At 41.2% G+C, this 144,179-nt stretch overlaps 7 protein-coding genes across 8 annotated transcripts; 3 read left to right on the top strand and 4 right to left on the bottom strand.

The window, feature by feature from the left end:
- Nucleotides 1-34,676: 34,676 nt before the first annotated feature.
- On the bottom strand, nt 34,677-83,142 carry vwa5b1 (von Willebrand factor A domain containing 5B1). Its single transcript, XM_035380871.1, has 22 exons — nt 82,908-83,142; nt 79,785-79,948; nt 78,130-78,291; nt 76,270-76,489; nt 75,303-75,457; nt 73,834-73,965; nt 71,907-72,031; nt 70,079-70,255; nt 62,257-62,367; nt 60,988-61,190; nt 58,643-58,757; nt 57,735-57,920; nt 55,610-55,811; nt 54,686-54,885; nt 51,526-51,745; nt 49,467-49,760; nt 49,178-49,315; nt 48,088-48,222; nt 44,738-44,809; nt 44,046-44,115; nt 40,792-40,915; nt 34,677-38,945 (listed from the first exon to the last, which is right to left on the bottom strand). Exons 2-22 carry the CDS (start codon nt 79,921-79,923, stop codon nt 38,310-38,312), a joined length of 3,816 nt encoding a protein of 1,271 aa, XP_035236762.1. The 5' UTR covers nt 79,924-79,948; nt 82,908-83,142; the 3' UTR covers nt 34,677-38,309.
- Nucleotides 83,143-86,246: 3,104 nt separating this feature from the next.
- Nucleotides 86,247-105,772, top strand: zgc:193690 (ATP-dependent RNA helicase DDX19A). Of its 2 annotated transcripts, none has more exons than XM_035381422.1 (12): nt 86,247-86,453; nt 87,777-87,831; nt 88,122-88,178; nt 90,414-90,549; nt 92,521-92,613; nt 93,305-93,431; nt 94,113-94,227; nt 94,523-94,700; nt 96,977-97,214; nt 99,808-99,970; nt 101,649-101,840; nt 103,603-105,772. In XM_035381422.1, exons 1-12 carry the CDS (start codon nt 86,397-86,399, stop codon nt 103,662-103,664), a joined length of 1,473 nt encoding a protein of 490 aa, XP_035237313.1. In that variant the 5' UTR covers nt 86,247-86,396; the 3' UTR covers nt 103,665-105,772. The 2 variants fall into 2 exon arrangements, with proteins under 2 accessions (XP_035237313.1, XP_035237314.1); XM_035381423.1 differs by having other exon boundaries at nt 86,250-86,453; nt 93,329-93,431.
- Nucleotides 105,773-106,065: 293 nt separating this feature from the next.
- On the bottom strand, nt 106,066-109,787 carry ubxn10 (UBX domain protein 10). The gene is made up of 2 exons (XM_035381424.1): nt 109,399-109,787; nt 106,066-107,477 (listed from the first exon to the last, which is right to left on the bottom strand). Exon 2 carries the CDS (start codon nt 107,390-107,392, stop codon nt 106,598-106,600), a length of 795 nt encoding a protein of 264 aa, XP_035237315.1. The 5' UTR covers nt 107,393-107,477; nt 109,399-109,787; the 3' UTR covers nt 106,066-106,597.
- Nucleotides 109,788-109,907: 120 nt separating this feature from the next.
- Nucleotides 109,908-114,183, bottom strand: cptp (ceramide-1-phosphate transfer protein). Its single transcript, XM_035381425.1, has 2 exons — nt 113,784-114,183; nt 109,908-112,598 (listed from the first exon to the last, which is right to left on the bottom strand). Exons 1-2 carry the CDS (start codon nt 113,915-113,917, stop codon nt 112,076-112,078), a joined length of 657 nt encoding a protein of 218 aa, XP_035237316.1. The 5' UTR covers nt 113,918-114,183; the 3' UTR covers nt 109,908-112,075.
- Nucleotides 114,184-114,288: 105 nt separating this feature from the next.
- Nucleotides 114,289-129,696, top strand: ints11 (integrator complex subunit 11). The gene is made up of 17 exons (XM_035382819.1): nt 114,289-114,747; nt 114,875-114,972; nt 115,157-115,230; nt 115,366-115,594; nt 116,138-116,236; nt 116,940-116,974; nt 117,103-117,241; nt 117,676-117,740; nt 118,611-118,800; nt 119,327-119,410; nt 121,118-121,207; nt 122,058-122,220; nt 122,954-123,064; nt 124,467-124,528; nt 126,817-126,959; nt 128,100-128,229; nt 129,521-129,696. The coding sequence occupies exons 1-17, from the start codon at nt 114,720-114,722 to the stop codon at nt 129,584-129,586; spliced, it is 1,806 nt and encodes a 601-aa protein (XP_035238710.1). The 5' UTR covers nt 114,289-114,719; the 3' UTR covers nt 129,587-129,696.
- A 1,160-nt stretch (nt 129,697-130,856) lies between these two features.
- Nucleotides 130,857-133,801, bottom strand: LOC118208292 (lysophosphatidic acid receptor 6). Its single transcript, XM_035382818.1, has 2 exons — nt 133,592-133,801; nt 130,857-132,800 (listed from the first exon to the last, which is right to left on the bottom strand). The coding sequence occupies exon 2, from the start codon at nt 132,768-132,770 to the stop codon at nt 131,808-131,810; it is 963 nt and encodes a 320-aa protein (XP_035238709.1). The 5' UTR covers nt 132,771-132,800; nt 133,592-133,801; the 3' UTR covers nt 130,857-131,807.
- Nucleotides 133,802-135,755: 1,954 nt separating this feature from the next.
- LOC118208537 (coiled-coil domain-containing protein 42 like-2-like) lies at nt 135,756-142,995 on the top strand. Its single transcript, XM_035383304.1, has 7 exons — nt 135,756-135,835; nt 138,089-138,190; nt 138,811-138,915; nt 139,040-139,240; nt 139,773-139,988; nt 140,929-141,093; nt 142,727-142,995. Exons 1-7 carry the CDS (start codon nt 135,818-135,820, stop codon nt 142,787-142,789), a joined length of 870 nt encoding a protein of 289 aa, XP_035239195.1. The 5' UTR covers nt 135,756-135,817; the 3' UTR covers nt 142,790-142,995.
- The last annotated feature ends 1,184 nt before the right edge of the window (nt 142,996-144,179 follow it).

Below are 144,179 nucleotides of genomic sequence, written 5' to 3'. Positions count from 1 at the left end.
GAAAAGATTTCACTGGGCTTAGGTTTTTTTGTTACATAACAAATATGCAATTAACCCCACCCTCTGAAAACCTGGTGTTGGGCCAAGGGGAAAAGTTATCCAGTTTTGGCACAGATTTTTATACTTGTTTTTTTTTTTGCAAGAGTCATTTAAAAATATTTTTCGGCTGGTTGTGAATGCAAAAAATGTATTAAAACAACACATCAGCAAAAAATTCACAGATTTCAGTTTCCTGGACCTTTAAATAGTTCATCAATAAAACAAAATTTTGAAAAACCTCCCTGTAAATTACCATCTCTTGAGTTATTCATCTTATCAAAACAGAAAAATCAACTCTGACTTAATCCACTGAGAAAAAAAGTGTTATGCAAATTTGCGCTGTTTAATTATTCATGGTAATTTGCATATGTCTCTGAAAAAAATTAATAAAAGGCGTAATGCAAATTTTTTTTGCATTTGTGTCCACATTCAAAATACAGTATAAGATGTATTTTTGATTTGAGGAAAGGAATTCCCCTATTCACTTGTGGCACCTCCCCTTAAGTCTCTTTGCATCCAATTTAACTGAGGTATAAATATGAGGTGACATGCAGTATTCCTTAGTCATCCATCAGCATGTGGGAGGTTAGAGAACACAAATGAAATGACAAAATGTTGTTGACCTTCATAAATCATAGTGCCTTCATAAATTTGCCAATGACTATACAATAATAAAAATAAAAAATGGCTACAGTCAATGCCTGAAAATGTGCTTATGCATTATTTGGGCAATAATAAAGAAGTTCACGACAACAACTGGAGCTGTGATGAACCTGCCTGGATGAGGATGCCAAGTTTATTTTGCCCCCACACACACAAGGAGGAGGATGGATTGAGAGCCAAAAAAATCCAGAAAACAGTTGGAGAATCGCTGAAGTTTTTTTGCATCTTGCGGTCACCAAAACTAAAATTAGATGCCACGTCCATGACAACAAGCTACTTGGATGGCTTTCCAAGAGAAAGCCTCTGCTCTCACAAAACCACAAATGCAAGCACCTGTCTTTGTCATTTATGATTGTAACTGGGTTCTTTGGTCAGATGAGACAAAAATAAATCTTTTTGGCCACAAACACTAGATATTAAAAAGAGGGATAGTCGTGCAGAAAAAACCAAATCCCCACACATGTTTGTTGCATGATGATTTGGGGCTGTTTTGCTTCCAACGACTCTGGGAACCTATTTAGGATACATGGCTCGATTTGTGGGAGAGATTCAGGGAAATGGAAGAACCACGCCCACTGGTTAAGTGGACACACACACCTGGAGTGCATCACCAATTAGTCCAAGTATTTAAAGTGTGCTCTCTTCCCAGTAGGCAGCTGTGACTGGGGAACTCTCAAATTAAGAGAGCTGCACTGACTGCAAGGAGCTGGAAAGCTCTGTGGCAGTTTGGCTGTTTTGTTTATTTTGTCTTTGTTATTTTAGTTTGTTGTGTTAATTTATTATTTTTTTTACCTGGATCACGAGAGGGTGAAAGGCAAAGACGTTTTGTTTAATTTCTGTAGAATCACGCTCTCTCTTTCTACCCATTTAACTATAGACAGGTAAATTCCGGAATTGCCGTATCTCCTTGTGTCCAACTCTTCTGTCCACCAAAGGCATGTGCAATGGCATCGTGGAATCCAGCAGTTACATATAAGGAGATTTTAGACCAAAATCTGGCTGCATTTTCCAGGAAGCTAAAACTCATGGCTCATGGTTGGATCTTCCAGCAGGAAAATGGTCCAAAGCGCTCCTCCAAATCTACAAAAATAGGTTAACTGACTCCAGAATCAAGTTTTTGAGCGGGTCATCCCAATCCCCCGACCCTTATCAGATTGAAAGCATGTGGGATAAACCAAAGATGGATCTGAAGAGATTCTACACAAAGGAATGGTTTCAGATACCTTGCTGAGGTGTTCTCCCACCTCACCAGTTGTTATATTACAAAGCTCAGTGCTGTTATCATAACAAAGGGAGAGAACACAAAGTACTACATGCAGCCAGGAACTGTCACAGATGTGTGAGATTGTGTTAAAGAATGTTTTTTCCCCTCTGAGTAACGGTGTCACAATGAGATTATATCAGTTTCTCATTAATTTTACTGGACATTTGATGGACAATGAAGTGAATTTTAAACTGCATTTTTTGTTCATTAAAGTGTCAATAATTCTGGAGGGCACTGTACTAGGATCACATTGATTATGATTTAATCAATTCAATAAAACATTAATTGTTTAATTAGCATTTATTACTTTCACAGCTAAGAGTAGACACTACTTACACCGTAAAAAAAAAAAAAAACTATTTTATTTCTTCCACACACGTGTGTGAGTGCGTAATGAAAAATTCATGACAGACACTTCAAAGCAATGAATTAATTATAATAATATGCAAGTTAATAATGCTTTCTGAATGGTTAATTAATGTATGAGTTTTACCCTGAGAGCTATATTGCTTCTGCTGTGGGAATCATTGGCTAAGGTCCTTCAGAAAGGACAGAATGAAGTTTTCTGACAGGCGTATTAGTGTTAATATGATAAATAAAAATACCTTAAATTTATGTGTGTTAATATGCTAAATTCCATAAACCAGGTATGATGACATTCCCAATTCACTGAATAGTTTTTAAACTTATTTCTCTTCATTTTTTTTAACAGTGAGGATTTTGAAGTTGTACATAGGCAAGCAGACACTTTGCTGTGGGCAAGTCCACTCACCCCAGGAAAGGCATCGCAATTTTCAGGCCACATCTTTTCCTGTTTCTTGATTTTTTTACATTTTAATCACCCAGATTGAATCTGAAAAAGTCTGTTTTTTTTTTAACTGGCTAAGTGCACATTATGGAATCGTGCGGTTCATTTTTGGACATTAACATACACAGACACTTAAAAAGGATTGTTGAATCCCACTCCACTCTAGACTTGGTTCAGCTCGACCAAGTCTCCCTCCACTCCAACATCAGGTTACACTTATTTTGAAATTACATCCTCTGGTTGAATGGATGTGTAGGCTTACCATTGATTCCAGCACATACCTTTTATGTGTCTACATTGGATGTCCTGTGAGGCAATTTATATATATATATATATATATATATATATATACACACCTGTGGATCATATTTGGAGATATGTCTCCATTTTGAAAGCCATTAGTGTACAAATGTCTTGGACATACAGTTATATGAATAAGCTCCATAATGTGCATAACATATGGGTGAAATCGGATGCACTAAAGTACCATGGCACGGAAATGCATATCTGCGTGCGTTTGTGAAACTTACTTTGATCCTCTGTGCAGCTGTGGTACATATTCGTGAAAGTGCCAAAAACAGATAAGTGCACTGCCCATGGAAAATTAAAAACTGATCAAGCATTTAATCTCAGACAACAAATCTAAATGAGGTGTTTAAACAATAGCCTGTGAAAGTTTTCAGTGCTTCATCAGCTCATGCTGAAAATGGAAGGTGGAGCTTTAATGGAGTTTTATTGGAATATACCACCATCTGGCTAATTCTTCCCCAGAAATCTGCTCAGCGGGGGATTTCTAACAGAGATGAATACAGTTCACACCTCTGGGCTATATCTCAGAGTAACTAATGACTCAGAGAATAGGAGAAAGCCTAATTAAAATATGTAATTTTCATTCATTTTCATTAAAAAACAAAAAAAGGAAGATTCTTGTCCTTTGTGTCTGAACTGTCTTACACAAGAAAGCAGAGTGTTTGATCTCCCTGAAGACGATGGTGAGCCCCACAGCCATACTACCTTCCAAATTATCTTTGTCTGAAACACTCTGCTTTCTGTTCATCTTTCAAAATGAAAGTACAGTAGTTCACTTTATTGTGAAGCTTTGCATATTCTGAATCATTATGGTCTACAAATAGTATACTGTTATATCTGTACTGAAAAAATGATTCAATTGATAAACTTTATTCTCAAGTTTGTTACAGCTATATTGTTAGGTTTTCTCTACTGAAAATTTTTGGTTTGTTAGAGGGAACCTAAACATTTTCAAACCTAAAAAATAAATTGATGTAAAATTTTGTTTATTCAATGAAGCATTTTTTATATTTTAAATAATAATTTGTACCATATCATATAAATACCCTTCCTATCATATCATATGACCCTGTCATAGCGGCCCAATCTGGTTCACACAGACACAGAAAGCAAAGGATCATTGAGTAACAAATGAAACTACTGGCAGTAATATTAATCGCAAATGCAATATGTCCGTCAAATAAAAGGAGTGCACATGCACAAAGGGTGCTTTAAAAATAGTTCCCAGGGTGAGTCGTGTGGCGCGGACCGTAGGCGGGCCAACTCTCCGGCCATATTCAAGTCCCCCCAGGCGAGCGGGGCGTTAGATCCCCCTGTGGGCTGAGCTGTCATCCTTTCTCTGCCTCTCCCCCCGACTGCTTTCTACCTGTCTGAATAGAGGGAAAAAAAACAAAATAAGCACAGAAATAAAAACACTTTTCAGGTGAGACATGCGGCGCAGACTGACCGTCAAGCCATAAGTGAATAACCCCCCACCACCCAACCCCCACAACACAGTTGGGGGTTCAGTCAATGGCTTTTTCTACATTGTGGTCCCACCTCTGCATGTGCACTCTCTGCTTTCACTTGTCTAAAGAAAGAAAGAGAGAAAGAAAAAATAAAGAAAGAAAGAACAGGGACAAAGGAAAAACTCCTTTACATTCCATAATCTATTTTTAAAAAATACGATAACAAATTTACACATCTACTTGGAGTTGCAAAGAAGAAATATTATGCAGACAAATTCAAAGAATGAACCAACAGCATAAAATCATGTATGGAAATTCCATCTCAATTTGTTGATGGAGAGCAAACATTTGCTAATCCACTTGAAATAGCAAATGGTTTAAAAGATTTCTTTGTTATTATATTGGCATCTTGCTGTCTAGAAACATAGACTAGTCACATGCTTGCCCTGTTGATAATATTGTGGGTCTGTATTCCCCTGTGAATATATTTAAACCCTGTACCACAAGTGAAGTACATGTCATTAGTTTAAAGCAGAAAGACTAAATCGCTGGGTATGATGATATCAGAATAAGTTTAGCAAAAAAAGTCATATTATTGATTAGCAAACCACCTACGCATTTTTTCACTACCTCCTTGAAAATTTGGGTTGTGTCAAGTGATCTGAAAGTAGCTAAAGTTGTACCTTTATACAAATTAGGTGACCCTTCCTCATTTTATAATTATCAACCCATTTCTATTTTACCATTTTTCTCTAAAATTCTGGAGAAACTGGTCTATACCAAGATTGTAAAACACTTCAATGTCAGCAGCATCATGTATTACCATCCATATAGTTTTTGCCAAAAACCATTTTGGTAAGCTCTGGAACAATGAAAAAGATTCCATTTTACTGGAGCTGACATATTTTAGTGTAGCTAATGTTATGCCAGTAATCTATAATCTTCCTTGCCAAGGAGTCATAACTATAAATTCTGATGCGTGTTCATGACGGCATGTGTGAAGAAGCAGGGTGAAGAGGGTGGGGGTGTGTCTCTTTCTCTGTGGGCAGAGCCAATGGGTATTATGATTTTAAAGATGTCTCTCTGCGTACCTTTACATTTACAATCGGAACAGCAGTGGATCAAGAATTTCAGCCCTACAAAAATTGTCATCCATAATCTGATCTGTGACAAAAAGCAAGAGCTTTTTGTCCAAGAGCAACAAAAATCTTTTCATCTGCAAGATGAGCCACACCATCGCACTACAGTTCCTGAGAGACCTCGCCAGTGTTCAAGAAGTTCATGGTTAACAGAACTGAAACCCGAAGTCATAAAACTGACAGGGTGTTTACACAAAACCAGACTTGAACTTCTCACACATTTTATCTCTGCAGAGAGGTTTTTTTTTTTAATGATTGCATATAATTTCAAAGAACAGTCTACGGTAATTTTCTTCAATAGAGGTTTTACAGTGGCACTTTCCAGTAGGGACAGGAAATTGCCTGCTGATGCTGGTGACAGCACGTCCGCCTGTTGAGCTGCACATGAAGTGTTTTCCTTCGACGTCGGCGTGAGTGTGACTCGTAACAGTGGCGTGATGAGAACTGGCGGCTGACATGACATGCTTCGGAGGAGAGCGCACGTGTGTCTGCACTCTCCCAAATTGATAGCAGAGGTTGTAGCAATGAGCGCCAGTTAATTTGCCTGGGCATTACAAATTGGCAGAGAAAGGGGGGGAGCGCATTTAAAACAATGTGCACGTATCTCCTCCTCCCCAGTGCACATTAGCTGAGTCACAGAGCGAAACCAGTCATCAATATTCAACCAGGCTTTTCAGCATAAAACTTTCAATTACACCACCTGACACTCAGACCTCTAGGGGCCCGTGATGTGTGTTTTCTTAATGCCGAAACTTCTTTTGAGGGGGAGACGGGCTCGTGTGCTCCAGCTAGACGACGAGAGAAATGATGAGATAATAATCGAGCGTGAAAGCGGTCGTTTCCAAGTTAAAAAGATCTGGCAGGCAATCAGCACAGCCATCAAATCCGCTCTTTCATTGGCATATAAAGCTCATGCCTGCCCGCTGATGGACCGGTGAAGCTCTTCACAGCGTCTCAGACTGTGACTCTCCACAGACTGCCAGTAAATGTGATGCACTCAGCTTTTCTGTAAAGCCATCAGCGTTTAATATCAAAAACCTGATGTGAACACAGATATGTGAAATCTGTAAGAAAAAAATAGCTGTATCTCACATAGTGTAGTCAGATAAGACAAACGTCACTGTTGATATGATGTGGGTTTTTTTTTTCAATATGCCACGGTCCAGTTACAGACATAAGGCTAATTATATAATTTCCTGTCTGAACTCAAATTGGAGACATGCTTCTCTGTTTGCTCAATAATTTTTGCAAGGAACACTTCTCATGATCTAATATAACTGTGGTAAACAGCCTGGCTCCTGGAGATCTACCATCCTGTGGGTTTTCGTTTCGCGCACCTGACTCTACTAGCAGCTCAACAGGGTCTCTAGCAGTTGAATGAGGTGTGCTTTCCTTGAGTGAAAACTTACAGGATGGTATATCTTGAGGAACCAGGCTGGTTACCATTGTTCTATAGTGTATTAAATTTAAAAGTACTATGTCTTTTGACTATTCATATATCATGGATACTTTGGACTTCGCCAAATTTAGTGACATTGAGATCTCAAAATAATTTTTTTTGGAACATCCTTCCTGTTAGTTATGGAAGTAATCATGATTCTTTCTCCTTGTAATCCCATGTCTCCCTGTTGAGTGTACTGAGTGCCATTTGTGGTCTTTTTACCTGTAAGGAATGCATTTTGAATCTCTGATTGGCAGAGCAGTTTTGCAAATTGGAAGCTCGCGTCTGGACTCTTCAACACATTAGAAGTAGTGAAGATTTCTTAGATCCATTTGTCGGCCCATCAAGATGTTAGTGTCAGCTCTCTGTTCCTTAGTTCAGTCCCAATGGTGTCCTCAGAGCAGGATAAGTCAGGAAAGGGTAGAGCCTGGGTTTTCAACTGGGGGTCCCAAAATCTTGAAAGATGGCCCATGCTGTAGAGCAAGTCTTTGTGATTACAATGAGGCTAAGATATTGTTTTTATATATCGTTTATGGTAGTCATACTGTAGGTCAAGGTTAAAAATGGTTTGTTTTCCCTCAGAGTGACCATCATGGTCTACAGTTTCACAGCTACTGGTAAGCTGTCTCTCGAATGCCTGGTTGAAATTAGCCTATTCTGGACTCTTGAGAATTTGAAATGAAAGGGTGCTGTCAGAACTGTTGTAAAAATCTGCACTGAAGCCTGAGGAAAAATGACATAATATGTTAACATCATAATTTTAAAAGTTTGTAAATCATTTTTCAACTTATGACCAATTGAGTATAATTTGCATTCCAGCAAATTATACTCAAAAAAATGTCAAAACTAACCCATAGTTATGCAATAAGGATGTATTTGAGAGAGACAGAATACAGCCTAAAGCAGCCTTGCTTGGTAAACTTTGTATTGATTATGCGCATGTTTCTATCAGTTTGCTGGTGGAGTGCTCTATTCACCATGAGGTCCTGTCGTTATGTTATGGCCTCTCATTGAGAACATTTATGACCTGGTTCCTGTGGTTGTCACAGCAACAAACTCCTTCAGTCTCTCAGCTGTAAAGCAGGGGATTGTTATGCAAAATATTGTTATTTTTTTCTTCATTTTTTTTTTCAAGAACGAGAAACATGAAATCATCCTTCATTACTCCTGAGAGTAATTGACCCTACCAGAGAGATGCAGCTCATCACTGAGCCTCTTGAATACCCGATGGTCCCTCAAATGAAGCAAAGCTGATGCTAGCTTAATTAGAGCCCTATATCGTAAGTCTGCCAGGGTTGTGTCACTGATGCTTACCCAATCCTCCACAAATTCAGCAGCATTATAGAACCAGTCATGTACAGCTCAGGCCAAAGGTATTTGGCTACCTGTAGTTTTTTTTATTTACTTTAGGTAGAGATGAACTTGGTTAATATATGCACATTTATTGAATAACAAGTGCAAACTTTTTTTAATTTCTACCTACAATAACACAAAAAGATGAGTTTTTTCCCCGTAAAAGTAATCATAGACATGGTTTTCCTTGAAATAATCTCCTATGGCTTTAATTACAATTAAATTAATTATTGGAAGTCTATCAAATCATTTTGCAAAGTTGGAGATGGAGGGGTGGGAGGGAGGTGGAGAGGTAATTAAATTGAGTGAAACTTTACCTACCTAAAGTTTTTTTTAAACCCCAGGTAGCCAAACACCTTTAGCCTGTAGTGCAAGTAAAATAGGCACTAAAGTTGCAAAAGAATATGGCGAAGAAGTTTGGAGTTCAGTTTAGATGTGCAGGGCCAAGTAAACATTGTGGCAAGAAGGTCATCCGCAGTGAGAAACTGCAAAGAAGCTTAAGATGTCCAGGTGCAGTGTTCAGCACATCTTTCAAAGGGTCCAGCTGATGGACAGTAATGGTATAGTGATGTGTATAGTGTGTATATACAGTCTATAGTCATATTTTAATTAAAACTAATCTTTTCATGTTATTGTTGGTAGAAATTGAAAAATAAATGTTTCTACTTTCATGTGCTATTCAATAAATGTGCATATATTTTCTGAATTCTTTTCTACCTAAGGGTTTTGTTTTTTTTTTGTTTTTTTTTTGTTTTTTTTTAAACCACAGGAGGCCTAATACTTTTGGCTTGTACTGTATCTATTGTCATTAATTTAAAGCTACACCCACCTGCTGCCACCCAATTAGACGGCTCCTTTGTTTCCTGGGAGCATTCCCAAGGTAAGTCATAATGGACAGCAGCTGAGGTCCTGGCTAACACCACTTGCTTTGTGAGTGAGAGAACGCTGTTTGCTCCTCAGACAAAATCCATCAGCTTTATTTGGAGAGCTCAAAGTTAATCATTTCTCTTGACAAATATGGATGTTTCCTTTGATTTTCATTTTGGCACCAACTGCATCATCAAAAATATACGCATCACTATATAATAAGGTTTGCAACGAGTACCTACATAGCCCAAAGCTGTCATTCCAGACAAAATATATAGTTTGCGACAAAGTCTTATTCACAACGAGAACTATGCATTATATTGCAAGCTTGTTAAATTGGTGTTTGTTTCACCACTGGCACAAAAATTATATCATTTGTCTAGCAATTATGTTACTTCTGAAAATAAAGATGACAGAATGTTGATAGTAGGATAACAGGTCCCGGATCAAATAAATCTCTAAAACCTAAACCTCTAATCCAGCTGGAATATAGCGATTTAATTTAGTGTTCCACTTCAGACCACTGGTCAGTCCAGCAAAAGAAATGTGCAATAGCATATATCCATGGCAGGCAAGGTCGACTTTATGTGGTCAAGGATGAGTTGCAGCTGATTGGATATGATAGAAATCATAGGCTACAGGACAGTGTGACGAATACATTGTACACATAAGTGAGTCGACCCACACTTGTGGCAGGTGTTAATGTCAAACCCTGGTGACAGACCTTGACATTAACACCTGCCACAAATGCGGGTAGAATTTGGTAGTGACGTGCAACTGCATCACTCTTACTAGCCACTTTGGCAGGTGACCTTTTGGTTGCATTTTCTATGAAAAAACATTGCAGTTTACAAAAGGCATCTGAAATAATTAACTCCATTCCAGCTGATTCTGCATCATACTACAACTCCCATGAACTCTGAGTGCACACTATGTGTGTATCCCATTGGCCCGTCCAATTTGCCCTCTCGGATGTTGCCCCCTAACTGTGGACACACACAGAAAGCGGTACAGCCAGGCGGCAACACCGTCTCCATTCATTTTCATTGAGAGGCAGCAGGTCACCTCCACAAGGCAGGCTGGGATTGCTGGCAACGCAGGGCCAATTGGTGAAGCGGCAGAGGGTGATGGCCAGATTCATCTTTAGCCTCAGACAGCACAACATCATGTTGCAATAACCAATCATATTTCATAAATTGTTCTCATTTTCAAATTATATTTCACAATTCATTAATTCTGTAATTGAACTTGTTAATAATGTGATAATGTTGACACATATAGTAATATTTACAGAATATGCGGTATTTGTGAATAAGTTTGTGCTCCTGTAGCCTACTGTTTGTTGCAGAGGTACAAGCGACGAACTAGTTATTAATGTCACTTTTGACAGAAGAAAAAACAAGATGACAGGCTAGCCTGTTCTGATCAATATGAACTACTACAATCGCCATGAGTTTCCTGAAATGATCCACAGCAGAGAATAATAAAAACCAATACTGCTACTTTTATTCATAAAGCTATGTCCCTTCAAAATTTGAAAAAGCAGAATGCAACCTATTTGATATCAAATTAATTAATTCAGACCCCTTTCCCCAGTCTCACAAATCACAGCATATCACAAAAATAGAGCTAGTATAGCTAGGCTACATTCAAGAGCCCAACCAAAACACAAAATCCAATCTTATACTTTCATAATTTTTAGATTTTATTCAAACTGCAGAATAATAACATTAAACCTGGCAAACATTTAACAAACACTGTCTGTGTCAAAAAGAAAATAGACGATGCCCACCAGCAACTGCTTGTGGGATGCGAAGCAGTGATTTGTCAGTGACAGTCAAGCTGAAAGTGGCCTAGGCTTGATTAGTAGGTGAACTCGGCCGAAGTTGAACCACAGCTGAACACAGCGGCGCATACAAACCTGCGTATACTTATTGCTGCTTCAGATTGTTTGTTTAGTGACCTGTCACGCCAGTGGAGTGCGCAGATTCAGATTCTGTGGTTCTGTGGTGATCAGAAAAAAAAGTTACAATGATCACCACACCAAACACAGAAAACAACAATGGCTCGGTAAAGGAGCATAAACTCAGACTGAAAGATGTCCATGATTTCAAAGTCGCTTTAGTCTATTCAGCGCTGCCAAAAAAAAAAAAAAGACAGAAGAAAGTAGGTTGCCACGGTTTTGGGTTTAACCGGAGGCATACCTGTTGTATTTCAAGGGGCTGCTCCCCCGGATGAGGTGGCAGTTAGGAGACAATGGCTATCCAATAAAATCGTGGCTACTTACTCCATACATTGAGACCAGGATACACCGCCAACTTGCTTTTATGTGTACATTTGGCAGGGCTAGGTCAATGATTGAGCAAACATGTACACAACATAATGGTGGCAGTGTTGTATAATGGTTAGGGAAGTGGGCTTGTATCCTAGGTTCAATTCCCAGCTATGACACTGCCATTGTACTCTTGAGCAAGGAACCTAACCTGAATGGCTTCAGTACATATCCAGCAGTACAAATGGATGCAAAAAATGCACAAGAGAGCAGGGACTGGTTGGCTGTGGACTTCCTTCTCTAGTGTGTTTACGTTCATCTTATCAGCATAAGTTATGTGCATGTCTGAAATTTATGAAACTTAGTTGATGTGGTGATTTTATTTTTATTTTTTTGCTTTTTTTAAAATAGTAAACAAATGAAATAAAATTTGACAGCAAGGAAACCTAAAAAATAAAAATAAACTATAGTGAATTAAAATTAAACGTGGTGTCTTCTTTCCTGTCCTCTGGTTCACAGGTGTGATGCCTGCCAAGCTGGAACCGCAGCGGCAGCAGCACAACAGAGATGCCAAATGGAGGGAGTCTCTGCCCGCTGCCTCCTCCTGCTGCCCAGCCGAGTGATATTCACCCTGCGGAGCTGCTCAGTTACTCTGTCTCTGTTTTGATATCACAGTAATGATTTGCAGAGAGGCTTATAATGGAGCCTCTCATAACGCACTTGCTCTTCAGCCATGACGCAATCATCAGGCGGCTGTGGCATTAACCGCACTGTTTTTAGAGGGAAAGAAAGAGGGCGATCTGATTGGCATTAATGACACCAAACCCCCACAGCACCCACAGTTAATTTATTCTTATGTTACCAGCATCTTTTACAACCGCAGCTGCACTAAAGCCTGGAGTCACAAAATTACCAAAATTGGTTTGGACACACCCTAATTCGCCAGCGCCTCCTGTTAGGGCTGCCGTATTGCCTTGTCTGTGAAAACAGGACTCTAAATCTTACATGCACAAAAAGCTAAAATGCTCATCTGAAAAAAAAGACAGCAGCAAAATCAACCACTGACTTTGGTTGCCTAGAAACACAATATTTCTCCCAGCATATCTGAAAAAAGAATAGGAGCAATTAGTTATGCTGGATTTTATGTTTCTTCTAATGTTGTTATGAAATATCTCATTCCTCAGTAGGCTATAATATATTCCCCTGACGGCCTAGTCATGGCTTTATTTCATATTAAACTGCATCACTGCATGATTTGTGCCCTATCTCCCTACACCCACTGTTTAGATTAAAGTCCAGTTCTCATGGAAGGAGATACTTCATGTTTGTGGCAATTTGCTCAGGGTTAACAAGAAGAATTTTTAAACAAGAGCAGGAGCTACTTCATGTTTGTGCATTTTCTCAGAAGCAGCAGATCGCATTTTCAAAATATGCTATGCCACAAATAATATTGCAATGGTTGCCTGTTAGGCTTAGTTCAACCCACCCACCGCATGTTGCAATTACAATATTTGTTTTGAGAGACTAGTGACAGCAAATTTCTCGCTGCCAGACCAAGACCACTAAGTGAACAGGACCAACAAAGATGGTCAAATCACAGACAACCAGGTTGTTGCACCTTGCTCTGGGTCGGCTTTAATCGAAGAACTCAACTGTGTCGCCTCCACATACCCCCCGGTTCCACTGTTCAATCTGCTGCTATTACCATGGCAACCATAGCCTGGGAATTGGGGCCCAGAATCAAATGCGGTGGAACAGCAGTCACCCCCCTCCCCAACCACGGCGACATCCCCCTGTCCGTTCGTTGTAGCACCCAGGTAACCAAGGGGGAGGGGGAGATAATTCAGTCATGCACAGAGTGTAGGGACAGCCCTGATGGAGGTCATCCTGCCAGCAACCCTTTTTTAATTAAGCTGAGCAGTGACACTTCACCTCACCGTTTCATTACACGTCCACTGAGGCAGCGAAAGCCCTGATGCTACACACAGCTTTAGATACGAAGCCGCTTCATTTCAGGATCCTGCCCCACTTCCTGAAGAGGATGGTGCACAGCAGACACGCATGACCATCTGTAAAACCCCTAACCCTTTCCCCCTGCCCTCGAGTGGTATGGACGCCTGTGCCCGCAGAATGGGGATAAAGCAAAGATCCGCAATTTATTTAAAAAAACACCCAACAAATTTCAGCTCAGCCCCTGCAGCAGACTCCTTTCTGGCCAACAACGCAACTCAATCCCCCATCATGCACTCAGGGCAATAAATGGCAGTAAAATGAAAGGAGGCTCCCCATCCCGCAGTCATTCATTACACACAAACCCACACCATGAAACTTATTTCTTGTACTTTCTGTGGTTACTTGGTCTTGTTTATTTTTGCATGAAAAACTCAGACACACTTTCAGCTTTCAGAACAGCACCTCAGATCACGGAATAAATCATTCAAAAAAAAACTTTTAAATGTCCTTATGTAATGTACTTACATTCCATTCACTTTTGGTATATCCAGTACTTGTGTCTTTATGGCTCTTTTATCGATGTATATGTTTCTGTAATCCAAAATGCTTCCACTTACATTCAAGCTAAAGATGTTTTCTAGGGCTTTTATTTCATCCCTGGTGCAACTGGAACACGTCTTTTCCTCTATTGGGAGTATAGTGAATAAAGTGTATTATGAATTAAGTGAATAAAAAGAGATTGGCACTGGTCTCTTCACAAGTGGACTGTCTGGTGTTTTTGGCAAATAACTTGCAGGCCTGTCATTGGCTTAAAATGCTTAAACAGTTAAGTGAGTTTTACCTCTTTTTTTCCATGCTAGCATTTTGGGGGATCAAGCATTTTGGGAGAATAACGTTAAAACTATGCTGCTCTTAGGACCCTCTCCAAAAGGTACAAGAAAGTATACTTTTCACTTTTAATTGCACTTTATTGTAAATTATCCATCAGGATACAAAAATATTTTTAGTCACATTTAGTCACACTAATCGTGTGCCTTAATTCTATTTAAACAAAAGCATTATAAACTAGGCGTTGACATAAATAGTACAAGTAGCCATGCATGGCAATTAGAATGGGCACCAATTTTATTGTAGCCGTTTTTAGGAATGTAACTATTTTCAGGCATGCTTCTAATTTGTTTTGCCTTGTATGTGTTCTTGTGTACCACTTGTCAACCCCTGATTACAAAAATGTGCTGTATATAGATATTAAAAGCCATCTCAATTGTTAATGTTAATGTTCTTTTTTTTCAACTTGAGTGTGTAATGACATTCAAAAAAAATGTACCCATGGTAGTTATGTCTTTCACTGTTTTGATTTGCTGTCTTGTGGATATAACATGTAATTAACAAAAACTTTACTGCTTTGTTCAATCGACTCCAAACATTTTTCCCAGGTGTTGTATACATCCTGGGGTATGACTGAAGTACATGTAATGACTACAGAATAATGAAAACACAAAAAAAGGATTATTGGATTACTTTTCTTTTCAGAATAAATATTTTCTGTGTGGTTACTGAGTGAGACTTTCATAGGATCAGGAGATTTGGTCACTTTATCATTCAGAATCATTCAAAACCTCTTGGTCTAGTACACTTCATTGATTAGATTGAAGAGCTTGATATCACAAAGACATCTGAACCCTATTTTATATAACAAATGTTGGTAAAAGTAGGACTGGTCTGTTGTTCCAGTCCCTTGACTTACTTGGTGTAAATAAAAGGCCTGAACATAAACTACATGAGAGAACACGCACATACATTTTTAAAATAGTAGTGAATGCAACGTAATTCAAACAAATTTGTTAAATTAAAAAATGTGTTAAAGAAAAAATTACCAATTCCTTTCCTACGTTCAATGGCATGAATACTGTGTATTTATCCATTTAACCACAGCTAGAGCGCATGATACAAATTCAAGTTCTCGCCAGGCTATTTTAAATTCTCTAATAATTTATTATTAATAACAATGAAATCTAATGTAAATAATTAATAGAATCTTTCATTATGCTGATATCCAATACATCTCTCTTGTGTTGAAGTGCTGAGACTCTTGTCTCTGTATAATAACTCTGTAAATTCCCTTAAAAAAGGCCATGGCGCAGGTCTCTTTTAGTTTTATGGAAAGCATAACCACAAACATAAAGATTTAGATGTCTAATGACAGGAAAACTCCTAACAGGAGTTAATCTACATAACATTTTATAAAAGAAAAATACAATCTAGATGTATTTGCTTAGAATTCGACCAACACTTTTTTTTCTATTGAAAATGTAGCTTTCAAATAAAATGTAAAAAATGTTTTGAAAGAGCTGATTGAATCTCTCAATGGCTTTTGAATAGCCAATCCAATGCATCAGGAACATTTGACATAAGCATGTGTCGACATACATGCTTGACTGTTTAGAATGAACAATGTAACCAAGTAACCACGGACAACACCTGTCAAGCAAGGCTTGGCAGCTCGCATAAGATATTTTAATATTTATGTACACTTACATAAAGGTGTCCATAAATATTAAATGGAATTTTATAGACTGTAGGAATGGTGTACGGTAGATCTCATGATGCTAGCGGTGCCAAAAATTCAATCACCATAGGAATGTAAAATGAGAATGTGCAAACTCCACCACAGTAAGGTTAATCGATATACAGCATTGTTTTTTTATGTCCAGGTACCTGTAATATTCTTCAGGTATACTACAAGAAAAGAGAAAAGCATGACTGAATGAAATTAATCTTAAAGGATCAAATACATCGATGCTGGACACAACCCCTATTCATGAATACTCAAAGTATGAAATAATGTCATTTCATTTTAATGCACTGAGAAGATTAAGCAGAACACCCCAATATGTCAGCTGATGTTGGTGCTATCGGGCTAAAGCTATGCTAGCCCGGCTGTCATTCACAAGCTGCTGTCAGCACTTAGATAAATCCAGGGCTGTGTCGCTAGCAGAGCTAATGAAATGTAGAGATTCCTTCCTTCTGCTCCGGGGATTTGCAGCAAATGATGGCGAGAGCTGCCAGGGAAAGAAGGTGAGAGCTCTCAGGAGGGCTAGAAACAAATTCAAGGACAGTTGGAGTAGAAGAGTTTAAAGTGGCACGTAAGTGATCAATCTTCAGTGGGTCGAAATGCTCATTGAGCATGTGTCAATCTCAAGGGGTGGAAGGGCAGAGAGAGATGCTCCTCCTATTTAAACTTTAGATTAGGTTTGTTGGAATTCTAAGTCAGTGTTCTAATTCTCCAGTAGTGATTATTACACCAGCATTAGAATGTTCAGTTAAGAACATTCTATTCACATATTTGTGATCTTATGCCTGAAAGGGTTAACATCAATGATAGTAACTTTATTCTATGCTTTTTGAACACATTTTAGACACATTTTTAAAAAGTGAGGCAATATGATAAAAGTATGGGAAAAAGGCACAAGAGAAGAGTAGAGAAGAGTGATCCCTTATGGAAATTAAATACAGTGCAATACTTTGTAAATGTGGCAAGTATGTGCACTCCACAACTGGAGGTTTGACATAGCAGTTCAGGGTTCTAAAACAGATTTTCTTATCACCATTGCGCCCCAAAAGAGAGCTAGCAGGAATCGGGGATCCAATGACACCAACAAGGCCAGTCAAGGCTTGGTCGAGCCCCAGAATTCCTGATCCCTTAGATCCTCAACCAAAGCTCTACACCCTGGGGAGAGCATGTGGTACAGTCAGTAGGGCAGCCCTCTCTCGACCTCTGTGTGAATCCCCCCTGTGCAGCCAGTGGTTTGATCCCATGCCATGGCACATTTTGTGCCGTGATCACACTTCTTCCATTTAGCTTCCCCTCTTCCCCCGCTGGAAATTTTTTAAAATATACATAACACAAAATACATAATATAAAATGCATACAAGTGCAGACTGTCTGCTGTCCTCTAAAAAAAGAGCTCTCCCTGTTCCAGCCACAAATTAGACAAGATCTGGACAAGGCAGTTGTGGCTTGGGATCCAATTTTTTGGATTAATTTGTCAGATTAAATTACCAGAGGACTGTGTGTTCTATTAAATATTTCTGAAAAAAACCCTTTTTATGTTTTTCTCCCTAATTTGGAATGCCCAGCCATGCTCGTGCTGCAACAGCCACTGAAATCTCCATTGTCAATATGAGAGCACAGACAAGTGCATACTCTCCTCTGAAGCATGCAGTGTTCACCATTGGTTCTTTTCACACCACAGTTTGCAAGTTGGGCTCATATAGATATGAGTTGGAGGAGGACACCTCACATACAACTCAATAGACTACCTTGTGGGTACCCAATCAACTAGTGGAGGCTGCTGGCATGCGATGAGGCGCCCTCATTCTGGCTGAATGGGAACCTTCCATCCCTGGGCATTCCAATAGCCAACTGCATGCTACCCTGTGGGACTACTGGCCAATGGCCACAGTCTGAACTTCAAAACCCACATTTTAACCTTGCTTTCAAACTTACGTAGCTATTTTACCTGCACCATTCTTAATATCAGTGAATAAATGTTATTGAATGAAGCACTTCATATTGTGATTGTTAATGCGTAAACCACTTTGTGCTCCATGTAAAAAAAGTGTACACAAAACATTGCTACTATTGCCAAAGTATGAGGCTTGTAGTTGCAATCACAGGGCACAACTTGTGCTAGCAGTGAGCCATGTCTCAGCTCAGGCACTCTACTGACTGGGCCAAACTGGCCTCCCCTTTTAGCCTATACAGGTACGGTAATAAAGAACCATCTGCTGGTTCCCACTGTTCCTCACTGCTCTGTAGAGGTCGCTATTGGTCATGGTGGCAACCGATGTAGCCCCAGCAGCCATTTTTGGCCCCTCCCCCTGTGAGTGTCACAAGTATATGGTCTCAAACTAAACACAATGTGCAGGAGGTGCTAATTCTGATTTTTCCACCCTTCACTCTGCCAAGTCCCTAATAGAGACCTCCTCAAAGTTGAAATGGCTTGTATGCATCGGTGAATAATCAAATGCTTTTCCACTATTACAGATCCATGAGATGTTTAGAAAAATAGAAAAAACCTCATTGTGTATGTTTGCTTCATACCTAGGGAATTGGACATAGCTTTTCATGTCTGTGTCAAGAACCACTGGAGGTCAGGATTGAGTCCAGGGAGGCAATGCTTTACAATTGCTGATTACACTCTCATTAAAACCACATGACTCCCCTCAGTGCACACTCCCCTCAGTGAATACTCCTCTCAGTACATACTTCTTTCAGTGCACACTCCTCTCAGTGAATACTCCTCTCAGTACATACTTCTTTCAGTGCACACTCCTCTCAGTGGATACTCCTCTCAGTACATACTTCTCTCAGTGCACACTCCTTTTAGTTCGCACTCCTTCTATTGTGCAGTCCAATCAGTGCTTCCTATTCCTAGTCAGAATCACAGCTTAAAACAGTTCAAGACTCTCCTGCACACATTTAATAATGCTGACAAATCAAGTGTATTTCCATTGTTCTGTGGTAGCATATCTGTACCACTGTAGAATGCTGCCATTTATCTGTAACCACTCATCCATACAAAATGACAATTATGTGTAATTATGACAACATTATGTTAATCTTATATTATTATTCAGTGTCCATTTGCACTTTGTCATCATGTTACAATGGCATATATGCAATTGTGATTAAAAAAAATACTCATTATATGATAACTGCTGAAAAGTGGATCTACATATACTTATATAATAATAATAATAATAATAATAATAATAATAATAATAATAATAATAATAATCATCATCATCATCATAATAACAACTTTTATTTTAATAGCACCTTTCTCAAAAGCAAATTAACTTATTTTCTCAAACCCAAAATAAGCCACACTGCACGCCCCACACACAATCACCAAACATCTCATTCGCATGATTAATGACTCCTTTGTTTACTTTTCAAACAACTGGTGAGTAACAAATTGAGTGCCTCTCCTCTAAAATAAAAATTCAGTGCTCCCATACTGTTCCCCATTTTCTGCCCTCCGCACCTACCAACCAATTCCACATGCATAAATATCCTCCCTTCAGAAACAATTTATACCCCTCAATATCGCCCCCTGCTGCCAAAGTACGCTCTCAGACATGTTCAGATGTTTATGAGTGCATTATTTAACACAAAGATGACATTTCAGTACACTCATGTATTATTAACATACACTACTAAAACCCCAACCATATGAACCTCAGTTATGGGCTGACTGGTCACCTGATCAGAGTATCGGGCTGTAAGCAGCACAAGCCATTACATTACATACGAAGAAGACAACATCCAATGTCCTTTCATACAATACATATATTTTATACTCTATCATCACTGATGCAAAAAAGCAGTCAATCACACTTTCCTTTGGTAAAAATGGAAGTAGATCTCTCATCCTACAACTGAATGCAGTGTAAATGCGTTCAAAAATCAGTGAGTTTCCATGGGAACCAGACAATTAAACGAAAACAGTAGCCTACCTTCTCATACACAATAAACACAAATATTTTCAAGTTTTTTTCTCAATCTTCTGCCAGATTCACTCATGTATTGGTCTAATATTGCTCGGTTAAACAGTAAAAGTCGAGTGGGGTAGTCAGAAGTGATAATATCGTACCCATACAATATGAGCTCAGTATAGGGCCTACGTGCATAGTATGCAGAATGTGTACAGGTTAGCAGGGCTCCCATGCATTGCCCCTTGACCTTGGCTGAATAAGAAATTGCAGATTGAAGAGACTTTAAAAGAGAGTTCATATCTGAACTTTTCTCTTAGTGCTTATCAGAATAACTGATGTGTGCACGTCCCAGGATAGAGAAAAGATCTCATTTAAAATGCAGGACGAATGTCCACTGAGCTTCCGGTTGTCTGTGCTACATCCACCCTCTTTAAGCACAGGGATGACCACTCTTTCAGACAGACAGGGGCTCCCGGTGAAATGTGTTGCCAGGGGACAACCTCATGTAGACAGCTGTAAAATATCTAGTAACACAGTAATATCAGTCTTCAAACTGAAAATTGATATTAATTTCCGCGGAATATGGATGCGCCGGAGAGGTTCCAGAGGGCACGTTTGGCAGACGGTCTGACAGATTTGTTTACCGAGGAAATCCCTGGCGGTGTCGCTGTTGCCCCTGTGACAGATTGGCTTTCCAGGACAACCGTGACCGACTGTCACCCCTCCTCGGAAACTTCCAGAATCTGGAGGCGACGTAATGAAGGACCGAAACGATGCTGTGGAGCCAGAGAAGGGTCATTGTGCCGCTCAGAGCGGCAGTCTAAGATATTGATTTACAGCCAGGGTACTTTGTTCACTGTAAATTACTAACCGTAGCCCTGGATACATCTAAGATGGGCAGTGATACCAATCCTCTCTATTTTCCAAATGCCTCTTATAGCCTTTAATAAAAATAATGATAAGAAGATTATTATTATTATTATTATTATTATTATTATTATTATTATTATTATTATTATAGTAGTAGTAGGAGTAGCAGTAGTAATGTAATTTTATTTACCTTTGTGTGTGTGTTTAGCCCAGACAGCAAAATTCATAAATTATATTTGTGGTCTGGTAAATGTTAAACCCTGTGCAATAAGCTTTTTGTAAATGGGGCTCTATACAGAAATAAAAAACTGATTTCGCAGAAAAGATGTGGCTCTATGCAGCTGCATAATAAAGTATTACTTACCCTTGCTCGGGGTATAGGCTACAACATTAAAGGCCACGCGGGACATGAACTTACATTTTTAATCAACTCTTATTGCAACGCGTTCCTTCTCATGGCTGTTTATCCAAGCCGCCAGTAGCCTAATAAAGCCATCTTATTGTCAACACAGAAAAACATACGCATTATCATTCAGGTGGGGGTGAACATATATTTAATGCGTAGGCTATGGTATTTAATCATAATTCACACGACCAAATGCTAATCGCACATTCAGCCGACCAAAGACTCGTCTTTATCCCGCAATGCAAAACATAGCTATAAAATGAATATAACACCATAAATGTGTAAACAGATAAATACTTGTCTCGCACAGCACTTAATCTCATTCATTCGCTGATTTATTCATTCATGAATTCTCAGCATCACGTAGCCTAAATCTAGGGACTCTTTCAGATGGAGCCTCGTTTTCACAGTCGGGTTGCTGAGACGATAATTTCCCGAGGTGGGAAAACGAGCTGAGGCGAAGTCAGCCACACAAATCCATCTCCATGATGAGGGCTATTAAGCGACCCAAGACAGTTCGCCAAAACTCACGTGTTCATTAGCGACCGTGTAGATCGAGGTGCAGAGCGCGTACACCCTTTTTCGTGTGCGGGAGGCTCTCCAAACGAGACCGGGGAAAAAAACGTCATATCGAAATGGGCTCAGAAGGCGAGGCAGGCGTTTAGAGAATCTACTGCAGCGTTGCGTTAGAACCCTTAGTTCTGAGGTTGCATGTGCATGCATGAATTATACAATTGTCAAATGAATGTTCATCTGTTAGAAATGTATTAATATATAATACATTTAATGGTAGATGCATAGCCTACCTGAATAAACCTCATTCATTTAAAATCCCAATCCCTTTAAACTAGCTGAGGTCATTGTTAATGTATTATATCAAAACTGGACAAAGAAAATGTATCACCCTTTTTTGAACACCCTATATACTAATGAGGAACACAAGGACCACTTAAAAGTTTCTTTTAAAACTGTCAGTAATATGCAGGATTTTCTGCTGTCTAAAGGGTTACAATTACTATATGACTGAGATGCAATTTTGTAGTTGTTGCTGCTTGTGCTTAGGGGTCTGTGAATTCTTTGCTAATGTGTTGTTATAATATTTTTATGCATTCACAAATGGCAGATAAATATTTAAAAATAATTCTTGCAATGAAAAAAAAATGTACAAAAACTGAAATTGGCTTGCTTTCCCCCTTGGCTAAATACCAGGTTTTTAGTGGGTGGGGTTAACCAGTGTTACCTAACAAAAACTTCAAAAACCTCCAGTGAAATCCTTTCTATATGTAATATGTAAATTACGCTTTTGCCACTTTTGCAACAAGCTAATACCTCCCATACACTTAACAATTTCTAGACTACTAAAGTCTGAGAAACTCTCACATTTAACAACAATCTGAGATTCCAACAGAATTATTTTGGAGACTTTTTTTTTCTTAGCCCTCCTCTTCCTGTTGGAAACCCACTACTATGTCAATGATGTTTTCCAGACTGTGAAATTGCTTGAAATATTGTTTAATATAAGGCCAGCATTAGTTAATGCCTAAGCATTAACCCTTTACAAAACATTTCTGTCCATTGAACAGTGGAATTTGAAACCTAGGACCTTTATGCCTTCATGAGAATCTGACTGAACCTTATGCTTCCAGTTGCACCATGCACTCAACAACTGCTTACTTCTATGCGATAGCTCATTGTTGTTTACAAATGGCTGGGGTAAGAGCATTGCTAGTTAAAGAAACCTCTTTAACTACACCTACCTACTGCTGACTGTTGCTCGAAATTCCTGGATGACCTGTGACCCTAAGTTTGGCTCTTTGAAAGATGGAGTTGATGTGCCTGTGCAGCAAATAGAGGCCTAAATGATTGCCAATTGTATGTGGCCTGGAAATATGCAGTAAATGGCAAAATCCATTACGAGTGTCCTCAATCCTTCGATGTGCGGTGCACTTTTAGTGACATTTTCATACACTCATAACTGCATGGACTTAGAAATCAATTTCACAGGAGACTACTGAAAATGGTCGCTTGTCTGGCTATTGCATCCCAAATAGCACAATGTTTGACATTATTTTCTAAAGAATAGGTGATGGGAACTTGTTCCCAGGTACCAGCCACACAATAGGTACCTATTTTTCAGAGTCAATGGCTCATCGGGGACTAATCTTAATCTAGCTTTGTGCCGCTACTCGGCACAATGTAGATAAACGTTTGTTAAAATATTTAACACCATTGCCACAAGCAATGATGCTCTCCAGGGCTGGGATTTCTGGACTGGGAAATTTCATAGGAGTCTTGTACATTCAGTAACTTATGACAATTATTTAAGCTTGCCAGATTCAGCAAATAAAAAGTTATTGTGCTTTAAATTTGCAGGAATACGTAATGTTTAAGTTTGTTCCCTGCAAAAGTAACGGTGTATTCAATGGCAGTAGGGAGCAACCCTGCTAAATGAAGTCGTGTTTACGGTACAGTGTGAAGGGGAGATTTATTTTTGTATGTATTAATAAACAAAGTAAAAATGGCAGTGATTTAATTCACAATTCACATAATCTAGTTTATGATTCACACGGACTGGATAAATGCTCTGGGTGGCTGTAAGGATGCGCTTTTTATATGTCACTCTGGACAAGTGTGTCTGCAAAATGAAGCACCATGTAAAAATGGCACCCCACAAGCACTGCTGTGTAGTTAAAAGCCATCATCATGGGCGATCCCATCGCCAGGAATTCAGACATGCTGAGGAGAAAAGAGACTGCATCCCAGTATCCAGGTAGCCCTGCCAAGCTGGGAACAATTAAAGTCACCAGGGATAAAACACAGGCTCCCTATTATCTTTTTCTGATGAATCCCTGAGAACAATGCTGAAATGTTAAAACAGATGCTAGCTGGAATTTAAACTACGACCCGCAGTTCAAAATGAAAAAGAATGTATTTCTTAGCTACCTAGAGGTGGAACGCAAGCTATCCACTGCACCTGCAGGAAGGTGGACACTGCCCATTGAACCGGACCACAGGTGACATTTCCTTGGAGGACAGAATTTTTTATTTGGGTGTTGAAATATGACATGAGGTCCCCAGTCACCAATTAGTAATGCCCATTTTAGAAATGACAATTTATAGTTTAAGTGATTAACATCATTAGCCTAGTCAGCTGGAGCAGTTGCATTACTGTAAACAAGTGTAAAGTTTTCCTTTTGTCCCCCTCCCAAAAAACAAGAAGAAAAAAAAAACAAAAACAATCAGTATCCTATAATAACTAGCCATGTGAGAAGCCAGACAGGACACTCATCAAATTGTCCGAACAATTATAGCTAACTACTGCCAGTTCACTCAACACTTGAATCCTACAGATAAAGAACCATGTAATTCCATTATTTCAATTACTGGATAATCAAACCTTTTTTATTTTAAGCCTGTGTACATCACATTATTAATGTTTTGTATTGAAGATATAGAGCACACACTTCTTTCTTACTGTTAGATTTATTTTTATTTTGCTAAATGAAAAAAGGAAATTATTAGAACTTTTTGGAACGTGGAAGAACAGTATAAGTCCCATGCATAATAGCAGCTTGAACCATTTGAATTAAGACCCTATTATGTTTAACACATTCCTGTCGCCTTCATGTTTGTCAGGAAATTTAGGGATGAAAATGTCTGCCCCTGCTTTGTATTGTTGTTTGGTCCAAGATGATTGAAAAGTGACCTGATACAATAACATAGTTCTGCCTTTTTCTGCACTTCTGCTGAGGTATACCTCCTGCATAACACAATTAAATACTATTCTCTCAGACAAAAACAAAGGAAGTAAATGCAAGTATGCGGTTTGTCATTTAAAAAGGAACAAGCCAAGATATGTATTCATAGCTTTGTGAAATGCTTTCATTACCATATACAATTTGTACCTGCTTATAAATTAAATATCAACAAAGACAACTATTTAATTGTAAAAACTCTTATATAATATATTTACCATATTCGGATGGTCTTAGTGTTTCTTAGTTGCAATGTGTAGTTTGTACCTAGAAAATGAGACAGCGTTCTGTAATTTAAAGCATTAAAGTAAATTGGAAGTTGTATAAATAGATCAAATATATCATCTCCACAGAAGATGCCAAATAAAATGCCATTTATAATAATGAAATGGTTTGCAACAGGGCTATGTAAATAAAAAAGGCTAATTCAAGTTCAGAACACACAAACAGAAATTAAATGAAAATGTCAGTTATAAACTGTGGCTTAATTTAACCATGATCAAAACAGTGAGCTCTGTCATTGCTTGGTGATGCTCAGTATAAATACATTTTTCCGAATCAACAGAGCTGTCTGGAATCATTTTGTTGTCCTTCTTTGCAATTTTTAAAAACAATTTTAAAAAATTCTTCACAATTTTTAAAAAGATTTTCTTGCCTCTGCCCCAGAATTCCCTCATTGCCCTTAAGGAATTTGTACATGAGTTGAAAGACGCTTTTCGGAGTGAATTGGGATTGTAACGTGTTTTCTTTTGGTCTGTATTTTCTCTGAATGTTTCATTGTTCTGACTGCACTGTGCATTTGCCAAGCCACTGTTTGATATTCATTTTTGTAGTTCTTTAATCTTATTGTATGTTTCATGTACTCTGATTTCTCTACTCTCAGACCAGCTGGTCCTTTCTCCTCAGGTTTTGCCATGTTCTGTGATTAATGTGTGCTGTGCCCCTAAAACCTTGTGGCACAATGCCTCCCTGAGCTGTGCCAGCATGGCAGTACTTGGTGAGATGCTCATATCCAGGTCCATGAATCTGGAATACAACAGAATACAAAATACCAACTGCCCCATCTCAGGTGGGATTTTTATTGGTACGTATGAACTTCGTTCCATTTTTGTGTTCTGTAAAGTTGGCATGCATAGTACAGTTCGCTGCTTGGACAATGCTTTAAAGCCTTATTAATTACTCCCCTGGGTTTGTCAACTTTGGGTAAATGGCTTGTCCATGACATCCTTTGACCTGCCTGCCACAGACATACTGTATTTGTATTTTTCTTTTGTTCATCAGCTGCTTCCAGCACTTGCTTTTACATCAGCTGTTTAACAGGGGGAACTGCCTGCCACCGATTACACTGATTCAAAACGTGCCTTTTTGCTGTCATATGTTTTGAAAATGCGGTCTACAGAAAAAAAAAAACGAGAGGGCTGGTGCCCAGGGAGGTCATTGTGAGAGAGCTTCAGTTTTGGAGATTATTGACACTAGATGGTGTTGAAAACCATCTACATGTTTTGTCCTTTAGGGGAGACCATTTTAAAATGGACAATGTGTTCCTTACCACAACTCACTTCACGATAAGATACGATGTTTTGTGCATGGGCGTCAATGTTTGTGCAGTCTTTCTTCATAAATAAAGCCCCATGCTTCATTATCTGAGGATGTGGCTGGTTATTTTTCCATTGGAAATGTGTTCCCTTGATAAACATTTGTATGCGCAGAACAAAATCTCCATATGCACATTATAGGGTGTTTTCATTTACTGTTATTATTCCGCCCCTCTGTTAAATATACCGACTAGGTTGTATGAATGCAACATCAGGCTGCTTGTACTTTGGTTTAAATTGTATCTGACACAATAAGGTTATGAACATAATTGAAGTGGGCAATAACTACTGGCATGTCAAAGCTGTTTGAAGTAATATTTTATAGTGCAGGCTAAATATTTTCTGACTGAGAAAAATCCTAAAACTGTTACGTTTATAGGGACTCTCCCCTACATTTGGCAATTCCCTTTCTTATTTTTTCTCCATTCTGCAATTAATTTGAAGTTGACTTTTTCAGAAATGCAGCATGAGCAGTAATACCATCTCTGTCATTTTCATAATTCTGTCCTCCTTATGCTAGTATAATACCAGTAACTACAGATAGGATTGTATTCACTTACCCTGTAACATGTTTGAAAGGTTTAGCATTGCACCTAGATGGTAAGATTGTTTACTCTGATTTGTTATTATTTTTGGGCAATTCAAGGCCAAATAGTCCCCTCACTGTGGAATGTATAAGACCGAACTGGTATTAAGAAATATGACTGGGATGAAATAATGTAAATAGAAGCCATAGATTACTTTGCATTACAAAGATACAGCGATTTTTATGTGTGGGGGACAGACATGCTCTATTTATTCATTCATTTATTTATTTATTGGCTCTGTACTCCAAAATGTTTTAAATGTAATCAAACAATTCACATGTGGGTGGCAGTGTATTATAATGGGTAAGGAACTGGTCTTGTAGCCTACAGGTCACAGGTTTGATTCCTGGGTGAGACACTTGCACCCTTGAGCAAGGTACTTAACCTGCATTGCTTCAGTATATGTCCAGCTGTATAATGGATAATGTAAATGCTATGTAAAACGTTGTGTAAGTTGCTCTGGATAATGCTAAATGCCTGTAATGTGAACTACACATTCTCAGATTTTATTAAAGAGTATTTTAATAAATTTAGTTTTCACCATTTCAGGGCACCATAGACTTCAGACAAAAGGCTTCACAGGCAATTCAGATTAGTGAGGTGTGTTCAATTGCTTCCTTAGCACAGCTACGAGAGAGCTTTTACTATCTAGTTTTGATTCTAGGCTTTTTATTGCCTTTGGAGTCTGCTATTGGCATTTGTCAACATGAGGACCAGAGCCACTATGAGGCTGAGAAATCATAAAAACAGTTGTAGACACAGGCCAAATCTCAGACTTACCAAAAACACTGTTTGGAACATCATTAAGAAGAAAGTGACCACTGGTGAGCCCAGTAATTGCAAAGGGTCTGGTAGGCCAAGGAAGACCCTTATAGTTGATGACCAAAAAATTCTCATCATAATGAAGACAAGCCCCCACGGGTCAGAAACACTCTTCAGGAGGCAGGCCTGGATGTGTCAGTGACCACAGAAGACTTCACAAAATAGTTACAGTTGCTAAGAAATACCTAAAAGAGCCTGCTGAGTTCTGTAAAAAAAAAAAAAAAAAAAAGTTCTGTGGACAGATGAGACCAAGATTCATTTGTATCGGGGTGATGGCATGAGGAAGTGTGGAGGTCAAAAGGAACTGCCCAAGATCCAATACATACTACCTCATCTGTGAAACCTGGAGGTGGGGTTTGTTAAGTTTTGGACATGTATGTCTGCCACAGGTACTGGTTCACTTGTCTTCATTGTTGATGTTGATGGCAGCAGCAGAATAAATACTGTTGACTGGAACATCTTAACTGCTCATGTTCGAACAAATGCCTCCAAACTCACTGGAGGTCGCTTCAAAGCCAAAAATTGGAATATTATTTTTATTTTAATACTTTATTTAACCAGGGAAGGTCAGTTGAGAATATGCTTCTCTTCTTCAAGGATACACTGGCAGAAAGGCCAGGGAGAACAGTTGTAAGTGAGGAGTCAGAATCTGCACTTCAACAAGTGAATAGTGAATTGTTTGATTAAAAAAATAAAATAAAATTGGTGTATAGAGCCAAATGAAAAAATGTATTTGTCTCAAACATTAAATGCATATGCATTAGCAGCATTATTGCCGCCTGTAAAATAAGCTTTTTGACATTACAAGAATTTTTAGGATGAACTTGGCTGGCAGGGAAATGGGTGAGGGTGTGTGAACTGTGGAAAAACAGACAGAAGTTGCAATGTGTTTTAATGTAACCTGAAACATTTGTAATGGTTTATAATCATTTAAAACGTAATATGTACCCTGAATCATATCTAAGATGTAATCTGAAACCTGAAACATTTATAGCAGTGTAACATGCATCCTGAACAATTATAACCAATGTAATATGTAACCAGAAACAACTATAACTGATGTAATCACGTACTGCCACCAGTTTGTCTCCACCATGTGACCTGTGGAGATTTCAACTCGTATTTTAATGGTTATACTCAAGGGGTCCCCATAGGCACTCCAACGGCACAGTTACGACTATTCATACAATTAAGTTTCTAATTAAGACATGCATACACAGTTAGTTGATCTAATCTGGGGATAGTCAGGAAGGAAAGCGAACATTCGATAGAAGTTCAAATGCTATGAAAAACTAGTGGTCCTCCCTCCTGGTCTTGGAGAGCCATGGGGTCTTCTAGCTTTTGTTGTTACTCAGCACTTCGGTAGCACAGAAAGTGATCAGTTAAAACAGTTGAAGCAGTTAAAGCAGCCTGAATTGGTTGCTGATCTTAAGGGAAAAAAGAAAAATGAATCCATATAAAGCCAGGGTCTTATTTAATTGGTGGCCCTAGTACTATATAACAGATGTAATAAGTAACCTTACACATATTTATTATGGGGAAATGGGGCAGTTTATTATGTAATCAATGCAACATGTAACCTGAAACAATTATAAAGGGTCTAATATGTAACCTGAAACATGTATAGAAGTAAAATGTAATGTGACATATATCCAATGGGTGTAATATGTGACCTTTATTTAAAAATTTATAATCAATCAAATGTACCACTCGATACATTCATATTAGATGTATATTTCTCTTTAGCTCTAGTACTGCCTTTCCATCCACCAACTTGGGACCATTAACTATACCTTTCCTCAGGCAGTTTCCATAGCAACCTGGCCAATTAGCTATTTGGCTGCTCTAACAGTCTCAGATCTAATTATAAAACAGTGCACTGACTTTGGCTGTGTGAAGGAAACACTTTGCTGTGATGTGTTAACCATTAGCATATTTTTCATCGTGTCATAAGACTAAATTGTGGATACATTGTGTTTGTTTTAAAATGCTAATTACTACTTTATATGTGCATCAGAAATGTAAATGTCTGCTACATAAAATGTACACAGATATTTCATATGGCTAATTCTACACATGCTGATCCTTCACTTGGACCAATGAAAAAAATCAGATTCAGCAGATGGTGACTAGACTGGCAGTAACCCCACAATCTCTGAGGAAGTGATCTGCTTAAACAGGTTAATTAAGTCAAAATTGGACATGTTAGGTTCATCGTGGTATGAGGGCGTATACCACAGCTAGTGTTTTTTATTTGAACTTCTATCTGTTTTCTGTTTGGTTGTTAAATGATTCATGTGTTCTGTGCATTATGGGATTAGAGCTATACATAAAAGTACTTGGATTACAAAGCAAAGTAATTGTCACTTTAAGTATATGCTGCATATTAAAAATAGTTTAATGCTAATGGGGAAGTTAAATTATTATTCTGTGTTATTACTTTCTTTTTTCGTGGTCGTGAATTTGCAGAATGTGACTACAATGTCACAATAACTCATTTACTTGTATGGTAATGGGGCCATTTTGACATGTCTTACTGACTTTAATGTTCTGTCTCTGTCTAGAACATACAGTACAGTAGCCTAGCAACAAATTATAGATTCAGCCTCTCCAGGTAGCAAGTTGTTTGAAGGAAATATTATTGGGTGGAAATTCTGCAAGGGTGACTAAAGCTTCCCTATGGTGTCTTTCAAGATATTCAGATTTCTTTTGGTAATTGATGCATCCATGAAGCACAATGCAACATAGTTTACATGGCAAGGAGCTTAATGTTTCTTACTGAATTCGTATACACTTCATTATATGTGTTAATAACAGACATTATGTATTAGGATTGGTGCCTAGGTTGTAATTTTGTAAATTAATTTCTGTTAATTTCAGAAAGTGGTAGGCCCTCCTTATGGAACAGAAATATATTTTATAATATATTATGATCAATATGTAGCCATATTTGGTCATTTATTTTTGAAATATCTGACTTTTTTTATATACCATATTAATATATTATATTTTAAGTTACTTCAGTGTTAAATATTAAGTGTGTTCAGCTAATCTAACTGCTGCATTGATATAGCCTCATCTTTTGGATGCTCTACGTGAATTACTTATTTTTTGGTTCCTACGAGCAAACAGGCATACAAAAATTTGTATCCTGCATTGTTTGCATAAATGCATTTACAAATGATTTATGATTAAATTTGTTTGGCTCACATTTGATAAATGGGCCCATTGAACCATTTCGAGACTACTGATGTGTGTTTGCTGATGAATTAGTTCACTGGGGGAGGTGCATGGGGAAAAAACTAAATCTTAAAATTAACATTGATACAATGTTATTTCAATGCAGGGAGAGTATAATTTAATAAACATCAAATAAATGTTAAATTCATGTCAGGAATGTCATGTCATTCAATATTGAAATGTTGTAGAGTTGTTGAAACAACATCAGTTCATTGGGGGGAGAAAAACATCAAATGAACATCATATCAACTCTAAATACATAGAAGAATAGTTTGTTGATTCAGTGGTAAGCCAATGTCTGCTTCACCATCGCACAAGCCTAAAAAACTTGGCTGATCAAAGATGCAGTTCCTTCCCATTTAGTTTCACAACTAATGGTTTTAGCTGAACCGAAAGAGCATGCACACATTTTTAATCTTTGAGGAAACCTAATTTTAAATTCTAGACACCTGTTAAGATAGCTGGCTTGCTGAGTTAATTAACCTTAACGTGAGACGTGAGTCTCCTGCTCAGTGCCAGAAAGACGTGATGCGCGTATTATGTGAACACGCCAGACACGTTAGTTAGCCATGTCAAGCAAGCAATTTTTGCATGGGGTCATTGACAAATTGTATTCACTGATGTAATTTTACAAGATGATGCCTTGAATAAATTGAAATTGTATTCTACTTTGTGAACTTATTCTATGCTATTCTATTTTTGTATTCTTGTATTCATATATCATTCTGCATTTTCATTGGTTCAGATCCTACCCTATGACATCTTTAGGACCTTAAAGGACATTTGAGGAAAGTAACCATCTGCACATACCATGCCTACCCTGAAGCCATAAGGAACAAGCAATATCTTTAGGTTTATCAGGAATACATGCAATTAAACCTTTACTGATATGTCAACTGTATGTACAAAATGAAAATGGAAAAATGGCACATTTGTCTTTTTTCTATTTCTATTTGAAACTTAACTTAATACTGGCAAGCTGTATTATCCAGTTTGGATTGTAATTATATAAACTAATATATAATTAAATACATTTCAATATATTTCATACCAAGGTATTCAGATGCATTGCACAATATATGCTTTACTACTTCATATATTTTAAGATGTTATCTAATATACATAATTATGTTTTTTCAATATATCTCAGTATATTTTTGTTTTGTATCAACTACTGCCATTAAACATGGATAGGCATTGTTTAGCTACTAAGTACATGCACTTTGTTATATTCTCCTGCATACCCAGATACTATAATTAATGCAAATGCATTTTTATGATGGGGGTTGTGGCAGTATAACGATGTGCTTGCAATTAAATCATGTGGAAAACAGCACTTGAACTACAATAACAAACAGGTTTTACAGTTATAAGTACTGTCTAATGTGTACATAGGCAGCAGCTGAACTCTACCTACTTCTGTTATTCAATACTGCATTGTGGCCACTTTATGTGAAGAGATACAGAATAGCATTTGAGTACATGAGTTTTCAGGGGGCAAACACAATGTCAGCTGTAAGTAATCACAGGTTGGTGAAACGCAGGCCAAAGGGAGCTTCAGGTTTTGAATGCTGTGCTGAAAATTCTGTCTATGGAGGTAGTGACCACTGTCCAACCTACAGAATTTACCCCAGGCAGTCACTAGATTGATTTTGGACATAACTCCACTGATCAAGATGAAGCTCAAGCTGAATGTTGAACAAGTCTATGATCTATACTGTGACCTCCAAAATCAATCAGTCTGCCTGGGTTGCTCAAGGTCATGTTTTTATATTTATTTTTATTTTTAATTCTTTTTTATTGGCAGAGTAAATTTGTCCTTTTTTTATATAATTTTGTTTGATGTTCTTCAGTGACTCATATTGCTTATGTCACAGACAAAAAACCTTTCTTCTAGTCTGCTGAGGCGGAATGAGTCGTTTGTGTGGGGGTCACAGAGAATTAGAGGTTTGGGGAGAATTAGAGGTGCTCGTTACAGAGCAGAGCCTGGCCCATGTGTTAGATTACTGTTAGCTGCTCTTTATTTCCTTTGGTTGGGGTTCCTAGTACCTAGGTTCCTCGGTTATTTCCTAGGCTGGCTTCCTGCAGTAAGCCATCTGCCACTGTTAAAAAGACTGGATTCCTCTCTCGTTTTCCTTTTACATTCCTTTGCTTAACGAGAGAGACTGTACTCTGCCACACCCTAGGCCTTCCAATATGATTCTATCTTGTGATCCTCAATCAGCAATCTGAAATCTGATCTAAGGCCATTGCCCAGTAAGTTTTCCTCTCCCTGCGAAAGAGAAGGAAAGGCTTGGATACCTGACACTGCAGTCCTGCGTTCAGAGGAATTGTCAGATGGTACTTCTCCACATTTGTGCCACAGCCACTTACTATTTGGAGACACAGTGAACCCGATCACAACGTGGTCTGTCGACACAGGACGACATCCACCAGTCTGGTCACGGATAAAGACACATTCTGTCTCTTCTTCTTCTTGGTTTTCGAAGTGTGGTGCAGCATCTACTGGCTATAACAAGTATTACTGTACCGTAACATATTGATCCGATTTCTAGATGTCTAAAATGTCCATGAACTATTATCTCATAGGTGAAGATGTATTGTGGTTCAAAAAATTGTGTGCTTATCTTAATGAGATCCATAAGAATGTGTGTCTTTCACGCACTGACATTTCAAACTTTGTATTGATGATTTCAAACTGTTAATTTCATAGTGTGCTGGCTATAATATTTCAGAAAATTACAAAGTACAAAATAAGTCAGGACTTAAATACAAAAAAATACTGCTGTATTCTCAACTAGACTACTGTCAACATAATTAACTTATAAACTAATCTGGTTAGTCAAAAATGTGAAAAATTTGTATTTCTTTTAAGTAACAGTAGTAAATAAAAAATAAATAAAAAAATTCTATTTGTCTGACAATTTACCTTATAAAATAATAGGTGTCCTCACCACCAATCAGGGCTGGTGGAGTTCTTTGGGCTCATTAAATTAGTTATCAGGCACAATGTCTGTTGATACGTTGACAGGTTTAACCCTTGCCTTAGAGAATTACACACCTCATTCTCTATTAGGTAAGCAGAAAACAGAGTTAAAATGAGCTTACTTTGTCTCTTGAACTTCCTTGGACTCAAATACCAGATTCAAGATATGAGTTGGGGGGAGGGGGGGGGGTGTAGAGGAAGGGGGCAGGGGGTGAATCATCGAATCATTATTGTCACTGTATGATGGACATTTTCCATTTCAGTCCTGTCCCCTTGATTTCCCAGCATTGTGTATAATGTGTCACATGATTTGCATTAACAACATTTAAATGCTTTCAGGAAGGATTTCTGAGAAGCCGTTTGCTCTGATATTTTATTACATGCAGAGACACAGTCCATCATATTACCGAGACCTGTAGAAAAAACACAGCACTAGTGGCACCATACAGCATTGAACAGTAAACACCTTCTTAAAATACGCACGCCACTTGAGAAACACAACTCCAGCTCAGAATCACGTCCCGAGTTTACAGGTAAAGCCGCAAACCACAATCATGATGGGTAGGTGTTTTTTTTTTACTTTTTGATATTTCCAGAACTCATGCTGACAGACAGATTTCAGCACAGCAGGCCCAATAACATTTCAACGAAGCAGAATGAACATTGTCAGTTGTCCTGCCAATAATCTTCACTGAAGCGTGTGTCGTGCGTGTGTTGTTGTTAAAGTCGTTGCATCTCACTGGCCAATGAGACATCTGCTAAAGTCATTTTACAGATATGTTTTTTTTAAATCAATGGCTTTCTGGCAAGATTAACAATTGAATGAATGAACTCATAAAAAAGGTTATCATTAGGTATTCTTTCGCCAAGTACATATTTCATATCTCTTTGACAGGTTAGGGCCAAGGTATTTAACATGTTAATCTGAACACTTCTGATATCACCTGCTTTAAAAATCATTTCTGAAAAATAAAATTCAAAGAACTGATTTTGATTGAAATTGATTCAACAGTTGTATATGAATACTACACAACAAACAAATTATCTTGATCCAGGCAAACAAATACACGTGTTTTGCTACTGAGATATACAAAAAACTAAACAGAGTTACGTTCAACTATGCAAAGATTTTCTGTTGGCATTCTGTTTGCCGTGACGGTTTGCTAAAAAAATCAATAAGCTTAATACCATAGTGGGTGGCAAACAAAAAATGGCACATGGCTGACTAAAGCAGACAGGAGGAGAGCACAATGACTACGTGCTGCAGTTCATTGTGTTAAGCCTGTTTAAACGTACAGACTACCTTCCCCAACTCTTATGACTATTGTGGAGTTTTTATGTGGACTTGGACTCAAAGAAGCAAAGCATTATGCACATCACTGAGCAATGTTAGCTTACTAACAAGGTGTTGGTTTGTCAAGCAGGGTTGCTAGATATAGGATAGCTTTCTCCTCTCCAGGTAGCCATTTTGGTAACAAATGATGATAAACCTGACACTATTTTGCTAGAACACTACATTTGTTGGTGCGTGAAATGTTAATTTAAATGGTTTTGCTAAATTGGTTTAAATATTACAGTTTGCTGACAACAGTTAGCCAACAGTTAATGTAGTTCAGTGATTTTCAGTCCCAGTCCTGGAGAGCTGCAGGGTCTGCTGGTTTGTATTTTTTTTTTTTTTTTGTCCTTACTCGATACTTAATTGATTAATTAAAGCAGTCGATTACACAGTTAAGTCACCTCATCTGGTTTCTTGGGTCTGAATTGGTTGCTGATATCAAGGCGGAAACAAAAACCAGCAGACCCTGCGGCTCTCCAGGACCAGAAATGAAGATCAGTGGTGCAGTTGAATGTACCTCTGATATAACAGTCTCTCTGGACAGACCCAGAGGAAATGGCAAGACATTTCATTTCTGACATCAAGTCTCAATTAACGCTTAAGCAAGATAAATAGGCACTTAAGGCTAAAGAGCGCAAAGCAGGAAAGATGACGAATTTCAATCACAGATCACCAAAATGACAAAACATCTGATCAGATGGGGGAAGAGCAAATTATACAATTGCTAAACAGGTGCTATGATTCTCAAACATTGCATGTTGTATCAATGCAACTGTGAACCGGTCTGACATCATATGCTTGCATGTTTTCGTACTTTTAATACTGACAGATATGCGATTTGGATGAAATTATCATACTGTAAAGAAACTGCACTGTCAGTTTACGTAGCACAGCTATTGCATGGCTAGTTCAATAGTGAGTTGAGGGGTCTGGATAGCCACTGAAAAATACCACTGTAAACATCGAAAGTGTTAAGACACTACACATTAATTGTTAGTGTGGACAGACTTCCCCTGTGCATTACTTCATGTACACCTTCTGCTTGTCACACCAGAAAAGTCTATTTCTTTTCTGTATCGCAGGTCCCTTCTATCATGATTTAATTAAATGTATGATTAGAAATCAGTAATTCTAGCTCATTTCAGACATTTAAATACCTGCTCAGCCTATAACATGTCCTGAAACCCCCAGCCTTTTGGTTTCAAGAGAGCAAACAAACGATAACGAGGCCTTGTAATGTGAGCCGTGTAGTTTTGTATAATACTGAACATCGGGCAAGGAGACCGCAAGGGTCACTGAATCCTAATTGAAGGCAAAGGAGCGGCACTCTGGACAGAATGCGAAGCAGCTGAGAGAGAGCGGGCGTTGGCGGGGCGCGCGAGGAGACGAGGCGCTCGCCGTTACGGGCTTGTCGGCACGCCGCAGTTCAGCGGCTCAGCTGCTCGGGAATTCACGGAACACGCCGACGGGTAATGGGGCCGTCGAGGTGGGCTGCGAGGTCGGCGCGAAAAACGCGCGACCCGTTCCGCAGCCGCTCGCGCAAACGGGACCGAAAGCCAGGTTCAGATTGGACCCCCGCTAAGCTAAAGGCAGGTGACAAGGGCAATTATTTTGACATTTGTCTCAAAAGCCTTTTTAAATGCTACAGTTTTCCTAAGGGGTGGGTAGCAAAGACTGTGCTTGCTTTTTAAGTGGGTTGTGGAGTTTGGAAAGGTCTTGTAATATCCAGTTTAGATGATGAAACAAATTTGGATACACCTGGAGAATGGGAATAAAGAGCTAGTATGCAAACACGTATCTCAGTGTTCCACAATATCTGCAGATATGATAGATATTCCCTAAGGTTAAAGATTCCCATTGCCTCCGTGTCCCCATTCATCTTCCCAAAGCTTACAGTTAACTGTGTCCTCCTTTTATAGACATTTAGTGAGGCTAGAGATTCCCATTCTGTCCTGATTTAGATGGCTGTTTGTTGCCGATGCCACAACCACATCTCGTTCTCAACGTTGTCAGACGCAACCACAAAGACAGCGTTTGGCAAGCACGTTGTACGTTAACCCACCCCAATATTCATGAGCACATCACTTTAAACACACACGGACATAGTACTGTGACGGGATAAAGCAAGCCAGAAGAACAGTGCTCATACCCACACAAACTGCTTCCCACAAACATTTAAAAAACACAATAACTGAAGTCAAGCCATCTCTGTTCCGATGCCATTCATCAATAGGATGTGAACAGCAATCCTTCATTAAATTGAAGAAAACAATAATCAAAACATTGAAAGACCATGTGGTTAACTATTTGTTGATAAGTAATCCATTTAATTAAGGAATTGGTCAATCAACAGAAAAGTACATGGCATAAATTCTTATCAAACTCCCATGCAGCCACTTTGCTTCTAAGTGACTAGTGAGACCTACAGTTGTAAATAAATGTTGTACTTTTCATAGTGATAACCTAACTCTTTCACAAAAGGGTTTGCTCCAAATAATTGAAACTTAGTCTCTTCAATGTTTAAATATTTATTTTCCTCAGTTTCAAGAAGGAAGGTTTGCTTCTTGTGGGAAACGACTGACAGGTCGCCTGGGCCATTGAAAAGGGAGTGGCAGCATGACTTTTCCCATACGAGAGAGCCCTTGTGCGCGCTCAGACGGTGTTGGGGTTGTAGCACAGCATGTTGAGCTGCAGGTTCTCTTCCCAGTGCCGGAGGATGATGAAGAGCTGGTTGGCGGCGGCTTTGATGGCGGCCAGGTCACGGCCCTCCGGGATGGTCTGTGCGCTGAGCCACATGCTAGCCTTAGCCGCCACCAGCTCCCACTCGATGAAGTAGCAGGACGAGCTGTGCTCCAGCCAGGCCAGGGCCACCGCTGTGGCCCACACCATGCTCTCCGGCTCTGCCAGCGTCTGCTGGGGGCAGGGCGTGGCCGGCAGCAGGGTCTCCACGCCCTCCGAGGACTCCGAGCCCCGCCCGCTGTCCGAGTGGGCGGGCGAGTGGGGCTCGCCTTCGGTCCGGGGGCTCCGGGCCAGGGGGGAGGGGCTGAGGAGGGGCTCCTCTGCGTGGAGGGCCGGGCCGGCCGAGGTCTCTTTTGGGGGGGACCCGGAGTGGGCCCCGCCCTCGTCCTGGCTCTCGCTTTTGCGGCTGCTCGAGTGGGACGCATGCGCTAGGCTCCCCCTGTGGCTGGCGAAGGGAGACGTCCACTTCAGCTTGTCCATGGGGATGTTGATGGCTTCAGAGAAGGTGCTGGTCAGGGCAAAGGCCCCGCAGGCTAACTGCAAGGACACCTGCAACGGGTAAATGACAAATAGCACCAACTGTTGCAACATGGATGCTAACATCTGAATTTTTAAAACAAGCCAGCTGTCATAACACGGCCCTTGACCTTGACTGCACCCCTTACCCACAAACGGCCCAATGAGGACCTAGGGGTTTTGTAAGACCCAAAATGAGGTTTTGGGGCACTGCAGAGGTGCAACTGAAGCACTAGCAAGGCCTGGAAGTGACTCAAAAAAAGTGCTGGGAGTTATCAAATGTTTCCTGAAGTACTTTATGTTGGCTATGCTAAATATAAAAATGTGTATAACTATTTAATGTAATCCATTAAACCAGAGGTGTCCAATCTTACCTGAAAAGAGTCGGTGTGAGTTTTTCTTTTAGCCCAGCATTATGACACCCGATTATACTAATTAACTAATCATGATCTTGAATCAAGTCGAATTAGGTGTCTTAGAGCTGAGTTAAAACAAAAACCTGCAGCAACACCGGCCTTTTTCAGATAGGAATGGACAACATGGCATTAAGTTGATGCATACTCATTACTCTGAATTGCTGAAGGCTACATATGACTCATAATGACTTTTATGCTAACATAATTTTCTTGGCTTTGCTTGCTATTTATTTGCTAGGTTATAGCTTTAAGATCGAGCACAGATTGTCCATTACATTTGAGATTAACAACAGCAATAGACTACTCCAGAAATTGATAGACAACTCCACACAAACATCGCCAGATGTTCTAAACTTCAGTAATAACTAGTTATAAAATGTTTTTGAAAACAGACAAAGGTCCTTTCATCGGCTGATGATTATGACACGATTTTAAAATGTTTCCAGGAAAATTTTGTTAAGATTAAATTACTGAGGTTTTGAATATTTAGTGATGGCCAATGAGATTCAAGTCAAATTTTGAGCTGAGAATTAATGACAGATCCAACCCAACATGACACAACCAAGTCATAGTTTTTTGTTATGGAAACTAATTTAATTTGTTAACCATGCTTTGGATGCAGACAATATAGCCTTTACACAGTAACAGTGTGCTTTTTTAATGAAAAATTGCCATTCTCATTTGGTCAACTCTAATGTTTTTCACATTATGTGGTAGTTCTGCTTTAGCTATACCCTAGCTACACCATTTATAAATTTAGCTAGCTAAGCAGTATGATATGCCCTTGCTAGCTTGCTATCCACTAACTTTACCTGACTGCGGTGCATAAGTAGCTAGCCAAGCAAGCTTTTGGTGATTTTCAGCACCATGGTCACAAGATCATAGCTATCTGCATTTAGTCATGTTGACCATGTTGATGTTTTGGAATATTAGATTCTAATTTATTTATTTATTTATTTATTTATTTATTTAACAAGTTTGGCTTCTTTTTATCTCAGCCAACTGGGAGCCATCTATTTTGCCTCTGGAGTCACCATTAGCCTCTGAAACTCAATATCTGCCCAAGAACTATACCTTTTCTTGTCTTGACACACTTCAATCTGATCATACGAACTAATTCAGATGCATGACTATTAAGGTAATAGGTGCTGCATCAACAAAATCTGTTCACAGACTGTAAATCTCAGATAATTCTTCTATTTTATTTAAATATACATGTGGGTAAACCAACCCTTCTCTCGCTATTTAATGGGGAAATATGTCACTGATTGCGGTACCTGGTTAGAGGAATGGAAAGTCTACTTTCTGATTTTAAATGCTGCCTACTCTTCCATGATCTGTTAATCCAACTGTCAACTATTTTTTGGTTCAGCAATTTCCCTCCCAAATGTGGGTGGTTCTGTCCAGTTTTGAGGGTTTCTCCAGCCGGCTGATGGAGCAGAGCTCGCGGGGAGGCTACCCACCAGGGGGATGTAGTCCTTGTTCTCGTTCTCGCTCTCGCTCGTCGACTCGCTGGTTTTACTGGGCGGTCGGCACATGAACCCCCGTGCGGCTCGGGTCAGCAGCCTGGCCCTGGTCAGGCTGAGCCTGGGGGGGGGGGACAGAGAGACACACAGGGCCCCGCAAACATCACATCCGCACACACACACACCGTATGTCATCGACATCAACACATACTTTCCTCAGAGAAAGAACAGCGATCTGGCGTAAAAAAGGTGCCAACGTGATCAAATCTATCGGCTAGAGAAAATTCCGCCCCATTCATTCCCCAGAGGGGATCCGAGCCCACAAAGGAGAGTGTGGCGGTCCGTTTTGAGGCCTCGGGGACTGGCTGAATTGCAGCTGTGGTGTTCGTCTAGCTTCGTCGAAACCATCAAGGTGAAAGCTCACAACCTGAGGTGTTTTTCACAGCAGGGGAAAAATCCAGATTTTAAAAAGAGCCCTTAAAGCTAAGTGAGATGGGCTTGAATCACCTACGGAGTAACACTGATGTTTTGCACATCTGCAAGCTGCTCTAGATGAGAGCACTTGCTAAGTGACTGTACTGCAATGTAATGGCAGAAAAGAGTGGACATAAAGCATCTTTGAGAGGTACTGTGAAGGCCAAGTGACAAATGTAGAGAGAGAGAGAGAGAGAGAGAGAGAGAGAGAGAGAGAGGAGGTCATACAACTCAAACCTTAAATCCTTTCAATAGAGCCATTCGCAAACAGATTCTGCACAGAGGATGTTTTCCAGAGGGAATAAAGAGAAATACTGAAAAAAAAAAACATTTTGGAAAATGATTCTCTGACCCCTCAAAATTCTGACACTAAGCACAAGCATATTATGGAAAACGGGCCAGCATTTGAGTGACAGGACCACCCAGGTCAAGTGTAGGGTTTAATAATCTGGCCCCAGGAAATGCCAAATTTACCATAAGATCCTGAGGTGGCATTTAAAAGCATGTTTTAATGGTGAAATATATAAGGAAATTCAGCATTCTCTTTTGTATCTGCTGTATAAAATTTTTATTTTGTAAAAAATAAGAGGAGTTATTTTGTAAAAACAGCCCCAGTGCATCTAATGTTTTCAGTATTGTGCATTACTAATCTTATGTTGGTTGGGATAGCCTGTTAATTTTCTGTAACTTAAATTGTGAAACATAGAGAATGTTTTGTTGTCAACACAAAGTAAAACATTGCATTAGGCTATATGTAGTAGCATAGGTCTGCCATTTTGTTTATCTGCTGTTTGTTACATACAAAGAAATACTTTGTACATATTTTATTTTAGTTGCTTTAATAGCCTAGCTGTGTGCAGTCATAAATGTAATGTCACAATACATAACCAATTCCAGTGTTGAGCTTTGAGTCGGTGCATCTGTTTGGCCTATTAAATGTTTGCAAATAAATATTTTTTGTTGGATTGCATTCAGTAATAGCACACTTGCTCTCATTATACATTTTGTCATTAATATGTACATTTAAATATCGCTTCCAGATTTCTCTGCAGAGCTGAGATTTCTCAAGCCTGAAAATATTAAATCCTAGTTGAGTAATGGCCAGCTCAATGTGTCATTCATAAAATTATGAATGCTATTAAAGTGCAATCTACTCGGGGATCTGACTGAGATGGGCTTTGCAAACAAGTCCCACTAGGTGAAGCGCTCTCTCACGGTTGCCTGTGTTTTTTGATTGTTTAGTCTGAGAACATCGTGGTTACCCACGGCTAGCTCTGATAATGACTCCGGGAGGGGATATAAATAAACAAAGCGTGTGTGGTGGAGGAATTAGGCACCCCAGCAGCTCAAAGCCGAAAATGCATTTATCTGTCTCCCCCAGCCCAAACCGCTAAGAACGCTCCCAAGTGTTCTCATCGATGAGCAAAACAAAGCCTTAACTCATTTTCCCCGGTACAAAATGTGCTAATGGTTGATATTAATGTTTTCACATTGCCTGCAGCACAGGCCACTTAAATCTTGGTTGGAATCTTTGTGGAAGTGTCGCATCGTTCATGAGTTCAGCAGGTTCGAAAAGCAGAGTGCAGAGGACGCAAACAGACACACACAAGCACGCACAAACGCACACACACAGGCATAAAATCCAAACACAGACACACACATGCACGCATGCACACACGCACACGCACACTTATGACAGTTACAGCCACAGTCTAGCACAATATAGCCAGTGTAAATTATTTCGAAATGTGATGCAGCACATTTGAGTTATTAGGAATGTGCTGACTAACCTCAGAGACAAAACACAAAACACATATAAACACAGGTGACCACTGATGTAAACACTCATACTGTATACACACAACATGCATATACACACGGCATTTAGCTGAGAATAAAACGGTATTTGCGGGGCTTCTGCGAGAGAAAAGGCAGAGGAAGTGAAGGAGTCCCAGAGCAGCGCTATTTCGTAAGCCCCGGCTGACTGTCTGGATCATGAAATGAAATGTGAAAGCACATAACTGAGCCACTCCAGCCCTTCAAGGGCCTGGAGGAATGAGAACGTAATCCTCCTGAAAACCTATTTTCAGGAGTGGAAAATACTTTGATCTGTCTTTTTGCGTAATTTGACTGTATCTGCATAGTTTGTCGGTTTAACGGTCGTGTCGGAAAGGTTTACAAAGAAAGATGTTAGAGTTCAGCTCTTGTGAGCAGCAGTGTTAAACAGACAGCATCACGCAACGTGGTGGGTTAGAAGTGTCCGGGAGTCACAGATTCTACAGATCCTTAAGCGTCTTTAAAACTGAAAGTTTTATGTCCCACTCCCTAAAGCTGAAACACGACGGGCTGTCTGTGAAAGGACACCAAAGACTGCGCTGTGCCTATTGACATTCTGCAAAAGGCTTTGGCCGAAACATTGGGTGTTTTATTGTACTGTTCTGTTAAAATCGATTAAAGAATAAGAAAAAAGTAAATTAAGGAAAAGAGAAAAGCATTCTTTTTACCTTGGAGTGCTTACACTTTCTCACCCGGTACTGATTTTGTGGATGCGCACCCAGTTCTGTCTGGTAATCAATTCTTTAAAAGTAGCTCATTTATTTATCTGCAGAGCTCTTTTCTGTTATAGCAAAAGACATTCTGTCCTTGGACAGGCCTTTTCATTAATTAATGTTCTAGAGAACCAGATAACTCTGTTACCAATTGAAATGTTGTAGTTACAGTTCTCCAGTAGAGATGCCTTGGGGGGGGGGGGGGGCTGGGGGTGTGATGGCACTCACCTGGCAGAGAAGAGGCTTTCCAGAGATTTCTGGGAATGCTCCGAGGTCACCGATGGGCTCCTCTGATTGGCTGAAAGAGAGGGGCATCAGGCTCATTTGTCCGCTGCCCCTCGGAGTTCCCTGCGCGCAGTATGAGGGCAGAAGCAGCTCGACCCTGGAGCTGACCCTGCTGTCCTCACAGTCCAGGTCTCAGCCTTACACGTGTGTATGCGACAGCACAGCACGCACTGCTATCGTCATACTGCCTCATACTGGTTTAATGCTTTAAGGTGTAAGATCACAAATATGTGATTAGAATGTTCTTAACTGAACATTCCACTGCCAATGTAACAATCATTACTGGTAATTGAAACCAATGGACTTCTAGAGCATTACTTATAACTTTGAAAAAGAAATTCTGAAAACCTACTCTTCAAGACTTTTCAGACAAATAGCAGTTATCACTATTAATATTATTATTTTGAGCTCTATGTTCAGTGAAAACTACACCAAAAGCTGAGGTTGGGGGGGGGGGGGGGGGGGGGGGGGGGGGGGTGTTGCCAGCAGAGGCTAGATAAAATCTGACTGTGGAGAGGTTTTCTCATGTTGCTTCTTGTCTGACACGCATTAATTTACCCCGAAACAAAGTCACAGTTAGGGAGGAACAAAGAGGCACGGTGTGGAAATGCGTTAAGTGAAACGTAGCCACAGACCTTCAATGAAGCTGCATCTCTCCCAGCCTGAAGATGAGGGGCTGCTACAGGGAGATGCGCCATCGTCCACACCTGAAAACAACAGGAAACGGGTTCGCCTTTGGTCCGAGTTCACAGCGCATTCAGCAGGAAGTTCAATGCACCCGCTCCCCCCTTCCCAGAGAGAAACATCACAATGCTAAAATAATAACAACAAAGAATATGAAATGCAGTCCGCCAATTTTTCTATGGAACAGGACCTGAAATGATGATCCATAAGTGATGAAAGGTACGTTAACATCAGTGAAGCAAGGTACGGTGACATTATTTGGTTATCTTGTGCTACAAAAATAGTTTAACCAAAGGTGCCAGGCGAAAAGACTGCGAGGACGTGTCTGTGATAACCTCAGACTCTGCTAGCCGGCGTGCTGCTAGCAACTTCCCTCTCGTGCGTCAGGCTTTGAAATTACTGCAGCTGGCGAACTCTCAAGCCCTCAACAATAATTGGTGCCAAAATCAGAATCTCCACTCATGGGTATAATAATTCCAAATTGTAGCAACTTCTATGCTTTCTTTTGAGAGTGCAGTCTAGGATTTTTGGGGTCAGAAAAAGAAATTATCCAGGGTATTGTGAACGCCTGGAACAAGAAGATACACTCTGTCCATTCTCTTTAACATGTGTACCACTTAAGCTTTCAGCTCATTAACTGTCATTGCCCAGTCTCTGTGAAAACACTGGCCAGTATATTGGATGGGGACTTTCATTTTCATGTTTGGTTACTAAAAATTAGGCAGCCTCCAGGATGATTTTAATCAGTATTTATTCTGCTAAAAAAATCAATAGTTATCCAGGGGACTCCCAGAGTAATGAACCAATATTTGAAAAAGGTGTTTGACCATGTAATTCCTTAAAAACAACATCAAGGATTGTAAAATCAATTCTGAGAGCTACAGGCAACCAGGAAACACTGAAATGTGGGGGTGATAGGTGCTTTCTTCTTTGTTTTGATTAGTAGTCTTGCTTCAGGCTCATTACCGTACTGAGGAAGGCCTGCTAAAAGACCATTGCCATAGTACAGTTTAATTGAGACAAATGCATGGTTGAGTTTCGTATATGTAACTATAGAAATGAATAATTATGTTTACTATGTAGGGTGGTTTACAGATTACAGAAGCACATTTGTCCAACCCCATGCAGGAGGCAGCTCAAAGGGTTAAGTAAACCTCCAATTATAATTAGCATACTTTGCTATTACTATTTACATCATGTTTGGTGTTGAGAAAGAGCTAACCATCGAGAAACAAGATGTTGTCATTGATGCGGTGCAGTGGATGCCTCACAGAGATCTCTGAACACTGTGTCGTGTGATATGTGTCTGTTTATTGTTGTTGTTTAATTGCTGTCCTGTTGTGATTGATCCTTTCCATTTCCTTTCCATGCAGCTTGGAACGGCGGCGTAGTATAATGGGTAAGGAGTTGGTCTTGTAACCTAAAGGTCACAGGTTCGATTCCTGGGTAGGACACTACCAACAAATGTACATTTTCAACATCTTCCTTAAACCACAGATCATTAATAACTATGACCAGAGTAGGCTATCTATAGTACATTCTTTCTTACCTCAAAACTTTCACAATTGAAACCAATTTAGCTGTCCTTCTTTGTACCTTTCCAAGACCTTCTATATCTTTCTTACAGTGTTGTGACCAGAACGACAGACAATGCTCTAAGTGTCATAAAGGCATTGCAGAGCTCAATATAACCTAATTCGATCTATACTGAATTCTTCTGGTTATGTATCCTAGTACCCTGTTGGTTTTTTTAATGCTATGGCACAAGGGATAAATCTGATAAATCTTTTTATCAACTGCTATTCCCAAGTCTTTTTCAAACAGAGAAAATTCTAATTTTGCTTATCCTATAAAAGTGTAACTATTTTGCTGCTGGTGTTCTTATCTATAGATCACTTATGCAAATACTGAAGAGAATAAGAAATAAGGAAACATTACCCTTGGAACTTCTCATTATCAGTCTTCACCCCCCCCCCCCCCCCATTTATATTACATTCTCTCACATCTTATTAAAATGATTGGTCTGCAGTTAAAAACTCAGTTTATGCCCCATGACATTCTATTCATTCCCATCCACTGCACCAATCCACGTCTCAGTAACCGCAGCCGTCAAAGCCTCCGTTAATTATGGCAGCATGAAAAATATATTTTACGCTTCCAGCATTTAAACCGTGGAACTTTTAAAGAGTACTACCTGTACATTTCTTCTTCCTCTCTCCCACCGCAACAAATCACCGCTAACAAATTTCCGCTCTGAAAGCACTTAAAATGCGTTACATCGCCAACCGTAAGCATGTGGTGGCTTTGTTTCTAAAATGCATCAGTTAATGGGCACTGGGACAACAACATTTGATTAGGGACTGCGCAGTGGAAGATGAAGGGCTGTATTAAGGTTATTTCAATGGGGAAATTAGTCAAAATGAAGGTACTGAAGGTACTTGTTTCTTGGACCAGCAACTCTCCAGACTATGGGTGGTCTTACCCAGTGAGGAGATACAATGGGGACAAAAGTGTGAGGACACTACAAAGTCCTGGCCAGTTTCAATCTTTATCAATGAATAATGTGCTAACAGTTATATGATACTCCAGTTACACTTCTCATTCAAGAACATGTTGAAAACAAGGGGAGCTTATTAGGATGGCATTCCCACCACAGTCACCGTACCTACAGTAAACCCAATCGAACATCCGTAGGAACAGTTGAAGAGGGAACAGGCCAAACATCCAGTTACAGATCGGCTATGGGGAGTCTTGAGATAGATGAGGCGTTGCATAAGCTGGTGAAATCAATGCCAAGCAAAGTGAAAGCAGCAGTCAAAGCGAAAGGCAAGACATACCAAGTACTAACAATTTTTGACTTTCAATAAATACCCACACACCTTTTTTATATTATTAAAAATAATATATTCCTGAATACAAAGTATAAATGGAGCATCACAATTGCATGAGCCCTTGATAAATATTGAAAACAATCAGTTCTTGGTAGTGTCCTCAGACTTTTGGTCCCTGCTGTATATCTCCGGCTGATTGTGAAGCGCTAGAGAACCGAAAGTGGAGAGTAGCACAGTCCCAATGTATCCGTACCCGTCTGGTTCACGTGTACAGCACCTGTTTGCACTTGCACGGAATGTTCCAGAAGGTGTTCTGAAGCCCCTTAAACCTGTCCCTCTCATACTACAGTACAGATTGTATAGTGTTTTATGCCGGTTGCACATTGTTTTTATAAACAAATTTCTGGAGTTTCAGAAAATGTATTGTTCTGGCTGCATAGTGGTAGTTGTTCAGGGTGGGAGGGGCTTACTGATTGGCAGGAGGCCGTCCTCGCCCCCCTCAGACATGCAGCCGGACTGGGAGCGTCCCAGCCCGATGGAGTAGCCGCGGTTTTTCCGGCTTCCAGAACGCGAGCCCGCTTGGCTACCGGGCTTCACAGCTTCCGCTGGGGAAAGGACAGGGAAAGCACTGCGATGGCTTCACAGGCTGAGGCTTACAGCAGTAATCAGGTACAGCGATGCTACCACTCCTGCCCTGACCGACGACACGCCCATTACATTACGTGTTACAAGGTTGACTAAAGAGGGTCAGGGGATGTGTGGAGGTATGCCCGAGTGTGGATCTTCTGCCTGAGGGGGTTAGCAAGTACAAGTGTAAGTGAACAAGCACGAAACCGTGCACCTGTACAAAGTGTCATGAGAAAAACTTGGCTAACTATATAGTTAGCTAGTTATGGCATGTCCTCACCTCTGTAACGTTATTTGTTGTCCTCAGTGTGTCCATACATCTCTATCGGTGGTACGCGCTAAGTAGGTTAACTAAAGTAGGCGAAACGCTAACATGTTAGAGTTAGCTAAAGTAACGTTAGGCGATAAAGCTGTGCTTAAAAATCTCGTGCCGTTCGAAGTGATGATTTTGGAAGATGCACCTGCGCATGCGTCCTACTACTAAACGAAGCACCACCTGCGCATGCGTCCCACAGGTCATCCGTGAGGGAGTGAGTGAGTGAGTGATCACAATTTGCCATGCATAGCCCTGCCTTTGGGGGAATGTAACAGGGACTAAAAGTACTATGGAAACGAGGAAATGTTGCCTGGATACTGTTGACCACCAGAGCTGTCTACAAAAGCATTGTTTTCCAATTCACCAAGCAAAGCAGTTCTCATATTTAAAACGTCCAACACACTTAAACATACAATACTGAGTCCAGTTCATTGCTGAAATTCAAGCTATTTCCTTTGCATATTTCCCTGTTCGAATGCACTTGCTCAGATGAAATCAACCTTTCAGTCTTTAACGTTGTCACTTTGAACAAAAGACCGTTTCTTAAACCTGAAGCTTTTAAGGCTAGGTGGCCAGGCAGTGTGTATTAGCACAGGATTAGAAAAGTTGCCTCTCACCTGGTCTTGTGTACTCAACAAGTGTCTGCAAGTATTCGTTTGTGTCCAGATCAATAGGGACAAACGCCGTGTATTTACTGAGAATATTGCAGGCTTTGCTGGTATGAATGGCATAGGCTTGGTACCTTCTACCCGAACCTGTGGGGGAAAAAATACATAAGCACAGAAAGTTCCCTCACATCCTCCTCTAATTAAAACCTAAGAAATGTTTAAGGAGCGAAATGCCAGGTGTCTGAGATTACTTTAGGGGTGATCGATATTTGTTTGAACAGCGCGGACCGTCGCTCACCGTGCTCGATTTCACACTCCTTCTCCGCCATCTGCTCAAAGTCCTGAATGATGGAGCGCCCGGCCAGGTGGTGGAAGGTCTCGTTCCACAGGTCCTCGTGAACCTTCTCCTCTCTCTCCCGCCCCTTCAGGTAGGGCTCGATGTCGAAGGCCACCTCCCACTTCACCGGCTTGCCACACAGCAGGCCCGAGACCACCGCCTTGCAGTCCTGCCGGCCGTGATTGGCTGAGCCGGGGTCAGGGGTCGGCGGCTCCTGGGCCATTTCCACCTCGCAGTGCTGGTGGCCGTAGCCCTCTGTTTCCGCGAGAGTGAAGGTAATTGAGATGCAAAATACACCTACAGCTACAGGTGTGATTTAACTTCCTGTCTGAGGGGAAAATAAAGCTTGGGGATTGGAAGGCTATCTTTGGTCAAACCACAGATGTCATGGGAAAGCAGCTCACTGACCTTGGATATGGGCAGAAATACATTGAAATTAATTTAGTTTCAAAATTCCACACTAGAAATGCACCTATAAACTGTGGTCATGGTCTGTTGCCATAAATGTATTTGGCATTGCCATTGGTTTCTTAACAGATGGCACAGTAAGCAGCAAGCTATATTACATATGAATACAGATACCAGTTAATCTAAGGCAGCTTTCTGCAATTCAGTCATCCCTCAGCAAGAGGTCAATTGAGACTTCTTGTCAATCAGTTATCTCATTGCCCCTCCTTAATGACCTATAAGTGGCACTAATTGCTGATGCACAGATGATGGATGACAGTAATGACAGTAATGTCCACACATGGAACCACAGACACGCATCAGAAATTTTTATATTGCTGGGCAGAAAGATTTTTTTTTAACAAGCAATGGGAAGTAGACATAAAAATTATATTACCTGCAGAATATAGTAAAATATATAAATAATTAGAACAATGAAATAGTTTTCAGCAGAGTAAGCTTATAAAATGAACTGCTAAAGCATAAAATTCCAGGTTTAAACTTTGTGATTAAATTTGATCATGGTCAGTTCTTCTTTGTTCTTTAAGGTCATTCTTTGGTGATGCTTTATGTAAACCTGTCCATAGGAAGAGACATGTCTTTCTGCATCAATAGAGAGGTTGCAACAAACAATTATCGTTTTGGCAAACAAGTATCATTTAACGCAATATTTGTAATTTTTTTTGTCTCTCTCCTGATTGCAGTGCAGTGCAGTGCCCTGTTTCTGTGGCAATTATTTGTAATCAACTAGTTTGTCAGTACAGTGCTCACCAAGCCCAGCAGCCCCCTTGGTGTCTTTTTACGGTCAAGCCTGAACCTTGTGCTATCGCATTTGAGCACCATGCATCACAAACCCATGCTTGGATAATACTTGAAAATGTCAGACAGCAGTTGATATTTTTTTCCAGTAAATACCTGTCTGTTGTTATTTTTTCTGCCTGTATGGATTTGTTGTACACTCCAAAATAAACGGAGTCTGTCAAAGTACAATGTTTCAGGAGTGCAGACTTTTTTGTGTTTGATATTCAGTCCATATCTCATTCCTTCCTCCCACTGGTATAGCCTATTACACCAACTAATTGCATTTATGATGGTCAAAATTGATCAGTAATTGTATAATTAGTCAGTTAATTGCAACATTCCAATGCCGACAGTGACCCCACAGGGATTTAGATGGTGATGCAAGCTGAAATCTTTTTGGGTCACTTGGCCCAGATAAGCTCGGGCCTGTATCACAAAGCAGGATTACAGAGTTAGCTGCATTGAGTAAAACCTGGAATAGCACTTTTTACTTTACTTTTTACTACTCAGTGCAGTTATCCCGGTACACGGGATCTTCACAATTGCGAAGACAGATCTATAAATTATTTGTACAGGGAAAAATAATGTGCAAACACACGCACACACGCATACACACACATACGCACACATATATACCCATCCTCTAGACACTCCCTGGACTCACTAGTGCCCGGGAAAGCTTTCCCTGTTCTACCCCCTTAGCTCCGCCACTGTATGACACACACACAAGCAAAAGAGACACACACGTTAAGCCCCGCCCTTCCCCGCCCACCTGAGTCGCCGTAGCTGCTGACGGACAGGCTGTCGGTGGAGGACCTGGAGGCCTCCTCGGCGGGCCGCGCCCCACCGCCCGTCGCCTGGGGGCCGGCGCTCGGCTGCAGATGCTCCGCCTCCGGCTCCACCTCCTGGGGGAGGGGCCTCTGTGCCCCGCCCACGCTGCTGCTGGTGGCCCGACCCCGGGAGGACGCAGCGCACAGGCTCGCCAGCTGTGGCTGAGAGAAGGGGGGCAGTAGCCAAACGGCTCGTTTATTTAAACACCGCACCCCTGGATTTCAGTACTGCTTTTTCTGCTTTTGTTTACTGCATATTGCTTTTGATTTATTTTCTCATTTTTGTCTTACTAAATAATTTACATTTTCAAACAATGTAAATAATTAAATAGTGTGATTATGGTATTACTGGACTGTTTAACTGTATGTTTTTGTGTTGTACTATTAGCGCTATTAACATTGTATTAGCAAATGTTTTTTTTTTTCCATAGTACTTAATTTTAATATTTTGCTACTATTATCATTAGTAAGACCTCTTCAAGACCCATCTCAAAAGTTAATAAAAAATACTGGGCAAGATCACGCAACAGCAGCTGCCACTGATATACGCAACTTTATATAAAACTCACACTTCATTGTGTCACTCATGCGTGATGATTGCAGCATTGATTTGTACAAGGCTGTCTCGCCTTGATTGTGCCGCAGTCGATTTTTGCCTCCGTGCCGCCATTCGCCCAACCTTACCACAGACACTGCCCTGCTGCTGAGTAAGTGAATGTAAGCGCCGTCGCACATGCCGTTGTACACAGAGCGTGCTTGTACCGCGGCGCGGAGCTTAGCGGCGCAGTGGAGGCCGCTGCCCTTCACCACGCGGGTCTTAAGAGACACCGTGCAGCCATTTCACTCACAACGGGCGATCCAGCTCCTACATTATTAACGGGCTCACAGAAGTCTACTTCAGATCACATTCCCTTGTCGTACAAAGGACAAGTCAATATTTAAAAGTCAATATTTCACCTCCTCTGTTGAGCAGCTATCCGTTTTCGTAAGCATGCTAATGACGTTGCGTAACTACCACAGCAGCTCAACTTATGAAAACAGAAGCTCAGAGAAATAACAACAGCACATTTACTAATGAATTATAAATAAATGTCCTATATCGTGGCTATTCAAAGAGGAGAAACACTGTGGAGTTCACATTTGTCTCCGTCCCACAAGAATGCACTAATGAATGCAAAGTTGATATAGAAGGTTATTCTGTAGAGTAATTGCTAAGGACACAAGGCTAGATGGTACCAGGTTTGGTGCCTGTTCAGGACACTCCGTACACAGAGATTTATTATTATGATGATGATGATTATTATTATTAATATTGTGTGCCTGTGGTGTCATATTGGAATATATTTTGTATTTTCTCAGACTGAACGTCATCCATTGTCACACTAATCATCATTCAGGTCACAGCCTTCGCTCTGACGTCCTTACTGACAGTAGTACATGAATTGCGGTCTTAGCCATTAACACATTGTGCCAGGGCTTGGTCTGGGAGAGAGAACTGGGGAAATCTGGGGCCACGCCCACCGGTTAAGCACACACACCTGGACTGCATTATCTAAGGTTTATAAAAGTGCACTTCTTTGCACAGGAGACGTCTGATACTGGGAAGCTACTGTGCCAGGGAGCCAGAGGGCCAGAGAGCCAGACAGCCCACGAGAGAAATTAAAGATAACTGAAAATGGAAAAAAGCCCAGCTGAGAAGCTGCAGTTTGGGTTTGGCTTATATTATAGTTGTACCTCCTGGATGGAGAATTGTGCTAATAAGCAAATCCAAGTGATTGGAACAAAATTGGAACACCTCTGTCAATAAGGAATAAATACTGGATTTATTGCGTCTCCGTGTCCAGCTGCCACGCCCCCCCAGAAGTGTGTCGCGGTGTGTGATGGCTTTTATTCCAAACATTTACTGCACACCCGAAATCATAAAGCCCATATTAAAATGCAAGGAATGTGCTGTTTTTCTAAGGTCCATCTTTTATTTATCTAGCACTACCCATGACAGAAAACCAGAACCACACATTTATTTTGAGCAAGGAACTTTAACCTACAGGTAATGGCTTTCACTGGGATGTGTACGTGGCATTTACATGCGAGGCTATCAAAATGAAGAACCTGTAGTTAATCATTGGATGGAAATGTCAAGTCACCATCCTAAAGTAGTAATAAAGTTTCTAAATTCCAGATGATATCTTTATTTCCATATGTTAGTTGTTTTATTTCTGTGCCCAGTTTCCATCTTCCCCAATAGTTACAATATTCTTTTTATTATATGATTAAGATTATCATAATTTGTACAAGGCATGTCCACATTCCTGCTGGAGATATTAAAATCACAACTCAGCTTTGACAGTGCTCTTTAATTAATGAAACATCCTCTTCCAATGAGATTATTAATAACGAGTGAGTGAAACAGAATGGTGTGCATTAGTGAATATGAAAGAGGGGATGAGGAGATTACATTTAAATTTTTATTACTTGTGTTCCACATCAGAATCCAATTACCTCTATTTTATTTTTCTGCCACAGATGCAACATATTACTTCTAACACCAAAGCTCGAGTAATGTTCTGTTTGTGCCGAGCCAGAATCGAGACAGGTTAACCTGAACCAGGAGATGTTGGAAAAGGGAATTAGTATCTGTCACTCATGCAGAGGATGAGGATAGCTTACTACTGTCTGCCTAATTCATTTTTTATTAAAAATCTATAAATAAATATGATATTAAAAATATTACAAAAATGTATCTTAAAATATCTAAATTTGTTTTTATTTTCAAATATCAAATATTTCAATGTGTGGTTTGAGAAGCACTGTGATAATATACTATGAAACACAGTTTTTTTTTTAATTATATCTTGCCCCTGTCACAGTGGATTGATAGCCTCCTTTAGGCTACTCTAGTCAATGCAAAATATCTGGGAATTTTTTAAACGGCGCAATCATTGGATTTAACTGGTATGGCACAATTCTTTATACTGCAAAGTACCTGGTCCACATACCCACATTATAAGGGTAGTGCAAAACTTCGTGTGAATGTCCACTTTAGCCTGAGAATAATTGGTGCGACTTCACGTGATGTCATTGTGATATAACTCCATCTCTTACCTGATAGTCATTCATCCACTGGGCTCCATGGTCTGGACTGGCCTGACCAATCAGCTCCTGAACCTTGGCCCTTCTAAGAGGGTTCTTCCCCACCGCCGAGCTGGGGTCACTGGGGGTGTAGACTTTCTTCATGGGGTTATAGTCTACGATCTGATTGGTGCTGTACGCTCGCCTTCTCGGAGAAGTTTTGGGCTCCATTCCTAAAAAAATGTATACCACCATTTTGTTCCACAACACAAGCATCACACAACCATTCATGAAAAAACAGGTATCTTCAGTAAATTATAAATGAGTGATATTGCACCCCCTGTCCAGACAGTACAATGTGAACCTTTGTTTAATTAAGCAGGCTCATCGAAATACTAGATTAATAATACATTAAATTTTGTTCTGGAGACACATTACACTGCAGGCAAACTGACAAGCCTTACTGGCCTGTTTTCATCCTCAAGCTTTCAAGTTCTCATCATCTTTCAAAATGCAGCCAGTCAGTCATAACCCTGCTCATTTAAATATCCCTCCACTTTTGAGTAAACTGCAAGCTTAAAAAATAAAATTTCAGCCTCGGTCTTGATATCCCAGATACCTTAAATGGCTGAAAGGTGTTGTGGACAAGGGTGAGGGAACACACTCTTCCTGTCTTCATAGGGAAACCCTTTTTAGTCCTTTATGTGGCTGTGTCTGTATTCTTTATAGTTATCTAGAGTAGGTGCAGAAGGCTCCCAGACTGAACCATTTGGCTGACAAAGATCCCTTGAACTAGACAGGGTTCGTCTATGGAGACACAGAGGAGCCTTTTGGATCCCTTTCTTCCGAAAGTGCAGGTGCTCTTTGTACTGAAGGTGCTCAGGCTGCATATTCCCCCAGGCTGAATGAAGCATAATCAAGGAGCACTTTATCTTCCATTTAGAGTGGGAGACCTACCCGTCATGTCCTGCTCGGACGAGGCTGGAGGGCTTTCTGACACGGTCTCCTGGTAACCGTCGTACAGCGACCCGGCCACACCCTCCCTCAGCGCTCCTCGGACTTCGCTGCCCATTTTCCCAGGGTCCTCCTCTTGGGAGTGGTAAAACACCGAGCTGGCCGATTCGTTCGAGCGCATCATGCTGTACCGCCTCCTTTTGTCCTGTCCAATCAGAGAGCAACCCCAGAATTTCTGTTTACCTGTCTTTTTTTGGTTTACCAATTCTTAGCAGTCCAGCTACATTGCACAACTATATGAGGAAATAAGGGGATGAGGAAAAATGTACTAAAACTTTGTGTCTTGCTACAAAATACTTCCCAAATAAATTTGAAACTACAATCAGGAGCGGTGGAGGTGCAGATTGCTTCGCAGGTATCCCAGACATATAAACCATGAAACAAATGACCAGCAGCCATACCACACTGTACCCTCCTCCTACTGTACTGAAAGGTGTAGGTGGGGTTAGTACTTAGATGGTAGGCCAGTAGCTGCTGGAAGTGGTGTTGGTGGTCCAGTAAGGGGTAATCATCTCCTTGGTCAATTAAACTCCAAGACTTCAGCACTGTGCTGTCGAAGGTGTCACCTTTTCAATGAGATGTTAAACCAAGGTCCTGACTTGCTGTGGTCATTACAGATCCCACAACACATATTGGAAAGAGTAGCGTGTTCCCCAGGGCCCTGGCTGAATTCCTAACCAGGCTCTCTCAATCTGCCACCTAATCATCCCCCAGTTTAACCAGCTAAGAAATAGTTTTCTCCATCTCCACCGGTTGCTCACCCAGGTGGGTGCTATACATTGGTGATGGATGAGGAGCGTTTCCCCTCATCACTATAATGCACTTTGAGTGTGAGAAACTTTTTAATGCAATCATTATTGAAAGAAGGTGAGCATCCCATATTACAGTTGAAATATATATGCAAATAAATACAGTAGATCTTCCGAGAAATTAAACTGAGAGTTAAAAACTAACAAGTCATTTGTAAAAGGTATGAACCCGGAAGTAGCACAATAGATTTTGCCTTTGAAAGACCCTTAATATACGATACATATGTAGATTCTCTTTGTTATTTTCACTGAACGATTGAGTTGGGAGCAAGTTTGTGAGGAAGCAGCATAATCAAATGAGCTCAACGGTGACTTCTCTTACAAAATAAAACAGGAATGTGTCTCTTGACAGTTTGGCAGATTATTTTTATTCAGTGCTAGAAGCTATTTAAGTTGAGCTCAGAATTCAGAGGCTGCCAGTACATGCACAGAATTCTGCTCCCTTTCAATGTTTCCTCACTGAGGCCCTGTTTTTTCTTCAGATGAAAATAACCAAGAAGAACTACCCCTATCTCCAATAGATTTTACTGAAATTCTTCTTTCCTCGGTTTAAGATGGGGCCTTGCTGGAATGCTGGTGGCTTCACTTGTTGGGGCGGGTAGCTTAGGAGATGCCATTCTTCCTATTCGCTGTGTGACCATTGATATAATTGTTGCACTTCACATTTAGCATTTTCTTTACTGTGCATCGCCTATAAGCATCAGTGACTATGGTGGCAACTTGTGGATTTAATGGTCCAACTTTTTAAACTAATCTTAGTTATAATAGACTGTGCTGTTTTCGGACTTGTATTATTTTTACAGATCCATGTGTCTAGAATTATTGTACTTGAATTGCTCCTCATTTGTTTTTACAGTTGAAAGAACCTGATGTTATTTTGTAAGCCAAGGCAGCTGGCTAATGACAGACAAAGTGGCCAACGCCTTTACACGCAATACAGAACCAATGTACGTTTGGTGAATATTGGTTGAGTCAGTGGGCAAACACCCTTATCAAAAATGATTTGTACTGCTCACATTATTACATACTCTTTAAACAGCTGGATATTTACTGATGGAATTTAGACAGAGAACCTGATAAAAGGGTGAAACAATACCACGTCCATGGGAATTACAATTTTTAGCTGCAAGCTCAGTACCTTATGATTATACTACACTGCCGGCTTTGTGTAGGAGTACAGAATTAGGGCCATGCAGAACATAGGGTGTGCAAATCCTGCCTGTTTCAGTGTACCCGAGCATTGGCTAGGATCTACTTACAGACTTGGGATTTGAGTGGTACTGTGTTGTGTCACAGACCACGCAGTAGCCAATAAGGCGGTCTCCAGGGAACAAGTAGGTGGTGCCCATGGGGGAAAGCAGCACCTCCTTCGTTTCGGGAAACAGCCACTCAATGGAGATGTCGCTCAGCACCGGCGACATGGACTTCTTGAGGGACTTGATCATCTGTCGAAAGAAAACCAGAGGATTCACGAGTAGTTGGGTGAAGGTTAGGGTCAGAGCCAGAGGATTCACGCATGGTCAACTGAAATGTATAACATAAGCTCAGCTCATGTAATGGCTCAGTTCACATTTGGCTGACTGAAATGTATGACAAGCTCTGCTCATGTGATGGCTCAGTTTATGCGGGATCGACCAAAATGTATGACACAAGTTCTGCTTGTGTAATGGCTCAGTTAAGACATAGTTAACTGAAATGTATGACAAGCTCTGCTCATGTGATGACTCAGTTCACTCATGGCTGACTGAAATGTATGACACAAGCTCTGCTTGTGTAATGGCTCAGTTCACACAGGGTCAACTGAAATGTATGACACAAGCTCTGATCATGTGACCGCACACCCAGTGTCATTGTGTCTTCAAAAATTGCTTTTGAAACGAGCTCATCTGTCTTATTGTTGACAGTTTGATAAACCAATTTAATGCTCTTCCTCCTTTCAATTGAATGAGAAACAAGAATGACATTTCGATGCTATGGTGGTCTCATCCGTTAAAGAAAAAGAAATTGCAGTGTAGTCACACTAATGTGTGTTTTGTTTCATAAAATTAAGTTATTAGGCATAGGGAAGGCTCATTGATTTACATTGCCCTTATAATTGCCTCCCTGTGACATTTAAAATAGCCAGTTGCAGCAGCAATGAAAAAAATGTGTCACTGCAAATAAGTACCTTGGGCTGCAGTCGCTCACCCTCTGCCAAGAACTCGGCAGTGCCTTTGGAAACCATGGAGACACCAATCACCAACCTCCTGCAGGCGTTCTGACCAATCCCAAAAGTGTAACACCTGCCAAGGCAAAACAAACATATCACTTGGTTTTCTTTTTTTTTGTTGTTTTTTTTATATGTTTGATTTCTGAGGAGTCCAATAAACAATGCATTATCTCCACAAACATTGCGCTCCCTGCTTCAGACCTCTGGATGAGTTACACAATGTTTTCTTGCCGAAAATGTTCTGTGTTTTGAATGAACTGAGAAAATTGCTCATCTGTGAAAACCTAGAAGGAGCATCGGCTCTCCTTTTTTTTACAGGCCCGCTGTTTTATGTGGTATTTCCTCAAATAAAATACCTTTATCCTCTACCCCACTGAGGTTTGTCCGTTAAGTTTCTCGGTGTGGAGCTGGTCTCCTGTCTTCAGGGTGTCTTGAACAGCTGTCGCGGCACTTTGCATATTTAATGAAGACAAACACTGATGAAGCATGCGTGACCTTCAGCGCCGCAGCTCTCAGTCCCGAGATTCGTTCGCTCTGTATTCTGCACCTGCGGCAGATGTGTGCGCTTCGTGAACACGGTATAATATTTATGTGAGGTGCGTGGCCTCACATAACTGCTTGGGCTGACGCGAGATTTACATTCAGAACTTATCTGTCAGACTGCATTCTCTTTCTCTTGAAATAGGGGTGGGGGGCTTTAATTCCAGACTCGAGTTGAAATGCATAGCAGCACGCTTTTAAATAAAGAAAAATTCACAGAGCACTATTTATCTCAATGTATACGGATTGTCCCATCAGAATGAAAAAAAGATTTTGCAGAGTGCAAGTTTGCATAGATATGAGCATTAGGCATCCAATTTCAGCAACTGTCAAATAGTGATAGATGCAAGAGATGTGTGTGAGTGAAGCAGTGATGATAAGTTGTAAAATGCTTTTTTTAAAAATACTCTGCCTTTGAGCTGCAAAATAATAAAATTCACACTTCCTGGCAACTGAAATTAATGGTGAGATGGCACCATTAAAAATGTCCTTGGTTGCAATAACCAAGGGTCAAACGCAATTTGATGATGTTCGCTTTCTTTTCCAGTTCCAATTTGTGCTGAGTGCACTGCTTCAGAAGAACAGTCACCGTCATGCAATCTGATTTGGAACATTTGGAACATTAGGGAGAAAGACAAATAAAGCCTCTTATGAGATCAACCCCTTAATTAGGAAAAAATTAAAGGAAATGATTCATGTCTTTTGCCAAATCATAATGTGACTATTTGAATATGTCGCTTCATTTTTGTCTTCTTCTCACAGCATAAACTCAATCACAGGCATTAACTGCTTGTGTTTGCTACCCTGACCACGCCCCTACAGCCACGCCCAATCCAACTGCGAACCTATTTTTTTTCATAAACTTTTTCCAGCGCTGTTCGATCCAGCTCGAATGTTGCACATTCAATCCCCAAAGTATCTGAATGAATTAAACATATTTTTATTTATGTTTATGTTATTTTTATCCACTGTAACTGTAAACACAGTCCTCATATGTATCAATAACTTTGATGGACTTATTCATTAGCATGGATGCACAGATGCATCCACACTGCTGGTTATGGCTTAAAACTCTCTGTCACATCCAGCCATCCCCAATATTGGAAGTTTTTACTTTATTTTGTAAATATCACCGCAGGCATTTTTATAAAAAATCAATCATTCACCAAATATTTTTCTAATATCTAACAGACTTCAGATGTATTTTTGGGCACAAGCTATTCAGATTGAAAGCTTTACAAGAGTCTGTTTGCAAAAAATGCACTCTTGTAAACAAAAGAGGCTGTTTCTGCCTGGTCTCACAGTGAGTAAGTCTGAGAATTCCATATCTGTGGCATTCCTTTTTAAATTGAATCAGCGAATCTTAACAATTGAACAAAAAAAATGCCTCAGTCCTTGCACGCCCCCGTGGGTGGACTATAGACAGGAGAGAGACTGGAGAGCAGCAGGGCCTGCTGGTTTTCACTGTTCTGTACACAGCATCGTTATGTAATGTACTTTGATTGGACCGTTGAAGCAGCTGATTGCACAGTGAACTCAGCTCACCCGGTTTCCCGGGTCTAAACTGATTGCTGTGGACAGCAGTGACTAAGCAGGGCCACTGAGGAACCCTGCTGTGGGGAGACTCCGCCCGCCGTGCCAAAGCCCCAAACCCCAGCCTTCCGGCAGCGTCAATCCCGCCTGCTAAAGTATCGCAAAGTTTTGGGTCAATGGGATGAAGGTCGCATCCCACACCTACATCCCAAGATGACGGTGGGGCCTACCTGGCGAAGCGGGCGTGGCTGCGCACCAGCTCGATGACCTTGCCCGTGTTGCTGACGGCGCCGTCGGTGAGCAGGAAGAGCAGGCGCGGGTGCCCGGGGTACAGCGGCTGGCGCAGGATCCAGGTGAGCGGCGCCACGATGTTGGTGCCGCCCATGTCGGCGCGGATCTTCTTGATGTGCTCGCACGCCGTGGCGAGCGTCTCCTGTGCCAGGGTAAAAACGGGAACGGCGTTTTATTAGGCAACTTTTACGTTTCCTGTTTTATTTTCAGTCCCATCAATTTGTAATGGGCAATCGTATGCGTACACCCGCTACCTATGTCCACCGCCAACCCAGGATGGCGTACCCACACACGTCCTTTGACACATGTGCAGTCTTTCCACTCCTAAATCCACGGGTTGTGCACCATAGTTACAGCAGTTGGAGATCTGAACAACTGGTGGTGTAGGCCTAGGCGAAATCGCAGGTCCCTGATTGACCACCGGGGTCGCTGTTGAGCCTCGAGGCGTGGAATAACCAGTTGATTGAAACCCTCCTTCCAGGGCAATGCTCAGGCAAATTATGTATCACAGCACAGAACCATCAGCTGCAACCATCCTTAACTGGCACGGCCCAAATTAGATCAGAACTGCACTGAGATTAAGTGCTTCAGAGAGACATGCCCCTTGGGAGCCAGTGGTTTTAGCCTTGTATTCAGTTTGCATTGTTTGTCTTATTTTACTGTATCAGTGTATGTATGTCCTTCTGCATGTGAGAAGGAGTACAGCTTGTGATGCATGACAAATTTCAGAAAAATGTGATAATAAAGTGTAATCTAATCTAATAATCTAAAACAGTATCTTTCTACTTTTTAATGAATAAAGATATCAGAAGACATTATGTTTTCAAGGATGACAAGATTAATCATTCTCAGTATATTATACAGTATATTATAGCTCCAAGGTATGCATTAAATGCATCTTCAAATGTGTGTACTACAAACTTTACCCACATTTACAGATAGATCAATATATAGATTTACCAATATCAAAATACATTTTTCAATATAAAAATATAAAATTTATATTTTGGTAGGTATAATTAAATTGTAACCAAGGGAATCACATATTGTGCCATCACCATTACAAATAAGCAACAAGAAGCCAGTCTGTATGTTAAAATAGAAATTATTCAATGTTCTGATATTGTTGGATCAGCAGTGAATACATCAGCAGCAGCTTTCTCTGACAACGATGTTAGTAGAACTCTGATTGGCCCTTGGGTTTTTACCTCTCCGTAGCTCTGGCTGGTGGGGAACAAGGCTCTGAACGTGGAGCCAAAGCCAATGATATTGAACAAGCATGCTGGGACAAGGCTCTTCAGAATCACCACCATGGCATCCTGAAAAGCAAAACAGGACATTTAAAGAAGTCAAAAGGCGGGAATCATGTAGACTGTTGTGGCTTTCGTACCCGTTCATGTGGAAACCGCTGACAGGCTGTCGACTGCTAACAGCGGTACCCCCAACCAGATGTTCACAACATGGGATAACAGAGAATGAGTTGGTTTACATGGCCATTAACACGGTGGCCCTAATTCAGTGATATCATGGTACACAGCTCATGCAAAAATGCCATAGCTACGGAGGCAAACAGTGTCATATTTACTGTACGCAGGTAACCTGGCTGCGCAAAAAAACACCCACAAGCGCTCACTGCTCTCGCGAACTGCCCGACTCCACGTGTAAGCAACGCCCTTTAGTGCGCTGTGTGTAACTGTCTAATTAACAACCGCGCTCAAATATCTAGGCTAGAGAGCACCGCCTTCCTCAACAATGGCAGCTACACGGCTACGCAAAACTCACTTCTCAGACAAAGAGATAGAAGTGCAGGAGGTAGGGAGCAAAATATCAAAATTACAAGAGCGAAACAATACAGACAGTGAGAGGTGAGACATATGGGATGGCATAGCATCCACCGTAAGTGGTGTTGGTATAGCCAAATGTACCTGTCCCAAATGTAAAAAGTAGGATGATTTGAAGGGGCGCCCCAAAGAGAAAATAGGTTTTAAGCATTGGCAGGCAATGCAAGCTGGTAGGGAACCATCAGTGAGCATGAATCTAAATATGAGAGAGGAGAGAGAACATGCAAACTCCACACAGAAAGGCCCAGGCCAGATTCAAACCCAGGACCTTCTTGCTGAGGCAACAGTGATACCCACCGAGCCACACACAACTTACCAGCTATGCAGTAATGCTACGTAGAAAGGGTAGCACTGCATTTTAACCTTGTTATTATGACCATTTTAAAATGAGAATGTTGATATATGTCTAGCATAAGGGTTGAAAAGGAGTGCAGTCAGTTCTGATGGTAATTGTATCCAAAAGACACACACAGCAATAACATTTCTTAAGGTGTCAATAAGTCAAACATAAATAAGAAAATATGACTCACACGCTTAACAAAATACTCCAAATTCAGACTTATTCCAGCACAGTTCTGATGAAGACCTGTCAAAATGTCAACTGTGTGGAATAAATCAGTGTTTTGAGGCAATTAATTAAGTGTGCAAGTCATATTTTTCAAATTTACTGCTTGAAATTGTGGCATAAATTCTAAACACCATAATTCTTATTTTTGCTGTCTTACAACCTTTAGAGACCACACCACAGTGTGAATGTGTAACTTTGTCATACACTAAACTAAATCTACCGCTTTGCTACTCAGTGAATAAACAATTGGCTGCAATAAAATTTACAATATTGACTTTTTAAAGATCTTGGAATGACAAGAGAAAAAATTTAATTTGTTCCTTTCATTCCACCAATGTCAATGTGATAATAATAATCAAAATAGTTTTCCATGACTGATTTTCCTCTTCCGCTCCATCTTCATATCCATCATCCACCTTTTATCAAGTTCAATTTTAGGCCAGCTCAAAGTGATATTTTGCGCATGCAACTACAATTTGGCACACTTTGGATGGGCTGTAAAATAAAGCCCCATCAGTCCAGTCCAGTCAAGGCTTTTCAAAACTCCAAATGCGCGCTCTATTGCAGATTGTGCGGTATTATTGTATTGCAGATTTCTCACGGGTGTCTATAGTCCTGGCTGGAACGTATAGTCACCTTCACCTGAAATGCAATGTAATGCCATATATATTCCTCTTGTAAATGGGCAAAAGTAAATTGGGTGAATGTGCAGTTATTAATTATTTTTACCCAACAGCTAGAAATCTCCATTCATGTTGTCTAATAATCTGCTCAGGCCACTGCTCCAGAAGACCAAGCTGTCATACACCAAACCCAGTGAACTTGGCCGTCACATTGGTGATGATGCGTTGTGAACCACATTGCCTGAATATTCACTGAATGCGCATGCGTTCTATTTCTATAAACAACTTCATACTCGGTGGTACAATTTGCACATGAGTACAATCGATTGCACCTTCTATGTTTGGAATCCCAGCAACATTGCAAAAGGCATGTTTAGTTTATTTCTGTTTATTTCTCTTTGGGTCCTGGGGAAACAACAAGTGTATTTTACTCTTGTATAAATGATGGCTTGCACAACTGAAGAAAGGGCTCTGGAAAGCAAGGACTGAGGTAAGCCTGTTGTGCAACCTGCTGGTATTTGAAATGAAAGAATTTGAGGAGTGACCAATAATTTGGAAATCCCTGTAAAAGTGGTTTGCAGTTCAATGTGATCTTGTATTTCACCAAAGAGCTCCAACACAGAAGGTGTATTAAGTCGATATCTTCAAATGGTTTCAGGCTCTTGAAGTTCCAACAAAAGATTTTTGGGATAGAATATTCTTTCCTGTGCTTGTCTGCTCCATTGTCTACGCCATCTCCATCTTGCATAGATTGCTGCAGCTGCAACTGCAAGCATTAACCCCTCGGACCACAGACGCTTCATGCTATCGCGCAATTAAAACCCCCTTTTCTTCTTATTTGCAGAGACTGAACATTACTGAATTCAGTGTAATGCTTCATTTGCATAGACACGCCCATAATTCTGATTAGAGCCAACCAGATTATGTATTCACGAGGTAGTTTACATATTCAGGAGGGCCACTGGCATGTCTAGAACCGTGGTCACTCTTTGGCGCATAAGTGCGCATGGTCAAGGAATAGCCTGGGCAGCCTTTTCCTTGCTTCGAGGAGCCTTTGCACACGCAAAACCTTTAACAAATCAGGGCCTGTGTCTCTCTTGCAGCTGTGTCGATATACTTGAGTGCTCAACAGCTGGGGGACTGGCCAACAGGCAACACCAGTGGGATGTATTCACTATGTATCCATTAATGCACCCATGCCACCAAATGTGGATAAAAATAATCTCTTTCCTCCTTTCACAGGAGACTTGTTTATGGACATTATGAGCATTACAGATCTGACAACAGGGTGAAGCACTACATCGTGAGTCCTGTTTCAGCAGGCAAGGCACATTAGCAAAACTGCCGAAAATTCAGGACGTTGGCTAATTTAGACCAGGCCAACTCAATTTGGGTAATTTTGTGACTAGAGACAACAGCGTGCCTGCCGGCAGCACAAATTTCAAAAGAGGTCGGTTCAAGGAGAATAAATGAGCTGTGGGTGGTGCTTTTAAGGGCACCAAATATCCCTTGGAGCGTGGTCAAGGTGATTATTAAAAAGTGAAAGTCCACCTGTAATTACTGTCAAGGTGTGCTCGAAGGTTGAGATTTATCCAATTATGGCATCTGATCGTATTGTTTTTATCTATTTATTACCCCAATAAAAATATCTCTCCTTAAAAATGTGGAGTATGGTGTGTAGATACATGCAATAAAAATTTGCCATGGAACACAAAAAGGTTCAAGGTGTGTAGACTTTCTCTACACACTATACTTTATCTTTACAATGTTCTAAATTAAAATTGTAAAAAAAAAGTTACATGCTGAAATTATTTAAGGAATTATTCATTATTCATTGTTAATTAATAATTAATGAATTCAATTTTTTTTCAATAATTCATAAGGGTGGCCTATCTGGTACACCTATGAAGGTAATGGGTATACTGTACCCCAGTTAAGCCCAGGCCACCCTTTTCACTAATTTAATATTACTTATATCTTGAATGTTTTATATGTTTATGAATCAAGTCATAAAACTTGAACATGAAAAATGAATTTTTGCTCATGTTTGTCAGAGCAAGTGGAAAAAAACTTGTGCAGTAAAACTAGCAGAAAAGATACACATTATTTATTGACCTTTGTAGTAGACTTATGCAATATTTAACATGTTTGGTTTTTTTGTGAAGAGTGTACCAATCCTGTGTCTGAGAAGGATGCAACCTGATAAATGTGTTTCACAATAAAATAAGGAAAGAAGTTACAGATCATTTGAAAGTAGTATTACCTTTATAAGTGAATATGCACTGTATGATTCATACTGTGTTTAGCTAATTGTTTCAGGGGAAATATTTATCTGTCAGCCCAAAGAGAGACTGGAATTGGCATGTCTTTATGCTCAACTGTAGTGCAATAAACAGCACTTACAACCTATTTATAATGACTCTACAGTCTGGTCTTGCAAGCAAATGAATACATTGATTAGGAAAATGTACCTGTTTACCAGTTGACTGTCAGCACTGCAGTGCCTTCACATTATATATGAGATTTTAATTACATCTCCCAACATCAAAATCAAATAGTTTGCCAAATATTTGGCTGGGAATACACAGCATCCAAAAAGCAATTTATTCATGAGTATTTGTGAATAAATTGTAAGTGAAAATAACTCACAAATCTAATTAGGATACTCCATATCTGTTGTAGTTAGGATCTGTTAGGATACATTTTTCTGTGTAGTACACATAATAACATACTGCATATACGTAGTATATATATATATATATATATATATATATATATATATACATATATATACATATATATATATTGTGATACACATTCCTCCTGTCAGAATGTACCAGAATATTATCCTTATTGTAGTTACATATGCCATTGATGTCATGACAGTTGCGCGCTGCTAATTACATGTTTCCCCCCAGGGACGCGTGAGTGTGAGGGGTTTCATGCGAATTCCATGACTGCGCTTTTGTTTTACGGAGGAACTTTAATGATATGTAAATTGGAGCAGGGGGTGGTTCCAGCCTTCAACAAAATGTCAAAATCGCACTGGCAGGAGCATGTTTCGGAAGCCAGAAATAGCACAGCGGGAAGCCATCGACCCCCATCATCATATGAATAACTGACAGCAAGTTTCATGGGTGACCCCAATGAAGGCTTAAAGGCCATTTTCCAAAGGCCCGGAGTTGTAAATTTGTCAGGAAGTGTTTGAATAGAGAAACACCGTCCATCATAAAATGATGCAAATAGAAATTGAGGGGAAGAATTGAGCAAATAAAAAGGGTCCAGTGCTCGTTCAGTACAGTACTAAGAGGAGGATCGGGGCCAGAACGAGCGTTCAGTTTCCCCTGACCTACATGCGGCTTTTAAAGACGCTTCCTCAGCTGACAGTGAATCCATTATTCAATATGAAAGGGGTAGCAGAGAGAAGGAGCCTGTTCAGTGAAATGGAGTTTGATTGGATATGCAACAGCCATATCCAACTGCGTTAATTATTCCGGACACATGAAAAGACATGGAGCTCTCAGGAGGAAAAACACAGCTCATACATACGCGTATACAAACACATATGTGCGCGCACACACATGCATACACACAAACAGACATAACCCCACACACAATCAGGGGGACACACATGCACAAACACACGCACACAAATCTACATACACACACACACACAAACATCCACATGCACACACACATCCAGCACACTTCCACATACACATACATATACACACATACATGCATACACACACACACACAGCCCCCTGCCCACACCACCCCCCCCCCCCCCACACACACACACACACATTCACACACGCACACATAATAAGCAAGCATGAAGTACACTATCTGCTTCCTATACATATGTTTTCAAAAACACAGATTCTCTTGATTTAACATACAACCTGCTTTTCTGTTTGTATGATGCTACTCATTGTTATTTATCTCAGTCTATTTGACCAGTATCATTGGCGGGCAGTAATATTCACTTTTTAGTCAACCTTATTACATTGAAATATTTCCTTCATGTTTTAGAATTTTTCATATTGTGTAATTAGCAATTTCACTCAGTGATATGAAAATCAGTCTAATTTGGCCACTGACAACGAACAGGGAACTGCCAGGGTAGTCAGATCCTGCCATGGGTAGTGGTCAGAGAATGTCATATCAAACACCAAGCTTTTCACAATATGCTGTACTCTGAGGATAATTACACGCAGTCAATAGAACCCCTGTGTGCTCTCCAGGTGTAGCCAATCTCAAAACCAGACCACTTCAGTTCTACTGTAAAATCTACAGTAACCTGTCATAGCACAGTGTCCTTGCATTTGCATTGCAAGTTGTTCTACATAAGAACGTCTGCTAAATGCCAGCAATGTAACACAAAGAGGCGAAATCAGCAATTGGATGCAATGTTTTGAGTTGGTCGAATTCCTTCCTGCAAAAGAACAACATGAACGCGGCTGGAGGGTTTCCCACCGAACCTGAGATGAGGTCGCATTCAAACTGGCCCTGATCCCTCCCAGGGTGCAGACAAGTCTACTGTCAACAGATTTAAAATCAGCTTTTGGCACATTCTGATGTACTGTAAGGCATATTAGCTCTGTTTAGCTCTCAGATCCTTACTGCTAAATGCCAGTAAAGCTCTGAAAGCTGGCAGGAGCACAAAATGCCTTACATCCAATATGAAATAAATTTTTTTTTTATCTGACGCACAGTGCTGGCTGTCCCTCTTCCGAAGGCCCAGCTTCTCATTCTGGATTTCCTATCTTAATAGATTGCTGTTCCTCAATTATTTTCTCCCAGCTGGAAGAAAATGAACATACAATTACAATATTTTTCACATCTTTGATGTTTCTTTCAGCTAAAGTTTGAAGAAAGTGTTAGACTATCTGTAAAGTAGGCTAGATGAAACTACTGGGCAATAAAGGTATAGCTACACTGCATTTGCGTACTGTCACAAAGTAATTAATGTGGCACAATAGTTGAGCATTGTGCAATTGCACATATTTTCAGAATAATCCTGGCCAACCCTGCAATTTCACACTAGATCCATATTTCACCATAAACCTCAACTTTACTCCAGCTCTAGCTCTACCAGCTCAATCAAAACTAGCCTTTATGTGTTATTTCTTATAAAAGTGAACTCACACAGCAACATGACAACAAGCATAATTACTAAATAACCTTAGAATAAAATGTAAACATGTCTGTGTGGCAGGGTGCCCTCTTATTGGAGTATGAGGCCTGCCCTAATATGGAAGTGAGTAGCCTCACATGCTAGGTTTATACCTTTTCAGCAGTTCGGTTGAAGGCCAAAAACATAAATCCACCCACTTTTGGCACATTTGCCAATGTTTTCTAATCAATCCCATAACATCCACTCCCTGAAGGCAGTGATACTCACATCTGGCCCACAAGGCCAGTAGTACTTCTGGTTTTCTTTTATAGTCAATCATAAATGCTACTGATTGGCCAGAGATTTAACTCACCAGGGATCCCTGCGTTTAGTCAGTCCTGATTTATGATGAAAACCAGCAGTACTATTGGCCTCACAGGCCAGACTTGAGTATCCCTGGTCTAAAATCAAGGCAATCAAGACATAAATGGATGAAGCAAGATGCATGTGCCAAATACATCACACTTCCACAAACCACTCTCTGGATATCTTTCATACCAAATGAGCACAGTAAAATTTCCAGTGTTCATTCAAATCTAATTGTGAACATCAGACCATTCTGCACTCCATAAGAGTCGATGTAACACTGTTTTTCCTGCTGTGTGGAAATCCATTGTTTTCAATGGAACATGGCAGCGAAACCTGGCAGTAGGCGCAGTTTTGGCTGTATTGGTGTGAAAAGCCCTTATGCTGGTACGTCCCTGATTTGCATACAGTACATGCTTTTCCCAGGCAATAAGGATTTAGATCTCTTGAGATCTGTCCATCTGGATTCCATGACCAGGAAATGAAGTACGTGAACGTAAGGCGTCTCGTCACCTTAACACGGCTGATGTTGACGCCGCTCATGCTTCCGCTGCGGTCGATGAGGAAGATGAACTCCCCCTGAACCCTCCGCAGGTCAGAGGTCACGGACTTGAGGTCCGGGCAGAAGTTGAGCATCACCACGGGGCTGTGCAGGAGGTCTTTGTGAAGACGCTTGCGAATGATCTCCACCTGTTGGTCACCGGAGGGCAAAAGAGGTCAGGAAAGATAGAAAAAACTGCAGAAGACCTGATTTTGCCATCCTGCCAAGAAACAAGAACATTTATCACAATCAACAACCCCAGTTTTCTGGTGCTTTGCAATGTGTTTACCAACAATAAATCCCAGTGGAAAGTTTTGTGGTGAAAAGTCAGTGAAACGTTGGGGAAACGCCATCTAGGTGTTCGGGTGTAAACCTGGCTACGTTTGGTTGAAAGGTAAAAGTTTTCCAGCCATCTAAGATGTAGCTAGGCTGTCTCCAGGTAAAACCTGAGCTGCATTGGGGTTTGCCTAGTCAAAACATCTCTCATCCTACATTTCCACTTCTCTAGGTATCTAGGGTCCAGCTTTTGCACACAGGTAACTTGAATAATTAAAGAACATGACAGAATGGCATGCCCTTTTTATGTTTTTATTTCAGAACCATGAAACTATGAGCCTTTGCACATAGCAAATGGGGCAAATAAAACAAATTATGATGAAGTACAGGAATATACCTGGTATATTTGTAGGTTTATAAAACAACTGAGAACTGAATTACACACAAGCAATCGCATTCCCCCTAAAAACACATTTGTAAGCAATGTATTGTGAGTTGTACGGAATCGCTCAATCTAGATCGGCTGGCTGCTGTTGGCACAGGGTTGATTTTGTGAACACAACACCAGAATACAGCGTAGAGCAAGGTTTCCCAGAACGCTGAGTTAAGCTCCCTCAGAGAATCTACGTGCCAGAGGTGGAAAAACCGCCCCGTGACCCAGAACCTTTGCCGCGTTGCAGCATTGGTACCGTGCACTCGAGCAAGCGCAACATAATTCTGCTGCTCGTCCACGCACATTTCAATCATAGGGGGCTTTTTTTTCTGCAGAACCTACAACAAAAAAAGCCTTTCACCATTCCGTGGGGAACTGACAGCAGGAAGAGGCGACCGTGTGAATTGTTAAAACCGGCACAAATCACATTCACGTACATATACTGTGGGTTGAAATATCAGGCGCGGTATGTCAGACCGTTTTTGTGGTTCCCATGGAAACAGCTTTTATCATACACCTTTTTAACGTGCAGTTGGTCTATCCCTCTTGGTGCTCACAAGAAATCTAATTGCCTGCTCGTCATTTGTACCCAGTGCTGACACATGACACATTGAATGCAGCTTTGTTAATGAAATGACCTTTGAAAGGTACTTGAGCTCATGTGGGAACATGGAATGCTCAAAAACTAATCATAAAGCTGATACACACATGAACAAAATGCATTGGTCTGCTTTGGAATGAGTTTAATAAAGTTTAGTGAACCTAAGAATTTTTTTGTGAACAGAACAGGTTGTACATCCCACATTCGGCTTGTAATCTAAAATTAAAATTCATCTTATGCTTAATATAATGACATTCAACATGTTTTTAATATCTGATGATCTCAGATAAGCAATAATCTAAATGTAATTACAGCAGCAGCTTCAGCAGGTCAAAACTTGAGTCCAGAGTTTCAGACATGGTCTTTGTTTTGGGCTCTGTAATATTTATCATAATATTCCAACATTTTTTTTGTTGTTTTGGGGGGGGGGGGGTGTTGGGATGACCCGCTGATCTTGTCTCGACTACTCGTCAGCAGAGACCAGAACTACCTTCTTTTCATTGCTGGAGTCCTTCTTGGTGCCCTTTATGAAGTCACTCCTCCCCTTCAGATGCTCGCTGTACTCCTCAGGTGTCATGTCTGCTTCCTCAATGAGGACATGCGGCATGTGGGGCTCTGCCAATCAGAAAGCAGGAGGGCATCAGATCAATGGGAGATCCCGCCCACAGCAAAAAGCAGCATATACTGTAGAACTGCGCAGTTACAGACTGACCGGTCAACCAAACATGAAGGGTGAAATGAAAACAGAACACAATCTAAAGAGTGAAAAAAGAACAAGCTGTATATATATATATATATGTGTGTGTGTGTGTGTGTGAAATAATACATTTCTGCGCTTCAGGAAAACTTTGAATTTTGAAATGCTTACATACTCTTTGCAAGAGTAAGTGAGCGAAAGAGTATTGCGTGAGGTAAGGGATTGCTGATTCAAGCCCCAAGCGCTTTAGCCCTAAGCTTTACATGATCTCACAACACTTTCCTAACAAACTCAAACACACGTTTATTTCGGAAATTGGATTTGATAGCACTTTCAGTTGGTTGACGCAAACAATGGGACATTGCACTTCCACTCCACAGCTTTAATAGCAGTCTTCGATTCCATTCACTCCTTCTCGTACCGCTGTATAAATGCCTACTTCTTTTAGTTAGATTTAGATTTATTATATTTATTCATATTTTCCCTTTATGATTTTGTATGCCAAACTTGTTTGAACTCAGTCAATACCTATAAATGTATTCATGCCTCTGAGCCTCCACATGTATTTGTAAGTCCAGCCTCAAGCACCACATCCATCCATCCGTGTGCACTTCACACTCCTGATGAGACAAAGGCCACGGTGCTCCAACCCCGAGCTGCCAAATCCCTCCACTCCGTGCGTGTCTGCCGCTTCAGGGTTCGCTGACCAGACTGCCGCCAGACCCACCCCGGACCCCCCAACGTTACGTCCTCCCCCGCCTGTCGCAGAGAGTCCGACGGGGGGGCGGGGGCGGGGGGTGGGGGGGGTCACGCTGGAGCCAGGCATTCATTCCCGCCTCGCCCACGCGCGGTCTGAGACGCTGGCAGGTGAAGAGGTGGGCGCAGGCCGCGGCCCGGCTCGGAAGGATCGCATTCAGACGTGACATAAATCCGCGCACGGCAGCCAGTTTGCGGGGAGAGATTTCGTTAAAGGCAGTGAGAAGAATATATCACCCCGTGATTTAATCAACCTTTTCTACCAGTGAGGGCGTCGGAGAACAGAGGCTGTGTGGGGAAGAGTAATGGTTGGGCAGGAAACACTCATTTTTGGCCCCTGGCAGAATCGGTGAGCGTGGAGCTCTGTAGCCTGCGCTTGTGGGATAGGGCATGTGATGAAGTCAATGAGACGGCCGTAGGCAGTAGCTTACCGTGTGATCGACAACTGAGCCTTCAGTAATTTTACCATTAAAACAGTGACCTTTAAACTAATTTACATTTACATTCCTTAATTATGAAATCAAACAGTGAATTCGCTGAAAAATATGTACCAATACCCATAGCAGTTTCTTGTTTGCATTTTACTCATATCTATAAAAGTGCACAAGTGCACTGAACCCACCAAGGAACGATCAAAATACCAAGAGTAGTTTCAGTATAATATCAATTCTTTAGTTTCACAGGCAGACATGTTTCAGCTCATGCCATCCTCAGTGCCATTTATGATTCTCAAAAAAAATAAATAAATAAAGAACAAAGAATAAATTGGGTTTCCCCTCTACAATAAGACACATATTTAAGAGGAAGCCACGATTTTTTGCCAATTGGTTAATCAAACTATTAGGAGTCTTGTCAAACAAGAAAAATGAATGTAAAATGGTTGACATGGTGATGGTTTCAATTTTACGACAGGCCCTGTTGTAGCTCCCAGCATGCACTATTGGTCATAGGTGATGACGCTCACCGCTTGGATAGATAACGATCTCGATGGGGCAGTCGTACGTGTACTTGTCCGCCAGGGTGATGACGACGCTGGTGGCTGAACGGGCAGATGGGTCCGCGTCAGCCCGAATAGCATGGGTGGGGCTCTCGACACCTGCGCATAAAGACATGGACATCTAAAACATCTAGAACAAGCGGCAGCACCACATATTAATCACCATGCATGCACAACAGTCACATGGTCTTAGACATGTAAGAATACATAATGATAACAGACCATTCAGTCCATCGAAATTTCTCATTTACCGACAGACTATGGATTATCCAGCACTGTATCAAGCCTGGACTTGGACACCCTGAGGGTGTCTGTGTCTATTACATGACCTGGGGAACTGGTCCATGCATTGTTAAAGTTCTGTGTAAAAACGGACAAATCCACCCGGGAGATCATGTGGCGCACTCCATAGGATGGCTGTCTCTCAGTCCACATTCAAATCCTCCAATGAGGCGAGGGCTTCAATTTCTTGCCACGTTAAGTTTCTGTATTGTGATCTCACCTTTATCTACAACCGTCTGCCTTTCCCCTGTAACCTTTGCACTTGCGTTCGCATTGTAAACTGTTCTAAATGCCAGTGAAATATAGTTAAAAGTGCACAAGGAGGAGACAGACTGCTCACCTTTAAACATACAAACCCTCTGTAAACACAGGCCTATGGTTATCGATGGATACACGTGGAGAAACGCTTCTGAGAGGTGGCTTATTCTCGCAATAAGGTCATTAGATCAAACGCGTGCTTACTTTCTGTTCCTTATTTATTTACTTCTGTTCTGTTCAGTGTATTTCCCCCTACATTTATGTTCAGATTAATACATGAATAACTTGGGGCTAGCAATGTAAGCTAGCCTCAAGTTTCCAGTCACCATTATCAATGACACTAGTTCTTCAGCAGTTTTTCCCCATTCACTGTTTCACTTATAAACTGAATTAATCAAGCTGGTATTTTTATAAGGATATGCAGTAGCTGAAAAAAGTATAGGCAATTGCTTAATTCTGCCAACATCTAATATGCATGCTGTGAAACCTGAAGTTTTATAAATATCTATGATCTCTCTGAGCATAATATTAGAATTAAAGATCTCACAATGTTTCACTTGTTTGATTAACAAATTAAATAAAATCATGTAATACAATACTTTCTGACATTGCCTGTACATTTCTTTATTAGCTTGAGCTGGAGACTCAAGCATATACTTTTTTCTATACACTAAATTCAAAAATGAAAATGTAACTTGTAAGGCATATTTTAGTGCATCCCTGAGTCAGTTGTTTCTTACAAGCCATGTTTTCATTTGTGAATCAGGCCAATAGTTCAGACTGCAATATGTCTTTGTGGTCCAGTTTAAACAACAAGTGGGTAAGTTTTTATGTGGTAATTGCAATAGTACAAAACAATTCAGTATTATTAATAGAAATATTATGGCTGTACTAACCTGCGAGAAGGCAGGGGCCCCTGATCTCCAGCTGGAAGCTGAACTCATAGTCAATGGAATTGATTGGCTCCTCCTCAAGCAGCCACGCAAGACAGACCTGGCTATTGGTTGAGTTCTGGTCATGTGATCCCAGGGCACAGTGATGCCTGTCCTTCCTGGGCAGAAGACCATGAGTGCCATCAGTATGGATTCAGTCACCACTTTAATGTACTCAGTTATTAAGCTCTGATGTTCATCCAAACATCCACCCATTAATCTCCCCAACCACTATGACAGTTTGCCCTACATTACCTCAGTTACCCCCATACTTCTCCAGGCCTTGAAGACTGCAAGTACACTGTCACACTAATTTTGCTCCATTACTTCCCAATTTCCATTTAGCCTAACTTTAACTGTTTACACCAAGGTGGCCTGAGGAGGATGGGTTCCCCATCTAAGCTGGGTTCCTGCTTTTACTCCACTGTTTAAATGTTTTTATCTTCAGACCCAGTCCTAATTTTCATATTTTCCTGTAAAGTATCCTTATGACAGCGTCAAAGCTCTTTTCAAATAAAAAAATAATTGAATTCACTTATTTGTTGTGCCGTTGACATACTTTCTCTGATGTGAGGGAACATGAAAATTATGCTGCTGGATTTACAACCCATTGAATTTGGTTTGCTTATTATGTCCATTCGGTAAATTAAAATATCTGTTGTTTTTAAATGCAGCTCCCTATTTTATCATGGAGAATGTTCTGGAACTGGCAGTATTTTTTTTTCAAGTGGCTGTGTCGACAGGGAGTGATAATGAATAGTATCCATTTACTCATAGCCAGGATACTGATTCATTTGAGTTATTATTATTGGAACAAGGTCTTTGCATGACTCATGTCAGAGTCAGAATACTTCAGGTTAACTTCAGACTATTTGTGTGTAAATGTGCAAATGTAGACATTGACTGAAACTTATGGAGTCTGTGTTCTTACACTCTGGTCAGGTAAGGAGAGAAACCTTGGTCTTCGTTGATGGACCGCTGGACTTTGGGGGTGCACACTGGCGGGGTGGTGACCCTGATGCCGCCATTGGGAAGGGTGGTCAGCTCGGAGGACGTGCTGACCAGCACGCTGACTGTCTCCAGGGGAGGGATGACCCCGAGGTTGACCACCAGAACGGTCTGCTCCAGGTCCTCGTCAAGCACAATGTGCCCTACAGGGCGAGTCCAACTGCTCAAACAAGGTCAACTGAAACTGCATGCCAAGACCATGCTGTCTCTAACCTCACTGCTATGAAAGACCATTTGCACATGCATGCTTTGCTCTGACTTTGGAGGTTTCTAAGACACGTTTTTTGATCAGAGGTCATGCTGGCTTGGGTCATATTCATGGATCTAAAATCTTCCTCAGTTTCTATACCTGTATCGTCTAGTAATCAACAGTGTTGTTGAGAAGATCGGTCGCCCCGATTTGTCTCCCTGAAATTGTAAATCAAAGTATGATATTTGCAACAAAATCCTGCAGCATGAGGAGAACAGCAATGGAATCTCAAACAGAAGCCCACAACAGCCAATGAGAGCCAAGCTGACTGGGAAGCGAAATTTGCAGAACTCACAACAGACACATGGTGGCGAATACTAAGAGGACTACTGTCTCGAGCCAAGTGGGCAGTATGTCTCTGAACAGCTTCTCTTCTCACTTATGTAACAGAAAATCATTTATTCCTGTCAGTGATTAAGTGTCCTCACCAGCAGTATCTTATTGCGGTATTCCTCAAAGATCAAAATCCAAGCCAAATTTTGTTTTCAATCTATATAGTACTTTGAAATAAATTATCTCCAAACATAATCTACCTTTTCACTTTCATGGCAAAGACAGCAAGTTTTACCTTTCAGTTAAACCTAATGATTTTGGTAAACTGGCTGATTTCACTAAGTTGGCTCTTTGTCTCATGGATGTCAATAGCTGAATATCTCCAACTTTTCTCCAGCTTAATTTTGAAACTGAAGTGCTGATGACATGTCATGTCTCTGATCTCATCCTGTCAATTTTGGGTTCCTTGCTTCCGACAAAAAGCCTACTCCTAGAAAAATTGGAGTAATCTTTGAACTTGAGCTCAATTTAATCAACATTTTAATCAATCTACATAGTCTGGCTTTCTTCAACTAAGAAACACATGTAAAATCAGGTCAATTTTATCTTTTTGAGGGACAGAAAAAGATACATGCTTATATTTCCTCACACTAATGTACCATAGTTCACCTTATATTATTATGAATTAATTAATTAATGAATATAGTTTATTTCAATCTTACATTATGAGTCATCAAGAACTTGATCAGTTCCAATTAGTGAAGAACTTTGTGGCCAGACCATTAACGAACACCATTAAGAAATCACATTTCAGTCCAATTTTGCCTTGTTTTCACTATTTGTCAGTTAGAATAGATTTCCAGATTCTTTCAATCACTATCAAAGCAAGGCATTGTTGGCTCCGGATGATCAGTGATTTCTTGGGACCAAATCACACCAATCACTCATTCAGGCTGTCCCAGAGTCTAGGTGGAAAACCAAATGTTTGCCCTCTTGGTCTAAGCAGATCAAATATTTTTGCAGGCTCCGAAACTCTGGGACAGCCTTCCAAATGAGATCAAAACAGCTACTGTGATGTCATTTAAAGCACTAAAGCATGTTTTAATCAACTTACTTTTATCACAATATAACTCTTGATATCACAATATAACTAGACATGTCTTCAAAAAACTTTGTATACATTTCTTATGAAGGTCATATTTGGATGACAAACATTCTCAGATCATCTAAGCTGAAAAAATTCTAACAGCATTTTCTTACCACTTCCTCTCTGGAAAGTTCCGTTAGGCACTGTGCAGCAGTCAAAGTAGCAGTCATCGATTTTGGCCTTGTCTTTGATCTGCACTGTGATAATCTGACTGGAGATCATAGCCTCGAAGCCCACCACTGTGGAGCATTCATCCAAGGGGTAAATGAAGATTCCTGAATGAAACAGTATGAGTGACACAGTAAGCCAAAATGTTTAATCTTTCATTCAACTTGTTTTTGATATCAAGAATACAGTTTTAACTAGTTATAATTAAAATTATTTATATCACAATTTACATTTTTACTTGTTATAATTAAAATTCTTGATATCAAAAATACTATTTTAACTAGTTATATTTCAAGTGTCTTTCCAATTCATTTCAATGATATCAAGAACTGAATTTTAACTGATTAAAATAGGAATTATGGATGTCAGGAATTGTATTTTAACTAGTTCAAACCTGACTTGTATGTCTCTGGACTGTAAGAGAAAATTGGAGTGCCTGGAGGAAACCCACATAGACACCAGGCAAACTACACACATAATGACCCTGGATTCAGGATTATAACTAGTTAGAATAGAATTTGTGATATAAATAAGTTGAATAAAACCTTAAATGGCTTGCCATAAAGCAGTTGTTTAAACCTGCAGTGATAATGCATAGAGACATGTACATCATACAGACCCAAACTGCAGCCCACGGACATTCTGTTCCCTTTCAATGCTTATCTCACAAATGACCAGTTTAGCAAACTTGTTAGGTTGAAATGGTCAAAATGATTTGTGACATGGAAAGACATTGTATAGTATTTCCAGACATTTTCTTGTCTTGTAATTAGCTATCAAAAGAACAGCAATGTCTGTATTCCAAAGCCAGAATGATGATTTCTTAAAATTGTTTTTTTATAATAAACCATTATTAAGCCTAAATGGTGAAGATAGAGTTTTGATGGCATGTATTATTGGAGAGCATTCAAGCAGAAAGCTGCTTCTCTCTTCTTTGATCATTCCAACATGTTTCATTGGATTGGGGTGCCGTCTGCTTGCAGGCAGGGAATGAGCCTGGCATGCCAGCTTAATCTCACTGTTCATCTTTTCAAGTGCTGTCACAGACATAAGGGACATTTCCAAGTACAGCTGACTACAGGATGTGGGAGGGGCGGGGTTGTATGTCAGTGGGTGGGGTTTGACATCAAGTCCCGCCCTCCTACAAGCTTGCAGTGAGATGCCTCACCATGTATCACTGCCGGGACAAGGAGGACACTATCATACACCACACACAGGCTATGAAAGAGGACTGCTGACACAGACGAGAAAGCACTATCATTTTCAACTCTCATCCAAGGAATCATGCACCTGGTTCTGGGAGAGAATTGAGAGACATCCTGACCTTGGCAGCTCAGACCTGCTTCATTTCAGATAAAACACCTTCCAGAATAATTCTAGGATTTTATTTCCTGCTAAGCCCTTGAACACAACTCAGTCATATTGGTAAAGAAAACAAGAGCTGATCATTATCTATGATATGCATGCTATACTTTGGCTTGTGCATTTTTCACATTCTTACAACAGCTAATTATTTGCAGCAAGCCAATTAATAATTTTCACAGCATTCCTTACACTCGCCATGGTTTTTCAGTAGAGGCAGGAGAAAGGGAACGCTCACCTTCAATGGGGTGGTCCTCGATATTGTTGTAGGTCATGGAGGCCGTCATGGCGAGGGTGTAACCTCTGACACAGGAAGCAATCTCAGAGACACTGAGCGGCAAAGCACTCTGTTTCCCTTTGTTGATCAGGCCTGGCATGTTTGTGCTTTTTATATCTTCGCTCCTTTTCACAGGTAAACAGAAAAACGGTTTTAGGGAGATCTTTCCAGAAAATAGCCAGGTCCTACACAATTTGTGTGTTCTGTTCTCACCGTAGGTGTAGAAAGAGGGCATAAGCCTTGACAGGTGTCTCCTACACATTCACTACATGTTCACAGTTCCTAAAGTCTTTTATTTGTTCAATACATCCCTCCTACGCAGAAAAGCACTGAGCACAAATCTGTGAACGAGGCCATAATTCAAAAGTCTGCACGTGATTCACATTATGGTTGTTTTTCTCACACTGTCCAAACCAAATCTAATTGGTGAGTTATGGAGTTTTTGGTCATTTTCTCTGGCTCCGGATTGGCTCTCATTCATGTTTTGTCTTTTGATCCTGGTAAAATGTCAGTGTGAGAATACCTTCACATACACCAGAGAAGTTGTCTTACCAATGGCACAGTACAGCTGTGTGTGAGGCCTTAATCAGAGCCAGCTGAAATGGATGAGTCATACCATGTGAATCCATTACACCAGGTCAGCTTCTACTCACCTTTTTTTTATCAATGACAAGCATTTTGTGGGAGGAGCGCTTTCATGAATGAACAAATGAAAGAATGAATGAATGTGTAACGCCAAAGGGAATTTATTAAAAACAAATAAAACAAGACTGACAATTCAATATTCAAAATTAGGCATTAATATACCTAATATTCAAAGAATGTAGCCTATACAAAAATGAAAACACTTTAAAATAATGATATATACAATAATCAACCATTCATCAATCAATGCATGAGGTGGATACAAGATGAATAAACGATTTTAAATATTTGCTCTCTTTGCCCAAAACAGACAAAAAGGACAGCCTGTCAGAAACTTTTTGTTAGCCTCCAAAACAAATGGCCCTCCCTGGCATATAAATCAAATTTAAATACATATCCACAGGCATGGTATAAGCACACTGAAATATACCTTGTTACAAAATATACATTTATAAATAAATAAATGACCTACAAAATAGTGGTGCACATCATTTCTCAAATAGCATCACAATCTAAATTCACCTCAAAGGGCAGAGTGCCATATTAGCTTCAAGATGAAAAGAAGGGTGTTAGAATATAAGGTCGAGGGTACATCTCTTCTAAATCTTGGTAAGACTTTGTACCTTAAAAATATTCAAAGTTATGAAAATAATTCTGGGTGTGAAAACTCCTGCTTGGATGGAACATAAAAGGTTTAGATCCTTCCAGCAAATGGTTGCTGTAGCAAATGGAATTAAAGTGACTAGAAATGCCCAGATGTCTGCTTGTTTGCTTCCAACAGTAATTAATCACATCCAACAATAATAGTGATAATAAACCCCAAATAAAAAGCTTATGTCCTCTGTTTATACCAGGAGGTGGAATAATGTTTTACATTGTAGGGAATTATCAGATAATCTTACACGCTTTAAATACTTTGCTAAAGAGTACAACTGCAGTGCACTAGCTAAGAATGAAATCCACAAGACTTAGTTACGAATCCAGTTACCTAACCAATAAATCACACAAAATTCTAAACGCACACACGCACACAAACACATGGGCGCGCGCACGCACAGACACACACAAAAGTCCGCTAACTAAAATATGTATACACAACGTATTTGTAGTAAAAGTAATAATATTTGAAATACCGACAGTCCCCGCATGAAATCACTTAGTTTGATCTCAAACCTACAAAAATGACAGAGGCCCTATGTCGAATGGGGAAAATAAAACAGACTCCAGTTAACATCAAACAACTACAGGACTACCCATCCAAACTCCAAAGGGCGGATACTTCATTTTCTCATAGTTAATTAAGTTAGAGGTTAGGAGGCGTGTTGTCGCCCTCTCATTTGAAAGGGAAAAGATCCGACGGATTTGTCCTCGACGCTCGCGTTAGCCCCCTGCCTGTGTCAACACTGCCATCTTGTGTCCTGAAGCACGCGAGAGAGCGGAAGCGGAGTCGCAGTTCGTTCATTCATTCAGGCTTCTCACAGCGGCACACGACTGCGTCAACTGCAGTATTCACGCATTTGGGTTTTCGGTTTATTGTTAAAGTGGGCATCGGTCTACTTGTATACTACTAGCATTGGTTTAAAACCACAACCATTCATTAATCAATTAGCCTCTGGATCTATTCTCCCTGCCTCTGGATATGTACCCTATACAGTACGCCTGGGTACATTCGCAGGAAATCAAATCACCTGCTGCTAACTTGTCTGAAAGAGGAAATGCATAACTGCAATAAACAACAATAAACGAGTACACAGTTCTACTTATTTCTTTGCTTTAAAATTCTATTTCACATGACACATATCCTATTTAATTAGACCTAATGAACCAATGCACTTCTCTCACTGGGACCACGGATATACCACATGCCTTCTTTGTGGACCCGGTTCCTCCTGGATTGCATGAGTTGGTTTGGAAACTAGCTCAGAGGTCATGACAAATAGATTTCAAAGAAACAAATCCTGGGCAAGTTCCCCCACGGAATCATCTGCGTGTGGCAAATGTGGTCCCTGAAGGAGGTTACCCAGCTAGGAAAGATTTGTTTGTGAAAACTATCCATTATTCTTGGTGCAGCCATTGCCGGCAATTCACAGCACACAAGCTAAGCAGACAGACTGATGAGAGAGATGGCCACCTGTTGATGCGGAACAATTTAGATCCATGTGCCTGCTTTCCTTGGTTGCTCATTATTTTTCTCTTTGTTGTTGTGTTCTCTGATATGGACTTAAACACTACTCTGGATGAATCAAACTGAAGCAATAGAAAAACAATACTTTCTTAGTTTGAGGACAAAAACTACTCTGCAGGTTTCTCCATGAAAGTATATTTGTTTTTTGTTTGTTTTTATCCTTTTAGTCTAGAGTTGTTAGCCTTTTTAATAACACTTCACACATTCCAAATATTCCCCATGCAAGCACAAAGGCATAAATCATCAGGTCTTACCTTTCATTGGTGTCAGAAGTCAGATTGTTCTTTCTGTCTTTTTCACTACTCCTTTAAATGAACAACAGCAGAAATTAAATGGTGTTGCTCTCTTCCTGTGTCTTTGGTTTGTTTCTCTCTTTTTTTCTTTTTGGTCAGTATTGTCCGTGAGTGGTAGCACAGAGTAGCACAAATGCCAGCTGGCACGTACAACAGAGATTCTCATCAGAAAAGCTCTTCCTTTTGCACGAGGCAGAGGAGGGGGGGTTTGGGGTGGGGGTGTGTGTGTGGGGGGAGGGGGGTGGCGGAAATCCAGTCAGCACAGCAACATGTGGTTATAAAAAGTATCACGCTGTCTCCCTATGGCTGGAGTTGGAAGGCTTTGCTTGACAGGGAAATGGTTCCGTGCAACAGATTAGCATCCCTTGTCCCCTCCCCTCCACCTCCCCACGCCAGCATCAGTACCACCCACTCTCCTCAGTCTCTTGCAAACTGATGATGAGAAACCCCATTCATGTATCCTTTTTGATAGCTGGGACTGATCAGAGTAAATTAAATGCAACACCATAAGCGTAGAGAGGGGAAAAAATGTGAGGGGGAGGGGTGAGCTGGTGAACAGAGGGGCGGGGATAAAGCACATCTGGGCTCCAGTTCACCCACCCCACCAAAACCGTAGCCTATTCTCTTCTGTTGATTGTAAAGCTCTTAATGTCATAGTGTCGATTCTGAGGTGGTGGGAGTTCGGCTGTCCGTGTGTATTTGTGGTTATTGTTAGACTGATCCATTTGTCCATTTGTTTTGCCAGTGGAGGTAACCATGACGATCAACATCCAGCTGGCTGCTGGCCTCTTCTGAGAATATTAGATTGGTGTAGGGGGTAAAAAAAAATGAGAGTCTTGGCTTGAATCTCAGCATCTGCTCCACAATTAAATTAATATGGGCTTCTCACAAACCTGCCTCCGTCCATCCCCCCTGTCTCTGACCCTATCGATCTCTCTCAATCTTTGTGAGAGAGAATGTGTGTGTGTGTGTGTGTGTGTGTGAGAGAGAGAGAGAGAGAGAGAGAGAGAGAGAGAGAGAGAGAGAGAGAGAGAGATATTCAGGATTTTCAAGAGTCAAGAGTACCAAATAATGACAGCAAGATTTTAAAAAGCATAAGGTACACCACACAATGTTTTTCCTTTCTTGGTTAAAATCAAACACTCTCTCCTCAAAAGCTGTGTGTTCAATCAAATCTATATTTTATACAGCACTGGCATTAGGAAAACTGGTTATTGAATGTATCCCTGATTTATGGGCTACTTTTGATGTGTAATGTGAACTAATTTGTTCCAATCACTCCCTTTTCCAGTATCTGATTTAAGTGGGCTTCAGACCTCATTGGTCAGACTTAGTTAAACAGAAGGGGAAAAAAATCACTCCAGCAATACACATCACCGGTGGAAAGCAAATCCTCCAGAGCAGCTTATCGTGTCTGTCCCAATCCTCCTCCTCAAGACGTGCCCAGTTTTTCTCCCCCCCTATTTTTTAATTCTTTTTTTAGGTGAGTGAGATGCGGACAGGAAGCCCACCATGAAGAACTCACCATGACAAACTGCATTCATTCACCAAAAACAGGTGGTGCCATAGCACAAATCAGCTTGAACAGCTGCTAGAGGTAATTCTTATTTTTTATTTTCAGTTGGAACTATTTCCTATTACGCATGTAACCTGCAACTCTTGCTTTCAGTGAAAGCATCACTGGCATGATTTTTAAAAATATATTCACATTTACAATTGTGAATAAATGCTATACAATTCATCTGCTCATATGGACAGCCTCTGATAAAATAATGTTGCTATACATGCTGCTTGGGAGTAACCTGAAGTGCATTTTCTTGCTTTAGACAATGAATCCCAAATGCTCAAATATCAAATCAAATAATTTTTTTTCTGAAAATATCTAAAACATCCTTCATTTCACATAAATACTGTCTGGGCAAATCCAAAACATACATTAAAACTTACACAATTCCCTTCTGCACCCAGTCTCTGGGTGTTGCTGGTGCACTGATGTGCAGTCATCCCAACTGGCTGAGACGTTCCAATCCTCGGTGACAGCTAGAGTCAATTCTGGGTTGCCCTGGCTTGCAAGGCTGTTGGCCACAGTAAGTATTTGCATGGGCACCAGAACTTGGGACATATCCACATACTAGAACAGTGCCTTTACAGGATAAGCCATGAGCAGCCCCAAGAATAGGCCTTTACAGACAGCAAAAATGAATAAATAAATAACATACCAAACCTGAAGCATATAGGCTAATGAAGGGTAATAAGTAAGTAAGTGTACGTGCCATCACAAGATTTAGCATAAATAATAGTCAACAGAAATGTATGTGATTTACGACTGACGCTTAGGGGTTTGTCATTTTATTGTAAAGATCCCTTTGATGTACACTGTTTTATCTTGCACGAGCAGCATTCCACATTTTTGTTTGTATTTTGTAAATGCATTTTCCAATTCTTGATGAATGTATTATTATGAACACTAATAACAGTATATTAGAGGGGTACAAGTCTGACATTTTGCGACTACCATCTTGGTTAAATTGGAAGCACTCAAAGGAAATGTTCATGGAATTAAATTGGTTAAACAATATAGTTTTACAGAAGTCATGCAAAGCACTTGTGATTTTGTTGGGTTAAGGGCAAACACTGCTTTTTAGTAATATATTTGTCTTATATTTAATGCTCAATACCGTGCCTTCAGAATTAGTCACTCCTCTTATACTTAGGAATGTTTAATACATTGAAATGTCAGTACTTGTTGATAGGCCTTTAGCAGCACATACAGCTCCGTCTTCTTGGGTATGTGTGTATGAGCTTTGCACATTAACATTTGGGAATTTTTCCCTATTCCTCCATGCAATTTTTCTAGATTGCTGCCAAGTAGACAGAGAGCATTGGTGGACAGCAATTTTCAGGTCATACCACAGATTTGTGGGATTTAATTAAGTCCAGGCTTTGGATGAGGTATTCCAGAACGCAGACCTTCTTTTTAAGCCATTTCTTTGGAGATTTTGCCATGTGTATTTCATCATTAACCTGTTGGAACATACTGAAACAGGCTCACACAGATTTGCCTGTATTTGGTTCCATCCATCTTGCCCTTGATGACGACAAACTCACCAGTCACTTCTTTTGAAATGTAACCCCCATTGCATAATGCAGCCAGTTGCATAAAGTTTACAAGAAATTAATTTCGGCATGAAAATTGTCACCTGATCGTATTTCCATTTTTCCAGCAAAAGCAAGACGACCCCAACTAGTTTGAGCTAGATCACAAACGGAACTCTTGACTTTTCTGGTTTCTGGACGGTGAGTGGTAGGTGCGTACAACATCTGCGCAACTCCTTTTCCTGTCACGGCATTGTAAGAAGCAGCTGAAAGATACACGTCCAGGGTAGTTTGATTAAAATTAGTCTAAGCGAAGAAAAATTCGTAGAAAATAGTACGCTCTGGAGGAAAAGGATGGCTACTGATTCATGGGCCCTGGCTGTGGATGAACAAGAAGCTGCCGCCGAATCGGTACGTATGAACCTTTCAACAAGCGAGCATCAGAGCTAACAGTAGCTAACGTTAGTTAGGCAGCTACCTAGCAAGCAAGCTAAATGGCTAACGTTGGAGAGCTTGGCGAATAAGTAAACAGGGCCTCGGCGATGCACAAAACAAAAGAACTGCAAACAACCGATAAGGTAAAAGTCAGTGCTTAGACATTTGAGCTGTTAATTATATAGACTAGCACTTTGTTTAATATAAGAATGTTGATGTCACCGTCGCTCAATGACGTTAGATAACTAGAGTATTCAATGCAAATCAGAATGTAGACTAACTGGCTAGTTAGCAAAGTTAGCTACACCGCCCAAATAGTTGCCTCCAGATCTTCTAGCAAGCTAAACGTCTTTCTGCTAAACATGTGCAGCGAATGTTGCATGCGGTTGCTATTTAGCTAATTAGTTGGTTAATAAATATAGACAGGTATTTTAAGTCGTTTTCTGTGTTTGATGAAGGCTATTGCGTTAACTTTGAACGTTAGTTGGCAAGTAGGTACCATACCGTGAATATACAATTAATTACGAAGTGAAACTTAAAGCGACGGTATGTGCGTCATGTGCGGATACAAAAGAACATTGCGTGCTTTGCCAGCAAGCTTTTTACGTTCATCTTCACGTTTTATCACTCCTTTAAAAACTGTTGACAGTCGAGTTATCCATCCTAACCACTGAACAGACCCTAGTCCGCCTCGTGTGCCTGTATTTTGCGTGCTACTGGCTAAAACCAGTATAGCGTTGCCTACTTGTGTCCCAGGAACAAAGTGTTTTTTGATAATAAAGTATATTTGTACGTTTTTTGTTCAGTTGTAGTATACTTGTTCTAGGTCTTTACATTTTAAATGTATTAACATAACAGCCGTATTACTATGCCTCTTATCATCTCATCATAACCTTACGTAAGTTTGCTGGTTGGTTCTCAAGCTTTCTGATCCTGCTTAGGTCTCGTATTATAAGCGTACGCCGTTCAAAATAAAGACTATCGTATTCACTTCTGGAATAATTTCAATGTGCCAAAATTGCATGTACAATGCACTTAAGTAGTGTATTATTTAATTTAATTGGTGCGGTATTTAATAGACCACTGCAAACCCACATAAAACCCCCTCATTGCCTATCAGTGGGCTCAAACCCCTTATATAGCCCAGTTGTAGGTAGGGTGCTGTTACAACTGTGTTCTGGCAAAGACTGCAAATGTTATTTGGCAGTATTTATGTATGTATAAATGGATGGAAAACCTGCTTCACCTGTCTTTTTACATTAACATGTTACTGCTCCTTTGACATTGTTTTGAAAACAGCTTGGCGGTCTGCGCATCAAAGAAAAAGAAGAGAAGCCTAAAGCCGAAGCAAATGGTAAAGCAATGATTCCTTCCATTAACAAAATGGCAGACATTTGTTTATCTTCTAAAGCTTCTGAACAGCTGTGAAATACATGCAATGAATACGCTAAAATACAAGTAATATAATTGGAATTTATTAAAAGGGAATATGCTATGGTCTGATGTACAGTAGTATTTTTGCTCATTGTGTCACAGTGACACACCTACACAAATTCCTATATATTTGATCCCTTTTGATATGTTATATGTAATGTATACTCCCATAGATGTTTCATGCTTATAGAGCTGCTTTTTCCTCCCCAGGAACTGCGAAGCCTGAAGAAGATGGTGAAAAGCAGACAACAGATGAAGATGACAAAGGTTTGTATCATGTTTTCGCTTTCCCTTCCAATTTTATCCACACTTTAATTTTCATTTAATTGATTTAAACATTATGTTCTTGGTGTAGTTATCCATGCAGAGGGGTTGCAACTTAACATACCTGTTGTGAACTTTTACTGTACCATCCACCTAAATTCTAATGCAATTTAAATACATTGTAGCACTGCATATATGACTCCTCTGCATCAGACATACCAGGTCCAGTATGTAATGATATGCCAATGAGTCTGCTGAGGAATAACAGCTCAAGTGGCACTACCTGTACTGCTTTTTTAAATTTTGGAAATATGTTGAAGTACTGTACTTTCAAATTCCCTTAGCCAGCATTTTCACATGAAAGTAATGGGACAAGATTTCTGCTGAGATGTCCCTGGAGTTAAAAGAATATCTGCCACAATGTTTAGCTCTTTTGCGCAGATGCCAAATCTGGCCAATCTGGCCATTTAGGGACTGCCCTATTTAGAGCTTTATAACTCCAGGTGTGAGCATCAGAGCGACTTGGAAAATGGCTTAAATGAAGCAAGACACGTGTACCACTTATAATACTAGATTAGATTATATTCATAATTTTGGTGGAAATAAATGGCAAAAATTAAGGTGTTTTTTCTCTTTAGTTTGCAATGAAATACTGAGAGATTGCATGTATACAGCAGGGTAAACTATACATGTCCTGGATCATAAACTCCTTGACCACAAGTGTGCAAAATCTGAGGGTGATATACGGAACTACTATGAAGCAAATAGGAATCAGTATACCCTGGTGTCTCTTAGTGTCTCCAAAATGTATAAATTTTGCATTGCTGTAAATCATAACATAATCTAATTTCACTACAAATCAGCTGTTTTTAATGCTGATACTCACTTCTGCATCATTTTCAAGTGGGAATTACTATCTTTTCATCAGTATAAGGATTTATGATATCTGGGGGTACAAAAACCTATCCAAAACCTCTCCAATAATGAATAAAACACTTTTTGTTGATGAAACATTGATATCCCATTGAAATATAACGTAAAAACAGGTAAATGCCCCCCGCTTTTTATTTCCGTGTTTATTTTTTTGAAATGGCTTGCTTAAGACAATAAATGACCACTGAATCATGACCGGGACATTATTATGTACAAAAACAATTGTAAGATTGCATATTTATTTTATATTTGGTTGCAAATATTGATAGTAGAATGACATGGTAAAATTACCGAAGAGTTCCTCTTGTTTATTTTGCTATTCAGTGTGCAGCATTTTTCACTGAGGTATTGGCATACTTTACCTTTGGGCTATTGTTGGCTTTGTCTGGTTGCTATGATGGAGTACAATTTTTTGGTGGTGAAAGTATATTTTTTATGAACTCCTCGAAAGACACTATTGATCTGTGTGTCGTGTTTGGGGGGTATAGTTGCAGATGAGTATGCAAGGGGATGCTTGTTAAATGGACGTTAAATGGATGTGACAGTGGTGGCGCTTAGAAACTGTATTTTGCATAATTGTTGTGTATCATCTTCTAATTAATACGGAACACAGAGTTTGTTGTTTCTACTCATAGTTTGGTTGCAGGAGCACTAATGTTTCAGTTGAGCAAACTCAGGACGCCGGCTTCCTGGCCATTAGGGAGCTTGTATGAAGTATAATAACACAATCATTGACAATCAACGCAATCAACCAAAAACCTGTGTATGAAAGTGCAGCAACAGAGCAGACTCCACATAAGCTCATTTGAGAGCTAAGAGCTATGACAGCTAAATGTACTCCTGCCCATAAATCTTTATTGAAGACTTAACATTGAAGGGTGAAAAATCTGAACTGCAACTTTAGCCAATCAATTAGCCATTAGCGGCTCATTAGCCAAAGTGAGAAGGCTAAAGCGTTCAGCTATGTTAAGCTTAAAAATTTTATTGTTATTATATTTTGATGAGACAGACTTTCAGAATGTTCCAATGTTTTACTGTGTTTAATAGATATCATTCCTGTTTTCAATCCTGTTTTTGGCCACCCTGCTTATGTCACTCCATGAAATTACCTGACTTTACTGTCAAACATGTCTCAAGAACCAACAGGGTGTGACCCATGGGGATGCAACATAGTTGGTTTGTTAAATGGGTGCACTCTTTGTAGTGTTGGACCTTTATCAGGATTGCAGACGATGCAAAATGCACCACCAGACTGTGAGAAAGTTGAGTTTCTCGTTTATAGTCGTCTCCTTATTCCCGTTTCAGATGACAAAGCAGCACAGTCGCTGTTGAATAAGCTGATACGCAGCAACCTCGTGAACACAACCAATCAGGTGGAGGTTCTGCAGAGGGACCCCAACTCTCCGCTGTACTCCGTCAAGTCTTTCGAGGAGCTGAGACTGTGAGTAGCGTCTCTCAGACACGTTCATATGGGGCATCGGGGGTTATAGGCGGATGACCAACGGAACCCACTTTTCAGTCAACAGGGTGTTTTACTATGTTGACTGTTATATTTCAGTAACCACACTTAGCTATGTTATGTTTGTTAACATTGTATTTCACTTCTGTTAACATAGGGAGTAGGGCCAGGTACTACAGGTGAATTTAGGGGAATTTTAATTTTGAGATTGTGATATTTTGCTTCTTTTAGTACCCTAGTTTCTTAAAATATGCAAAAATCATTGTAACAATGATCTTTAAGGGGTATTTAAGATGGTCATTTACCATCTCCCTTGTCTTCACAAAGCATTACAAATTTGTAATTAATTTATTTTTGAGATTGGAGGGCAAATTTTGCCTGTTGTGTAAAACATCCTAACATAGCCTGCGTTTGTTTCTTTATGCACATTCATTATGTAGGTGTGAAAATTTTACAAGAAATGTTCTTTCATATCTTCAGAGTCATTTCCCCAGATCTCAGTGGAGTCGATTATAAATACAGCATAACTGCGTGCTTATCTATTGGAGCAATGACTAGCAGCTATTTGGCCTGTAATTAACTAATTTGCATTTATGGTACAAAACATCTTGTACTTTCATGAGCACAACTTCTTTAAAAACTAGATTTTCCTTTTTATTACCTGGGATCGCATCTTTCAGACCTTTGGCCATAACACAATTTCCTCCATTCTATCTTTATTGCATTAAAAGCCATTTTAAAGTAGTATGTTTGCCGCACCAGTCTTTTACAGTTAAATAATATTCTGCAGAGCTAAACATGCTTGCTAAACCTGCCATTAGTTTTGAGAACCGCTTGTGGTTGTTGTCCTCTAATGTGATTATTTAGCTGTAATGATTCCCCAGGCAGTAATTATTATTTTTGGCCATGAAGTTTTTTTTTTTTTTTTTTTTTTTAAAAGCTCCCCCTCCTCCCAGTTTTTGGTTATATTCACCAGCTGTGCTCATCCCTTTAGCACACTGCAGACCACAAGCTGAGTTTGCAAAGATGTGAGTCCGGGTGTCCAGTTGGCTCCTTTGTGGTCAACGGTGAGTGATGAGATGTCATCCCGGCCAACTACCACCACCAGCCATACCACCACGCACTCTGCTCCTGCCGACTGGCTGAAGCAAAGCAGGTGTGGGCTTGGTTAGTACTTAGATGGGAGACCACCAGGGCATACTGAGTTGCTGCTGAAAGTGGTGTTGGTGGGCCAGCAGGGGGCAATCTTCCCTCTGGTCAAATAAACCCCAATGCCCCAGTCCAGTGACGGGGACACTGTGCTGTAGGAGATGCCGTCTTTCGGTTGAGACGTTAAACCGAGGTCCTGACTCACTGTGGTCATTAAAGATCCCATGACACTATTCGCAAAGAGTAGGGGGTTCCCCCAGTGTCCTGGCTAAAATCCCAGATCTGGCTCTCCCAAAAACGTGCCACCTAATCATCCCCTGATTTAATTGGCTAAAAAATGTTCTCTCCCTTCAGTGGAGCTGCTCCGTGGCCAACAATAGAGGATTGTGGTTGTACTGGGCAGCTCCCAGGTGTGAATGTGTATGAGTGTGAAGCAGGGCGTTCCTGCAGAAGAGCATCCGTGCTCAGTGAACCTACCCTGGGTAAATAAAGGTTAAATAAATAAAATTAAAAAACGAAACCCCTCCCTCCCTGGCGAGGCCGCGGCCAATTACGCGCTTGCGTTCAGGGCTGCAGCCGGCGCTGGTGTGGTCCAGGTGAGGCTTGCAGGCCCGTCCACACTCTGGAACAGAGCCATAACAGGGTGTGCCCCCCGGCCGCCGGCCGCACTGCGAAGCTTCACCATAATGAGACAGGAGGTCTCTCTCAAAGCGAATGGGCCAGCGGGATGAGCCTTCTGCGGGATGAGCCTTCCTCTCCCGGGGTGCTGATCACCGTGCCCCCGTTCCTGTCTCCCTCCCGCAGGAAGCCGCAGCTGCTCAAGGGGGTGTACTCCATGGGCTTCAACAGACCCTCCAAAATCCAGGAGAACGCCTTACCCATGATGCTCGCTGAGCCGTGAGTACCCTCTCTACTACGCTTGCTTCCGTTTAGCCATGAGGTAGACCCACAGCAGAGGGGTGGAGATGCCATTGTGCACTTGGAACCATAGTCATGGTCTCTCTGACGGACAGTAAAAACTAGAGGATACAGCTCTCGGAAATTCAGGTTAAGATTAATTGGCTTGTCGATGCATCCAAAGGAAAAACCAAGCTATAATTCATACACGCGTTCATATCTCTGAAAGTCATATCATGCATTTTAATTTCCTCTTGAGATCCTTCAGATTATTAAATTTTTTGGCATAATACTAGTGTCTTGGGTGAAACGTTGCAGTGAAATTATTGAAATATAAATATATTTATATATATATATATATATATATATATGTATGTATATATATGTAATGTATATATTTTTTTGAATGTCCTTTGTAGTGTAGGTTTCAGCGTTGTAGAATATGTGATTCTTAAGGTTAAGACCAGAGGCTCATGTCCCTGACAGAGGACAAGGATTAATTTCCGAGTCTCAGGTGAATATAGTGGCCGTGCACAAATGGGAATAGATCAGAGACGTCTCACGCGGTGTGGGTCGCCTGTCACAGGCGTTCGGCCGCCAGAGCGTTTAGCGCCAGGCCCTAAAACGGAAGCGCGGCGCACGCCGCCGCCGTCGCCAGGGCAACCGATTAGTCCCTCTGCTCTCTCTTCAGCGTGTGCGTTCCCTCTGGTTCCAGGCCGCAGAACCTGATCGCCCAATCACAGTCCGGCACAGGCAAAACGGCCGCCTTCGTGCTGGCCATGCTCAGCCACGTGGACCCCGCCCATAAGTGGCCTCAGGTGAGCGCCTCCGCTACCCGAATGAGAATGCTAGACGGGCCCAGTGTACTAAACTGTAAGATGATAAGTTTAATGTCACAAGTGCTTACTTATTAGCATTTTGTCACTTTTACAAGGAGTTTTTGGACATATATTTACAGTATATATTTGTATATTTAAGGTTTGCTAATTCTTTAGTAAAGGTTATGTCATCTGAACAGTCTGTCTCCTTGCTGTAAACACCCCTAGCTGGCTACTGTTCTCACCTTGCTGGCTACCAAAAAATTTGGGGAACCCCCTGCTTTTACGTTTGTGTTTGTGTATGCAAATTGTTATACAAAGTTGTCTGTGTAAATGTGCATATGCATGGCAATGTCCTGGAGCCACACAGAAAGCAGTAATGAAATGGTTAGAACATGGCCTACGCAGGATCAGTACATTGTAAGGTTGAATCCCCCTGTTCCACGCTTAATTAACCTCACGCGACCCAGCGCTGGTAATTGTATAAAACCGCAACGAGCAATGTGAGTAAGGGCTGCATCTGGCTGGCGTTGCGCTCAACGACTGTTCAAACGCGAGCTCTGCCCTTTCGTGCTAATGGCAGAAGTGGAAGCCTCGGTTAGGGCGTGTCTTGTCCATCCAGTACGTGCGCTTTCGTGCAGGATGACGCATTCTGAGCGCGTCCACGCCCCTGCGTTTCAGTGCCTGTGCGTTTCCCCCACGTACGAGCTGGCCCTGCAGACCGGGAAAGTCATCGAGCAGATGGGCAATTTCTACCCCGAAGTCAAACTGGCCTACGCCATCCGCGGAAACAAACGTGAGTGTCGCTCTGCTAGCGCGGTCGTCCAGGCTGCCGGGTAAACGCGAGTTCTCAAGGCAATTAAAAAGTATATTTTTATACGTTTTGTGCTCCTGCGTTCCAAATGCGCACGACACGAGAGCCTTGGAGCGGTTGAGTAATGCTAGAAAGTAAACGAGTTAAGCATTAGCAGGCATCTGGCAGTCCACAGGGCATGGAGTCACTGCTTAATCATGAATGGAGGCGATGATGACTTTCACTGAGTGTGTGTGTGTGTGTGCGTGTGTGTGCGTGCGTTTCTCTGTCTGTCCAGTGGAGCGGGGGATGAAGATTCAGGAGCAGATCGTCATCGGCACGCCCGGCACCGTGCTGGACTGGTGCGCCAAACTCAAGTTCATCGACCCCAAAAAGATCAAGGTGTTTGTTCTGGACGAGGCCGACGTAATGATCGCCACCCAGGGTCACCAGGACCAGAGCATCCGCATCCAGAGGTGAGCACAGCCAATCACACGGCCAGAGCATCCACATGCAGAGCTGAGCACAGCCAGTCACAACCAGAATATCTGCAGGCAGCGGTGAGCACAACCAATCAGATTAGTGTGCTGTTCCCAGGCCTTATTTCTTGACAAGTTTTAGAGTCTCAGTTGTGTGACAGAGAATAGCCTTTACATACTGATACCATTTAACTGCTAATATGGATGTAACAGACCCAGTAAAATCTGTTGGTGTGCAAGCTACCCTAGCTGTGTTAGCATGGGGAATTAGCTGACCACTTAGCATGTGATGTATTTTCGAAACCATCCTATTCTATTTGTTTTTGTTCCCAGTTCAGAGGCTAGCTCTTGTTAGAGACTCAGCATCTAGTAGAAGCTGTATGACAAAATGCTTGCATACAATTTTACTATTTCCGTTTGCATTTAGTGCCTGAATTAAAGCCTTAATCTCATGTAGCCTAAATAAAAGTGCTCGTTGGCGCTGATGTTCTACAGCAACCTTAAGGGCTTAAGGACAACCTTTTGAGTACAGGAATGCAGCCTGTGATTGCACAGGAAGGGATTTATTTCCTGTTTGTCTTTCTGGCGCTTTGCACATCTGTCAATCACCTGGGTATACACTCGCACCAAGGACCTGCAGCAAATCCATTGCTCAAGGACTAAATCCACTAATTGGTTCATTGCACATTGGTAACACACATTTGAGTTGTCTTATTGCATTAGGTATGATGGGGATCTAATTACAAATGACAGCCATTTAAGTGTATACAATTGAACCTTCAAGACAAAAATTCATTGGAAATGGAGGCAGTTAGAAACTCTGATATGCTGGTAATCAATTTTAAAGGCATACTATGCAGGATTTTTTTCGCCTTGCTGTGGTCCTGTGTTTACAAGCAAAGAAGTCCCCTCCTTCATCTTCGACCCTGCCCACTCATCCTGAGTGTCCGACTTTGGCCATCTCGCCACCTAACATAGCTAGCTGTATAGCTAGAGGTAACGTTAATTGCAGGTCCAACAGAAATCATGCCAACTCCACATCACTTCATCTGCTTGTGAACTTCAGCTGTTGCCATCAAGGAAAAGCAATTCCTAGGTTGTCTCTGGTGTTTGAATGAGCCCTGTCGGTTTGTTGTTTCACTTTGCTGCCCTTGTGCTACTTCACCTCCACCAGTGCAGTAGTCAGCCAGCTACAAATGCTCTGCTGAAACCTGATCCCACCCCACAGGCTCTGTAGCCACGCCCCCACCCCTCCCCACACAGAAAAGAGCGTCATGTCCAGAAACATGCCAATCACATTTTTGAAAATGGACAGGCAGAGGAGCACAGATTCGGCAGCTATGTGCAAAGAGACTGCCCACGCATGATAGATATGACTACACATGGTTATTTTTTATTTTCAAGGTAAAATCCTGCATAGTAGAATTTGCCGATTAGCTGGGCCGTTCTCAGTTTGCTCTGCCAATTAGCTGGACCCTGAGTTTGCACTGAACACTGCACCTGGAAATCTGGAGCTTGGAATTATTGGAATTGCCATAATATGTGTACTTGGCCCTGCACATCTAAGCCTGACTCTTCCTCCTTTGCCATATTTCTTGCAATTGTTTTGCCTATTGTACTTACACTACAGGCTAAAGGTGTTAGGCTACATGTGGATTTAAAAATATTTGAGATAAAATAAGATTTCACTCATTTTAATTATTCCTTCCCCTCCCTCCCACCCCTCCACCCCCCACTTTGCAGTCTTCCAATAATTCTTTTAAATTGTAATTAAAGCCAAAGGACGCTATTTCGAGGAAAGTCGTGTTTAAGATTATTATTTCAAGTAAAACTCATAATTTTGTGTTTTTGTGGGTAGACAAAATGTGGTGTGTTATTCAATAAATGTGCATGCATTAACTGAATTATTTTCTGCCTAGGATAAATTTATTTTTAAAAACCACAGGGGACCTAATACTTTTGGCCTGTAGTGTATAGTTTCCCAATAGCCTGCTTTTGTTTCCTTTTAGTGTCTGAACACTGAAATGAGTGTAAATCCCCTCGTGTGGGTCACACTGACCTCCCTCCCTCACTCTCCCACCCTCCCTCTCTCCCTCCCTCTCTCTCTCTCTTTCTCCCTACTGCCTCCCCCCCCTCTCTCTCCGTCCCTCCCTCCCTCCCCCTCTCTCTCTCTCTCTCTTTCTCCCTACTCCCTCCCCCTCTCTCTCTCTCTCTCTCTCCGTCCCTCCCTCCCTCCCCCTCTCTCTCTCTCCCTCCCTCTGTCCCCCCTCCAGAATGCTGCCCAAGGAGTGCCAGATGCTGCTCTTCTCGGCCACCTTTGAGGACTCTGTGTGGCGGTTCGCCCAGCGGATCGTGCCCGACCCCAACATCATCAAGCTGAAGCGCGAGGAGGAGACCCTGGACACCATCAAGCAGTACTACGTGCTCTGCAACTGCAAGGAGGAGAAGTTCGCCGCGCTGTGCAACATCTACGGAGCCATCACCATCGCCCAGGCCATGATCTTCTGCCACGTGAGTCCCGCCCACTGCCAGTCCCTTGTGTGGCAATTCTGTGACACAAAAATTGCCTTTTCATGTTGACTATAGTTGAACTTAGAAGTGCAAGGTGTGCTCGGACAACTGGGGACAGTATGAGGTTTACACCGCCATCTAGTGGCCATGTAATGTTTTATATTTACAGTTACGCTGCATTCTTACCCTTATTAGTGAACTTGCACACCAGCCCAAATAATTTTAATATTTAATTGTAATTAATCTTACGTGTATCAGCTAGCTAATTAAATGAAATATGGTATTTTCCCAGAAGAATTTTGTTTTCTGTCTTGCTGTAGTGTTTGGCTAATTTAGGTGTGAGGTGACTGGCTAACGTCTGTTTTGCAAAAAGCTGCCACATAGCTGCTACTAGCTGCCCTAAGCAATGTAGAACAAACTCAGAAGAGTCAGAATAAACACAGGATAATGTGTTCATGCACAAGGCACATGACAAATTATTATTTATATGCCAAGTAAATTATGTAAATAATTCCCCAAACAAAAATTCAATCCAATTCAGCACCGCAGTTACTCATCAAAGTCCTTAAATCAACCTTAAGAAACTGCCTTCTTCCAATGTCCAAAAGTAACAAAAAAACAAAACTAAGCCAATTGTGAAGTTCAGGAATGCATTGCAAAAAAAATACCACTCACTTGCTCACAAAACCTGTTGTCCTTGGAGTGCTTTGCAGCTTTTTAAAAAATGAAGTCCAAACATCTTGCCATCCAAAAAGGGTTAGGTTACTGTAATTGCTTTTCTCCTGTGCCCTCTGGACCCAGTACACCCAGTATTTTCAGACAGTGGTCAGTCTGCTGCCTATGGAGCCTCTCACCCAAACCGTTATCAGCCATTTTAGATCTCCCTCTGGCATCGTTTAAACTGCCTTTATCCATTTCCCCTTCAGCATCCATTTTGTCTCATTTTATCGCTTCAAGAGGATTCCCTGTCAGAATCTTTTTAACCCCTTAAGTATCACCCCGTGACAAGCATACCGACTTTAGTATGATTTGTGTCATCTATGGATTTCCAAAATGCAAAGAAGGTGAGCTTGTTCTGCCACCCCACGTTACAAAATAAGTTGTCAGTAAAACATTGGCATGGTAAAATAATTTATCGAGGGAGAACTGTGAATTTTTATACTTTAAACGATCCATCCTGTGACCAGACTGATTGAAAATTTCACCGTAAAATGAATGAAAATTACATTTTGATGCTATTAGAGGGCACTCACGAAAAGCAAAAAGAACAAGAATGGATCCCTATACAGAAGCAGTGGTTACCGGATTATAAACAAAAAACATTGTATAAGCTGTATTATGTAATGTATTATTTATTTTGTGACCCATCACAGATGGCCCATATGCTGTTGGTTTTAAGATGTCGCTGGTTTGTAAAGCATTTCCTAACCCAGGATCAGGGAACAAATGCATCCCTTCCTTTTGGAAGCAGCTAGGTTTGTAGCCTCCACTTTTGTACCTTACATGGAAAGGTAAATTATGTAGAAATATTAGTAGAAGCTAAATGTGATTTTACCTGAGGATGTAACAGACCTGTTGCATTGTAGTTCCGAGATTATGTCATTATCGTGATAATCTTTTTATCTGAGTACATGTCGACTCATGTTGCCAGCTCATCATGCCATGACCGTATTGTTCTAATACTGAGAGTTTTTGTTAGTTATTTTTAATTATAAAACGCTGGATTATGTAAGCAGTACAGTACAGTGTACTTCGGTACAGTGCTGGGGCGGTCACTGTGTCCTGCGGAGAACAGACAAGCTCAGTAAAGCGGTGGGCGTACCACATTCTATGTAGTCCTTGAGCTTAAACAAAGAAACGATCTACAAAAACAGAAGTGTGAAAACAAAGAATAGCGCCTGTCGAAATGAAGAACAGAAAAGGCTTTGAGCTGACGCCGTGGCCTTGTGATGAAAAGCTCTCTCTCTCTTCTCTAGGCCTGAGATTTAGGCTTTTTATAGAGCTGAAAATGTGTCTTCTGCACTGATTGGCAATGGCTCAGTGAGCCGCAGCTGCCTCCATCGAGGCCGGCGCTGTCCAAGGTCCTGCAGGTCACTGAGGTTTTTAAGTGGTTGATGGGAAGTAGCAGGGGGCGGGGCAGTGGTATCAGTGTGTGGCTGTTGTTTCACGGGCTCACACTCTGGTCAGTTTAAAGAGCCAGACACACTGGCCAGTGGTGGGTAAGCTCCCCACAGGAGTCACACCAGCCGAAGGAGCACCGCATCCACAAATGCTAGCTGCCGGCTAGCCACCACACTGGAATGTGGTTACAGTAGGTGTTCTCTGACCTGATTCTGGAGGGTCCCAGGGTCCCCTCATTATTGTTGTTACTTAGCTCTTCTCAATCAAAGCAGCCAATCACCCATCCAACTTTCCTGGTTTATTGGGCCTGGATTGGTTGCTAATTCTAAAGTGGAAATGAAAAGTAGCAGACTCTGTGGCCCTCCAGGATGAGGGTCTGGAACACCCAGGTAAGAGGGAATTGAAGGCTCAGGAAAAAGGGTTCCATTCTTTGCCATCGAACCCGTCCTGTGGGAACGCTCTTGTTTTTCAGACTCGGAAGACTGCGGGCTGGCTGGCCGGGGAGCTGTCCAGAGAGGGCCACCAGGTGGCGCTGCTGAGCGGGGAGATGATGGTGGAGCAGAGAGCCGCAGTCATCGACCGCTTCCGAGACGGCAAGGAGAAAGTGCTGGTCACCACCAACGTGTGTGCAAGAGGTAAAGGCCAAAGCAGACCTCCGAACGGAACCGTTTTAAAGTTAATTCTTCGCTGTCATCTCCACAAATACATCAACATACATTTAACCCCTTTGCACAAACCTGTGTCCAGTGGCAAGGACCCCGGTGTCCTGAGAATGCTGAACTCAGACATTCAGTGCTCCTGCAAGCAAGCTATGAGTGGAAGCAGCAAACTCTGTTAAAGCATTATTAGTACACTATGCACTATAACGATGCTAAATACAGAGTTTCTAAGTGCCACCATTGTTACGTAGTTCATCCGTTTTACATGCGCCCCCTCTCTGCAGTCTCATCTGCAACTATACTATCCAAGCCTGACAAACTGCATCTATCTGGAAATTCATAAAAATACCACCAAAAATTTGTATTCATTCATTTTTGCATTTTTCACCTAGATTTCTTTGTATTTGTGGCACGGACATGTGTATCTGAATTATGAAAATTAGCTAAACTAAGTTGGTAAATGGTACAAGTGTCTTGCTATCTTTATGGCATTTTCAAGTCTCTGTGATGATGCTCGCACCTGGAGTTATAAAGCTTTAAATAGGGTACTCCTAACTGGACAAGGATTTGCTAGATTTGGCTTCTGTGCCAAGGGGTTAAAGAAGTTTATCGACTTTAAAGGGAGTTCACCCTAAAAAGGAATGTCATTCATACCTCAAAAAATGACTTACTCCTAGCTATTCTATATTGTTGGCAAGTTTGCTTACAAAAATATCATTTGATAAGGTATTTATATTGTTGTGGATGTGGTTTTAGCTGCACAGACAGACTCCAAATGATACGTTTGCCCAAAAGATGCTACTTATATGTAGTTGTACTTTTAGTATTATTTTGAAGATATTTTCAAATGGACCCTTGTTTAGATCTTCTTTGTCTTCCATTAATTTTGGAAATGAAGCCGAGCAAAGAGCTGTCATTGTCAGGTCAAAAAGAATTTGTTGGGGCAAGAAAATGAATATCTTTCATATTCATGGTGAACGATCTCATTGAAATTGAGTTTCCATTGAGCAGAGTTGAACTTTCTTTTTTGGAAGTTCTCAATAACCGTTTCCCACAGTGCATCTACCATACAACACAATACTCATCCGGCAATTATTTTTTCTTATGTAATGATACTATATTTATCTGCACATTTAAACTCGAGTTTGAATGAAAATATCAGTTGTCTCCTCCACTATTAAATCTCAAGGCTAAGAAATAGAATAGAAGTCAGGGAGCAAAGCACTGAAGTAGCATCAGTAATAATAATCATAATAATCTCTGAAATGTAATTGCTGTTATTATTGCAGTAACAATAAGTGTCATTTATAAAGCACTTTTCATTTTACAGTCTCAAAGTGCTGTACAGTTGTCTGGAGTAAGAACAAATAAGATGACACAAAAACACAAAGCGTGAAGATAAACATAAAACATGGAAGTGCGAGAGCTAGGTCTGTAGTACAGCTGGTTAGAGGTGGGGATTTAGGTTGGATTTAGAAGAGGCCTTGGCTGCCTTGTGGTGTCAGACTGCGCTCTCCAAAGGAAAGGGAGGCCGCAGGAGAGAGAAGCTGTCCCCACAGAGCGCAGCTCGGGCCTTGGCACGCACACACTGTGACCCCTCCCCCGCTCCACGCTCCCCTCTCCTCTCCCTCACGATCGCCTCTCCCGCTTCCAGGCATCGACGTGGAGCAGGTGTCCGTGGTGATCAACTTCGACCTGCCCGTGGACAAGGACGGGAACCCCGACAACGAGACCTACCTTCACAGGATCGGCCGCACGGGCCGCTTCGGCAAGAGGGGCCTGGCCATCAACATGGTGGACAGCAAACACAGCATGAACATTCTCAACCGGATCCAGGACCATTTTAGTAAGTACCGCAGACCTGGAGGGGTTCTGAACAGTGTGTCTGCAGTGGGGTTGAGCCGCTGTGCGGATGCTTGCAGGGGTGGCTTTGGTCAGCGGCCAATCCCGTTGAAGCAGTGCTTCATAGTGCACTGAATTCAGGGATAAGACTTTTTTTTTCTCCAGACCTCTAAATGTCTCGACCTGAGGCAGAGGACTTTGGTGTTCACGCGCATCAAGAGCTTGTTGCCCTCTTTGACAGCTGATTAAGGGAGAGAATGTTGTTAAACGCTAGTTTGACGCTAGTGGCCCCACAGACATTTAGGGTGAGAAGATGAGACTGACCGTCTGCCAGGGACTGCGCAGCCCATGCAGACAGAGCTGGAAGCCGACAGCAGCTCGGTCTTGAATAGAAGTACGCCACCAGGGCATGGGGCAGAAGGACGCGATTCAGGATCGACGTGCCCTGTGGTCTGTCCTGGGGGTTCTCGAGCGTATTCTGGTTTCATTCCAACTTTAATCGCAATTACCGAAGAATACTGAGCTGTCGAGCCGGTAATTGTATTTTATTAGATGCGTAAATCCTTGATTGAATAAACATTTGTCCTGTGTATTGAATCAAATTGAAATAGAAATGTTAGACTCCTTCTGAACAAGTGTCAATTGACAAGCTGCGGTGGTCACTGAAATAGCCAAACTGTTGTGTAGAAAAGAACGACTACTTAAGAAAAGATTCAATGTTAAGGACAAGTGTTGATTGAATATGTCTTAATGTCTGAGGGCGATAATTTATCCTGTTAATTCCACCCAATATCAAACAGATATTCAAAGAATGAAATTTTTATTTAAAGACTGTCATCAGATACGTTCTTGGGCAGCATATGGTTTCATTTTCTGTAATTCTCTGTGGCAAATTAGCAGCATATCCTTTCATTTCCTGTAATGCGCTCTGGCAAATGATTCCTTTGGAAAGAATGTCATCTTCAAATAATTGATAGACATGCAGACAAAATCAAGTCCTAAAAGCTGAAAGTGTGGACGCCTGTTGTTTGAAACTGAAACACTGGATTGAAATGAAAACAGATGGTAAATACTCAACCCTGTATTGTGTTCCATTCGCAAACATATTTTCAGCAGCCTGATTTAAGTAAGATTGGTTGGAAGGAACACCAGCATACACAGGCTGCTGGAGGGCCAGAGATCGAAACCCCTGCTCTAGATCATATTCGGACCGCGCTGCCGCAGACTTCCCGTTTCCCGCGGCAACGGCTGCAGAGCACCTGCCACAGAAATCGAGGCTACAGACCCCGCCCCCGTAGAACACTGGTCGTCAACGTAGAACCATTAGCAGCTCATTCTGGCTCGTGCGGTCTGCTCTCTGCGCGTGCGTTGATGCAGCCCGTGTTGTTTTTCCCGTCTCGTCCTGAAAACCACATGGTCGCAAAATTTAGGCTGCGCACAGTCGACCGCATCGGTATAACTGGTACCGCGATTGCTTCATTGTGGCCTTGAAGTATTAACCGGCTTTCAGCCGGCGAACTGTGGCATGAAAATGAGTGTTGGCTACTGATGTGGCGCACTGAATTCACGAAGGACGTTGCAGCAAAGCCATCGGTGCGCGGTTGCTATTGAGCATTCCAAATTTGGTAGAAAAATGGGGGGTATTCATTCATGTTCTGTTGATTTTCAGTTTCATATTAAAAAGCATTGGTGGGTAAAAAATGTGATTCATTTGGGATTCCTTGAGTTAATTATTTCATGTGGATATTTTTCTTCTCCCCCCACAGACAAGAAAATTGAGAGGCTGGACACAGACGACCTTGATGAAATTGAGAAGATTGCTAACTGAGGAGGCCCTTTCTCTTATTGTCCCACCAACGGGAATCCATTTCTGCAGATGTCGGACTACGTTACCTCATATCAAATTTTTGCAGTTGGACTGAAAGTAAATTTAGGAGTTTATTTTATTTTGGAAACGACAAAAAAAAAAAAATCTAAAAGCAGAAGAAATGTTTACATGGTGACAATAAAATTAGGTCTTAGCCTAGCCTTAAAAGGAAAGTGTTTTAAACTTCAGGTCAGTAACGAAATGCCAAATAGATTAAATTCTGAGTGAGCAAGACATTTTGGATTAGGTTTGCTTTTTGGTCTTCTTGTTTTCTTTGTTTTAATTGAGTGGCCACAGATTGCGAAAGCTGGACTCCCATGTTTGTAGTCTCTGTTGTTAATTGATAGCCTCTCGTGGAGCACGTGTACGTACGCAAAGCAATTTTACGCAGCGGTATCTCAACACAATTTGCAGTAACCACAGAGATATAAAATCACTTGCTGCCGTTTTGATTTTGAAACGACTGGAAATGATTCACAATTGTTTTCCTTGAAAGAATGAAGGAAAATATGAGGGAATGTGTGCAAAGATTAGCTAAGAGAACTGAAATAAACACAGGAGAAGACACGTTATCTAAAAAGTCACCCATCGTCTTTCAAGCCCTCGGGATTTTGAAGAGCAAACATACAGTTAATACTTGAAACATTTCAATAGGAGATATAAGGCTCATTAACTTCGAATGCAAGGGAGGCTTCTCTAGTGCATGAGTGCGAAAGACGAGTGAGTGGCATCGATAAAACGAAACATTCTGCGGTTTCTGAGTTCGAAAAGGTCTCATCAACTTTAGCCTCCAGTTGATGCTTTGTCTGCTACACCAATCAAACAAAAAAAATCTGTGGTACTAATCACTAACTTTGTCCGATTAATACGAATGATTTGATTGTATCGCATAGTAAATTCTCATTTGCACATCGGAACACTGGCACACCAGTTGGAAACAAGCTATGCAGTTCTCAAAAGCAACCAATCTAAAGAGGATATGACCGTGGTTTTCATATATATATATTATTGCACCATGAAATTAACATTCCTGTAACATCATTTTATAGATGAGGTTCATACTTAATCCAGAATTCTTTCTAGCCTGGGTGGAAGTGGGGAAATTTAGTGTATAACTATTTAAAAAAAAATCACAATACGAAATTAATTTCAGTGTAGACCTTTGCATCTTCATACATGGTGACTGGTTTTCTGATGCAGCTAACATGAACAGAGGCGTTACTTAGAAGGGATAGGCGTTTCATGGATTTGTGAACTCAATATTAGGGGTGATCAAAGAGGGACGGGAGAGGGTGTCATCACCTTTAACAAAAAAAACTAAGAGGAGTTCCACCAATCACAGAGCATGTTGGTAGCGACAAATTGAACAATGCGGACTAATGGGTGGATGCCCTCTGGCTGTACCTTGCGGTAATGACCACAGGGTACTCTGAAGTTGAAGTTTTTTAGTTTTCTTTCTCACGAATGTACTCGGTGAGTGTTAAAAATCCTCTTCTTTTTCCTGTGTGTAAGGTAATGACCATCATTATATCCCCATTTTATTATTTATTTTCAAATCAAAACGTTCCATTTAAAGAATGGCTTCAAATTGACAGGATATTGTCAGTTCTATTAACAGGATCGCATTTGCCATTTCCTGTGTCATTGGCTTGCAAATTCTGTTCAAAGACAGGAAGTTAGACACTTTTACCAAGTAAAAACAGGAGTACGTAACATGTACAGCATAAGAAGTGTACCTAAAATGTTAGGAAAGACTGCCCTATTTCAGCGATTTGGGAAAAAAAAATGCTTTCCAGAACAGGACCGCATCAATTCGTGTTGCAATTTTCTTTTGTACCGAGGTGTGTATGCATTTTATTTGGTCTGTAATTGGATACCTACTGTATTTATCTGCCAATGTTAATGAGAGAATGTTTGAGTGAAATTAGTTGTTTTAAAAGCCTACCATTATCATAACCATGAAACCAGTAAAGCGCAGCTCTTAGTGCTTTTCACTTATACCCACTGCCTTTATGGTTTTATGGTTATTTCTAAATTATATTTGTTGTAATAAAGAATGCCTACTTACAGACAGATCGCTTTTGTCTTTCACTTTCTCCGCGGGCCAATAGTATGCTTGATGTGATTCAATTCTGCTGCAGGCTTTCTTAACCTTCGTTTCAGAAGAGCAGATTACTCTTCGCGACGTGACGATTGGACAAGCTGGTCAGAATGAGCCTCTGGGGATTCTGTGAGCGAAAACCTTAGTGTGCACATCCGCGAAATTGGGTTGGTATAATGTGAGTGTTTATCAAATGTATATATTTTTTAATGATCAATTCATAACTTTTTAAAGAACCATAACAAAAATTTAGTGAACAGCTCGTGTCTTAGAACCTGTTCAATTTATTCAAAACCCCAATAAGCTTTGGAATACTAAAGTACAGGAAAACCAGGTCATATTCATTTGTAATTACAAATAGTCATAAGGAAAACATTCATATAATGCACCAAAACTTACATATAAAAAAATGTACCTTCAGATTTTTAAAGTGTACATTTCTGCTGAATTCCATTCTTGATTACAGTATCTTCATTATTAAATTGAACAAAGCCATATTTGACCGTAGCTGTGTCTGGTTCTATTGATTTTATCATGTGTAGCAAGTGTTTTTGTAAAATTTGACATGATTTCATAAATTACTCCATAAAAGTACCTGGCATATCCGGTTTTGTTTAGCAAATATAGAAAAGATCATAACCCGATTGTGTTGCAGAGCTCATACTGTGACATCAAATGAGACGAAAGATTCTTCCTCCCATTACATTAAAAAAAAAGGCGTTTAAAGTGTCCGTTGCATTTCTGATACCAGCAGGAGCGTTTCTGCTGATTAGCATCTGGGCCCCACTGGTTTTCATGTGGAGTCGGCGGAGCCGTCGTCCTCCTTGGAGATGCAGAGCACCGAGCGGTTTTGGATCCCGCACTGGGCGAGAGTCACGTTCAGGTCTGCGAAGCTCCTGCGCGGCACCTCCACGGTCTGGACCACGGCCCGTCCGTACCGCGCGCCGTGCGCGTCCTCGGCGGCGGCGAGCACCGCGCGCAACGTGTCCGTGGGGAGGAAGCGCCGCTGGAGCCTCCTCCCGCACGGGGAGCGGACGGCCAGCAGGAGGCCCAGCTGGTCGGCAGAGGGGGCCGTCCCGAGGCCCTCGGCCTCCGCGGCCTCGCACTCTGCTTCGGGCCTCGGGTCGGGCGGCCTCGGGGCCCCGCGACCTAGCGCCCCGCCCATCTCCGGGTTGCTCCGAGAGGCGTGGAACTTTGAGAGCTGCTGCCCCCGGTGGCCGCGCCGGGAACTGACCATCAGGTCGTCGGAGAGGCTGAGCTTGGAGGTCTTCTCCTCCAGGCCCCGGAAGGACTCCGGGTCGCCGGACCCCTTCCTCTCAATGGAGGGGAGCACCCTGTACCTGTTGAGGCTGAGGGTGGGCGGGGCCAGGGCCTCCTGCAGGAGCGCGGTGGCCTCCTGGGCGGTAACGGCGCTGCTCTGCCTCAGGAAGGCGTGGGCGCGGGCGGGCCGGGCGGAGCGGGCAGCCCGCTCGGACGGGGGGCGGGGGGTGACGGGGCACTCGCGGTAGGCACTGATGTCGGCGCTTTTGGTGTGGTTCAGTGCCGGTCTGCTGCGCCCTTTGGAGGACTTTGGCCTGGTCACGTGCATTCCTTACGGGACGTTTCACCAGTCTGGTCCGACTGAGCTCAGAATGAGGCTGCGCGGCGAACGAGGCGTCCGCCATCTCATTCTCCTAAATTTGAGGGGGAAGAGGGGTGGGTCTCATCACTCAAAAAAATCCAACTTCACAAAATGGATAAAAAACTTGGAAATAAATTCAAATTCAAAAATTGCTGAGAATGAGTCCTAACAGCCAAGTGATCGAGCGTGCACTGCATTCATTCGTCTTACCTAGAGTGACTTACAACGAAAGCGAATGTAAGTTCATTCACCTTTAAGGCATACTATGCAGGATTTTTAGCCTTGCTGTGATCCTGTGTTTACAAAAGTCTTCTCCATCCTCAACCCTGCTGGCTCACCTCCCATTTTTATATTCGTTTTTAAACCATGTTTATTTTTAGATCTCCCTTTTTTAATAGCTATTGAGGAAAAGCTATTCCAAGGTTGACTAGCTTTTGAATGAGCTCTGTCGGGCTTGTCATTTCACTTTGCCATGCTTGTGGTTCTTCACCTCTGCCATTGCAGTAGTCAGCCAACTACAAATGCTCTGCTGAAACCTGATCCCACCCCACAGGCTCTGTAGCCGCACACACCCTTCCCCACACGTCTCTCCCAGAAATGTCCCAAACACTTAGAAAAAAACTTAGACAGGCAGAGAAGCATGGATTCGGCAAATATGCACCCAAACAGATTTCCCGCGCATCATAGATATGACTGAGCATGGTTATTTTATAATATTTTCAAGGTAAATAAAACTAGCATGGTATGCCTTCAATTATGGCTATATATGATATTATGGCTGGCTATATATTGTTATTTCATGCTGTGAACCAGGTGAATATTGTTGGGTTAAAATGTTTTGTCCAGTGGGTACCCTATATGTCCCTATAGGAAAACCTCTGCACAACTTTCGTAATCCCAGCGGCTCCGACACAACCGCACCCTGTATTCCCCACGTCCACAGTCGTCACTGACTTGTTCTCTTTTAATTGGATAGTACAGGCATAGCTTGTAATTGAGATTCCAGGGGGATTTGACAGCAGACTGTCAGTTTTGCATCTTGTGTGGCATTTACCCTGGTGTTACTTGTGATTTGGATTTATTCACCTGAGCTTGTGCTATTATGTTCTGCAAATATAATATAGAAATAATTTTATTTAAAGCCCAAAGTGCTTAACTGAAAAAGACAAAGAAATTACTGTCAACAAGATTATAGTAAACAAAATTGTCTTCGTGCCATACTGAAATAAATAAAATAATAAATTCATGCAGTTTCGAAGTACACGAATAACATTTTAACATGTCGTGCCCTGTTTACTACACTTGCCAACTACCAGGTCTAGCGCGCAATTCAAACATCTACCTGTCTTTTGAGCCAAGGTTACATAATCCTTACATAATCGTCTATGTTGATGTCAATTGCGCGTATAAATACGATAGGCCTATTATATTGCAATCACTTAATATTTGGCTAGCCTGTTTGATCTTGACATATTTTCTACGGGGCTAATATATGTGTGTCGCTGTGTTATACGTAGCGCGCTATATAGTATATGTAGCTATAGCCGATGTTTTGTCCCTAGTGCTAGTTAAAATAGATACAGAATAGATAATCAGCGCTAGTTTGATGGAAACCTTCAATCGTATAACGACATTACCCTAGCTAACTATCATTGCAAAAGCATTGGAAGGCGTATTTTGGGAAAACGATCATGAATTGAAGAGCAAGCAACCAGGTTAATTTGTTGCACACAAAACTGGCTTTTACACTAGGGTTGTTATAAAAACTGCACCCCAGTTGCTAGAGAGCAAATGCTCCAGTCATTTTATTATATTTATAGTCTGGAAGCTAGCTAGCAGCTAAGAGCACAATTTATCAAATAAATCGTCTCCCCATGCCATTTCTTGACCTTTAAAAAACAGTCTATTTACGGACAAATACAGACTGAAACGAGGAACCATATGTATATATATATAACTCGATTTGACTGTACCTTTCATGTCGGATGGATTTTTGGAATCCGAATTTATGCTAATCGTGCTCATTTGTTTTGCGGTCTTGGGTAGTAGGGTGCATTTTTAGCGTCACTCAAGTTACCAACACAGCCACGTTGCCTTGACAACCTGGCTTGTGCGTCAGCGCAAGAACTCTCGAGCATATGAATTGAAGCAGCATGTAGCAGCTTTTCATTAATAACAGACGAGTAGCCTATGCATATTTCCTCTTGCGTGTACAACTAAAGCTTAATTTTTTAAAACGTACAGTACCTTGTTGCAATTTTTCTGAAGCGTTGCATAGTGACACTTAACGTCTATCATCAAAACGGAGAAAATATTGAATTCCGTATTGATGTTATTAGTAAGCTACATGAAATGTAGATTTTGTCCATTGTATCCCTTAAATGTTACACCAGCCAACAGTTATTTTGACTAGTTTGACACTACCATTCATATGAAGGGGGGAAATCATGATTGCTTGATTTACTAAAAAAAATACTCAGGATAACACTTTAATTTTTTTTATTCATTAATGTATATAGACCTCTTGTGGATGTCAGCTGAACAGCACGACTTGGTCAATGAGATCATGTCAGTTTCTTTGCAGCCCAAAACTTCGCTCAAAATACCACTAAAGCACAAAAAAAAATTGCCTACAGTAAAAAAAAAAAAAATGTATATTAATAGCTTTTTTAAAAAGTTAATATGTTCAATTGATGTGAATTGAGCAGCATATTTTCAGTTACACTTGATTTTGGATTTTGTTACAAAATTATGCATACTTGTACAATTACATAATTCCCTTACGTAAATGGCAGGTCAGAACCTGTGACACAGTTACTTAAAACATAACATCCTTGACTCAAGTATTAAGGGTCTGAACTGATGCTACAGCAGGTGTCCCTGCAAACTATACAGCAAGGTGTCTGTGGGAGGCATTCCCCATTCACTTAAACAGTGTTCTGTACCTGGAGTTTTAGAAACGATTTTTCCTAAATATTCGGCATCTGTACTGGGTTTGCTCAAAGAAAGGTGAACCTTTTATAACAAACCTAAACTGAATTGGGAAAAAAAAAAAGCTTCCTGTCAGAGGATGCTATAGGGCTATATATATGGACAACAATTGTAACACAAAGTGATGCGCAAACAATATTAACACATTTTTAAAAAAAATTCCTTTACGTTCCCAGATGTTCCCTTTGCAAGCTTGGAAGCAACAAGAATGGACACAATGGTTCACAATTTGTTGTCCCCAACTTTAACAAAGTCAGGTTTATCAGATACCCCAGTACTAGCAAGGTAGAACTTCTCTTTCCTGTATTGGTCATGTTTGGTTCTGCCACACAAGCAAGCCAATGCATTATGAGCCTTACTGCCTACACTGTATAATCGTTCATAGTCTAAGCTGAAGTAACACATTTGTGAATGAGAAGCTAGCAGTAGGTATTAGAACATTAGCGACGGTAAGACAAAATGACTGTCTTGTGCCATGGCTGTAGCGTTATGTTGTTGAACGAACACATGTCAGCAGAAGTTTAGGAATTGATTGTGCTTTGACAAGAATGCAGATGTTTATTTTATGCAGTGCATGACAGGGATGTAAGCATAAAGAAAGGACCAAGCAGCATGTTAGCAGATTATTTTGTATGTCCAATATAAGGTTTTGTATTTTAAACCTCAGTGCAAGCTAGCATGAAAATAGCAAGCCTTAAAGTAAACCAGTAAACTCTCAGTACACTTGCTTGCTAGTCGATAATTATTTGTATTCTATACATAAATGTCCTGGATGCAAATGGCAGCTGCTCTAAGTCTTCAGCATGGCACAGCCTCCTGCTGTGACACCATGTGCAGAACCATAATGCAAGTTGAGGAACACTGTCAAAAAACGTTAAACAAAAGAGATCGATTTGTAATTAAACCCCAAATAAACTGATAATTGTAATTTAAAAAATATAATTGTAGAAAGACTAAGGTCCTGACACCATTTGACCTTAACCTTTCATTTTCCCCTTTCTGACATAAAAGTAAGAGCTACACTACATGGCCAAAAGTATGTGGATTCCTGACATCCAACATCTCATTCAAAATTATGGGCATTAATATGGAGTTGGTCCACCCTTTGCTGCTATAATTAGGCCTGACTTGCAGTTCAATCTGAATTGCAAGCACCAAATCACCTATAATGGCATTGTATTAAGATTTTCCATCACTGGAACCAAGGGGCCTATTCCAAACCATGAAAAACAGCCGAAGACCAAGTGTGTCCATATACTTTTGGTCATAGTGTAGGTGGTCATTGAAATAAATGCATGAAAATCAAAAGAAACATTTCCTTAAATGTGTAACTGAAAGCTAAGGGCAACATACACTGCACTTAATTTCAGTCTGCACCAGAGGCTTTCAGTAAAAGACCATCATCTGCATCTACAGCCTTCTTAGACCAGCAGCAAAACAAAACAATCAGTCATCATAGGCTGGCTAGTGACTCATGTTAACTAGGTACCTAAGTCCAGTGAGAATGACTTCATAGAAAACAACAATAAAATTACACAAGGTTTATGATATAATCTGTACACACACCACATTTAACGTGGTGTGGCCTACATCAGTAGGATTAAAATGTATTCTGAAAGATAAAGCTGATACATGCATAGGTAATTTACAGTCACACCTCTACGGTATATCTAGAAGATTGTGTTGGGAATACAGGTCCTGTGTCAACTGGTACACCTCAGAGATGAGGGGCAAAGCATCTCCCAACATGGCTACAACCTGCTCCGGGGGGCCCACGTTCATGACCTCAAAGAAAGTGGGGCGCCCGGGAAGGGCGCAGAAGGCCACGCCGGAGGCCTTGCGGATGATCCAGGGGTGGAACTGGGCGAGAGACTCGTTGTAGGCCTCCGAGCACATGACAGAGGTCTTGCCATCTTCCGTGCTGGTGCGCAGGCGCTCCAGGAAGAGCTCCAGCCAGCGCAGGGCCCGGTGCAGTCTCAACAGCGTTCGGCAGCCCGACTCCGGGAAACTGCCCCGCTTGGTGAGGTCCACGAGGCCGTTGTCGAGCTCGTACTTCACCATGGACTGGATGGTGGTGTACTGGGCTCCGTTTTCCCCATTGCGGTGGTTCACCATGATCTGGATCTTGCTGACCGCGTCCTTGGATATGAAGGAAAAGACGCTCCCCAGGCTGTTCATAAACCTTTAATAAAGAGATGATTTTTAGAAACATTGAGTCATGGAGCCGATAATGCTGGGAAAGGCTTGTTACTTTCTGTTTTGTTAATGGTACCCTAACGGAAATTACATCTTGGTTCCAGCCTAATTTTAAGATGGTCCAGCTGGTTTGAAGCTGGTTTGGAGATTGTCAAGCTGGTAACAGCATGGTTGATATAGCAACCATGCTGGCAAGACCATACAGACATCACCAAATTCCAGGTGGTATCCAGGTGAAGCAGAAGCTGGTTCCTGCTAGATTCCATCTTAGGCTGGTAGCTGGAATTTCCACCAGGGTAGCCAGTGCTGTCCTGATTTTCAGCAAGATTGAGCAAACTGAATTTAGAAGCTGTTTATTGGATATTTTACTGCCCTAAAGCACGGTTGGAAAGGCAATGTTTCATAAATGCTAATAATGAGCAATGCTACCTCTCTATTTTTCCACTTACCTATCATCATAATGATCATAATCTCCCTTCATTACGCTTGATTTATTTTGTTAATTCAAAATGTACAGAATTTGGTAGAAGGACCGAGACCCCTCGTTTACGTCCATACTTTGAATGAACTATAGAACGTATTCCTATAGCCAAATCTTTTGAGTTTCTCACTGTAAGAGTTGAGTTTCTTGTTGCAAATACACTGCCTGTACCTTTGCCCTTTTCACTTTAGAAATAATTTTGCTTCTGTTAACTGGATTTACCAGCCCGTTGACATTCAGGGATAGGCTATAATCTTACAGTTTCGATCTGACATTGTATGACACTGCACTAAAGTCTAATCGACATGACCAACGTACTCTGGAGAGAAAGTCTTTCCCGAGAACCGCGGGATAAGGGCGTTCTGTGACAGCATATCGATCCAGGTAAATAAATAAATAAAAGAACAGGAAATACTTAGCATATAAATGCACGACATGCTACCCGACATGCCTATCCATAAATAAAACATTTATTCAATTCAATTTTTATTCAATTCAATATCAGGCAAATGTGCTTAAATAAATGGCTTGGATTCCAGCAAAAGTATTTCAAACAAATAATCGCAAAATCTGAACTAATCAAATTTGCTTCCCTGAATCTAATGAGCTTGCTGATAATCCAATTCGAACTACCAGTTCTACAAATGAGACTGACAAAAAGCGGTGCTGCATCAGAACGATTGCTCTTACCTCACAAGTCCGCGCCATCCAGCCACATATTGATCGATTTTCACCTCCTTATTTTCTGTGAGACATGACTGAAAAGTGTCAAGCACTTCTTTCAAAGAAAATTTCTGTTCCTCTGACATTACGGCATCGGCCATGGTTTAGAGGAAGCAGAAAGTTAGAGGAAAATGGGATTACCGTATTTCCTCTTATATAGATGGCTAGAAATAAGGTCAAGCCTAATTAGATTTTTTGTGAATTTAGCTCAAACTATACTTTATTAAATATGATACCACAAAACAAGCCCGTCCTTGCCAGCCATTTACATTAATGTCCGTCTCTTAGCATCACGGTGGTCTGTGGTCAGGTGCGGCGAGCAATTGTGTTGGGACCAGAGACTGGGACAGCATGTATGTCGCCCAACAGGATGTTCGTATTAACCCCGCCCACTATAATGGTGATTCGCTGATTTTTGTTGATTTTTCGCATTACCACCCAATGCAAAGCGTCGAGCAGCTCACGTGCCTGTAAGGCTCCAAGTTTTTTGTGTATCGGCTGGTCCAAAATGTCTGCATGCAGTTAGTCTATCTTGTGATCAAGTGCAGTATTATTGTTACATATTCGTTACGAGTTTTATTGAAGTCGCTTTCTCGATGCTACAGCACATACATGGAAGCACATCTTGTAACAAATGTGATGATGTGAACTGTGATGCGTCTGTGGTAGCGGTGATTGGTGGTAATTTCGCTGCATTTGGCTAGCCAGCTAGCTAGCTGGCAGGGAGAACCTAACATTACATTGGACAACACAGACGCTGGTTAATGCCTGATAGATTTCTTGTCAGAGTTGAAGTTCCTGAGCGTTACTGGGAAAATTTGTTCTCATAATCAAAACTGGCTTTGAGGATCAGTCATCTCGCATCGTAGCTACGATATTGTCAAAGGAACATAAAGTCTCAGGATGCCTGAGATTAAAGTAACTCCGTTGGGTAAGATGTAAATAAAGTATACATTATTATGAGTAAATGGTGCTAATAGGCACGCTTGTGCGTAATCAGCATAGGTGATGCATACATATATGATTTTAACTGAAGGCTGTCGACTGCTTTTATGTAGGCGCTGGTCAAGATGTTGGTCGAAGCTGCATTTTGGTCTCCATCGGTGGCAAAAATATCATGCTGGATTGTGGAATGCACATGGGGTACAATGATGACGTAAGTAAAGATATAAATTAGCGCGTTCTCTGAATTACAGACACGTACATTCTGTTAATACCGGGCCCTTACATTCTTAGTTTCCTGAGTAATATGCCAATGTAATGCTGAGAGTTCAAAAATATATATTTTTACACTGTAGACCTACTATTTTCAATATGTGTCCCTCTCTTCCCCTATGCAGAGGCGTTTCCCAGATTTCTCCTATATCACTCAAAATGGACGCCTAACAGAATTCTTGGACTGTGTTATTATCAGGTTTGTGGTTTCCCATTAAATATTGTACATTATTTTCAGGAGAACTAGTTTCCTCTATGCAAATGATACTTTTCATGTAGCAGTTGCGAATGCTGTCCACTATTGATGTTGCATTGGTGCTTCATTTCCCTTTAGCCATTTCCACCTGGACCACTGTGGTGCACTTCCCTACATGAGCGAGATGGTGGGCTATGACGGTCCCATTTACATGACCCATCCCACCAAAGCCATCTGCCCAATCTTACTGGAGGACTTCAGGAAGATCACTGTGGACAAGAAAGGAGAAACCAACTTCTTCACTTCACAGATGATCAAGGACTGCATGAAAAAAGTGATTCCACTGAACCTTCACCAAACAGTTCAGGTAGAGTTAACTCCTGTACCCATTCCCCTTGCTGATTCACTTTTGCTTTCAGTATGTCTTCCCAAAATGATTCTTTTTGCACCTAATTTATTGGACATACACCTTGCAATTTAGGCATGCTCCCCAGATAATTTTTTTGATATGGAAGTATTGGTCATCTTCATAAACTGTATAATAAATAGAGCAAGTCTATGGACAAATCAGATGGTCAGCTTTGCATTCTTAACATTCTGTCTGTATACTTGGGAAGTTGAAACATTCATGAAGGCACGCCTCTTGATGAATATTCATAAACTGGAAATAGCCCAGGGACATCCTATAAGGAAGTAGAGTGGGTGGATCACATCCATCCACTGAACATCTGGTTAGCCTAGAGAGACTGTTAGTCCTCTCCTGTTATGCGACTCTATAAATTGATCCACTTTAAACTGGTGCATGCCAGTCAATGATTGACATCACACAGGATCTGGTGTTACGAAACTCATAATCACTGCTGTGAGGAAGAATCAAAAGTGATATGCATTGTTGTTATTGTCTGTTCAGGTGGATGATGAGTTGGAGATCAAGGCTTACTATGCGGGGCATGTGCTCGGGGCAGCCATGGTGCAGATCAAAGTAGGGGCAGAGTCAGTGGTCTACACTGTAAGTATAACAAAGCAGGTTCCACTTAAGACCTCTATGTTTCTTTGTGTTTAATATGTTCATTGTCAGAAGGGAGAGAATGCTAACTGCACAGTGCATAAATACGGCATCAGTCTGACCTGTAAAAGGCACTAATTTATTCAGCTCACATATTGCCAATACAAATGTGTGCAGAAGATAAAAGGTGCTAAAGTGCACAAAAGAAAAAAAAGAAATGAGAAGGGAAAAAGAACAAATGTTTTGGTCTCACTCAGACCTTCATCAGTGTTACTATTTCCCAATTTTTAAACAGCAAAATAATAATATGTATTTTCTGAATACTGGAGTTGGAGGTCTGATATAGCATGTCCATATGAATATTCACTAAAAGTTCACTTTTGATTGACGGCCCATTATAAGGTTCACCACTGATTAGTTAATATTAAAATATAATATGTCAGGTTTCTTGAATTATAAAGTTTCCAGAAGATCAATACCATATCTTCCTGTAGTGGATTGTACGTTGCTCCTTTAAAGATGAATGATTAGAAATCTCAGTTGAATAAAATAGACTTAATATCATTGCGTTTCTGTCCCTGGTTCTGTATAACTATTTTAAAATGATTTTGTTTGCACGGGTTAATTTAGAAGTCTTTAATAGTGTGAGTTTTTGCAACTTGAATCCACTCCCAGTTCACTGATGCTGTTAACTTTTCTCTTGCAGGGGGATTATAATATGACACCAGACAGGCACTTGGGGTGAGTAACATATCTTTGATTCATTCTCCATATGCTGTCTTTGGGCCCTGTGAGGAAACAAATGCAGCTGAACAATGGTTTTGTGCTTCTCAGTGTGTCCTCAGCGGCCATTTTCTCTCCATTTTCAGGGCGGCCTGGATTGACAAGTGTCGTCCGGACATGCTGATCACGGAGTCGACCTACGCCACCACCATCCGGGACTCCAAGCGCTGCCGAGAGAGGGACTTCCTGAAGAAGGTGCACGAGACTGTGGAGAGGGGAGGGAAGGTGAGGACCGCAGGGAAGTGTGCCTGACCCGTTTCCTTTGAGCGCTGTCCATCAGGGGTTTTAACCCGTTAAAGTGTGAGATCGCAAATACGTGGTCGGATTTTTCTCAACTGAACATTCTAATGCTGATGTAACAATCATTACTGGTAATTGGAAGCAATGGAGTTCTAGAAGACTAACTTGGAACAAAAAGAATATTCCAAAAAACCTACTCTTCAGTGGGTTAAACATTGTGCTTGTTATGTTTTGGTACAGCAAATGTATTGATCAATGAAGCTTGTTGAAATTATACCTTAGAAGTCTTCCATAGTTTGTTCCATCAGCTTATTTCAAGGCAGTGCATTCAAGTAACATGACTGCCTTTATACGCGCGTCCGGTCTGTGCGTAACTGGCACCAGACTGGACCGAGGTTCAAGTTCTTTCCTGTTTGCAGGTGCTTATTCCAGTCTTTGCTTTGGGAAGAGCTCAGGAACTCTGCATTCTGTTGGAGACATTCTGGTAAGCAGTGACTCGACTGGTTCGGCTTGTTTGGACACTTCTAGAACACAGTCCTGCAGGTGTGATGCGTGATGATGTTTTTGTCTGCAAGCCAGTCAGGATGATGTCAGGTCAATGTGTTGCAATATCTAAGTTGGAAGTGCCAGCTGCAGGTTAAACCTGAATTACTTGCATTATTTCAGCACAACTTCAGCACAGTTGCCTATTTTAGTTGTTAATATGAATTAACGATTAAAATAGTTTAATCAATAAATGAAATGTCCCTTTTTAAACCAATTTTTTCATCTTTCACTTGAGACTTGATTTTATTTGCAGATATTGCTCTCAAAGAAGCTGCCAGCTACTTGTTACATGTCTCTTCACTTTTTAAATATTGTCATGAGATTAAAAACGTGGTTTTGTCTAAAGTCTGTTGAATTTTGTTAAAAAAATCCCATGTTGCATTGCTTTTCTTTTGTTACATTTTTTTGAAAGATCTCATTAAAATAAACGTGATTATGCTTAAAGGATTGCCCCCTTGAACACTTGCATATCATTTTGATTTTGAATCCCCTTTCTGAGAAAGTATTAGCTATCATGTAACATGCACACAGATGTAGCCAGTGGATTCTGGTTTGCGCCCCCTCCCTGCTCAATGTCAGTCCTCACTCTTATTTGAATGAGAAATTAATATTCATATTTTGTGTCAGTTCAAGTTTTTTGTGTGCACATCCATGTGCAAATAAATTGTAATCATTACATTGTAATATCTGGTAGCGTAAGATAATACGTAATTTATTTTAATAATCACGTAATTAAATCGGAACATCAGAATTTCAGGGCAGTTTCTTTGCTTTAATTGCAGGCTGCTCTTTGTATTTTTTCCCACAGGGAGAGGATGAATCTTAAAGCGCCCATCTACTTCTCCACTGGTCTCACAGAGAAAGCCAACCACTACTACAAGCTATTCATCACCTGGACCAATCAGAAGATCCGCAAGACCTTTGTGCAGCGCAACATGTTTGAGTTCAAGCACATCAAGGCCTTTGACCGCTCCTACGCGGACAATCCAGGACCAATGGTGAGGCCTGTGGACTAAATGTGAACTAGAATTGTGTGGGCCGGACCTCTATCTCTCTACCTCATTATGTGCCTGGAGAAAACCGTGGAGTTCAGAGCCATCAACCCACCCACTTTTCAAAACGGAAATCTTGGAACCAATCCCAATAATTCAGTGCATGACGGTCCAAGGTGAAAGTGGAGATTCAAACCGGCAATTCAAACAGATTGCCCAATTGTAGTCTGATAAAAAAATGTTAGAAATCGTTAGATTAAGCGTTAGATGATATTCATCTTGCGTGAAGCATGAAATTTTGGATTTAAATCTACGGCAAACAATGAATAACTGTTAGTGTAAGTAGCTGTGATAGACAGAAAGACGTGAAAGTGCACACACCTCTGTGACCACTGGAGATGCAAAGCTTGCCTACTTGCTTTTCCGTCGCAACACTTGCCATAATGACAAGTGGCCAAAGTCCTTTACTTGCATGATATCTGGTTTTACTTGCTCTGAGTGTGAGTGTATGTGTGTGTGTGTTTGTTCCCAGGTGGTGTTCGCTACTCCAGGAATGCTGCATGCTGGGCAGTCTCTACAAATATTTAAGAAATGGGCCGGCAATGATAAAAACATGGTGAGTTATCTGCAGAAGACTCATTGGCGGTCAGTGTGCCCCATCTTCACAGTCTGTTCCTTGGCCTGGCAGAGCAGGCATTTATCATGCGATTTGAGCTTTCCGTCAGTTTTTGAGTGAAAATAAATGGGGGCTGCTGGGGGGCTCATCCTGTTAAGTGTCGCGGTGCGTACAGGGGTCTCACTGTCTGGTATTGAATCCGGAATATCGCTGTCATCGCTCAGCAGCGACCCCCACTGGTCAGTTGACTTGAAATAGAATCACGGCCTGACATCATATCTTGGAGGACAGAACATGATTGACCGTACTCTCTCAAATCAATGCTAAAGTACAGTGAATAAACGCAGATTGTGAATACAATTGGGCATTCCACATCGGAAGGACAAAGGGGGCAAGCATTAAAAAAGTCAAAGTAAATGAAAAAACTGCTGGCAGTCTGGTGTTATTGCTATGTAAGCCAATTACATTTCTGGTGCAACCATTCTGGTTTCGTGCTTGTAGAACAGAGACTTGGCGCCTATCGCTGTGGGAAGATAATTGGTGCTAAAACGGCTCTGTTGAATTTCTGTGACTGGTGTCAAGCTGTTTTTGAGGTCTAGCAGTGCCCTCGAGTCAACTGAAACCTTCAGAGGACAAATAGGGAAGGTCTGGTTCAGTAATTGCATTCTCATGTCTACTCACACCCAGCAGGAGTGCAGTTGTGAGCCAGGTGGAAAATAATATCTGAACCCATTAGGAGCCCTCCCTGCTGTTCTGGCATAAATATGCAGTCGAATGGCGCTTTGGAGAACAAGAGATCTAAATGGCGTAAGTCGCTCTGGACAAGAGCGTCTGCTAAAACGGCAGGATGTAAACAAGTGTTTACAGACATTCCACTTACCCCACGGCCTGTAGTTTTGCTCAATGTCTCAAAAGAACAGATCATCAAGCTCCTCCCTACTGGCGCTTCTGTTTTGTTCTGGCAAAACACAGATGGCTGTCAGCACCCAGGGACACTTCACAGAGTTTATAATATTGAGCCAGTACCACCGTAGTAAACAACGGTTTTCAATCCGAACCTCTGAAAAACAGTGCACCCTGCTGGCGGCCTACAGTCATTGCAGGGCGGCTAAAAGTGTGGATAAGTGGATGCTGATCCACATAATCCACATAGGCTTTGTGGGAAGCTGATTGTCGGTGGATCCATGTAACAATCTGATCTCACTGTCCCCATCCAATTGGTCACCTGTACCTCAAGGCCAAAGAGGTGTTTGATCTCTGTGTTTTACTTGCATAACGGTCCTCATAAGAGAGAGGGTGCTCATACCTTCCGTGTCTCTCTGTGGTACGCCACTCTGAAGCATGTTGCCAGACAGGATTTCACACCTTTTGACAAGATGTGTCCTGTTTACGTAACATTTCCTTATAGTTTCTTTGTCCTTTAAAGATGACATCCTCACACTGCGCAAGCAGTTCTATGCTTTGCTCAGCCTGTAGCCACCATCTCTCTCACTAACATTTAACATTAAGGCATTCAGCAGAGGCTGTTATTTAGAGTGACTTGCGCAGCTGTTTTTGCATATAATGCATATTCAAAATATAAATCTGTCACAGGATTTATTAACAAAACTGAATATTTCTGTCACAGATATGTGAAAGTGCAGAGATGCAGGAAGCTCTATTCGTTCGTAGCTCAATGTTTCCCTTTTTTATTGTCTTTTGTGTCAGCTCATCATGCCAGGCTACTGTGTGCAAGGAACTGTGGGATACAAGATCCTGAACGGCCAGAAGAAGCTGGAAATGGAGGGAAGGACGACGGTAAGGCTGTTCAAGTATTCATCAGTGCCTGAAGTTGCATGGCTGACCTAATTTACCCTTAATCTGTGGTAACTATCAGAATAGGTGGTCCAACCCGGTACTGGAGGGGTTTTTTCTTAAATTGTGAGAGTTTTTTTTACGTATGTTTACATATGTCAGTTTACAGTATTTTCCACATTAAAGGAGCTTTTATCCAAACATGATTATATTTGACATTGTGTGCAACGCCCCATGGTTAACAAATGTGATTATAATCGCAACAGACACTGCCGCAACAAAAGGCGCGGCGGCCGTCTGCCTGTTAATCATGCTGATTAGCAAGCTGTAAGCACACTAACTTAGTCCAGATGGTGCGGGAGAGGTCTGTGTACCCCCAGAGGCACGGATGGATTGTGAGCCTGCGATACTGAAGGACACTGGGTTCATTAAATCCACAGGAATGTTTCAGTGCTATCTATCATGCCCTCTATCATTTCATGTCTTATGTAGTTTAAGTGCTACTGTATGCTTTGCTGTGCTTTCAGTCTTCTCGGGAATCTTATGATATTTGCAAATTGGTTTATTCAGGTTGTTGCAGGCCAATTCCACATTTTATAGATAAGTTATGAGTTGGTGGGGTGATGTATTACATTTCAGTATGTTACCCCATCAACAGCCTAGCAGAGCCAAATTTTTCGCCCGTAACACACACTCACACACGAAATATATCCTGAGGTGTGTTGCAAAATGTAGAAAAGTGTTCAGAGTGAACTTTCTATTCATTAGAGCATTTGAAGCCTAACAGAGTTTTACAGCTATTGAGAAAAGCCCGCGGTGCTTTGTTTGACCTCTGACCTCTGGCTCCACGCAGCTGGAGGTGAAGCTGCAGGTGGAGTACATGTCTTTCAGCGCCCACGCCGACGCCAAGGGCATCATGCAGCTGATCCGCATGGCGGAGCCGCGCAACGTGCTGCTGGTGCACGGCGAGGCCAAGAAGATGGAGTTCCTGAAGGACAAGATCGAGCAGGAGTTCAGTGAGTGACGAAACGGCCCAGCACCGGCCGCCAAGCACCCGCACAGCCGTTCTGTCTGAGTTCAGTATCCCTGCAGAATTTAGGAAAGCCTGTATTCATGTAAAGCTACGTTTGCAGACAGCACATACTGTTGGAATGAACTTTGTGCAACAGAAGGCCTAAGTTAATGTGACTGACTTGCTAAGGAGGTCCTTGAAAGTGAAGATAGTATTAATGATATAAGTTCAGCAAAATTTGTGCAAGAAGCCTCTAACTAGGTAGAAACAGTGATAAGATAAGTGTACCATAGTCAAATGCCTATCAGATAGGAGTTCCCCCAAGGGCCTGCTGTCGGCTCGAGATAATATTATATTTAAGGTTTCCTGAATAATTTAGTAAATAATTATGTCATCTGAACAGTCTCCCTGCTGCAAACACCCCCTAGCTGGCAATTGTTCTCACCTTGCTGTTTACCCAAAAATGTGGGGAACCCCCTGTATAAGGGGGTGGGAATTCAAATGAGAGAACTGATCCTGATGTAACCGCTTGTCTTTTAACCCCTCTTAAGATGGTTGAACAGACTGAACTTAACGGGGTGATGTGTAATCAGTGGGCAGTGCAGCAGTGAAATGGCTGAATTTGATGGTGTGGCATTATAATCAGTGGATGGTGCGGTCTCATGCAGTGTGTTGCAATGCCTGTTTGAATGTCTGGTCAGGCTGGCTCGTTAGGCTTCTCGCCCTGTGATTGGCAGGCCTCAGCTGCTTCATGCCAGCCAATGGGGAGACGACGACCGTGACGACCAACCCCAGCGTGCCTGTGGACATCTCCCTCAGCCTCCTCAAAAGGGAAGCCGCCCTCGGAGGTAACCTTCACAGTTCCGCATAGGTAGCCGCCAGGCTTGTGGAACTCCCCACTGTCTAAACTGAGGGGTTTTCCCCGAATTCTTGTGACTTTTCCTTATTTTTCTCCCCCAAAAATCAAGAAATACAGATTTTTCAGACCCAGAACATCTCTCGGTCCAGTAGTACCTGGCTTCATTGCTGAAAATTCTTTCGTGATACCAGTTACATTACATTACAGGCATTTAGCAGACGCTCTTGTCCAGAGCGACTTACATTGTATCCAGTTATACAGCTGGATATATACTGGAGCAATGCAGGTTAAGTACCTTGCTCAACGGTACAACGGCAGTGTCCTACTGGGGAACCGAACCTGCGACCTTTGGGTTACAAGACCAACTCCTTAGCCATTATACTAGACTGCCTCCCCGTTACAGCACAGAAGCTCTTGATGCGTATGTGCTCATGACATGACCAGAGTTAGAGGACTAGGGCGAGATGCTTTCGGCCTTAAAATCGGCATTTCTTGACCGATCAGTAAGAATTGCTGTGAAATACCGAACAGAATCCTGGCGTAAAACTGAAACGCTGACCGCACGGGTGCAGTGTGCGATCATTTCCTGCAAAGCAAAACACTTCCTCCCCGCTCAGCCAAACCCGCTACACGCAGCATCTGACCTATATTTGATATGGCTCAGCATAACTTATGCATCATGTGCAGCTCTAATGTTACCAGCAGCTCAAGCGTGTTTATTTGTGGATATTGAGATTGTTGACTGGGGAGCCCAACGTTAAAGTTACAACAGCTCGGTGTAAGGATTTCGTTTAAATATATGACAAGCAAAATCAAACTTTTGAATCTTAAATACGCATCTCATAATATTCAGAATAATTGATCAAAAAACTTTTTTTTGGTATGACTTTTTAATTCAGTTTTTGTACTCTTTTCTTTCCCTCGTGGCTGGTCATAATTGAATTGAATTCAGTTTAATAGTATTGCCCTAATTACATCCATTTAGGCTACAACTAAAACTCAGTTGGCCAAATTCAGCATTGATGGCTCTGCTATCCAGTGTGCCTGTTAGAATTCATACGAGTAGTTTTATCTTCCTCTGTGAGGAAATAATGTGGTTATGATCATGTATAACAACATGTTTTGTTAGAGAAACCACACGCTGTGCTCGAGCACTTGTGGTAAGTGCCCTTAATTTCACCAGAAGACAGAAGTATACTGTAGTCTGTGCAAAGCCAGTAGGGGGGATGGCGATGTGTTTTTTTTTATGAGCGCTCACAACAGAGTTTGGGTCTGTTTCATGAAAATTCAGTCAATTCAGTAAATGAATTAAAAGTTCATTTATTATTTGGAAAAAATCCTGGGACACTGAATAGACTGACCCTGGTTGTTGTGCTCTTGACGCTGTGTAGGGCCCTTGCCTGACCCAAAGAAACCCCGGACCATGCACGGGACCCTGATCATGAAGGACAATGTAAGTCCCCAGCCACGTGTGAATGCTCTATTTTATGAACCGAGAGTGCAGCTGTGGGTTTAGTTCAGCCGAGGAAAGCACTGAGCTCGAAAGGTGAACAGATTGTCGTAGCTTTGAAGGTCAGCCTGTTGCAGTGCGTGAGAGTATGTGTAGGACGGAGGAAAAGTTTGCACGTAGGTGGCGTTAGGGACGGGGTGCGGTCGACAGGTGGGTTTTTTTGTGATCACTCTTTAAGTATATTTAGGACATACTGCAAATTCACAAACGAGAATTTCAAAGAACAAAACGACCCTACTGCCCGATTCTGAACATCACGAGTTGAGTCTGAATGTCAAGCTGCTAAGCTCAGAATATTTCCTCGTTAAGAAATAAAAAATATGTTTTAACAGCCTACATACTTTCCTGCATTAAGAAATTAAATGTCACAAAATATTCAGGCTCCCTGGTTATCGTTACCCCAAACATTGATGCTGGTGCATAGCTGCTCATATCCCTGCCCATCCCTGGACTGTGGCCGTTTGGGTTCTATTCAGTTTTTCTGTAGTGTGTTACAAATTGATTACAGTTTTGAATGAATTCATCCAGTGTGTCTTCAGTGCAAGATCTGGAATTATCCATCACTACAGAATTGCCTTTTAGTCCAATGTAAAACCTGAGCCGGTGCAATCCATAACCATACCAGAGTCAGTGTAAAATTGAAAGGGTAGTCATCTTTAACTTCATGCTGACTGAGCTAAAGTGTAAAATTTAAATATTGGGTACCTCCAGATATTGCCCTGAAGAGATACTGGATAAATATTTTTGAAATTGTCAATTAAAAACACATTGGGCAATAAATTACACACCAATCTGTGTAGGCATCGCCCTGCGTAGTTGTCTCCAGGATGTGGTAATGTCAGGGCATTCCCCCGACAAACAAGGGCCAAAGCTGTAAGCGTTCTGTGCGATTCATAGTGAGCTTGGCGCAAACAGATCTTCCTCATCCGTCATTACGTGAAGGATGTTTACATCCTTCTGTATGAAGTGCATCTCCTGTAGCAAAGCAGTAGGAGACGATGCAGGAATTCTAAACACGTGTGTTTCACAGGCATGTTTAACTCATTTGTTTTCCTGCTTATGGTTCTTATAGAGGTCAGCTATCAGTCAACTCACTATAAACAGAAATATTCTGCATTTAAGCATATTTATGACCTACTAGAAGCATTGTGAGTTTGCTGAAGTTACAAACTATGTACAATTCACAAAGTAGCCTGCCGGGCCATGAACATTTTCTCTAAGGTTTGAGAAAAACAAGACCCAAAAAGTTACAACTTTTGCCTGCAACACACATATCAGCTCTCAACCACTGGCCCCACATGTGTGTGTAAAATATTTCTCTCATTTAAAATGTCTGAGAAATTACCACATCTGGAGCAGTAAAGACATAACTTATCCCTAAATTCATTCCACCCCCAAAGTTGTATCATTAGTGAAATTAAAATTCACAAGTAGGTATACTGCTCAAACTGTAATGACCTAAGTTAGCTGTACCCATTGTATTTAGATCTAATGACAGTGTACAGCAACAACTTTAGAACAAGTGTGCATGGTAAACTGAACAGCGAGCTGCAGCTAGAAACCTCGCTTCAGAGTGCAGTTAGCAAGGCAGCCTGGCTTTAAGGCTGCCGCTAGTTAGTTACCTAGCTTCCAATGTGCTTGGCATTGGATAAATGTCTTTCGCAGATCATTTTATTTCCTTTCCTAGAAAGACTGACTTTTGGTAAATAAGACCTTAAGAGATCAGTTGACTGTTTTCTCTCTCTGTTTTCCTGTACCTCACCCACACATTCCTTTTCTTTTTCCCTCTCTCTGTGTTGCTGTATTGTGTGTTTCCTTCATTGTATCACTACATCTGGCCCCTCATCCATATATCCCTTTATGCATGTCCCCTTCCCTTTATCTGTCTACTCCTGTTTCTCTTTATTCCTCTCCTTTATGTTCTTCTCTTTATGTCTGTATATCCTTCCGTTCCTCTGTTCCTTTCCATATTTTTCTGTCTTTATCCCTCTGTTAATCTCTCTTTCCCACTATTCCTCTGTCCCTGTGTCCTCCTCTCCATCTGTCCTTCTTAAACTATCTCCCTCTCTTCTTTTTCTCTTCCTCTGTCCCCCCTCCCAAAATCTCCGTCCATCTTTGCCTCTGCTTTTACCCGTCTGCCTGTGCGTCCGTCCATGTGTCCGTCCCTGCGTCCGTGCGTCCCTCTGTCCCTCTGTCCGTCCGTGCGTCCGTCCCTGCGTCCCGACGCGCAGACCCTGCGGCTGGTCTCCCCAGAGCAGGCCCTGAAGGAGCTGGGGCTTAACGAACACCAGCTGCGCTTCACCTGCCGCCTGCAGCTGCAGGACCCCCACAGCGACGCCGACACCCTCAGCAGGGTCTACACCCACCTCAAGAGGTACCCCCCACCCCCCCACCCCACCCCACCCCGCCCCGCACACTCCACCATCTCTGTAACCCGGGGATGTTCAAATCTGGCCCTCCTTGTCAGAATCACTGCTGGGTTACATTCTTCCACTCTAATCAGGGACTGATTTCGACCTGGGACATCAGGTTGGTGGGGTTTCTGGCTAATCAGGGACAATAATGAATAATGGCCACTCAGATCAAATGATAAAGCCCTTCTTGCCCAGAGGAGACAGCCTCTTAAGCTGTCTAACAGTCTTTCTGGAGAAGTGAAATTTGTGTCTTATTTTAAAAACCATTTAAATGCATGATTTATGAACTGCGCCTGTGTGTGATTTTGATTGTTCTTTTATTGTTGGTGCTTGGTCTTAAATTAAAATTTTCATGTCCCCATTTAGTTTTTTCCTCGTCCCTTTTTTCTCTATTTGTGCATTGTCGTATTGTTTCTGCTTTGTTTATATCACACTGTCTCACTGTGTTTTAAAATGTCTGTGAAGTGCTTTCCTCGTGTGCTAGAAAAGGACTGGAATTATCTTTAGCTTCAAAAGAACAGCAAGCCACCACCAGCCTGCGTGCAGGCTTCTGATGTTTTTAACTGTCTCATTTGGTTTTTGTAAGCTGTGCGCTGAGAGTATTCATTCTTTCCATCACAGGAATGGAAAGGAAGGTTTTTTTTTTTGCACCCAACTTTCAGTTTTGTTTTAGACGTTGGTTCTTACATGATGTTTATGGGGTAGTTTCCTTGTGCTGTTCAAAAAGGACTTATTTAGTCAACCGTTTCATAAACAACCAGCTCTTGTGGAATTTCCTTTGGTTTCACAACAGGTTGTCGATGAAGACGTGAACAGCATATTTTTCTGTTCCAAGTCAAATTTTCAGCATTTGTAAGACACGAGAATGACCGACGCGGGGACATGACCGGGGGCAGGGTCCGCTCCTGTTTCTCAGTTCTCTGCCACAGAAAACACTGCGGTCTCGCCTTTGTCCCCGCTCTCCCAGTTCATGTTTCACAGGATTGTTTCATTTCCTGAAGCGTGCAGGAGCGAAACGGTCATGACCAGAGTTGTAAAAACTGTGCACGTGCCCCGGGGGGGTCGTGCTCATCTCCCGTTTCCCTTTTTTTTGCCCCCAGCGTTTTGAAAGGGTACGCCATCCAGCACCTGCCCGACGGCACCGTCATGGTGGAGTCCATCGTCATCAAGGTGACCTCGTCCTCCGAAGACCCAAACAGCAAAGTTCTGCTGCTCTCCTGGAGCTATCAGGTAAAGTTGACAAATCCCTGGTCTATTATAATAAAAATGAGTTATTAGTTATGACAAAATATGGCAGTGCATTTCTTCTAGTATCTGCTACTCCTAATAGTGTCAGGTCAACACTTAAAATCAATCATAATAAATGCACTACTTGGAGTGAATTCAATTCCAATTCAGTGAATTCAATTCATGAACAGTCATAATGTTCAATGAGGTTTTCCTGTGAATCAGTTGCAGTTTGTTTTTCTCCAACCTTCCCAAACCCTGCTCCTCTTACATTTATATATTAATTTATTTAAGTGTTTTGTCTTTTTTTTTTTTTTGCTGATTACTAAACAAACAGCTGACACAGCCCATGAGTCACAAAAGTAGTTTGAGGGGGACCTAAAAATAAAAATTGGCAAAAATAGAATTCTCATTTTTGTTTCTTTTTTAATTTGCATACAGTACATTTCACGTGTTTGATCACTCGTGACTAATTATGGAATCGGTTTGTGTTCGGAAAGTCAACACTGCTCAGATCTGGAGGTAGAATAGCTGAGATGATTTGACACTTCTTTACTGGAAAATACAAAGATGGAAATCTGTCACCACTACAGTTGAAGCACCCCACCCGCCACCCCACCCACAGCTGGCCTTCAAGTTTTCTGCACTACTATGCATTAGTCACAAGTGTGCGGCGTTAATTCAGATGCTTTCTCTGTAGCAGACCTGTATGGTGGAATGTTCCTTCTGTTCCATTTTGCGTTCTACTGTTGTTAATGTGTAAAACCACACCTGCTCCCTGACAACTTTACATTCATACATTACTTCAGCTCGTGTCTGTATATCACGATTGATTTGGGGAAAGGACTATTTTTAGAATTAATATTGGAGGACCAGTCAGTCAGTTAACCTTTCCTCATTCAGTGGTTTTACCCTCATAAAAAAAATGAACAGGAAAAGATTTCACTTAATGGATTACAAAAGCAAGTGAATTCATTTTTTGTTCTTCATATTATTGGTCATAGTAATAGTAATGGTAGTATTTTCTGATATGATTTGAGGTCGATCATAATAAGTAAAAGGCACACTCACAGTTTAAGTGAATAAAGTCAGTTACACCAAGTAGGACAAACAACAGTGCCAGTAAACCACCTCTTGAGACTCGTATGGGACAGGTGGATGAGTTGTGTTTGTTAAAACGCCGTATCGCTGGTAAGGTACATATATGGGCATGTGCTAGTAACATAGTTTCTGAGATATGTACAATATAAATATTTTGAGGTGATTATCAACATTTTTGCACTTCCTGTTTTAGGATGAAGAGCTGGGCAGCTTCCTGTCGACCCTGCTGAGGAAAGGCCTTCCTCCCGGATTGTGCTGAACTGCCTTCCTTTTTGATCCTCGAGGGGCAAGCTTATCTCTGAATTCTGCGCGTGGGGGGTTTTCTATGAAAGTTTTATAAATAAAGCCTGTCCCGTTTGGTTTGTATCAGCGAGTGTCTCAGACTTACCCAAAGTATGTTTGTGGAAGTGAGAGTTGATCTCTGCGTTACAATACGGGAAGCTTCAGTGAAATCCAAAAAAGTCACAAATTAATCACATTATTTTCTGTTCCAACACCTGTTTCATTTAGGTATTTAATGGGAAAATGGCACTTCTTTGAAGCAAAACATTGCATTGTCTATGTGCAAAAGCTTGTGATTATTAGCTTATTCTGGGTGGCACAGCAACCGTTCTCACTGCTAAACAATATTGAACTTAAACTATTTGGATTTAGGACATTGGCCCAAAGGTAAAACAGAAATGTCTCACCAAGGATTTGAACCTGCAGTGTTCTGGTGACTAAGTGGACAACGGCCAGTTCTTTTAAAACACCACCACACTGACAGATACTCTTGAACTGGAAGGTGGACATAAAAAACCCTGTTGAATATGCTGTAGGAATTCATGCTAAAAGAACACCCTGGCACATCATGACTGAACTGAATTAGTTCACCTGTGTGGTTTCCTCACGTCATAGAATCATCTACTACAGTAAAGTTATCCGAGGCCACTCTCTTTTGGTTCAGTTAATATAAAAAGAAATTCCAAGGAAACCCTTTACACACTTGACATAAATGTACAAGTTTAAAATTTAGCAGTAAGTGAATACATTGTTTGCAGTATATGGGGAAATTGAATGTGGCTGACTTGTAATCAAACAGTCTCATTCTCTGTATTTCCATAGCTGTGCCAGTGTTTTTTTAAAGTTTTTTTTTAAAGTGCATTCTAAATTCTAATTTTGGTCACCTGATCAAGGGTGGGGCCGTCACAGTTAGTAGGTAGCTAGTTATCAGAATACAGCAATCGGCAGCCATCTTTCAACAGGAATGACGTTGACACCAACGAGGTGTTGCTAGGGGCGTTGGCACCTCAAAAAACCCCAGCACTCTACAAGCAAGTGGATAGCAATCTGAGTCTTTGGTCCATGAGCATGTAGGCACAAAGTGGTTTGAGCTTTTAGCCTTCCTGTGGAAATGTGTCTATCAGAAGTCGAGATACCGAGGGGGGGGGGGGGGGGTTGGGGGGGTTGGGGGGGGTGGCTATGGGTGCACAGCAGCCGTAGGGGCCCCCTCAGTACCCACATAGAAACCAACTTAGGCTTAATTCATGAAAAATATTGTTTAATGAATGTTAACAAGTAACATTGTGGATTGTTTGCATTAAAAAAAAAGGATTCTAAGTGTGACTATTTCTCATCGCACAGTATGAGAGGCTAGTTCTGCCCCCGACATCAGTTATCTCTTATTTACATCAAAATTACACAGTGCACAGCACACATTCTTAGGCCTATCTCTTCATTCCCAAAGTAGGCTAACATTCTGGTGTGATGACACAAATGCATATTTAGATGTATACACCTACCACATGACTCGCCTTTCAATCACATAAACGAAAACAAAGCTTGAGCTAATCAACTCATTCTCCTGGAAGAGCCATTTCCTTTTTGGCTAGAAAATTCTAACACAGCATCAGGTTCTGATATACGAATCCATCAAACCAGTCCCATGAGGGCACCAGAAAGCCAAACCCCTGGAAATACTGATTATATCGATACAAGTTTAACATTAACATGGTAATCACAAACCAGCAGGCTTAGCCAGACCCACAGTCAATGAACCATTCCCTGCAGCACTGCTGTAAGAACATTACAATGCATATGACAAAAGCAGGTCATTTAACCACTTATTTACCCACAGAATAGACTATCACTCACGACATCAAACCCACATGAATGGGCAAACTGTTCCAGACAACTGTATGAAAACATACTTCCTAATATCAGTGTGGAATTCATCTTTAGCCTCTTGCCACCTAAGCCCCTTTTTTCTACAACAGAACTCTTATGAACTTGTTTTGTAATGTAAAAATCTTTTTTAGTCCAATTTATTCAGTCCATTTGTGAATTAAAAACCTTGCAGGCATATTTTTGTGGAGCCTGAATGCATTACATATCTTAAGTCTGTCCACACAGCCATTTCCTTTCATTCCAGGAACCAATTTAGTTGCCCTTCTTTGTACTTTGAATGAACCAGCATGGTGCTTAAGTGGCCACCGGGTTGGTTAGTTCCCTTTGGTGATGGTGTACACGTCCCGGGTCCTCCTTAGCCGTAGCCTCTTGAAAAAGCTCCACTTGCAGTGACTGGTGGTGAAGTAGTAAAGCACTGGGTCCAGGCAGCTGTTGAGGCTAACCAGGGCCATGGTCAGCCTCCGCGCCTTGTAGATGGCGTTGGCGTAGACGCAGCTCTGAATGATCTGGTGGCGCATGAGCAAGTGCAGGAGGTGGACTACGGCGTAGGGCAAGAAGCAGACGGCGGTGATGGCCAGTATGGCATAGATGATGCGCAGCGCCCGCCTGCTGGTGCTAGTCCGGATGCGGGCGAGCCGGCGCGCTACCAGCGGGTAGCAGATCATGATGACGACGAGGGGCACGATGGAGCCGAACACCAGGCCGCACACGTTGTAGGCCGTCATGCGCTTGGCCCACTCGCGCTGGGAGAAGTTCTCATAGCAGCTGCTGCGGGACCCGCCAGCCTCGGGGGTCATGCTGTCCAGCGGCCCGTCTACGACGAAGGCCAGCATGGCCGCCCCAGTGACCATCCACACGGCCAGGCTCACCCACAGCGTGCATCTGGTGGCGCGTAGCCGCAGGTAGGTGTGCGGGTGGACGGTGGCGATGTAGCGGTCGATGCAAATGCAGGTCAGGAAGGCGATGCTGATGTAGATGTTGGTGAAGAAAAGAGTGCCGATGACCAGGCAAGCCTGAGAGCCAAAGACCCAGTCATTCCCCTTCAGGTGGTAGTGGATGCGGAAGGGCAGTGTACAAAGGAAGATTGTGTCTGCCAATGCCAGGTTGATGACGTAGACGTTTGAGGAGGATCGTGGGGTGATTTTGAAGATGAACACATAGAGGGCGCCCACATTTCCCAGAAGCCCTAACACAAACACCAGGGAGTAGACTGCTGGGAAGAGGTAAATCTGGAAGTCGGCTCTGGGATTGCACTCTGCAGTAGAATTATTCATCATTGCTCCAGCTTCTAATTGAACTGAACTGGCCTGGAAAAAAGAGGATGTATTACAATCACTAATTCCCTTTCTCTGTGTGTGTGTGTGTGTGTGTGTGTGTGTGTGTGTTTGTGTTTCTGTTCCTGTGTGTTTCAAATATTATGTGATATGTAGTTCTGCAGCTTTGAAGAGGACAATCATGAGAATGGGGCATTAAGAAGATTAAAAATAGTTCAGAAAACATTGAAAAAGCAAATGCAACAATAACATTGAAGGTACACTTAATTAAGAAGGAACAAGATAACAGGAAAACAGTCGAATGTACAGTGTATAAGCAGTGGAATTGTAACAAAAATTACATAATTAGTACTGGTATTCATAAAATCTAAAACCTAGGCTCCATCATTTGAACTTCAAAGTTGTACACACAACACACTGCATTTTACATTAACTATAGGCATTTAGCAGACACGTTTATAAACTACCGTGCAAACATAATGTCTTACATAAAGAGCTGATACCAAGACACTAGTGTCTAGTGTCAGTACATGAAAAACTACTTAGTCATAAACCAAAGCGAAGAGGTTAAGAGGCTAATAACCAAACCTAAGTATTTAAAGCCAAAGATGTATGCAGCATGGGACTAGTAGCACCAGCGTTCTACGTTAGACCATTTTAATTGAACTGCAAACGTAATGATGCAAATTGTGAAACACTTTTTAAAGCGTTTAAATGGTTTTGTTGAATCCGCTCCAAAACTTCCAGTTGGATTGCTAATCGTCTATAATTGAATGATCTGAATACACTTTGTAATTTTCAGTAATGCACAAAAGATCACTTACAGATGATTTAGGGGTATCCGAAGTGGTCCAAGAAAATACTGGAAAAGATTATCTTGATTTTCACACGATTTCAAAAGTAGTAGGCTACATTAAAACGCGGCGGGTTTAGATCCGCCTGTTGTTTTCATCACCACTGGAAAATTTAGAGCTTACTGCGCTCTGAAGTGCATTTGCTGTCTTAAAACTGCAGGAAGTAATGCACCTTGTGTCTGCACACCTCCCACACGTTCCACTGTCATGTATTGGGTGTTATAAATATCACAACTGCAACGGCAAGTTGTCGGAGGAAAATACCTACTGTACACTAGGCTACTCCCTCGCAAGTGAAAAATATTCTGTTAAATCGTAAAAACATGTTTTGAAAGGGGCTACCGTGATAGATATATCGTTGTGTCTGCAGTTTTGAGTTGGAACGGACTACCTTTAATCTGGAGTATGTAGCTAATCATATTTTTTTAAAGAATGAACCGAAATCATACCATGATACTTTCAAAAATATGCATAATCTACATTTAAATATTATATGACTACATTTTGGATTAAATCTAAGAAGGTACATACTGTAATAGCCTACTGCAATAGCCTACATCAACACATGAAAGATGAGCAGGAAGTTGATGTTGCAATGCATGTACTTCAATGAAAAAAAAAAAAAAACGTAATCTTCACAGAATCGTATGAACGGATGTATTCTGTTAACATTTATTTTAGTATATTTGACAAATGAAACTGGAAGTATTCAAAAGTAATTAGTTCACACCTTTTCAGTAGTCCAACAAACTAACATTTTTTGTTATTTCATTCGTAATGTATAATATCAGATTGCATTTTTCAAGTAATACACACAGCACTGTCTATTTGTGTGGGCATGGGCCAATTATCAAACAAAATATTTAAATAATTAAAAAAAAAACTTGACGAAGATGTGCAAAAAGGCTGAATAAAACAATCAACACAAGTAATGAGGGGTCACAACGCCTGCCCCTCCCCCCCCCCCCCAATTCTATTGTCCATAGAAATTGTTTATCTTTTTTAAAAGATAAATTATTTTATTTCTTAAAATGTTAGGTGCCAAAATTATTGTCAAAATTATTGTCACTCCTGTGTAAAATGTTTCAAATTAATATGAAATAATACCAATTGGCCATTTTTGGAGGACATAATTATAGCGCATTACCTGTGCTGTTTATTTTATACAGCCTTACCCTTTTTTGAACAGCTTTATGATTATGAGTTATCACTGAATAATTTCTCTTTGGTTGTTTATAACTTCTCAACAGCACAGCTATTGTCAATCAATTCATTTCAGGGCAGCAGTGTAGTACAATGAGTGTAAGGGCAAGGAGCTGGTTTTGTAAACTAAAGATCATGGGTTCAATTCCCTGGTACACTCTCAGAAATAAAGGTACACAAGGGTACAAATTCTGTACAAGTACAGAACTGTACCTCTAAAGGTACTAGTGACAAGCGATTGGTACCTTTTTTTCTGAGAGTGTAGCACATTGCTGTTGTACCCTTGAGCAAGGTACTTAACCTGCATTGCTTCAATATATATCTAGCTGTATAAATTTATGCAATGTAAATGCTACGTAAAAAGTTGTGTAAATCGCTCTGAATAAGAGCTGCTGCTAAATACCTGTAATGTAATTTCCAGGAGTAATACGGCATTTCGTTTTCCTATCCCTTAGCTGGTGTTAAATGGTTATTGGGGGGAAAATACATTTGGGTGAAGAACTTCCAGCCTCCCCCCAGATAGAAAATTATATTTGGCCAGGTTCTGGCTCACTTCTGGCGCTAATTTGCCGTCCAGTTCCCATCATGGATGGAAATGGAAAGTGCACCCAGAATCTGACAAGAAAAGCACCCAGAATCTGACTGGTCTACCTGCGGCTGCTGCTGCTGCCAGCACTCAAGACAGCACTGCTGACATGTCAAGCATGCAAAACTACACATATCAGACAAGCATCATCCACAGAGGTGAAAGAGATAGCCAATATCAAAACCACCAATGCCACCAGCTAAAGGAACAATGTGGGTTCTCCCCACATTGTTCCTTCAGTTGGTTGCATTCTCACGTTTTCTTGATCGCTGTCTCAAAACTGACTGTCAGCTGAGCTTCAAGTGATCACGCATGCGCAATGTTTTGTTGTCATTTAAAAAAGCTCTTGCAACAAGGTTACACTTGAAGCTGCTGCTGTTGATGAAACTTTACGCACTTGGTTTGAAATGTTGAAGAAAAGTATGGTATGCAATTCTGTCAGGATAACTTGCCATTTCGTCATGGATAAAAATGATGAACGGTAGCGTTTTATCACAGAGTAGTAACGGTAGTGGCGAGTCCCCAGAGAGTGCCGGAATAATATTTAATTCATACGGATTTTTATCTCAGTCTCACATGTATCCAGGTTTGCCAGACTGGAGTGATGACCTTTAAAAATAGGTGATTAAAAATCCATAGCCTAGGGGAGGTTTTAAACTACACATGTATGGGAGTTAATGACAGATGCGGGATCTGAGAAATTCGTTTGGGTGTCGATTGTTTTGTAGGGCAGGCATCCGACAACATGTGTAATCAGTAGACTAGCTGGCTAGGTAGTTAATGTTGTCTGAGCAAGCTGTCCAACGTTAAAAACACTTCCGTACAGCTAGCAACGTGATTTCATAACTTCAAAGCGACGACGCCTCATACCAAACCATAAACTTGAGGTTAATAACCAAACTACACTTTTTCTAACGGAGCTAGCAATTATCGAATACGGCCCACTTGTGGTCACTCTTCTCAGTACACCCTAAGATAACGATGAAATGAGAACGCGTCGTTATCCCCTTCAGAATTCCCAACTTTCGCATAAAACAGTCGCATTAAGATCATTCTGTGATCATTGACCAGTATTTCAAGAAGAATGGTTTTGACATGGACCATTTCGCCTCTGTGGCTGACGCTCGTCAGGTTTTGTCCCTCTACAAATAATATGGCATTAGCATCCAATGAGTGAAATTATTCTAAAATAAATCAAATATGGATAATACAGTGAGGTAGGACAGTCATCATCCATACATTTCCAAAAGTATGTGGGGACACATTTTAAGGTCACACCCATATTAAACATCTCATTCGTAAACCATGGGCATTAATATGGAGTTGTTACACCTACAGCAGGAACAGGAACAGCCTCCACTCTTCTGGGAAGGCCAGTAGATTTTGGAACATGGCTGCAGGGATGCGCTTCCCTTCAGCCACAAAAGCATTAGTGAGGTTGGGCACTGACGTTGGGCCTGGCTCACAATCGGCATTCCTATTCATCCCAAAAGGTGTTTGATGGGGTAGAGCAGGTCAGGACAGGTCAGGTGCAGGCCAGTCAAGTCCTTCCCCACGAAACTCCTATGACAGTACCACACTGAAGTCACTATGTCACTGAGCTTAGTACAACCCTGTCTACTGCCAATGTTTGTCAATGGATATTTAATGGCTGTATGCTTGATTTTGTGCCCCTGTTAGCAATGAGTGTGGCTGAAATAACCAAAACCACTAATTAGAAGGTGTGTCCACATACTTTTGGAGCTGTAGTGCATATTCCAAGATGTGCCAGGACAAAAATTTAGATGCAATGTCCATGGAAAAAATTGTTGGTTTTTTCCCCTATATACTGTTTGATATTGTATACCATCACTAAACCAAAGTGTTGTCATTCTTATGTTTCAAAAATGTACATTTTCAACTTTCATGTTACCCTAAGTGTGATCAGATGTTTTTGTCAAATAATCAAAAACAAAATTATTCTTCCATTTTATTCCTGTCAGTGAATACCATTCTTACTTTCAAAATTTTCTATTTTAAGGTGGCACAAAACCATCTTTTGGGGAGGGTTAGGGGTGTTCGTAACCTCACTTGTAAAGCTCATAATAAGACATTGTCCGTTCCCTTATTGGTCCAATTTCCTATGCTTGTACAGCACTGATAACAAATATGCACGTAGAGTTATGCAGGCTGTAGGCCTATTGTAGGACATAATATACAGTATGTTCTGATCATCCATTTAGTGCCATTTTCTCTGGCACATCTAAAAATATATTCTCAGTTTTCATTGTGGTTAAATGTGGGTCAGAGCTGTGTTTCATTGCATTGCAGGAAGCAATAAGCTAAAGGCTGGAAATTTTCATAGCATGATTTTGGACTGCATTTATATAGCGCTTTTATCCAAAGCGCTTTACAATTGATGCCTTGCATTCACCAGAGCAATTAGGGGTTTGGTGTCTTGCTCAGGGACACTTCAACATGATCAGGGCGGGGGATTGAACCGGCAACCCTCCGACTGCCAGACAACCGCTCTTACCTCCTGATCATTGACCTACCTATTAATGTGCATATGTATTAATGTCTGCTGCTGAATAACGGAAGTACATCGACGTGTTAAAGGAAAAATTACATTGAAATTTTGGGAAATGGGGTATAGCATCCCCCATTGGTGCAGCTTTATAACAGTTTGACTTCGATAGGAACTGGATCACTCGGAAGATGAGCGGCCATTTTCTTCTCTCAAGCTGATGCAGAGGAAGCAGGATGAAGAGGCGGCCAATACTGAACTTAGAATGCAGGCGGTGAGTGAAAAGGGTTCTGAATGTTAGGAAGCCATTTTCCCTTCCCGTCCTCACATTTGGAGTCATTTTTTTTATTTATGTGGCACTACAAATCAGTCTTGTAGTGGATACCCTTCTGTCTTCCAAAAGTTTGGATAGTTACTTGGCACTAATTGATTGGCACTAATTAAACTTGGTTTAATTTGTGGAAAATATACCAAAGTATTATTATTTTGAAAATTTATAGTTGAAAACGGACATGATTGCTGCTGAAAAAAAATGCCATTTTTTATGTAGTAGAACTAACTTGAATACATTCCAGAAATGTGACATTTTAAATAAGAATGGTTTGCCTTTCATTTTGAAAACCCTATCTGTCATTTGCCCACACATGAAATAGGATACTTGAATAAAATAGCATTTAATTGAATTACACCTCTGAGATTAGCTAGGGAGTACATTAAGTACTAGCTTGATCGTTGTTTCAGCAGTGTAGGGTGTGAGGATAATTTATAGTTTAAAGAAAGTTACACTGATAAAAAGGTGCAGGTTGCAAAAGTCAGCCTGAAAAGCCTCTGCTTATCCTTATTACAATTCTGGATTTCCCTGGATTCTAGATCACAATTCTGTTTATGTTTTAGCAATTTGAGTCTGCCCTCCGATCAGTGGAAGAACACAAGGAACATCTCAGGGAAACGGTGGAACGAATGGAGAAGTGCAAGGAGGATTTTAAAGAGTACTTGAAGGTAAGGAGGACCCAGGCATCACTCACCAGGTATAAGACATGGCAACCCAGTGCAACTGAATCCAGCTTCCTCTATTCTTGACCACACAGTGCAACTGAGCACAACCTGTTCTTTTCTTGCCCAGATTAAAGACGTGAACAGACAGCTTGCAGTGAAGAAGGCCAAACACGACAAGCACCTGGCCCATCAGAAGCAGGAGCACCTGTATGACCTCCGGGAAGAGACTAATGACCTGGTTAAACTAAAAGAGCGGCTGGAGAAACGCGTGTGGAAGTACGAGCTGTATCACCACTGCATGGATAGAGTGGTGCTGGCCAGCAAGCGCGTAGGTTGGATGGATCAGATGGGCTGGGACAAAGCATTTTGAAGAGGAGGCGGGGGGGGGGGGGGGGGGGAGGGGGGGTAGGGGTAGGTCTGGTGTCTGTATGAGTTATATTACAAATTTTATATTACATTACATTACACCCATTTAGCAGGTGCTCTTACCCAGAGCAGCTCGGAATGTAAGAGAACAAAAGTGCATCCCTCTGTGAGCAATTGATGAGTGTATGAATTCCAAGACGCAGTCTAAAAAAGTGAATTTTCTGTCTGCGTCACAAGATTGCCAGTGTTGTCCTGGAGATGGAATTGGAGTCACACAATGCTTCATAGTTAGACACAAGCATTAACATAGCTCATACCTGAGGTTGGTTTGTATTTGCATTGGAGCTTTGGCCCACCCCCCCCCCCCCAGCAGTCTGTGGCGTTTTCACGCACAGTCGATTCATTTAGAACAGATAAAATAAGATCTGAAAAGCAAGCATTACACGTTGCATTACACAAGTAATTCCCCTGTTCCTCCGGTCCCCTCTATTCAGAATGCTGTTCAAATGATGTCGCGCTACAACACTTTGATGATGGCCAGGGACAACCTGCAGGTGACCACCCAGCAGAACCAGGAGAGGATCCAGAAGGCCCGGAGCAATCTGTCCGTCCTCACCGAGCAGAGCAGCGACGCCATCATGCAGCTCAACAGCAGAATGGCGCAGCTGCAGAGGGCGCTGGACGAAGCGCAGCAGAACCGCGCGCACTGGGTGAGGCGCCTGGGCTCCCGGCGGCTTTGGGGGGATGAAACGGGGACGTGGCATGCTAGCAAAGCCTGGCTGAGGATAGCCGAACTGAACCATGAGCAGGGAGGGGGAGTGGGAGAGTGGTGGAGGAAGAACAGAAGGGAGAGAGGAGAATGACAGAAAAATCAACGAATTAACTTTGGGACACTTGAGTTATAAAAAGTGAGAAACTAAATTCCAAGTGCCATAATGATTTGGTAAGCCTTTGTCTCCAAAATACCAATGGCAAATCCTCCTATAGGCCTATAGGGGGTAGCATAAGAATGTTATTGCTTTCTAGATGGCAAAGCTACTATGGTTTTGATAGCAGTCATTAGCCTTTGTAATCAAGACTGTTTTCTGTTTCTCGTTCTTATGTAGATTGAATATCAGAATTTTTTTACCATCAAATATAGCCCTGCTAATGGAGGGAAATTGTGTAAAAATCATACTGGGTCCAGCCACTAGGGGCAGAACTCTTCCACTTACTGCAGTTCTGTAGCCTCATCCTGGGGGCTTCGTCCTTACCCACTCAATCTCCTTGGTTTGGACGCAAACAAATTGCTAGTTTTTGATGACTTTCCCTTTCTTACTTAGGTAGTACATTGATTAGGCACCTTAGTTCTTGTAGGGCTTTACACAGCCTTACCTTTGAGCATTTAGCAGACGCTCTTAATCCAGACCAATTTACAATTCTTAACATAAAATCTATTTTTACGACAGGATATTTTCAGTGAGGCAAGTCAGATTAAGCACCTTGCTCTAGAGCACGATGATACTGCCCCCGTGGGAATCAAACTGCCACCTCCGAGTTGCAAGCCCAGTTCTCTGAAGACTACACCGCCATCCTAGGAACACTACTGCGGGAACTTCCTGGTGTTGTATGTGCCCGTGTCCAACCTGCTGCCCTTCTGTGGTCATGCAGGAGAACACGTGGGCCCGCATTCAGAAAACGGCGGCGGAGAAGACTATGCTGTTCGGGCAGATAAGGATGGCCACGCTCAACCTTTACCGGAACGTGTGCAGGAAGTCCAGGTTCTGCCAGGCTTTTCCCGTGGATCCAGAGGACAGTCCCGGGCAGCTGGAGAAGGTGCTGTGGCAGGAACCACACATTGTTTTTCAAAATGAAAAATTAGGAGAGCGCGACAAGCTTGCCCTCTTTTCATATTTCTTGCTTTACTGAGGCGAGTATAAAAAAGACAGAGTAAAGAGATAGAGAAGGGAAATTAAATCGCTTTAGAGTACAGGCATTTAGCAGACACTCTTATCCAGAGCGACTTACGCAACATTTTCACATAGCATTTACATTGTATCCACTTATACAGCTGGATATATACTGAAGCAATGCAGGTTAAGTGCCTTGGTCAAGCATACAACGGCAGTGTACCCTTCAGAAAAGAGAAAAAAATGGCGGGTACTGAACACTGGCTCATGCGGGGGGTAGGGAGGAGGGGGGGCGGGTGGCTTTTCGTCGAGACTCGGCTGCCCTACGAACTGCACCACACCTCTCGTCGCGAAACGCATTTTCAGTGATAGCTTGGAACGCTTATTTTTCATGTACAATCGCATAAGCGTATCAATTATGTGCACTAGCTAAATTGGTCGACTCAACACCATGGGCAAGGTTGCAGATGATCTAAAGTGAGCGCCTTTCTCCTGGGGTGTGTTCCATTACTTTTCACTCTTCACCACCTTTCCTCCACTCCCCCACTACCACTCGTCTCCTACCCGGAAGTATGGGGAGGAAAGGAGGGGAAGTTTCAGGAGTTTGAGGCCGTTTCACAAATGTAGTTCTGTGTGCTTCACTAATCTCCATTATTTGGACGCTGGAAGGAGGGAGGACACAAAGATCGGTTTCTGGGGGCATGGAGGAGATGAGATGGTAGCGGAGGAAAGGAGGAGGCGCTTTTTGAGCAGTGGGACGCACCTCTAGGCCGCTGCTCACCACGGACCGGCCTGCCTTCTCCCGCTTGAGCTGGTTTGACCAGATTTTCATGTGTGCGTTCTTCTCCCAGCTCAAACAGTTACATGGTCTATTAAGGTCAGACCTGGGGCCTCATTTATAAAAATGTTCTTAGATTTATACTTGAACTTAGTCTTAAGATCATTTCCAACGGTGTGCTTACGTTTGATTCATAAAAGATACTGAGCATAAAAAACCTTGCTTACGCAGGTTGTAAGAAGCCCATTTGTAACTTACGCACCTGTGACCTATAAATCTCAAATTAACTTAAAATTGACAGCACCTGAAGGTGCCTTACAATCAGCGATTTCCCCTTATATAATGCTAGCACAAATGAGGGTTTAGTCAGGAATAACCATGGACCAAAAGAAAAAAGCAGACTTTTTGGAAGATCATCATGTGCAAAAAAAGTCATTCCGGTCTCTGAAAACTCTCTCCCTTCTAAAAGCATGGTTTTCAATGTCTTCCAATAACACAAGAACAGCCATGGTTACTTTTTTCTAATTTGACACACTATTTATTGAACATCGCATCCTGTTGCGTCAAGTCTAGACTTTGCGTAGAGATAAGATCATTTCCACGTCAAAGTAAGGTTTTATAAATAACTACTTATACGTGGTTTTTTATTTAAGTTCAAAATTGATCGTAAGTCCGTTCTATAAATGAGGCCCCTGTTTTTCACAGGGGGCCTGTCAAACTGCTTTCAGAAGCTGCTGTGAAAGAGGAAATCATGTGTCCATGCACTTTGTTTCATCAACAGATTGAGATATTCATCACTGAATGGATGTCCGCTTTGAAGCTCAAAGCAACCAACACCATCTAGGAAGAACAGGATACTGCCGAAACACTCACTCCAGAAACTCCATTCTGACTGTTTAGATTACCTGCATATGTTTATGGAAATTGTATTTATACTATACTGTTCATTTTACTCTATTCTGTTGCAATGGCCTGAACTCATGGGGTTTCTGAGCTTGACAAAAACATATTTAAACTAATAATTTAGAGATATTGAAATGGTATTTTTATATGATTTGTAGAGATCTAAACTAAAAAATATATATTTTTGTTATGTTAAAACTGCATTTTTTATTTGAATGTATATATATATTATATATTTTCCAAATTAGAAAGAAGAGCAAACTCGTAATTTACAGATAAATGTAAGAACTTGAATTAAAATGTTAATTTATGAGTGTTCAGTCTCTTTTCATTTTAACAGGTTTGCACATAATCACTCTGGGTTCTGTGTTAGCATGCACCACTGGTCTGGTTATGACCTGGTTAGTCGTTCCCTTGCAATAATGCTATTGTTTTAAAATACTTCTGCAATGACTGCCAAGATAAATCATCTCTGGAAAGCGACTCCCTAAGCAGGGTCTGATAGGACTTTCGACTCATTCAATACACACATCGCTTGTTCTTAATACAGTACCATACTCCTTATAGTCGCAATTTACAGTATTAAAAACATTTTTGTTCATTTCACACATTTGTCAATTCTTTCATCCACATCTGTACTATTGAATTGTTTTATGTTCAAAACCATCATTACAAAACTAAAACTACGTCAATGGCTAAACCCTTAATGCCAGTATAAATAAATAAATAAATACTGGCTTCAATGAAATAGTTATTTACTTTAAATTAAGTTAAAGTGCGGTACATTACGTACTAAGGATGTGAAAATAAACCACTTTTAAAAATCAAGCTGAATCGAGAGGATATATAAATGTGATGTAACTAATGATTATGTAAGAAATTCTGTTTCCTTCATAAACCAAAAGTTGACGCCGACGATGACATCGTTTCATGGGTTCATTTTTTTGGAATTTTGCTATGTCGTCAACTTGAACGAATAACGGAACACAGCCATTGTATACGCGGTATTATAAAAAGTAATGAATTCTGAGCATTTTATAAACTGCGCAGTTGCTAGCGTGCAAATAACAGTTGTTTTCTTAAAATATTCCTGTGATATTCATATGTATATAGCTTGGTATCATTCTACAGACATTTAATATGGCATAAACAATAAAGTTGCTAAGCGCTGCACTAATAATCACTGTAAATTCGCAGTAATACTTTAACAGCCAAGCCAGTGTTGCCAAGAACTTCTGTGACGTCATGAATCGTACTACAACGTTCTTGCTTTTTGAAAAACCGAAGATTACTTACACTTGCGACTCAATCACTTTGTCCAAATCAAATGA

The sequence above is a fragment of the Anguilla anguilla genome, chromosome 11, assembly GCF_013347855.1.
Source record: "Anguilla anguilla isolate fAngAng1 chromosome 11, fAngAng1.pri, whole genome shotgun sequence".
In the NCBI taxonomy this organism is placed as follows: domain Eukaryota; kingdom Metazoa; phylum Chordata; class Actinopteri; order Anguilliformes; family Anguillidae; genus Anguilla; species Anguilla anguilla.
The sequence above is the reverse complement of the archived record's forward strand: the minus strand, read 5'-3'. Positions and strand labels throughout refer to the sequence as shown.

Excerpts from the sequence above, each read along its gene's own strand:
- LOC118208537 (XM_035383304.1), top strand. Across the intron at positions 138,191-138,810 it reads CTGAACTTAGAATGCAGGCG|CAATTTGAGTCTGCCCTCCG; the intron begins GTGAGTGAAAAG and ends TTTATGTTTTAG. Across the intron at positions 141,094-142,726 it reads GTCCCGGGCAGCTGGAGAAG|ATTGAGATATTCATCACTGA; the intron begins GTGCTGTGGCAG and ends TTTCATCAACAG.
- cptp (XM_035381425.1), bottom strand. The coding sequence starts at position 113,917 with ATGGCCGATGCCGTAATGTCAGAGGAACAGAAATTTTCTTTGAAAGAA. Across the intron at positions 112,599-113,783 it reads GGATGGCGCGGACTTGTGAG|GTTTATGAACAGCCTGGGGA; the intron begins GTAAGAGCAATC and ends TCTTTATTAAAG.
- ints11 (XM_035382819.1), top strand. The coding sequence starts at position 114,720 with ATGCCTGAGATTAAAGTAACTCCGTTGG. Across the intron at positions 114,748-114,874 it reads GATTAAAGTAACTCCGTTGG|GCGCTGGTCAAGATGTTGGT; the intron begins GTAAGATGTAAA and ends GCTTTTATGTAG. Across the intron at positions 123,065-124,466 it reads AAGGGAAGCCGCCCTCGGAG|GGCCCTTGCCTGACCCAAAG; the intron begins GTAACCTTCACA and ends GACGCTGTGTAG.
- zgc:193690 (XM_035381422.1), top strand. The coding sequence starts at position 86,397 with ATGGCTACTGATTCATGGGCCCTGGCTGTGGATGAACAAGAAGCTGCC. Across the intron at positions 93,432-94,112 it reads CCGCCCATAAGTGGCCTCAG|TGCCTGTGCGTTTCCCCCAC; the intron begins GTGAGCGCCTCC and ends CCTGCGTTTCAG. Across the intron at positions 97,215-99,807 it reads AGGCCATGATCTTCTGCCAC|ACTCGGAAGACTGCGGGCTG; the intron begins GTGAGTCCCGCC and ends CTTGTTTTTCAG.
- ubxn10 (XM_035381424.1), bottom strand. The coding sequence starts at position 107,392 with ATGCACGTGACCAGGCCAAAGTCCTCCAAAGGGCGCAGCAGACCGGCA.
- LOC118208292 (XM_035382818.1), bottom strand. The coding sequence starts at position 132,770 with ATGATGAATAATTCTACTGCAGAGTGCAATCCCAGAGCCGACTTCCAG.
- vwa5b1 (XM_035380871.1), bottom strand. The coding sequence starts at position 79,923 with ATGCCAGGCCTGATCAACAAAGGGAAACAGAGTGCTTTGCCGCTCAGT. Across the intron at positions 70,256-71,906 it reads ACTCCAGCAATGAAAAGAAG|GTGGAGATCATTCGCAAGCG; the intron begins GTAGTTCTGGTC and ends GGTGACCAACAG. Across the intron at positions 40,916-44,045 it reads GAAAGCCTCTTCTCTGCCAG|GCTCAGCCTGACCAGGGCCA; the intron begins GTGAGTGCCATC and ends CCCCCCCCCCAG.